General features: G+C 43.1%; 2 protein-coding genes across 2 annotated transcripts; one reads left to right on the forward strand and one right to left on the reverse strand.

Moving 5' to 3' along the window:
* The first annotated feature begins 1200 nt into the window (after window positions 1-1200).
* On the forward strand, window positions 1201-63593 carry HNF1B (HNF1 homeobox B). Its single transcript, XM_083173097.1, has 9 exons — window positions 1201-1736; window positions 18261-18460; window positions 19472-19736; window positions 23918-24162; window positions 51407-51564; window positions 54374-54515; window positions 55446-55637; window positions 56518-56636; window positions 60666-63593. Exons 1-9 carry the CDS (start codon window positions 1399-1401, stop codon window positions 60684-60686), a joined length of 1680 nt encoding a protein of 559 aa, XP_083029223.1. The 5' UTR covers window positions 1201-1398; the 3' UTR covers window positions 60687-63593.
* A 32610-nt stretch (window positions 63594-96203) lies between these two features.
* Window positions 96204-131199, reverse strand: C2H3orf52 (chromosome 2 C3orf52 homolog). Its single transcript, XM_083171106.1, has 6 exons — window positions 130922-131199; window positions 127497-127617; window positions 125110-125249; window positions 108772-108845; window positions 97972-98150; window positions 96204-96587 (listed from the first exon to the last, which is right to left on the reverse strand). Exons 1-6 carry the CDS (start codon window positions 130976-130978, stop codon window positions 96580-96582), a joined length of 579 nt encoding a protein of 192 aa, XP_083027232.1. The 5' UTR covers window positions 130979-131199; the 3' UTR covers window positions 96204-96579.
* Between the last annotated feature and the right edge of the window lie 12980 nt (window positions 131200-144179).

Here is a 144179-nt window from a genome sequence, read left to right on the forward strand (position 1 = left end):
CAAGTAGCTGCAATCAAAGTGATTATAGATTGTCTCCATAGAACAGGCAGGTGACATTGCCACTGTGTTCAAGATATCAATTGTTTACCAGAGAAGGGAATTAATGTGCATTGTTTGGATGATTCTCTCCTCTATAACATGTGTAGACACTGAAAGGTCACAGAAAGCAGCGGCCAATAGGGTCAGCTCTTTACTGTGCACTTTATAGTCACAATGTACTTAGAATAGAATTGATGTCCTAGGGGGTATTGTTTCAGCAATCCGTTTGAACATAGTGTATGCCAGGACAACAGCATTACTGATAACCTGATTAAACGGAGCTGATTGATTGAGAAAACAATGTAACAATTAATACATTGCTGCCACTTCTATACAGCTCCAATAACTATATTATAGGATCTGCATAACCCTTACACAGTAACTATGTATGCCACGTAACTATATATCTATCTATATATATACACTCTATTTACCCCCCCCCCCCCCAAAAAAAAATAATAAAAAAAAATAAACACTATTTAAATAAAGAGAACAAAACACAAACTACTAGTTACCGACCCCGGTGATCATATTTTGGGAGTATCTATGCTTGATGTGATTATAATAGACAGGAGTGGCAGGGGAGACCGGCCAGAAAAAAGGAGTGTGGGAGCTGCCTCCGGGACAGTGAGCAGCAGACCCAAGCATTCATCGATAGTAATGTTACAGTACCTTGTATATTCTGCATCATTTTTTACCGATTATTATTGGAGCTTAAACACCCCTAGAAAAGCATTTACACAATATACAGTAAAATGTATGTAAATATATTCCCATTCACCCATCAAATCAGTGCAGACCAATACAGCAGGATAAAGATATTCCCTGATTTAGACAATTCCCCAGAACGCTGCTATGTATCACACCCGCAATAGTGTAAGGGAATGGGTACAGCGTTACAGTACATCCCTGCTGTCACCTGCGCACAAACTGCATTTGCTTGTGCACCTAAGGGAGGGAAAACGTTTCCTATCTGCTGGGATAGCCGTGAATAAAGCTGTTTCTCTCATTTTGCACTTGGTGGCTTCTTGCTTAACAAGTCCAAAGTTCAAGCAAAGTTTGAGCGATAAACAGAGCCAATAAATGCTTGTGTTGTCACCAGCATAAGCAGGGAACCTGAGGCCAGCCTCCATTCTCCTCCTCTCGCTGCACCCTGCATGATCCTGTTGCCGGCCCACTCATTTGCATGTGTTATATTGCCCCATGAAGGGGAGCATGGCTAGTTAGAAGGAGCAGGCCCTTTCTAGGAGGTTTCTCTGCATTTTCTGTAGGCACCCACAGAACAGGTGTTGTGCCAAGGGGAATTTTTATTTATTTATTTCTCTTCATTTCCCCCCCTCCCTCCCCTATCCTTGTAAAATGGTTTCCAAATTATCCTCTCTGCAGCAGGAACTACTCAATGCTCTCCTAAATTCTGGAATAACCAAAGACGTCCTGATCCAAGCCCTGGAAGATATTATTCCCACACCCAGCTTTGGGGTGAAGCTGGAAAACATGCACATGTCTCCCGTGCACGATCCTGACACCAAGCCCGTCTTCCACACACTGACTAATGGGCACCACAAGGGCAAGCTGTCCGGGGACGAGGGCTCGGAGGATGGGGAGGATTTTGACACCCCACCAATTCTTAAGGAACTTCAATCTCTGAACACAGAGGAGGCGGCCGAGCAGAGAGCAGAAGTGGACAGGATGCTAAGGTGAGGAGGGATACTTGGCAATTATCACAATTATTGTTGGGGAAAAAGTTTTAGTAATAATTCACACTTGTTTTGATACTCAAGTGCCTGCTATAATGTAACTACAGCGGTGTGTGTTACTATAGTACAAACAGGGACATTGTATGGATTCATTCTAGATTCCACACGCATTTATATACATTGTATGAACTGTATATTAATGTAATACTACGATACTTACAATTACAATATTAGTAAAATAACAGTATTATGACTGCCCAGGTTACCGGCGTCTGATTTTATTGACATCAAATAAACTTTTTTTGGTTTCTATATTGTACCTTTATTAACCAAACATTTACCTCATTTGGCAGCATATTGATAATTAACAGTTGTCTACATTTTTGTGTGTAATTCCTATTTACTAGCAACACAGGGGGAGTTGTTGTAGAGATCGGTTAATATATGTTATTTATTTAAAATATATAGGCTTAATCTGCATAAAGAGATCATATCACTAATAGTATTATTATTAATACAAATAATAATAATAATAAAAAATCAAGCTTATACTGATAGCAGTAGTAGTAGTAGAAATATATGAAAATATTCTAAAAGGTATTTTCATTAGTAGTCTTCTATTAAAGTATTATATACTGCATTAGATTTCATGTATATATGTGTATATATATATATATATATATATATATACACACACACACACACACACACACACACACATACACACTTATAGCAGATGAATTCGCTTTAGGCATAAAGTAAGAGAAGTTGAAATAAAACTATAGATATATTTAATCTGTTGCTCATTACTGTATAATAGTCTGAATACAGTTCCAGGAATACCTGTTCTACTGTAAAACAAATATATATATATATATAGCTATACTATGGTATCCAATCATATATATATATATATATATATATATATATATATATATATATATATATATATATATATATATATATATATAAATATATAAATAAACACTTTCCTTTAAATATAACATGTAGTCACAATATGGTGCATACTTTAGAACGTATTCGTATTTGTGTAATTGTGTAAACAAGTAGAGAAAGTTCTATATTTAGTAGCTCCAGGTTCTGCAGGAATAGAAGTTCTCCAGCAGCAATAACTAGCTACAGTATACGTATAGGTAGCATTATTACGGTATTATTATTGTTGGTAACAAATAACACCCCAGCTGAATAAATAGTAGTAGTAGTAGTAGTAGTAGTAGTAGTAGTAGTAGAAATAGTAGTAGTAGTATCACTACTGTTATATTTATTTTGTAACGCCTCATATAATTAGTTATACACTAAATAATCTTTGTGTATATATTTGTTTTTATATATTACTAAAGTTAACACAGTACTGGTATAAAGTTGTTCGTTCATTGTGATTATATAGGATAATATTCGTTAGTAAAACAGTATCTATGCTTAGTAAAAGGAAGATTCAATAAAATAAAAAAAAGCAGCAACAGATGAATCAGGTTTTGTTGAGTTTTATAGTTGCTTTTTTAAATATGATCTCAGTGTTTACGATGTGACTGGGGACGTGAGAAGCAAGATGTGGCAAATGTACAAATTAACTGGTTTTAGCTTTTAAAAATAAACACTGCGCTTTACAATAATCTGTTTATCAGCATTAATAAACATGTGTGCAAATAATACTTCCCAACTACATAACAGCATGGACCATGCAGTTCATTTTCAGAGCACATAAATCAAAAGATTCGAGGTAGAAGATTACTCATGTAATCTAGTTTAGGATTCGGCTTCTCATTCACTCCTACTTGTGGGGTGCTGAGTGAAACTATCACATCATAGCGGTGATTAATAGCGTTGGACATAGATACGTACATGCGCAATGCGCAGTTATGTGCTGGCTTCTTCTGTGCTATTCGGTAAGTGGGCTGTACGTCAGTTAGGCAGCGCACACACATAGGCTGCCTGGGTAACAAGTGCATTGGCTATGAAGCCGCAGTTGTGATATACATACTTAATGATAGTAACAAAAAATGATATATACTTTACTTTTTGTTTTGTTTTTGAACACTGGGGGCCCTTAGGAATCGTATGTTTTGTATTTACAGATCTTGGAGATTATATGCCTTCATTTTAGCCTGATAAGAGAAACGGTCATAAAAAATATTGATTAAAAAAAAGTAGCTCAGACATTAAGAGGTTAATAACTGAGATTGCCATTACAGTGAGCACTTCAAAGAGCATTGCAGATTTTTTTTAATGTGAGCGTAACAAATATGAGTGTAGTCACACAAGAAGCACCTCCACTGCCAGGAGTCTGTTCTGACCATTATAACTAGTCATTGACCTTAAAAAATAGTCGTGCACTTGGAAGGAAATGTTTACTTTCTACATTTTGATTGGCACAATAATATGTTCTTTACTCAGTATATTGTATATGCAGATCTACCTCTTTGTTATTACATTTTAGGTTAATCAATCCAAAAATGTTACATTAAAAACTAAATATGGTAGGCTTATTGGTTCTTGTCAGACATGAACCCTAGTGTACATTTACATGTGGAAGGGATTATAGCCTGTGAACTCCCCTGGGGCAGGGACTGTTGTTAATGACACAATATGTAAAGCGCTGTGGAATATGTGTCCACTATATAAATAACTGGTAACAAATGATATTATTTTAAATGACATGCCCAGTTTTAATCATTAGTTTATTAATGTTAAGTCCTGTCACAATGTCATCTGGCATATCAACAGGAGCTATTTTAATATATATATATATATATATATATATATATATATATATATATATATATATATATATATATATATATAGATATATAATGCACTAAACATTGGCACTCACCTGTCCTAGTTTTTGGGTGCCCTATGGCTTGTGACCACATTTTTTAAACAGAAATTGTAGGGGCTCTGCACTCACTAAATTAACATATATTAATAATAATTTTATATATATATATATATATATATATGTATATTGTAAGCTTTCAGCAGGGCCCTCCTACCTCCAAGTCTGTCTGTTGTTACCCAGTTTGCTTTATCACTGTCTACAATGTAAAACACAACGGAAGCTGCTGCGCTATATAAGAAACTGTAAATAAATAAATATATAAATATACATTATATCTACTTTTTAAAGTGAGCTTGTCATATAAACTTTAAAGAGGTATGATTTTGTTATTTAAGTAAATCCCTGTTGCTTTTAGTTCATTTTGATAGGCAATCAGAATATGGTCCGCTGTAATGTACTGTGCTGTTTATTTGTTTCTTTATGCAAGCAACACATTACCATTTTCTTTTAAACCTTCAAGATGGAACAGTAAATATAGCAGAATAACACTTCCAGTTATTTTACCTTTTGGTCCAAAACAAGTTATTTATTTATTAATTAACAGTTTCTTATATAGTGCAGCATATTCCATTATGCTTTACAATATGAGAGTGATACAACAAACAGTATTTAGAGACAGTCAAAGGTATGAGGGCAATGTTCCCTCTAATTTTACAAAGGCTGTGTGCAGCTAAAGATTTTGGCTGTGCAACTTTGGAAGGAAATTTACATTTTTGTGCGTCACTTATATATAACTGGAAAATGACGTTCAGCATTTGTGTTAACTTTACTTCAAAATGATATTAAACATATAAACATTCAAAATACAGCACACAATGTAGTTAATGGGTGAAACACACATTAATTGAGTCCACAACTAGAGATATATTCTAAGAAAAGCACATGAGGAGAGGGGGCCCTACTCATTAGAGCTTATATTTTAGTAGACATTGCAGTATATATATATATATATATATATATATATATATATATATATATATATACTGGAGAAGGAGTCCGGCACTGCCCAGCTGCCAGGACAGCATTCACTTGCCTGCCCGGGTGCCCGTTCCATTGGAGAACCTCCCAAATAGACATACAGTGGAATAAGAAACGTCACTCCAGGACTTGCAAAGTAGTGAAAACTTTAGTGGTTGTCGGTCAATGCCGTTTTGAGTCTAGCTTGTCATCAGGACCCTAATGTCCTGATGACGAGCTATATATATATAGGCAAATGGGCTGCACTCTGGTGACTTGGAGAAAATAGAACACAGAATCCTGTTTAGTTCATCCTAAACAGGCTTCTGTGTTCTACTTTCTTCAAGTCACCAGAGTGCCGTCCATCTACCAACCTGACTGTTGGGAAGGGCCCCTGGTGCCACTACTGGATAACTGAACCATGTAGTGCCGGCCGCTACATGTAACAATAATAATAATAATACTTTTATTTATATGGTAATTTTCTCCCTCAGGACTCCAGCACTTTATAGACATTAGAAACAAGGTACATTGTGCAAAGGATTACAGCAAGTACAAAACCACACAGCAGTAATAAATAACAACAAAAACAGAGAGCATAATAAGCATAATGTAGGGTTTAGTGCAGACATTTTGCGTAATAACCTCCACGGGCTGTCTATTCCCCTCACAAAGGGTACCAAGTGAGGCAGCCATTTTGGGTGCACTACGCAGGATTTCCCTCAGTGAAATAGAGTATACCAAGAAGAAATGGGTGGTTTCAGCATGTTAATTATATGAGAAGGGTTCCAGCATCACAGTCAGGTCCATGTGGTTGTCATTCCATCCACGAGCAGACAAAGTGAGGCAGCCATGTTGCGCACACTACAGAATTTACACTCTGCGGGAAAAGCTATACATGGACCTATGGCACATAAAAGGAAACTGGCATATATGTTGTATGAGGACCCAAAGAGTGAACAGCAGATTCAACAGACAGTATACAAGCATAACATAAAGTAGAGAGGTAGTATATGGTATTTAAAAAAAAAACCAGCTAGGACCATTCTATATACAGAATATTTTTTTGCCATGTGTCTTATACATTTATAGGATAAATTCCTGCTACAAATTAATATGCCTAGAGTGGCCAAGTTCATTCAGTGTAGGGGAGCTTAAAAATATCTTCTCTGCTAAATATTTACTGCAAATTATATGGCAGTTGAGTCATGCTCATAAAGTTCTTTGATAGAGATGAATTTTTGAAGGCAAAAAAAAAAATAAAATAAATAAAGCCAATATACTAGTAATCTGCTTTTTTTGTGCAGTTGACGTAAGTCTACCCTTCTCCTCAGCAGATATACAACCAAGTTTGTATATTCTCCCCGTACTTGTGTGGGTTTCCTCTGGGTGCTCTGGTTTCCTCCCACAATCCAAAAATATACTGGTAGGTTATTTGGCTACTAACAAATTAACCCTAGAATGTCTGTGTGCGTGTACATGTGGTAGGGAATATAGATGGTAAACTCCACTGGGGCGGGACTGATGTGAATGTTCAAATATTCATTGTAAAGCGCTGTGGAATATGTGTGCACTATATAAGAAACTGTTAATAGATAAATAAATGTGCCACAGAATAATAGGCTCTAAAAACAACAACAAAAGAGGTTCATTTATGATTAAATATCCTAGCGCAACTCCTGGAAGATTGCACTGTAAACCGTGGTAAAGCACCAAGCCACCATAACATTCCACAGTCATTTTGTCTTTCACCATGGTAATTTGAAGCTTTTTTTGTATGGCCTTTCTGGAATCAAGTTCATACCACTGTCAAGTCCCTGCTGTCCAGCATTACTTTGTGTTTACCTTAGTATTACTGGGAGTGTTTAGTAAATAACCTCTTGAATAGGTGTTATATCTATGAATGACTCTGTGTATTTATTTAATTGGCATAAAAGAACCTATATGTGTTATAGTCTCTAAGCAGACCTTGACAAGCACATCCACCACTGGTGTTTCATCTGTTCACAACTAGTATTCAATGAAAGATTTTATTTTTAGGCAGAATAAAAATGTGACTCCCAGAATAAAAAACCTGTAAACCTTGGGGACAAATAACCAGAACTGAGAAAATTTACATTACTGTCACAATGTAAAAAACTATTATTGTACAAAATTAACTATGCATTGTTTTTTTTCTTTACACTAAGCAGGGCTGGCCAAACCGGTCCTCGAGATCTACCAATGGTCCACGTTTTCCAGGTTACCTAGCTGGTGCACAGCTGCAGTCATTACTAACTGTCACATTTTCAAACCAGCTGCATTCATTCCTACTATAGATCCACAGGTTGCGTAGAAAACATGCACTGCTGGTAGATCTTTAGGACAGGTTTGGCCACCCCTGATATAGAGCATGTTCTATATAGTTACTAGAAATATCAATCCATAGCCCCCTATGTAATTCTTGCTTTAAATGATATGTTTGTGATTCATATCATTATCATGTACAGGGGCGTAACTATAGCACCGCAGCCCCCGCCACCGCGGGGGGGCGCTGTGCATGTGGGGGCGCCGGGGGCTGCGGTGCTATAGTTAAACCCCCTCAATCCCCCGCAGCGCAGACTTACCTATCGCGCTGGTCCCGGCGGCTCCGTTCTTCTGCTGAGGACCACCAGAAAATGGCCGCCCCCATATAGCATACAGTTATCTGAAACTGTCTGCTGTATGGGGGCGGCCATTTTCTGGTGGTCCTCAGCAGAAGAACGGAGCCGCCGGGACCAGCGCGATAGGTAAGTCTGCGCTGCGGGAGATTGAGGGGGGGTTTGCATGGGCGGCGGGGTAATTGTGCTCGGCGGGGTAGGGGGGCTCGGCGGGGCGGCGAGGGGGGGGGGCGCCCCCCCACCTAACGGCGGGGGGGCGCCCAAAACGTAGCTACGCCACTGATCATGTATTATAAAGTTTATATCTATATAAAAAAAGTGAAAAATCCCATGTCGACCTTTTGAATGGCGACCTTCCCCGTGTCGACATAGTGCTTGTGTCGACATAACCCATGCCGACCTTCAGTCATGTCGACCTTCCTGCATGTTGACCTTCAATCATGTTGACCTTAATGCATGTCGATCTAATGCTTGTAGACCTAGCGATCGTATCCCTAATAAAGAGCTGTAGTTAATTAATTCTGATCTTAATTCATTGTACTGTTATTTCTTTTTTTTTTTTTTATGGGAAAAAGCAACATATTTCTTTAATAAACTGATAGCATTCATGAGGCACTCACTGTTTGGATGGTAGTGTTATTTATGACCTCCTGGCGAATATTGCCCCCATCTTTTATTTACAGTATGATAGAGGTCTGAGGAATGTCCCTCTGTAGAGCATGGATGAGCGCACACATATGCAGGACGTCATAAAGTACACATTGTTGCTAGACTGGCATTAGGTTTCCAGCAGTAACCTGTCTGCTCAGGATGCTCTTGCTATGTGCGGTACTTTTACATAAATGTTGTAATAATGATTCATTTGTCAGTGGGACAAACCGGTGGAATGGCATACAGCAGTGTTTCATAAACCTGGTGCTCATGAAACCCTAAAAGTACATGTTTTCCAGATCATCTAGCTAAAGCATAGACGTGTTATTTGACTATCAGACTAGATCTGCAGGTGGTATTAATTAATCCCTAGGATACCTTGAAAACATGCTCTATTTAGCCAGGTACACACTATGGCCCTTATTCTGAATCGGACGGTACGGCTAGGGTTACCACCTAGTCCCTTTAATTCCGGACACATATTAATTACACAGGTTCTGTGGCTGGCTGACTTCAAGACTCCACTTCACCTGATTTTAAACTGCCACAGAACCTGTGTAATTAACATGTGTCCGGAATTAAAGGGACTAGGTGGTAACCCTAGGTACGGCCCGCGTGCGGCCGTACCGCCGATGTTTTTAGTCTGCACATGCGCAGAGGTCAATCTGCGCATGTGCAGCCCCATTCGCCGCAGACGTATTTCGTCCGCCGCAAAGGGGGCGTATAGGGGCGTGAGGGGCTTCATACCCTCATTTCCCTATGTATACGCCCCGCGTTTCATGGGCGTTCCCATGCAAACGCGGGGCGTATGCATGCTAATCAGGGTATGACGCCACTGATGGGGGCGGAAAGCTGACGTCGCCGGATGTCAGCTCTCAGCCCCCATACAAGCTATCACACGGACGATTGTCCGTGTGGTCTCAGCTTGCGGGAGCTGCTGTGGCGTGCGGCCCTGCCTTCGATGGTCGACGACCATCGAATGCAGGGGGCAGCTCCCACCATGGTGGAGGCGTACGCCCCACCATTTTTATGCGGATCGCCAGCCGTCCGTGTACGGACGGCCGTGGCGATCCGTCTCGTGGGCGGGGATTGGTTTGTGCGGCCGGAGCACCGTGTGCGGCTCCGGCCGCACCAACCAGAATAAGGGCCTATGTGATATATCATACAATATATTGTTCTGAAGCAGATCGGAATGATATATGGTACAAACAGGGGTTAGATTTGGGTGGGGTGTGTTCAACTGAACTCTAAATTGCAGTCTAAGAATAAAGCAGCCAGTATTTACCCTGCACAGAAACAAAATAACACCCACAAATGTAATTCTCTCTGCACATGTTACATCAGCCCCACCTGAAGTGCACATGGTTTTGTCCATTAAAGAAGGAATTTGTTTTTGCAAACCAACCTGAAATACCCCAAAAGTGTATAGCAGTGTGTACATTCAATCCATTATTGCCAGCAATTGCAGAAAAGTGTGTTCTGGGATTTAGTGAGATTGAAATGGCTGTCACATGGTTTATTACATCGCATAATGTGTACTCAACTTAAGACCAAATTTGAGGAACACTGGAAAACTTAAATTCAGTCATGGATTCAATCATCCATTTTTCGATTAGACAATCTTTTATTATGAGTAGGGGGCAGTTCAACAATTAGGTTGTCCAAATTAGCACTTTAATCGGGCCTACAGTACACACATAGCGATTTAGTCACAATATTTAGGCATGCAATATGACCACTTAAGGTTCCCTCCTTATAATGCTGTCCTGGCTGGGTTTTGTGCAGCTTAGCTTTCAGCTGTTTGTCTTGTCAAGTGGCTGTCTCTCTTCTGGATGCATGCATGCTTGGTCTTCCTCTGTGCTGCCTTGTGTTGGTACTTGTACTGTGAAGTATCTGTCTGACACCCGACCTGAATGTAGCCTTTGTCACACCTATTACTTTAGTCTTTAATGCTTTTGATTTTCTAAAATAAACCTTTTCAAGTTAAGGTAAGCATGTAAGTCTTCTAAGGTAACAAGGTATAACACTGAAATGCAAGCAAACACTGACCTCCTTCAGTAAACCTAGACAGGGACTGGATGCATTTATAGAGAATAAGCAATACTATATTGTCCCACTGGGACATCATTTACTAACTCACATTGTTTAGGATGAGAAATGTATTACTAACTCCGAACTAGACAATTGACCGATAAGCATGTGTCTACATATGCAGTGCTAAGATGTAGGATTCAGTCATACACCCAACTGACGTGTTTTACCACATTTTTCGTGAATTTAATATTTATTTGTTTTCTATAATTTATATGTTTTTATATATATATATATATATATATATATATATATATATATATTATTTATGTAGTAAGCCAATGTATTACAAGTATACAGAGTACATATTCAATACAGGCATACAAATTAAGGTACTTATGTAGTATCTGGGCTGCCGATTTCTAAATCGGGTCGAATCGGGCACATCGCATCGCATCGCATGCGACCATCGATGCGATGCGATGCGATGCGATGACCCGATTTTTCCATAGGAATCAATGTTAAAATGGACTGAGTCCATTTTAACATGGAATTCAATGGGAAAAAGGGGTCCTTTTCATACCCCTACTATCCAAGTGGGCATGGAGTTGGATATAAACCTGTGGCGAGCGTAGCGAGCCACCGAGCCCGAAGCGTGGCGAGCGAAGCGAGCCCCGCGAGGGGACGGTATTCTGCGTCCCCTCGCGGGGCTCGCTACGCTCGCCACGCTTCGGGCTCGGTGGCTCGCTACGCTCGCCACAGGTTTATATCCAACTCCATGCCCACTTGGATAGTAGGGGTATGAAAAGGACCCATTTTTCCATAGGAATCATTTTAACATTGATTCCTATGGAAAAATCGGGTCATCGCATCCGATATCGGATGCGATGCGATGCGATGCGATATCGCATCGCATCGCATCTGATTGTATGCCTTAACTTAAGGCATACAATCAAAAAATCGGCAGCCCAGATACTACATAAGTACCCAAATTAATATCTATATATATTACGTTATTAGAAATTGGGTTAAAATCACCGTGTGTGCCCCTATAGTGTACTCTACAAATATTTTCTCATTCTGGAAGTAGTTTTGTCTGCAATTATTTTTATCTATGTGGGTTCTGTTGAAATTGTGTTGTTTACTTATTATACTGCATTATTTTGTTTGGTCTTTCCACATGAAATCCAGTCATTAAAATTCTGTTTCTGTTGTGTTTTAAATTTACACAGCTTGGAAATGTATATTGTCATCACAGAACACTGAGTTAGTATCAGCAGAAGTATGTCATTTTGTATTGGTTAGTTCCCTTGCAGTGGATCAGGTCACCACCTCTCTACTGCTTGTTGACATTGCTAGGAGTAACAGGAGTCCAGAATAAGTTTCATTTATTCATACAGCACCTAAATATTCAGCACTTTACAGGGAATATTTAATCATTCGTATCACTCTCTGCCTCATTGGAGCCTACAGTCTAAATTGTCAACCACATGAACACTCGCATATACTAAGGTTAATTTTTGACAGAAGCCAATTAACCTAGGAGTAGGTTTTTGGAATGTGGGACGAAACCGGAGCACCCGGAAGAAACTCATGCAAGTGTATTGAGAACATGCAATTGGTACACAAGTGCGCAGGTCAGAATTTAACCATGGTGTAACCATGAGGTGACATGGTTCCTTCATGGGCCTGGCCACATTCTGTATTGTCTTTGGTGTTATATTTTATATAGTATTGTATGCCCTATAAAGCTCTATGTATTACTGTACATACAATACAGTACCAGAAACAAACTACAAAGCATATTAATGCTTATCTGGTAGCACATAGGGCCAGATGCATTAAGCCTGGCGTAGAGATAAAATGGAGATAAAGTAGAGATAAAGTGGAAGGAGATAATGCACCAGCCAATCAGCTGTGTTTGAAATATAACAGTTGGGAGATGATTGGCTGGTGCTTTATTTCCTTCCACTTTCTCTCCAGTTTATCTCTTCTCCAGGCTTAATACATCTGCCCCAGTATTAGTTACTGCTTCCATAGCAGTACCTGGTCTTATTTTTGTCTGTAATCCTTTTGGCGGTGATGCCCTCCGCAGATATATAAATTGGCAGTGGCAGGATTTTCGGTTAGATTCTTATGCAGCTCGGACAGCATTTAAAAAAAAAAGGAAAAGATCTTAAATAATGTTGATTTTTATTAAAATACCTCCTTTATGACATTACATTGAATTGTGAGGATCATTAAAGGGCTCCATATTGGATACGTGCAGTCACAATGTTGACTGTGACTTTGTAGATACTAGAATGATGACATGGGAAATATACTATTTACAGTAGTTTAACTGTGCGGGTATTAAAACTTTAACCTGTTCAAGGGCGTATTTATAAATTTAGAGATATATATAATAAAAAAAATAGTACATTTCATATACCAAATAATAAAGAACACTTAAGAATTCTATATAAATAATATGAAACAATTACATGCTTTTGGTACACACTGAAATTTAACATTTTCCACAAATGTAGAAAGGGCATCTGTCAGAATTTATGTAATAGTATCCTGGAGAATTATTAGGATCCATTTTTTGGTATAATGTCCAACTTGTTCAGGTACAACCTTCTGCTTACTGGAAAATGGAGTGCAATCGAATAGTAATATTTTAGGTTTTTTTTGAGCGTAGTGAGAAATCATCCTATTGCATATATCAACTCTCCCCCATAAACTTTTTGTATTGGATGTCTGCAAGTGGCCTTGTTACTTGGACACACTCCTTTCGACAATGTTTTGTGGTTCTATTCCTGCATATGTAGAGATTATACAGATTTGTCATTTCATATCTTTGCTTGTGCTGCGGCATGGCATGTAAGCCATGGAAAAGGGGCCCATTTGGCATGGGTGTAGAAATTCACATGATGTGCGAAGTTAAGAGCAACAACGTATTATCTGCCGACTGTAGAATTGACACGTTGTAGGCTTATTCAATGTTTGATTCTGACTGTCAGAATGTTCCAGACACTCGGAATCATGGCCAGTATTCATCTATCAGTTCAACTATCAGTATTCAATGTTCAAAATACTGTCAGAAGCATTCCAGCTGTCAGAATACACGTGGATTGTCAAAATCCACGAGTATTTGGTGGGAAACTGAGGCGGATTCAACAATCCAGGGGGCGTTTTGGACCATGCAGATTCGTCCTGGAAAAAAAGAGTGCACTTAAGTTTCCTTACATGCCTAATTCATATGCAGGGATCATACTTCTTTCAGCTAGTGTTAAGCAGGTTCACCTGCAAACCCGAGATTTCACAAGAGCATGCTTCCGTTTCTGTTCATATAGTTCGTAAACTATTTTTTAATAATGAACATAAGAACATGTGTTTCAAATTATTATTGTTATTATTATTAATAATATTAATAATAAAGTTAATATTTGTATTACTATTATTACAGTTTTATTTCTTTTCGTTTCTATTTAAATAGATTTATAGCAATATTTTGTTAGACACTTAAGCCCCCCATCCACTACACAGACATATCCATAGCTGTAAATCTCTTCAGATTTCCCTTGAACTCTCCCAGGAAACTGATCTGTACGTGGCTAAATTTTCACAATATTCACTTCAGATACAGCTGATCAATTCTATGATAAACCCCTGACAGCTTCAGATCAGAACTTTGGTGCAGCATGTAGGTTTTTTTTTTTGTCAGATGGATCTCAGTTGCACATCTGATCTGAGGGAGCTCAGATTCAGATTTGGCCTATTTAGTATTTTCTTCATTTCGGTCTGTCAGATTCATCTGAATCTGAATAAAACATACCAAATCTGACTAATGGGTTACATGTAATAAAGTGCTGTTTTTAAAAATGTCTGAATTTGGCTGTCATTCTGCACCTTCAGCGAACTCGGACACTAATACATAGGCCCCTTTTTGTGACTCCAACACCAGTTTATGTAATCTTATGCCATTTTGGTCAAAATGTTATTATTATTATTTTATTTATAAGGTGCCACAAGTGTTTTGCAGCACCGTACAAAGGAACAGTACAGGGAGACAAAACTTACAGTAAATAAATAACAAAAATAGATTACAGGTAAAATGAATGCCACAGTTCAATACACATTACAGCTTAAAAGTAAGTAGTGAGGATTTGATATGTACTACTAGGGGCTGGTAGTCAAAGATGGACACTATGACTGAGATTTAATAGGATGAGAGATTCAGAAAGTGAGAGATTTGGTGAGAAATCTCCAGTTTTTTAAAAGTGGCAATCATTTGCACTGCAAAACAAGTTTGATTTTGAAGTGTAAATGATTGCCACTTTAAAAAAAACTGGAATATAGGGGGGAAACACAAGGACAGGCACCAGTAATAGCATAGCAGTTACAAGTCCAGAAGGGAATCTATATAATACATAAGTGCCTCGGAGGGTTATGCATGTAGAACTTAAATATGATAGGCTTGCCTGAAGAGGTGAGTTTTCAGGGAACGCTTGAAAGTTTAGGACTGGTGGAGAGTCTTAATGTGCGTGGAAGGGCATTCCATAGGATGGGAGCAGCCCGATGAAAGTCCTGTAATAGTGAATGGGAGCTAGTGATCCTTGCAGAAGAGAGACGTAGATCTTGTGTAGATCGTAGTGGTCGAGATGGGTAGATATTTTGTGATAAGTGCAGAGATATATGCTGGTGCAGTATGGTTATTAGCTTTATATGCAAGTAGAAGTGTTTTATATTGAATACGGTAATATACAGGCAACCAACTGGGTTGAGCGGATCAGCAGACGATGAGCGTCTTGCAAGGAAGATCAGCCTAGCAGCAGCATTTAAAATTGATTGCAGTGGTGAGAGTCTGTTCTTGGGATATAATGAGTGCATGGATAAAAGATTTGGTAGTGTCTTGTGTGAGATAGGGTCATATTTTGGATATGTTTCTTAGATGCATGTAACATGATTTGGAGACAGATTGAATGTGGGGAAGAAAGGACTGTTCAGAGTCGAGGATGACCCCTAAGCAACGAGCTTGTGGGGTAGGGTAGATAGATAGAGTTGTCAACAGCAATGGAGAGGTCAGGATGGTAACTGTTCTTAGTTGGCGGGAATATAAGTAATTCCATTTTGGAAATATTGAGTTTGAGTTGGCGAAAATACATCCAAGATGAGATGGCAGAGAGACAATCAGAGACTCGACCCAAAACCACTGGTGACAACTCTGGGGTTGACAGATAGATTTGAGTATCATCAGCATACAAGTGATACTGAAATCCGAAAGAGCTGATTAGTTTGCCAAGAGAGGAGGTATAGATGGAGAAAAGCAGAGGACCTAAGAGTGAACCTTGCGGAACTCCGATTGACAGAGGTAGTGAAGAGGAAGTAGAGTTAGAGAAGCAAACACTGAAAGAGCGATCAGACAGGTAAGATGTGAACCAGGAAAGGGTTGTATCATTAAGACCTAGGGAGTGTAGTGTTTGTAAGAGAAGAGAGTGAATGTGTTGACATTCAAAAGGTTTTTCACAGTTTTTTGGTGTCAATGTCCACACACAATGTTTATTTTTTTTTAATGGATTATTGTTTCTGTTCAATTGTGAACATTTAATAAAAAAGTTATTATCAACAGATAATGAGCAAGCACCTTATATTACATTATATTATTGTATCTGGAAAATAATCAGCCTACTAGTGTTGTAGAAAAAGGAAACTGGCTTCAGTGTAATATCTGGTGTGAGTTGAGAATGTGAATTAACAGAACGCAGTAGTTAGGTAAATGTATATTTTACGTGCAAAGTAGAAGTAAATGATAGTGTTATAAACAGAAAATATTCCAGACTTAATTGTTGCAGGGAAGATGCATCAAGAGAAATAAAGTGGAAAATTACCCAATCAATCAATAAATCAGCTTCTGACATTTATTTAACACAGACTATTAAATAAAAGTTGGATGCTGGATCGCTATATTTCTGGAAGATTTGATGCATCTCCCCCTGTACATAATATAAGCAGTAAGAAAGCAAATTAAGATGAATATAATAGCAGTAATGTTTTTAGCTTGAAAATGAGCTTTTACTTCATGAAATGTGCTCAGTACTCTAATGCACTTGTAATAATTTGCATCCTTTTATATAATAGTGATATGCAGTGGCGGCTCCTACCTCTTTAGGTAAGCAGCCCATAGAAGTAATCATGGTCCCGGCGCCTGTACAATATAAGTTACAGGCACCGGTACCAGTGTGTGCGCAGTAGTGATATAGGTACTGCGCATGCGCAATTGCCGTTTTTGCCCTGCAGCCCGCAACAAGGTGTCCCGGAGGGAGGTAACACCTCCCAATGGGACTGCCTTTGTGACTGGCAGGTTGGACTTCCAATAGGAAGTCACTGCCAGTCACAGTGAAGCCAGTGCAGTCTCACAGACTGCATCTGGCTTCACTTCAGTTTCGGATTGTACCTGGGGGGCTGCAGCCCTGCAGCCCATAGGTAAAAACCACCACTGGTGATATGTGTTGACATTCACCGTTAAAAGTCCCATGGATATCCTGAAGCTTAGCTACTGTAGTTGCTAAATGGATAAGTCTTGGCCTTCTTCCACATCACTATAGCCATTTGTTACGTACAGTAGTTGTATTGTCTTGCCTTTTCTTCTTGGTTGTTTGATTTCAAACAATATGCTGCTCTGGCTTGCTGTAACAGGGTTGTGCTACAAACACACATATTTCTTGAGCACTTTGGAAACACTAACTGCATATAAAATGTGCAGATGGGCCAGAAAACCATCTGTGAGTGATACATGGGGTATTGACTAATCCCCGCCCGTCCTGATGGTCATGTGACTGGATCTTCCCGGGGATAAGGGAGTTTGACTTTAGATATAGGTATTTGCCCCTAATAAAGATGGCGACATAGAAGTCTCTGCCGCGAATACTGGAAGTAGTGAAGTCACCATCTTTATTATGGGCAAATGCCTATATCTGGAGTCAAACTCTCTTATCCCCGGGAAGATATATTTTCACATTCTGTCCCCCAGGGTTTTTGGGAACAACCCACATATATTCTTGTTGCATACTTGCTCACTCCATCCGTGCGCACTTTGTGTGCATCCTATCACTTTCTGTGTTTGAAAAATGACGGGAGATGATGGGTTGGTACTTTAACTCTCTCCACTTTATCTCCCACAAAGCTTTAAAAAATAGCCCCTTTTATTTTGTTTATTAATTATTAAAACTGCATTTGGTGTTGGTACAAAATACTCTTTATAAAGAACTTTTAATTTTATGAATTGTTTGCAGACGTAAACTACATGTATGTGGCTTCTTCTTAAGACATCAAACGTACTTTGGTGGCTCCATCATTATATATGTGACTTGTTTTCACTTTACTTATTTCAATTGCTTGCAGTGAGGATCCATGGCGGGCAGCAAAGATGATAAAAGGATACATGCAACAACACAACATTCCCCAAAGAGAGGTGGTTGATATTACAGGACTGAATCAGTCACATCTATCCCAGCATCTCAACAAAGGAACTCCTATGAAAACCCAAAAACGTGCTGCTTTATATACCTGGTACGTGAGGAAGCAGAGAGAGATCCTAAGACGTAAGTATGCGAGTGTATGTGCCAGACATATGAAGCATGACCAGTGCACCGTGGGTTATGGTATAAGCAGAATTGCAACATATAGCATCTATTTATATCATGCTTGCTTACTTTTCTTCCCCCTCTTCTGGTCTGCAGCCTGGTCTGTGATAGGGGGCATGACTGGCAGGAAGTTGGGCTAATCAGCAGCATGGCCACACAATAGCGTTATCTTAAGGGGCATACAAACGGGGCGATTTCAGACTCATTTCTAAGCGATCTGACTGCATCTATCATTTTTCCTCCCACTATGTACCTCTGTCCCTTCCCTTACCAAACATGCCTCTATTGGTATTAAAAAAATGTGTGTAGGGTGTGCAATGGGGCCCCCCTTGATTTAGGGGCCTGTGTGCACTACAGACACTTCACACATTATAAATACACCACTGGTTGGACACACTACTGCATAACAAATATTTCAACCCTTTTCCTAAACTCACATTACAGTAGATTAAAGCGAGCCATACATCTACAGATCGATTGTCAGATTGGGCTGGTTGGAACAAAAACCTGGTAATGGATGAGAGCAAATGACAGTTGACCATTTGCTTTGAAATGCTGGAAAACTGCCAAAAACTGTCACTCATCCATTACCAGGTTTTTGTCCCAACCAGCCCAATCTGACAATCAATCTGTAGATGTATGGCCAGCTTAAGTCCATAGATTTCTATACATTAGTATCCAATATAACAGCGTAACAGGATGATCATAAATAATTCCTTAATTCAAGTAAACGACAGCAGTAACAACAATAACACTATGGGGGTTTATTTCTAAAGTACTTTAAATGACATAACAAAACTGGTGAAAAACACTGCTTAGTATATAAACACCAATGTCTTTTGTGGTTGACACTGTCTCTGATGTTGGAAGTCATAGGCAATCACACTATATTGTTTATCTGAATGAAGTCCTCTTTATGTTGCTTTATGTACATTTGCAGCAGCTATATATTTCCCCCTTTCTTTGCAGAATTCAACCAGACAGTCCATGGATCTGGAAATATGACAGACAAGAGCAGTCAGGATCAGCTGCTGTTTCTCTTTCCAGAATTTAACCAACAACCTCAAGTCACAGGGCAGTCTGACGATTCCTGCTCAGAGCCCGCCAACAAGAAAATGAGACGTAACCGCTTCAAATGGGGTCCTGCATCCCAGCACATTCTCTACCAGGCCTATGAAAGACAAAAGAATCCCAGCAAAGAAGAAAGAGAGGCTTTAGTTGAAGAGTGCAACAGGTAATGTGGGAATCTTAGGGCTTTATCTGTACTGAGCAAGATATGGGCAGAGTTTATTGGGCATAGGTTGTACAAGTGACAATATGGGGCAGATTCACAGACAAGGGCTGAATGGCCCACTAGCGATCATGCATTTCCATCTAGTGCATCTGTAGATGCGCCATTAGTTGTACCTTGGAAACATGCGCAAGCAGTTGCGTGGCTGTGTATCTCAGAACGTAGATTCTTTCAGCTATACACCTGCAGCAATGTCTATGTCAGGGTTGCCGACCCTCCCGGAATTTCCGTGAGTCTTCCGAAAATCGGGTACCCCCTCCTGGCCCCCCGGAAGGGTGGGCAACCCTCCCAAATTCAGGGGGGACCCCCGCTGACCCCCGGATCGCGGCATTAAAATGCCGCAATCCTCGGGTCTCAGAGGAGGGGGCAGAGCTAAAACGGCACAATCGCGTCATTTTAGCCCCACCCCCTCCACGGAGATACGTGAATTTGATGCTTTAACAGCATGGGGGTGGGGCTTAGTGATGTCACTCGTAAGCCCCACCCCCTGAGCGGCTGCTGAAACTCTCCTCTCCGGGCTTCTCCCGGAGAGGAGAATCTTAAAGTCGGCAACCCTGGTCTATGTGTTGTTATCCACCCCATATTACCTCCCAATCCAGGAACAGCACTTTCATTTGTGCTATTTTACATCTATATTTATTCTGTAACTATGTACAAACAAATTTATGACATATGTGAAAACATTGTTCAACTTCGTGCGACATGAACACTACATCCATATCTAATTTGGCTACAGTATATGCATTTTGTAATGTACCGACCATTCGTATAGACAAATATGTGTACCCAGCAACCAAACTATGGCCCTTATTCTGATCGGTGCGGATATTCCCGCATTCTTACGGTGCGGTCCGCACGCCACGGTGTTTTGCCGCGTGCGGCCATCGTCCGTAGAAACGCCCACGTGTCCTCCGCATTCGGACGGACTCACTCTTTAAGAACAGGGCGTGTTTACGGACGACATACAAAGCATGCGTGTGCGGGAGAAACACTCCGATTCGGCACGGTATTACAGAGTATTACAGAGTATGCTCGGGAATACCGCATCCGAACGGGAGCCAAGCGGTGCTACCGCCCGTAAGCGGAGTATTTACGCCAAACAACCCACTATGAAGTATCTTCTGCTATACATCACATGACCCACTTATTCAATTACCTATCCTCATAAAAAACTGCTTATTTGGAACATGTCGAATACACATGTGTATTGCTAGTATTAATATTCTGTCATGTCCATTGTTAGCAGTTTTAAAGTGTCTGACAAGTACAGCATATGTGGGGGACTAGTAAGGTTTCCTTGAAGCAGCAATGGTTTCAATTAAAGCACTGACAAGCGTCCTATTAGTGAGTAATGAGTAAAGGAGTAGATTCTATTGGGTTCAGGTGTTAATGGTTGTAGTCATTAGGCGTACGTTCGCCTAGCGCATGAACGAGTGGTGTCCGCAAAGCAATAGTACACTTGTGGACACCGCACATTTCTGCCCTTTTTGATCGCGTGCATTCGGAGTGGTTTCCGAATGTACGCCCCCCAACATAAGTGTACTCCCCCGTGTCCGCCCATGTTTCCGCCCCGTTTTGCCCACTTTGAAACTACGCCCATGTGTCATTCCGCATGACGCCCATAATACGCCCCTATTTCCCGAATGATAGCGGGGAACAGTTCTGGACGGGATCTGGCCGAACTGGTACCGAGTCAAAGCGTGGCACATGCGCGTTGCGTTCTCCACGCATGCGCAGACGCCGTAAACACGCGATCCGAAAGTATGCGGTAAAGTCCGCGTCAATCAGAATAAGGGCCAATGTGCATTTAGTTTGTGGGATGGGATGGAAAACAATGTTGGAAACAGGTTGCTGAATGTAATAGCCTCCGAGTTCCGCGGCCGTACAATCATTGACATAACAAAAATTTGCTTGCCCCTTTGCCCCAACCACCGATTGCCCCTTTAACAAAATCCGAATTCGGAGGCTATTACATAGGGTGTTCAAAAATAATGTAAATCTGCTAGAACATGACTATGGATGGTAGAATATCTCTATAAATGGATATATGTGCTTGCATAACATAAGAAAACAATTGTGTAAATGCTGATGTTGATAACTAACTTGGATTGAATAATTGTAAATGTATAAGTCTATGTAACTGATGCCTAGGATAATCCGGGCACATATGCTATAGGCATACCTCCCAACATTTTAGCCTGCTGTGACACATGCTCCTAAAAATATACAAGACCTTGAGAAAAGGGGGCGTGGTTTTGTGGTAATGTCTGTGATTGTGAGGCCACGCCCCGTTCCACAGTTGTGGGGGCATGGTCAGAGCTCTGTGAGCTGCTGGCCATGCCCCCCTGTGCCTAAGTCTCCCTGAATAGATGTTGTCCGCATGCTAAGCAAAGTGGAGTGTGTCAGGGGGGACTCCCAATTGCCCCCCACACACACACACACCATGGGACACTGTCCTGTGAAAATTGGGTATGCTATAGGTGCCAACTTGTACTTATATTGTTGCTTTTACATTTGACTTATTGAGCATAAATTAGAGTATGCAATCAAATCAGCATCAGGCCCTCAGCCTGTGTAATGCTTTGGCCTTGCCTACTTTTACAAGATGAACACATCCTACAATGGTGACAGAAACATTGTACCTTTTGTTTACAAAACAATGTTAATTAGGAGAATACAATTCACAGCATTTCAGTGCATGTTGTGTGGCAAGTACATATGTAATCTACGTCAGACATGATAAACTCTACACAGACAAAAAAAATTTGAGTCAGGCAAAGTGAATAAGATAAATGTATTGCTATTGTATTAGATAACTGCATTAGAGCTGTCCCCGGGTCTATTTATTGTGTGCTGGAGATAAAAACTGTGCATCACATTGTTTCATACTCCATCACTGCTGCTAATTCTGTCACTGCAGAGATAACAGAGGAGACGCCAGATTAGGTAGTAATGTGTCGTCAGAACCCAGCCAGATAATTATATCAATTGCTTGTGGTGATCATTATACGGCTTAAAGCTGGCAATACAGCATCATTTTGATTGGTCGTGCTATCGATTGTATGCACATCATGAGGTATTTCGGTGTGATGCACAGTCCCGCGGGTCCAGCGGTCGTTCCACTGATCATACATGCTGCACGTATGATCAGTTGGGATATCTGGTGATCGTAAGCAGATCATATGTGTTTTATATCACATACAATCACTTCGATTGATCATATGGCCTGCATATGATTTGCATTTCATGCAGGTTGTTCTAATATATGGCCATTTTAGGTGACTTAATTTAATCCTGCCACCATCAACTGCACAAACCCTATCTCCATCTAAATAAGGCCTCTATAAGGAATGATTAAGCATCTGTGCATGCAACCACTTTAGTGACACCCACAATTCTCCCATAACAAGCCCACAAGTTGAACCATCTCCATGGATTAGTTTAGCAGACTCCCCATCGCTGCCCAGGAACATCTAATACATATCGGATACTGTGCATCTGAATTGCAGTGTGTGTCCAGTATTAGTTTGAGATTTGCCAGCAATTATCAGGTTAATCCAATTATCCACAATGTTATTGAGGCTAAAAGTTAGTGTAGCAACAGCAGCACTTTACACCAGCCCATATAGGTAGACATGCCTGCATGTAGTACAGGTTGAGTATCCCTTACCAAATATCCGTTATCCAAATTATTCCGAAAACCATACATTCCAGAAAGTGATTTTTTTTTTTATGTGCTAAAAACACTATTGGGGACATCTGTAACTGGCACACTGGGACATGATATGTAACTGGCACTAAATAGGTGCAAGAAAATGATTGCTTGGCATTTAAATTCAGTACCTGAGATAGTACACCAACTTTGTTTCATGTTTTGAAACCTTGTTTTATGCACAAATAACATATATTTGTGTGTGTTTCATGTGGTTGATGTGTTTATATAGCATAAATGCAAGATACCTCAAAATACATCATTGAAATATAAAAGTATTCTAAAATACAGAATACGTTATACAAAATTCTTCTGGTCCCGAGCATTTTGGATAAGGGTACTCAACCTGTACTGAGATTAAAAGAATAAAGAAGAATAAAATACTTAAAAAAAACAACCTTTATGTTTACAGAGCGGAATGTATACAGCGAGGCGTATCTCCATCAAAAGCACATGGTTTAGGATCAAATTTGGTCACGGAGGTTCGTGTTTATAATTGGTTTGCTAACAGAAGAAAAGAGGAAGCATTTAGACAGAAATTAGCTATGGACGCCTACAGTACAGGTTCCTCACATCAGCACAATATGAACCCAATGATGTCACATGGCTCTCCACACCATACACAGTCAAGTTCTTCTCCCCCAAGCAAGTTACAAGGTAAGAAACAAAACATGCGCTTAAAGTGTGTAATGCTAACATGGTCTCATAATAATTGAATACATTATTTTCATAACAAATATGACAATTAATAAAAGACGGCTGTTATTTCAGTTGCCATTTTTTCCATTGAATTAATGTTTTTTGGAGATGTAAGCGAGGTAGCACACAAAGGAATGAATGATCCAATTTTAGTGTGTTTTGGGAGGAGTGGTGCTTGTCTGGAATGTGCATTTGTTTAACATTGTTTAACCTTTTATGTTCTGCTAAGGCATCCTGCCATTTCCAGGAGGCCGTCGAGAGTACATTTTAGATCACACGTTTTTTGGAATGTGCATGATGTCATTGGTAGGAACAGGAAGTGCCTAGCTAAAAGAGAGAGAAAAATAGCTAAACAAAGAGACAGTGTTGTGACATATACAGCTACAGTGTTGATTTGACAGACATTTCTTAACAAAATTTAACCAGTTGGGAATTATGTCACAGATTTTGTAATGTTGGCCTTTGACACAATAATTAGTTGTGTTTAAAAAGAAATGATGGTGCTGCAGTGGCAATATTCAATACATGCAGGTTTCCTCTGAGTGTAATCATTCCTGTAAGAAATAAGAGGAATGTGTACCCCCACATCAGTACAAGGCCAGTTTACTGCTATATTTACTAATATTTTTTTATCTGAGTTAGGTACTTACACACTAGACAATTCTTTAAACAATACGCACTATAACCACCAGTGATAATGACATTTTTGTGTGTATTGATTATTGACCTGTGTACGCACGATGGGGGTACTCAATAAGTGCTGATTTTTCCAACAGTTGGAAAAATCTGCACTTTTCGTTGATTATCGGTCAACTTTACATTTGACCTATTCAATTCAAGTGCCCGTGTTTGACTGTCAGAATCTACAAGTCGAATTCGGATCAACAGATAAGCCGGCCGAAATCAGCCAAATTGAATAGGGATGTCCACATTTTTCAGCTACCTGAAAAATGCGGACAAAATTTAATATCCCCCTATATAATTAATGATGCACACTCCTGTGGGTCATTATTGAAGTGCTCTGTCTTCTGTACATGTAGCTTAATCTGAGGATATCAATGACAGCATACTACTGACAATATTGTTTGTGAAATCGCTCAGTATGTATGCACTATATCATTTGTTCCAGGGAGTTCATGGGAAAACAAATCATGAGCGACTGTGTATCATTTGCAATGTCGTCTCTTGTGTTCCCAGCTTTAGAAGTGTCTGCCTGTCATTAGCCTGTCGTCACATTTACACTAGGAATTAGAGGCATGTATTTTTATAATAAATGATTACGTTCCAAAGTGTTATTGTATTTTGTTATTATAGCAAGTTTTCTATGTTATTGTTGTATAATGCAGACATTTTTCAGTCAGTATTATTAAATACGTTTTTACATTTTGCATGCTTTTGGCCTACTAACTTGTTGTATACATCGTTTTCTCTATTCAGGTACTTTTTTAGTAGTGCATTCATTGTGGGACATACAGTATCCATGACACTGGTTGATTTGGTATATACTGTGGGGGGTTATTCAACAAAAAAAATTAACCCTAGAATGTCTGTGTGTGCATGTATATGTGGTAGGGAATATAGATTGTAATCTGCACTGTGGCAGGGACTGATAGGAATGTTCAACTATACTCTGTAAAGCGCTGCGGAATATGTGTGCGCTATATAAGAAACTGATAATAAATAAATAAGGCTGCAAATTCGCAGCCTTGGGAGTCCACCAGACGGTGCCTGCCAAATGCCGGTACGCTCACCCTCCCTCGCACACCGCGTATGCTCGCACGGGCTGCAAATGGTTGTTTAACATAAACATCCATTCCCAGGCTTTGGGGGAACACCCACATCATTAGAAGGTCACCGTCCATCGAATGATGTGGAAGTCCCACGCACATCTAAGGTTACTCTCAGGCAACCTTAGATATGTGTGGACAATCGGCAGGAAGTGGGCGGGCAGCTGACATCTGGTAATGTCAGCTGCCCACCCCGGCACCCACGTCACGGGCCGATTACCATGGGAACGGCCAGCATTTGCTGTGGCCGTAAGCACCCGGTGTATGCACCTGCGTAGACATGCAGCTGCGCATAAGGCCAACATCTGTCCCCCATGTGAACGCACAGGGATGCAAATAGTTTAGAATAAGGGACTTACTATAGAAGCATCTATATTCTATTGTTGATATGTGTCCAGGTGATAAGATCCCAGTCTAGGAGCCCAGGAGAGCTATGATGAACAGTAGAGCGAGAGGTATTGTTTGATAGCAGCCATTGTCCCTCTACCTGTAATCTAAACACAAGCCAACTCAAAAGTCAAACAATGGAAAGCAGACTTTGACAAGCACAAAGGTTAGCACAGGGTCAAAACAGGGTTACAGCTCACATCTCTTTTCCAAGAGCTGCCCCATTTATTCAAACAGTTGTGTGCTAATGTAACTACTTTGCTGCTCCAGTGTAGGTCTGCAATGAATTGTAAATGAAGGTAACAAATGAACAAATGTTTACTGTAGCTCTAATAAGTCATAAATCTAGATATTAATAATATGCAATGCATATGTTGAAAATGATTTGATGTCTTAAGCCTATTATTCTGATGACACATTACATTATTATCACGGCTATATTTTACATGGTAGAGCACATAACAATCAGAGGATACTACCAATGCACTCCAGTAACATGGAGAGGAAATGATTTGCACAGGTTTGTGGCTGGATGATTGGGAACTACTGAGATGATGAGATGAGTACTGGAGTTAGTTTTGGTATTGGAGGTATAGTGATAAGAGGGTGTAAATCCCTACTGCTGTTGACCACTTGATACACATCATGGTCACATTTAGATAGAAGCCAATTGACTTCCCAGTATGTCATTGGTCCGTGAAAGAAACCTGACACATCAAAGGTAGCTGTCATGAAGAGAACATTTACTATTGGCAAATACAGTGCCCAAGTGGGATGAGATTATCAGTAGAGCAGGGGGTATAGCTAAATATTACAGAAAACACCCTGCATCCCAGACATCTTATTGTCCAGTTGCTGCTCAAAAGTTTACATTAGATGTGTTGTCTTGCGCCTCATTGTTCCTATTCGTTCTTTGTTATGTTAAGCATATGCGGCCAAATTTCATATTTTTTTTAAAGTGGCAAACCATGCTTTGTAAATGATTTCTGAGTTCTGCTGGCATCCAGCATGGCCGCCAAACACGGAGGCTATTACATTTTGCAATTTATGACTACACAGAAACATATGTTCACAGAGAATTATTATATTATGTTGGATTATAAATGAAATATTTATGTAAAAAATGTTGGAGTAAATCTAAATAATGCATATGACATGCAACTTCAAATGAAAGCATTGAAATAAGGATTATCATCATTCTGAAATAATGTTCAGGTAGACTTTGCTACCTGATGGAAGCACATCACTAAAGGCCCATACACACTGGGCAATGTTGAGCTGAAATCCGCTAAAAATCTGTGTTTTTAATGGCTTTCTGCTCAAAGCTCAGTGTGTACGGGCCGGCGATGAGCGGTGATGCGCGCTCCCGTATCATTACTGTGAAAGCCTCTCATCTGCTGGTATTATGGCTTTGTGGGCTGCTTTCCATAGCAGCCTTGTGAGGATGGATCTTAACAGTAACATTTAGATGGGCTTTGGTGCACTACAGTCCTCATCATGGGTTACTTGGTTATAGTTATTTTATTTATTTTATATATTAAAAATAGGTAATGGGATGGAACATGCCTGAAGGTGCAGTAAAAAGCGTTTTTGTCATTGAGTTTTAAGACTAGATTTAAAACACACTATACCCACCTTACTAATACTGTTGGATGCTAAATCCATTTCAAATATTCTTGTACTACAATGTTGTATATGATTCTCATTGTCATTCTTACATTCTAGTCATTCTCAGTTTGAATTGTAGTCAATAACATGTACGTGAATTTCCAAAGACAATTTATTGCTGGTTAGATAGGTCTATAGGTTATATGCTAATTGCACCATATAGCCACAAATGCACAAACTTTTGGATTTGCTAAATATTCAGAACACAGTATACAGAATAATTACAGATACAGGATTTTGCAATAAGAATATTGAGCATGAGAAAACACATTTTGTTCTTTGCCAGTAATAGCCAGCTGCAGCACTGGGATCTAAAAACATCACCAGTCCTACTATGGCCTTAAATGTGTGGAGTTTGTATATTTTCCATGTTCCTGCCAGGGGTTTTTCCAGTTGCTCCGCCCCCTCCCTTTGGCTCCCAACAAAATTAACCCTGGTGTGTGCATTTGCATGAACATTGTATAGGGAATACAGATTGTAAGCCAAAATGGGGCAGGGACTGATGTGAATGGCCAAAACATTTTCTATATTGTGCTGCAGAATATGTAAATAACTGGTAATAATCACCTGGAAGAGATAACCTAGAGATAAAGTAGAATTGTCCATACAGTACATGACATGTGCACGTTTGCTAATGTCTATATCCCAATACTTCCTATAACTTCTTTCTCTTTCTTAATTGTCAGTTGTCCACGTTTAACCTGTTTGTTTGTTTGTTTGTTTGTTTGGTCTGGTAATAGGCTATAGTGTTGACTTCCTTATGGCACCTTGTTTACTTTATTTTGTAGGCCACACTATGATATGCAAGTGCAATTTTTGGCAGACTTTGATGAGATGACCAAAATGTGACCCTAATTCAGGAATGTCTCACATAAAAGAGTGACAGAAGAGAAGTTCTGCTCTCTGAGACAGATGCCCAAAATGTAAGACTGTCAGCAAAGTCAGCTGTTTTCAGTGCTGTTCCTTGGCTGTGCTATAATACACCAGCATGTAGCCTACTGTTGTCATGGCATTGTTGCCTTTATGCATACTTAAGACAATTAAATTGTGGCTTTGGACAAGTCTTGTAGTCTTTGATGTGCCCTCATCCTTCCATTGCGTACTCAGTCACACCATGACACCCTTTGTATTATTTCTCTTAAAGGGACTGCAATTACTGTACCAGTGTTCATTTATCTTTATCCAGAAGGCCTCTAGGACTCGTAGTTTATTTTACTGGCACTAGACTGAGACAGCAGGAGCTGTCCTAGGATATAGAAGCTATAGTGGCACCCTATTCTGTGGCTCTGTTTCACCAAACTGGAGTGATGGTTACCAGCATAATATGGTTACAGAAGTAGAGGTCACGTAAGGTCAGTGTGAAAATTGATTGAATTTGTTGGAGACTGGTGCGTGCATTGATTAGATTCCACAGAAGGAGGAAATTTACACAAGGCATTTGTTTATATGACATTGAGGCATTTTAGCTGTATTAATGTGGCTTCTAACAAGATAGGACAGGTAATATGTTCTGACCGGTGAAATAGTGGTATTTGTTAATATTCAAAATGCACGATACTACTAAAGAGCGGTTATAAATGTGAAAGTAAAACGGTAAAATTGGTAATTATTGCACTGTGTAGCTATTCCAATCCTATCGTAAGAGTACCCATAATGAGGTTGGCACATTATAGTTGAGGAAGCACAATTAATTCCTGAGAGAAGGGTAAAGAAAGAACTTTAACCAAGTGCAGCCCAGAGAGCAGACATTACAGGAAAATTAGCATAGACTAATCCTTATCAAAGAGCTACATGTTACAAGTGTTTATGTAAAAATTCCAGAACTGCTGCTAGACTGTATTCCATGGGGAAACAAATTTGTTCTATGCACAGCAGGCATCATGTTCATATGACCAAGGAAGTCCTATATACTAAAGCTATTGAGAAGCTCTACGGGGGGGGGGGGGCTCTCACAGCTGATTGGGGAGGAGTTCAGAAGTCAATCGCTTGCACTCAGCTAGCCAGTAAAGAGAACGTCCAATGGGCTAAATTCCATATTGTCCAATATTCCAGTAATGTTAAACTATGAAACCACCGTTACATTTCAGATTATCCAGTGAATAGAATCTATTATGATATTCCGAAATGAGAATAAACAAAGTAACCGTGAACATTAACATTTGGAACATAGAGGTGTATGTATTTTATTTTTACCTTTGGATTTGGATTAGGCAGGGGGGGTTTCCAGAGAGAGGTGGAGCGAAGCATGGGAGTTGAGACTACTGGTATATACAGTACTTGGTCCGTTAAACAATGTATATAGGGCCTGATTCAGACCTGCTGGGTGAATTAGCAGTGCCGTGCGATCACCATGTGAATAGTTAGCCACCACCCAGTCAGAGTGTCATCCTGCCTTTTGTACGCCTGCAAACGGGTAGTGAATGAGTTGCAGCCCGGCGAATGGGCGTCATATCCATCCGCAGGCTGCTCACCATTGAATGATTTCCCCGGTGTGCGCATGCTCTGAGTAACCCAGGAATTACTCAGCAGCTGCGAATGAATCAGCCTGACCAAGGCCAGAGCTGACGTCACACACCCTCCTATAAAACACCTGGGCATGACTGTGGTTTCCCTGACATTCCCAGAAAAGGTCAGGTTGCTGCCCAGAAATGACGGCTTCCTGTCAATCAAATTGTGAACAGCCTTCAGAAGGGGAACCCATCTATTATAGATATAGCCACGCTCATCTAGCATCCAGCATATTGCACTTGTGACATGCTTGGGTCATTGAAGTCACACCTTTGGCTCATTGAAAAGCATTAGCAGGGTCATAGCATGGCACTAGCGCCCATGTCGCAGTGCCGATGAGCGTGTGTGAGTGTATCTATGTATATACTCACATTGTTGTGGTAACCTCCAACAAGTGGTTTGCTCTCATATATTTTTTACGCCTCCTAAAAATAATAACACACACCACCATTGATGCAGTAATACTGCTTTCACATTGCAGAAATGAGTAATGACACGGTATTCTTAAATGGGACTTTAAAACGGGTCAGAGCCTTGAGACCTTTCACATTGCAGGTGAAAACCGTTTTAAAAATCATTTAATACCATTCAAACATTCAACCCGTTTAACCCCCAAGGGACACGTTTAAAGCTATTGAAAAAGAGCTGTTCAAACTGCCAAAAAATGGCTTTAAAACGTGTAGGACTCTGCTTTTTAACCGTGTTGAAATACCAGTTAACTTTAACCGGTAAATCAACTCTGGCACTTTCACATTGCAGCCTTAAATGTTTTAAAATGGAAAAAAAATGGCAATATACCATTTTAAAAGTGCGATGTGAAAAGGGTATAATTGTCCCCACTGATATCTATAGTATTATTCACAGCTTTGTTTTGACAGTATGTAGTTTTTTGCTTTATGTTTTTACAAAAGCTGCATGCTAACATTTTCAGCCAGCTAACATATAATTTTTCTTAACTGAAAAGTGTCCTGTCTAATATATGGAAATTCCTGTGGTTTTTTTTTTAAATGGGAATTTTTATATTTATCTCCATTAATGCATCTACATTTTATTGAATATGTTATTTGTTGTTACATTTGTCACGTGGCAAATTGTTGTAATTAAAGCAGCAAAATACTGTAATTATTCTAAATTAAATGAATACATTGATTCCAATCATTATTACTTATGTAAATGAATACAAATGATCATATTTTAGTTTGGACCCACATGATTAAGAAGTTCTCTGTGTTCTAGAAAATCTTTCAAATTGATATATATACATATACACATATATACATTGCTTTAGCTTAAACTTTCAAGTTCATACATTGAGATAACAGGATAATTTCCTTATTGATGACATAGCAATCTTTAACTAAACAATATTTAACTTCCAGCATAAGGAAGCATCAACTTCTGGTTTAAATTGCTAACCCCATAATCTGCCTCCCCATTCATTTACTGGTAGCTGACTTCTAAATGATTGTGGTAATATAAACAAAGATAATGGTGTTGAGATCACAGCAGCAGTTACAAATGGAATAGAATCTACCATGCAGAGAGACAGGTTGTTATGTTAGGTTGGAGAAGAGTCTGGACTAGGAAAATGGAACAGAAATTGGGGACATTATAATAAGGTGACGACACAAAATAATAGAGGCAGATTCAATTCAATGGGAGCATTTTTGGCCATATCAGCCCATGGCTTCCATACTTAATTGAATATGGCCCATATGGACAGATTGAATTAGCCTTGGGGCTTATTGTGCAGATGCAGTTCTGACATGAGCTATTGAATTCCTACCCCATTGCGTAAAGGCTCCCATACACTAGGGCGACTTGTCCTTAGGACAAGTCGCCCCCGACATCCCCCTGAGCTTCCCCGGCTGCTCCCGGGGGAGCTTGATTAGATTGGCACTTGATGTGCCATTTTTTACGTGATAAATCGTCTCGATTTATCACATGTAAAAAACCCAGGGAGCAGGGGGGGGGGGGCTGCTGGTGGGAGCAGGGGGGCTGGGGACGCTGCGGGGGACACAGGCGGCATAGAGCCGGGCAGGGGGAGCCGGCCGGGAGCTGTCAGTAATGAATAAAAAAAAAAAAAGCCCATACAATGAATGGGCAGCCTGTGATTGGCTGCTGAGCGCTCTCTCAGCCAATTGCTGACTGGCTGAGAGAGCGCTCAGCCAATCACAGGCCGCCCATTCATTGTATGGGCTTTTTTTTTTTATTCATTACTGACAGCTCCCGGCCGGCTCCCCCTGCCCGGCTCTATGCCGCCTGTGTCCCCCGCAGCGTCCCCAGCCCCCCCTGCTCCCTCCACCGCCGCGCCGCCCCACTAGGTCCCAAGTCGGGTGGTCGGACGTGCAGCAGGTCCGACCACCCGACGCAGATCCGATGCGCACGGGACCGCGCATCGGATCTGAGGGGACATCAAAACTAGCCGATTTTGGTCCGATTTCGGCCAGATCCGACTGATCTGGCTGAAATCGGACCAAAATCGGCTAGTGTATGGGGGCCTTTAGTCCCAGAGGATGCACTTAATGTGATTTTCCCTTTCACCCCTGTGACGGTGAGGAAAAATATCTGCATTCAGCAGGACCTAATTATAGTTTCTAGGTGCCCTAGGCTAATACACATGTAGCTCCTCTTGTAATATTGCCAAACACACCTGCATGGCAGGCTTGCCTACCCTTCCGGAATGGCCGTGAGCCTCCTGAAAATCGGGTCTGCCTCCCGCCCCCCCGGGAAGGTGGGCAAGTCTCCCGCTTCCTGTTCATAGCCCCCGCTCCCCCTCGCCCGCTGGTTTAATTACCGCAAATCAGTGTCCGTGGTGAGGGGGCGGGGCTTAAATGACGCGATTGCAGCATTTTGCGTCATTTAAGCCCCACCCCCTGCAGGGACTCGCCATTCATACTGCCCATGCGCATGTAATGAAGGGTGTAAATATGACAAATAGGGTGAGATTTAATAGGATGAGAGATTCAGAAAGTGAGAGATTTAGTAAGAAATCTCCAGTTTTTGTAAAGCGCGCAATCATTTACACTGCTAAACCAGTTTGATTTTGCAGTGCAAATGATTGCCGCTTTAAAAAAACTGGAGATTTCTCGCCAAATCTCTCACTTTCTGAATCTCTCATCCCATTAAATCTCACCCATAGGATCTAATGCTTGTGGCTTGTGAAGGAGACTTAGGGCCAGATTCTCTAAGCTTCAAAAGTGATAAAATAGAGTATGATAAACAGCCAGCCAATCAGCTCATGCCTGACATTTTTCAAACACAGTCTGTGACATGGCAGGTAGGAGCTGATTGGCTGGCTGCTTATCACTCTCCATTTTATCACTTTTGAAGCTTAGAGAATCTGGCCCTTAGGCTGCCCAACTGGCGTTATAGCACAATGTAGATAATGTTCCATCAGGAAGTTACATTGGCACAGCCATCTGGTAGTCACCTTAAGAACTTTAAGCCCCACAGTACATCAGGACGGGTCATAGCTAACAAACATGGAAAAAAATAGGCCTTCATTTTATTCCTTGGCTGTCACATGCAAGTGCTCCCCCAGTCCTGGTGCCCTAAGCTGCAGCCTAGTCAGCCTATTGGTTGATCAGGCGCTGGCATTAAGTGCACCCACTGGGTCTTACCGCGTGAAGTAACTGAGTCCGCAGCTCCAGTCAATTAACCCAGGAGTAAGGCGTTACCATGTGTAACGCCTTACGCCTTACAGGCTTACCAAAGGTGTGGAAATTGGCAAATAATTGAATAGCTTTAGGCTGCAAACCCTGGAGCTGCCGCCACGCGGTAAGTCACACGGCTAATTGAATCTCGCCTATAGTGTCAAAAGAGAGGGAGGGACTTTTATGTAATAACTGTATTTTTGTATAATATTTCTTAGACAAAAAAAATGACACAATTACAAAACTACAAAGTGAAAGCTTCAGAGCGACCATTATAATTATGCGGCCTCTGCAAGCCATTGTTTTAGTTCATGCTTTGTGTTTCTTTACCTCCAACACAATAAAATGCACAAAAATACATTGTTATGAAACTTTAACAACAGCCTACACTATATTATATGCAAATCATTTTGTACATAACAAGATGCTGCCACGCTTAGGGTTACTATAGAAACACAATGTTTTTTTCTCTGAGCCCTCTCTGCCTTTGGACCCTGTAACAGTCACAGTGGCTCCAATACCTTTTGTTACACCCTGATACGCTTGCTAATGCATGAAGACCGTAAACCTGGAGAGCTGGAGGCTATTGCAGTAAATGAGAAATACAATGTGATTGGAATTACTTAGACATGGCTGGATGCTTCACAAGATTGGACAGTGAATATGCTGTGACTTTACACTTTTACACAGGATAGAGTTGGGCAACAAATAGTGGGAGTGCTACTGCTACCAGAACTTGGGTACTGGAATACATCTGTGCAGATAAACGCGCACTGCTGGTTGAGTTCTCTAGTCACATACTTTGCAGCAATCTAGTACATTACGTGATTGTTTTCCTATGATTAGGGTTTATGCAGCAGAAAAAAATATTCTGACTTCAATGAAAATAGTAACCGGGGTGAGCAATGCTAGGCAATAACACTGACCTCCAGCGCTAACACTGGGCTTACTGCCTGCCAGCAAGGTATGAAGGAACTGGCTTATCAAATCCCGCATGCACACAACACTGTAGTTCCAAAATCCTTGCAAAGTCCCTGAAGCATGTCTGTCATACTTGCCTACTTTTGAAAACTAGTTTCAGGGAGATTATAGTTGGTAGTAGAATTCTGCACAGTGCCCCATTGAGGGGGCGCCTTATGCTACATCCACCCTAGGGTGTGTCTAGTTCCATATATGGAGAGATTGTGAAAAGAGATTGTGAACGTGGCAACTAGACGCATTGGTGTGTACTGCTACATCTGAGAGGAATCTTTTAAAATGACTTATATCCAAATATAGATGAGTCCCAAAGCAGTTAGTAAGAGCTACTATATTTGGTAATATGCTGGGAAATGGTGCTGATGATTCAATGTAAATGTATCTATCTCTTAAGGTGCCCATACACATTACAATTATTGTATACAATATTGTATACAATATCGCATCTCATCGCATCTCGGTTTTGCGATGAGATGAGATCTAGTACAAAAAGTATGTGCTGCACATACTTTTTGTACTAGATATCATCTCATCGCACAACCGAGATGCGATGAGATGCGATATTATCCTTTTTTAACAGTGTAATGTATACTAGGTGAAATGAGGGAGATTGCTACACTAATGAGGGAGAGAGGGAGATTGCTGTTATTTCAGGGAGTCTCCTGCAGAATGCAGGAGGGTAGGCAACTATGATGTCTGTCAGTCTGAACACGGCAATTTCAAAAACCGCTGGGCAAATTATTGTGCTGTTTTCACTATGTGGTAGTGCAGTTCTCCCGGAAGGATTATATTCACCATCACCCTATCCCATTCGGCATGCACTATGCAAATGGAGTGACTGGAAACATCACAGCTGGGCTGCATATCCATTTACACAGCAAATAGCCAGGGAGCCTCTCTACCAAGCGCATCTCATGCTGGGTACACACCAGGAAGATATGGCCCAAAACGAGAAAATTTAGATACAATCTCGACCGATTGTATGTAAATCAGCCATGCTTTGGGCCATTTGGCTGCCCTTTTGATGCAATCCCGATCCAATGTGCGGCCGCGCGGGTCATTAGGTCTTTTCTGAGATCCTACCTGCTGTGATATATCAGTTGCGATATCGGCCGATCCAATGCGATCCCATTTTTTAGCTGTTCATAACCCCACTACCCACTACGCATGGAGTTGATTTTATATAGTGTGGCGAGCGAAGCGAGCCACCGAGCCCGAAGCATGGCGAGCGTAGCGAGCCCCATGAGGGGACACGTATTACTGTGCTCGCCACACTATATAAAATCAACTCCATGCATAGTGGGGTTCTGAACAGGTAAAAAAATTGCATCGGATGGGCCGATATATCGGCCGATATCGCATCCGATATATCGGCCACCATGAAACGAAATAAGTACCGATTTATCTACCACTCCTGCTGCATTTTCTTTTTCATTAGTAAAAAAAAAATTAACTTCAGCGTTTAGCTGTAAATATACATAAAGCAGAAGATGTATTTACTGTATATGGCCAAAAGAAAGGGATAAGGGAATGGGACTGTCAGTCGCACTGGTGAGTGTAAAAAAGAAAGGAAAAACCCTTTTTGGAATCACAGTTTGTTTGTCACCTCTTACTTTGCAGTTTTAGCACGTTATTTTCACTATTCATTTTCACTCATATTAAAACAATAAAATCTGAGCTAGGCGTATACATGGACAATACACTTCACATATCAAGTGAAAATGTCATACTCATAAGAGGCATTAGGGAGAATGAATTTTGGAAACAAAATATACCAGCCAATAACGATCTAGCGGCGATATTACTAGACTTACCAATGATAGAAGCGTCTTGAGGCGCACACCCCCGCATCCCATGAATATTCATGAGATACGTAGTATATTAAGGCTCCCCTGACGGCCATCCGGTTGGCCTTGAAAAAGCTCTGTGCGAAACGTACGTCGGCGTTTCACGTGGGCAGAGGCGAATGTTATACTTTGTAAATTGAAATGTATCTAATTTGAATGCTTAGATAGGAAACATCATTGGGTGCCACATCCCTTGATCTGCGGCGCGTCTCTCTGCCTATAGCGGACGCTGCCAGTGACTCACATTGGTGAGCTCACAGGGATTGCGTGGTAACGAACCCGCACCTCTAGACAGACTTCTGTCGGACCAGGCGATGACTACACGGAAGAGATCACTTGTCTCTGTCCGTGTCTACAGCGCTGCGCGGTCTTAAACTTTGTGCATCCTTTGATGAGAAGCGCTCACAGGCTACGGCCGGCGCTGCTTTTGTTATTTGTGATAGCGTGATTACTTTTAAAGCGGATCAGACGCTGACTGCACGGAGGAGATTACTTATCTCTGTCCGTGTCTACAGTACTGCGCTGTTTTAAACTCTGTGCATCCTTTGATGAGAAGCGCTTACAGGCTATATTAAGCCGAATTATCCGCAGACTCCTTATATGTAAAAGAACGCATTAATTGCATCCATTTATAACAAAAGCGATCAGTGCAGGACCAGAACGGCCGGGACGCCGACCTGTGTCTGCTCCTCTAAACACTCCAGCTAATAAAAAGAATAACACTTATCTGATTTTTCACACTAAATAAAGCTGAGTGGCACGGTCCCTATCTCTGCTATTATACGCGAACACAGTATAAAACATTCTTTCCTCTGCCACGTCAGGATAACTATATCCTTTTTAAATTGTCCTTAATTGTTATATGTTGTGTGTATGGTTTTAAATATTTCGCATCTTAAACAAATGAATTAAAGGTTAATTTTTATTCTTTAAATACTATTTTCCTGAAAGTGCATCACATAGAGACATGCTTTCTCTTCAAACCCAATTCTTTACTGTATATGGTCAGTGGCATAGCCCTGCAGCCCCCGCGGTGGTGGGGAGGCGCTGAGGGGGTGTGGGCGCCGGGGGGGCTGCTGGACTATTATTACTACTCACTGCCTTCTGCTGTCAGCACCTGTGCCGGGTCCCAGCTCTCCCGGCTACTGCTGCAGCGCTGCTAATACAAAAAGTGACACTCGGAAAATGGCTGCCCCCATACTGCAGACAGTTTTTCGTCTGCAGCATGGGGGCAGCCATTTTCCAAGTGTCACTTTTCAGTACCAGCAGTAGCCGGGAGAGCCGGGACCAGGCGCAGACGGATGCGGTAGGAGGTAACGCTCCCCCCCGCCGCACCGCGGCTCCCCTACACGCACCGTGGCTCCCCTCCACTGGCAGTACAATCGCGGCTGAGGTAACGGCCGCACGGGGGTGGCGGGGTTTGTTTACCCTAGGGGGGCACCCCCTGCATTTTCGCAGGGGGGGGGCGCAGAATTATTAGTTATGCCACTGTATATGGTCATAGCTTGTTTACAATGACCAGCATTATCCTGCATGATGCAAGCTTTGTAGCTTAGCAGGATGTACTATTGCTAGAAAGCCAGCAATTCTGACTCATTGTTTGTCATGTAAGGTTTCCCAGCTTTCTCAGAATTAAGTTTAATATAGTATATGTATTATATTATTATTAATATTATATATGAAAAAATAGTTTTGTAGTGATGTTAGTGTGAGGGGGGAAAGCAGGGCCTTAAGTAGGGTGTTAATGCACACAACACTGCAGGGTAGTGAGTAGGGATGGCCATCAACCATCAATGATTTAAAATCATTGATGGTTTATGGTCAATGTAGAATAGTTTTGCCATCGATGGGGGAGAACCAAATGTTGTGGGGCAAGACTGTGCATGATGTAAGTGCATGACTGTGGGGCAGTACGGATGGTGTAATGGTTAGCATTACTGCCTCACAGCACTGTGGTCACAGAGTTTGTATATTCTCCCCGTACTTGCGTGGGTTTACTCTGGGTACTCCGGTTTCCTCCCACATTCCAAAAGTTTACTGGTCAGTCATACCGCTTTCAGACCGCACTCTAGACCCGGGTTATTGCTGTGTCCTTGTGAGGTACGGTCTAAAAGAGCCACCACGGGTCGAGCAACATGGTTCATGTGTCAGGTGCAGTGTGAACGGGTAGCCTGGGTCGAGCAACCCAGGTCCCATTCACAGTATTGAGGAGGCAGTACTGTCAGCTCCAAGCGCTGCCTCCTCCCCAGCACCCCGATGACGTGCTGCTGCTCAGCCCTGCCCCGTGTAACGGCATTGACCACGTAATAAGTGGAGCCAGATGTGGAGCTTTTCAACGGAGCTCCTAGGATGGACCTGTGTCCTAATCCCGGGTGCAACCTGGCAATTGCAGTCTGAAAGCAGTGTAAATTGGCTCCCAACAAATTAACCCTAGAATGTCTGTGTGTGCGTGTACATGTGGTAGGGATTAAACATTGTAAGCTCCACTGGGGCAGGGACTGATGTGAATTTTCAAAAATTCTCTGCAAAGCGCTGCGTAATATGTGAGCGCTATGTAAGAAACTGATAATAAATAAATATATAATTTTCTTGCAGTGCTCTATACTTTATTCATATATTCATATATATATATATATATATATATATATATATATATATGTGTGTGTGTATATAAGGTTGGGAGAGGCCTTCTCTGGGTTTAGTTTTGTCATGCCCCACCCTTACGGGAGCATGAACCTTATGTCCGCAGTGGAAAAATGAGGAGGGGCGCCAATTCTTTTTCAGGCACGGGGCACCAAAAAGGCTACTTATGGCTTTGAGGGAATGCGCCCAGGGCCGTTTCTAGAGGCGGACAAGCCGTGCAGCAGCCCGGGGCGCCGCACGGCTTGTCCGCCTCTGAAACAGCCAGGGCGCCCGGCAGTCTAAGGGCTGTTTCACACAGTACGGTTCCTGCCGCACGGTGAAATCCCGTACGGTCAGGGAGCCGCGCCGCACTCAGAATTTTATAATGGCAGGGATGGCCACAGCCCGGCAGCCGTCCCTTCCAGTGGGGGGATCCGGCTGCAGCCGTGCGGCCGGGCCGTGGCCGTCCCGTGTGAATGGACACAATAGTGTCCATTCACAACTGCTGAGTGCGGCACGGCTCCCTGGCCGTACGGGATTTCACCGTGCGGCAGGAACCGTACTGTGTGAAACAGCCCTAACCCCCCCGCCCGCAGCCGCAGCCGCTGCCGCTGTCTCCCCGGCCGCCCGACTCCACGCTGGAGAGGGGAGGGGAACGCATCGTGCGTTTCTCCGTCCCCTCGCCCACGTCACTGGGCTGCCGCTGTCCGCCAATAGGAGCTCGGGCGCGGGATAGGAGAGAAGCACGATGCGCTCCCCTCCCCTCTCCAAGTAAGTTTGTTACTGGGGGCATATGTTTGTGACACTGGGGGGCATATATCTGTGGCACTGGGGGGCATATATCTGTGGCACTGGGGGCATATATCTGTGGCACTGGGGGCATATATCTGTGGCACTGGGGGCATATGTTTGTGACACTGGGGGGCATATATCTGTGGCACTGGGGGGCATATATCTGTGGCACTGGGGGGCATATATCTGTGGCACTGTGGGCATATATCTGTGGCACTGGGGGCATATATCTGTGGCACTGGGGGCATATGTTTGTGACACTGGGGGGGGGCATATATCTGTGGCACTGGGGGGCATATATCTGTGGCACTGGGGGCATATATCTGTGGCACTGGGGGCATATATCTGTGGCACTGGGGGCATATATCTGTGGCACTGGGGGCATATGTTTGTGACACTGGGGGGCATATATCTGTGGCACTGGGGGGCATATATCTGTGGCACTGGGGGCATATATCTGTGGCACTGGGGGCATATATCTGTGGCACTGGGGGCATATATCTGTGGCACTGTGGGGCATATGTGTGGCACTGTGGGGCATAATTGTGGCACTGTGGGGGCATATATTTGTGGCACTGGGGGCATATGTGTGGCACTGTGGGGGCATATATTTGTGGGACTGTGGGGGCATATATTTGTGTCACTGTGGGGGCATATATTTGTGTCACTGTGGGGGCATATGTGTGGCACTGTGGGGGCATATATGTGGCACTGTGGGGTATATATTTGTGGCGCTGTGGGGGCATATCTGGCACTGTGGGGGCATATTAGTAAACAGCATCGGTTGTGCGGCAGCGGCACATGGGGCATAATGTGTAATGGGCATTACGATGTGGGGAGTATTGTGTAATTGCCATCACAGTGTGTGGTCTAATGGGCATCTTGGTGTGCGGTGTAATGTGTAATTGTCATCACGGTGTGCGGCGTAATATGTAATCGTCATCACAGTGTACGGCGTAATGTGTAATTGGCATCACAGATAAATAGTGTATAATGATTTAAGTAGCCTGTCATTGTGAGGCGTACTAGGTCATTGTGTGGCCTTCAGCCAGCCAACTTAAGTGCGGGAGGACAATAACAATTCCTGCAGCAACCAATGTCTGGTCTTGCAGGTTGCAAAAGTGTGATATAAGGTAATTGTTTTCCTGCTAGACCACGCCTTACATTAAGCCACACCCCTTTTAATATCAAGCCACACCCCCTATTTCGGCGCGCGCCTTCGGCGCGCGAAATTACTATAATACCATGCTATGTATTGGGGGGGGGGGGGGGGCGCATTTTTATTTCTTCGCCCTGGGAGCTAAATTGTCTAGAAACGGCCCTGAATGCGCCTCATATATTTAAAGGTGGGAATTCAATTGAAAGTGAAGGGTGCAAATTGCTGTTGCCGCTGTGTTTAAACCATATCTCCCACCTCTCACCCTCCTGAATCTTTTATTCACACAAATTGTAACAACACTATGGGCTGCCATAAAGCATGGCTGTTGCTGTGCTGATTCATCTGGGCAAAGACACTCACCTGTAATTGAATTTCCCCCCATAGTCTCTGCCATAGACTTCATCCACGAAGTGTACTTTTGAATTATATCAGAATACTTTAGAAAAAAATATTACAACCAAAAGGAGAACATGATGGAAATATGAATATTTCTGCATCACAAGCCATTACAGAGGCTCGGTCTGACTATCAGGTGTAAAGTCATTAGCCCTGAAATGCTGCATATGGATGTAGTACATTTGTAGTTTATTATTGTACTCACTGCACTGACATGTCACTACATTCTAATGCCCAAATATCTTCTTCTTTTATTGGGGTAATAAGATCTTTGAAACCACTGCTGAGTGGGTTGGGTTGGTTGCCATAAACAGGTTTATGATGGACATAAAAGCTCCACTTTATAACGTTTTGTGACATAATTACTCCAAGGAGCATGCATGTCAGGAGATTGAAATGGTTATGTTACTGGGACCAAAGTAAGCCGTTACCATATCTGTGATACTCTCCCAAGGTAACATATTTCTGCGTTGCTGTACCAATATAAGTAGAAGTTTTTCTTTGAATGGGGTTGTGCTCTTGTTTTGACAGATGTCAGTGTGGGTTTGCAAATGGTTGCTCAACTCCCTTCCCCATCTCAGGCTGCTTATCTTTATTGACTCACAGATAAGGACACACTTGGTTGCCAAGCACTGTTTAAAAATGGTGGGGTCACTTAATAAATATACATTATGTAAAATAAAGGAAGAATCTAAGCAATTTCTGTTACTATTGTTACATTGTCTTGGGGAAGCTGGGCATAGGGAGTGCTTCAGAAGTGACTGACCAACCACTGTTACATTAAGGTATATAGACCAATATAGCAATTACATAATAAAAATAATGACCTAGGAAAAAGTCATTGTGCTGGTTGATTTAGTCAGGTTTAGCACAATGATCTTGGCAGATAATAGTATGCTCATTTTAAAGAAAAGGTATCATTTGATTTCTCTTCGTACCTGTGTAATACGTGTGTTATACACAAGCAGCAACCACTATGTTTTATTATGTAATCCAGCTCAAAAGATAAACAGAACGCCTCCTGCTACCTGTCCTATGTTTATTTAGATTTTAAGTTTATCATTTTTTTTTTTACTAAAGGTTACATTCTTGCTTATGATTCTAACTATAGCACTGCACAAAGGTCCTGATTTACACATGCAATGCCAATGTTCACATCATTTTCTGCACAAATTCTGGAATCTATGGCACACTCGTTATACAGAGGGATGGACAAAGATGCTATTGCGATTGGCACAGACAGTATCAGACATGGGGCAATGACTGGAACGTGACTAGAAGGTGGCTTAAAGTTCATCGAAAAATTGTCTTATGATGTGTAATGGGAATGTCATGGCCATGTATATACAAGCAACAGCAAACCATGGGAGGCCCTGGTCAGATAGAGAAACTGCATCGGCCATAAGGCAGGTGCAAGTATCAATGGTGAGAGCAGTGGTGCACAGGTGGCAGTGTTACAGAAGTAAGTAGCATTTGCATATACAGGTATAAAGGAGCCCATACACGCTCCCATCCCGGCGGTGCGATGTGTGCTTTGAGGTGCGTGCTCCCACGGCACCTCATCGCACAGTACAAAAAGTATGTGCTGCACACGCCGGGATCGGAGCGTGTATGAGCACCTTAACACAGATTTTCTCATACCTCCCAACTTCGGCAGTCAAGCAGGCGGGACGTTGCTGCTGCGCGCCGGAGGCGTGCCAAAATTTTCGGGGGTGTGTGGCCTAATTTGGGGGCGTGGCCTATACTTGCGGCTCTCCCGAGAGGCCACGCCCCCATTTTGCCGCTATGGGGGCATGACCCAGAGGCTCTGTGAGCCTCTAGCCATGCCCCCAGCCCCCTGGCTGCGGGAATAGACGCTGTGCGCATGCGCACAGTGTTTATTCCCCGCTGCTTAGCAGCTGACAGGGGGGACTCCCATCAGCCCCCCCACACCGCGGGACACTGCCGCCCGCGGGTGGGACAGCGGGACAGGCCCTGACAATCGGGACTGTCCCGATAAAATCGGGACTGTTGGGAGGTATGTTTTCTGGCATAGGTGTGATAATGGCTGCCTGTGGGACATTTTAGAGGGCCACTGTGTCACTGTGAGGCAGCAAGGAGGGGAGTAGTCATACTGCAGTGCATGAGTTAAGTGTCGCTGAATGCGGGGTGTGGGGTAGTAAGTATAATCTTAAATAATAAAGCTAATTGGTCTAAAAAAACATAGCTGTAGTTCTGCTGTTGTGTAAACACCATTGCTTTTATATATACTGTGTATATATGTGTGTGTGAATCATAGAAACAGAATTTGATGGGAGATAAGAACCACTTGGCCCATCTAGTCTGCCCCTTTTATAAAAAAAAATGTTACCTCAAACTGTATTTGATTCTCATTTCTTTGTAAAAATATAAATATGCTTAACCCAAGCATGTTTAAATTGCTCTACTGTATTTGACTCTAGCTCCTCTAATGGGGTGTGTGTTTTTGTTGACTATTACCCTTTATTTATATGGCACCCCAAGAGATCAGCAGTACCCAATTACAGAGTACATAAATGAATAGGCAAAACAGGAAACTTACAGCTGAATACAATAGAGTACAGGTAGAGGTTATACATACTGTACATAGCTGTGTCAGCAGATGTCACTATCCAGGTGGCAGAAACTGCAGGATTTGGTGCCGTCAAATAATTTTATTTATAAATGATACAGCCATTTCTTTAAAACTATGATATACTATACTTAATCAAATCTTTATACATAATGATTAGTACTACTGACTATCTTAAGTTTGACTTAAAGGTTGCCAGTCCTTCTCTAAGCATAGTACATTGCAAAATGAATATGTCATTGTTGTATTAGTTCTTTTCAGACAATAACATCCCTTAACATGTGATTTTATACACATGGGGAGATATATCAAACCATGGAGAGGAATAAAGTACCAACAAATCAGCTTCTATCCATTATTTTCCAGGCAGTGTAGGAAAAGGACAGTTAGAAGATGATTATTTGTTGTTTTTAGCTTTCTCCAAGCTACAGTACCGTACATTTCTCTCACACAGTATGAATACAAAATTGAAGATGGCATGTCTGGCCTGTTCCTCCATGAAACTCCGTTTGTGCAAAATTACAGTAAAATTTGGTGCACCTTTACGTCCCACCTTGATTATTACAGCAATAAAAATAACTCATCTTTTTATTATACTGATGGCATTTTCCAAAGTATAAATCAATAAAAAAAAAAGTTACCCTTATTTAATTTCTTTGATGGTCTCTATTTGAAGCCATTCCTTTGTTACAACCTCAATGACTGTGGAAACTATGCAATCAAATTCTATAAATTCCTTCTGTAAACTTAAGATAAGGATAAGGTTGCTGGGGTAATGGGGCCTACACACGGGGCGATTTCAGGGCATTAGATCGCTTAGAAAATGTTGCTACATCGCTCCATGTGTAGGGGCCATATTGATAAAGATGTGTGGCCTCGCACGTTGCTATTAATATCCAGTGATAGCCCAGCGACTAATAGCCAGCATGCTGGATAAATCTACTTAATCGCTGGTCATGGCCAGTGTTCACACCAGAGAACACTGGCCTTGACAGATTGCTCAGCACACAGCGCTGACACATTGATGTGCAGCGCTGTGTGCTGAGCGATCTTGCTGAGCAATCTGAGAGATCTACATTGCTCAGATTGCTCAGCAATTTTGCCCCATTTGGAAGCCCCGTAACACTCATTCTGTGGAGAGCTTCCTCAGTCAGCGTTTTGTGGAAACTATGTACTGTTATTGCAGCCTTTTCCAAAAAGCTGAAATCTGTATTCTACTTAGATGCAACTTGAGTAAACACATTAGACATAAATGTGTTATGCAGTTCTACAGCACAATAATTATTTAAGTCAAATATTTAAAAAATATATAAATATAAAATGCTTTTTTTATAACAGAGGACAGCTGAGGTTCTTCATATTCATACATTCAAAAAAGTCATATTCATAAATTCAACCAGCTCCTGGGTATGGGTCATTGGGTTGACAGAACTTAGGTTGACCACTACGGGTCAACAGTCACTAGGTGGACACATGAAATGGGTCGACATAGTCATTATGTTGACACAAACTTTAGGTCGACATGAAAAGGTCAACATGAGATTTTTAATATTTTGGGTGTCTACGTCGACTTAAGTCAACCTGGACACTGTATGAGTGTACATCGTTCGCTCTCCAAGCTTCGGGCACAGTGCCTCGCTATGCTTGGAATACATTATTATTCTAACTATATTCTTAGTCTGTGCCCATGGATAGAAATCTTTTTCATGTCGACCAAATGCTTGTGTTGACCTGGTGACCATGCTTGCAGACCCAATGCTTGTAGACCTAGTGAAAGCATCCCCAATTCTTTTTTCTTTTTACGCATCCCCATTTTTCAAACCCATCCTGTAAAATGGCAGCTAGGTACTGATTGGCTTGTATATTATCTATTATCACTTCTGAAGCTTAGTGCATCTGGCCCACCATGTCCACTCGCACTGAAAAAAAGCAAGAAGATGCAGTTTCTCTTTGTAGAGACAAAACCTATGTACCAGCATTAGAAAATATAAACTTGGAATTTTCCAGTGGGGCAGATGTTACTTGTGCAGAGAGAATTAGATTTGGGTGGGGTTATACTTCAAAGTGAGATCTATATTGCAGTGTAAAAATAAAGCAGTCCGTATTTTCCCTGCACAGAAACAAAATAACTTACCCAAATCTAATTATCTCTGCACATTTTACATCTGCCCCCCTGCAGTGCACATGGGGCCTTATTTTAGTTCACTCTTTCTGACAAAATCCTTCTTAGATGGGCAAAACCATGTGCACTGCAGGTGGGGCAGATGTAACTTGTGCAGATATAATTAGATTTGGGTGGGGTTTTACTTCAAAGTGAGATCTATATTGCAGTGTAAAAATAAAGCAGCCAGTATTTTCCCTGCACAGAAACAAAATAACTTACCCAAATCTAATTCTCTCTGCACATTTTACATATGCCCCCCTGCAGTGCACATTGTTTTGTCCATCTAAGAAGGATTTTGTCAGAAAGAGTGAACCAAAATAACCCCCAAAATCCCAAAAGAATAATGCTATATCCACATGGCTATATAGTCCAAAACCATGTTGGCCCACACCCGATCCCGATTCGATGCACGGCCCTGCAGCATCGTAATCATAAGTAGAAATAAACTATGTGCTTTGTTTTGTTTGTAAGGGAATGGGGAAATGGAAAAAACAAGTGCACAAGCGTAGGAAATCTTTAGCTAGTTAAATACAAGTATGTTAGTCCACAAATAATAACAATAAGAGTAAAAAATTGTATTGTTTAAACAAATAGCATGTGTGGAGGTTCACCCATGAGAGTGTGATCAGTTAGAGAAGGGAAGAGAGAAGCTCAGTAACAGTTAAAAAGTATTTTATCTGAGTCCTCTGATTATTTTTTTTGTAGACAAAAACATTTTTCCCCTGTGTAATGAATTTGAAATGGTTAACACTGGGGTTGTGTTTGTCTTTCTTGATCAACAGTGGGGTAAAACACGAAAGCTTGAACTTTGTGGACTTGCCTTTTTCAAGCTTAATAACTATGCAACTATGCATGAGGTTAAAAATACAGCAGAAGAATGTGTATGTAACATTGCTTGGGTTAATTAATGTTTACACTGTTAGAAACTAAGGCTCTTTGCTGGTTTGCTTCATTTTTTAGAAGACTATCGTAAGCAGATAAATAAACTTTGCATTCCCGGTTAGAGAATCACTATATAATGTGCTAAGTATCTATCTATCTATTTATCTATCTATCTTCTGTGTGTGTGTGTGTGTGTGTGTGTGTGTGTGTGTGTGTGTGTGTGTGTGTGTGTGTGTGTGTGTGTGTGTGTGTATATATATATATATATATCTATATATCTACTCTACATCCAACTGCAGCTCACAAATATACCACAGCAATTTCAAAATGAATATCACTCCCTGCCCCAGTGGAGCTTACAATCTATATTCCTTACCACATATGCACACAAACATTCTAGGGAGCCAATTAACTTATCTGAATATTTTTGGATTTTGAGGAAGACCAGAGCACATGGAGGAAACCCACGCAAGCATGGGGAGAATATACAAACTCTGCAAAGTTAAGACCATGGTGGGAATCTAACCCATGACCTCAGTGCTGTGAGGCAGTAATGCTAACCATTACACCATCCGTACTGCCCAAAGTACACAGTTGTATGAGGTTCTCCCCATCTGTTTAAACATCTGTAAACTCAATGTAACATATTTGATAGAAACATTTCAAAAAATTAAATTTGAATTGAATTTGACACCACAATTATGAAACAATTTAATAATTAATTTACAACATCTAAACCTGTAATATGTGCATCTTGAATTGTTCTATTTTACATTTGATCAGAGATTGCATGACGTTGTGTTCACTCTTCCTCTCCTATGCATTATGTGTACCCTGGAGTCTGAATCTAGAACTTGTAGTCAATCAGGCAACCTATATGTACATAGCAGCACAGATTTTACAGGAGATGAGTTCTGTTCCCATGGGATAACTGTGTGACTGTGAGGTGAATGGTAGAAAGTTGGAGATTATATACTTATATACATGGTATATAGGTATATTATAAGACCGATGCAGTGGCTACATCTTTTGACAGTTGCAAATTTATGATATTATACTACATAGTCTTTTCCTGATGTACATCTGTTCATATAAGTGTGCAAGGACTCTGATTTTCAGTGTAAACACTGTTATACCACCTGGTACATCTTTATGTGCCACCATCGGTTCCACCATTGAAACTTATGTAGGGTACACACCACGATGACCCGCTCACGATGCACATCATGATCGGGTGGTCAGTGTCTCGTCCGACCCACTCACGTTGACGCGGGGGGGCACGACCCACTCACGATGTGCACCGTGAGCGGGTCCGATCCGATGGCGACCCGCACCCGGCTGTATGGTCATTCTTCAGATCCTACCTGCAGCAGGTAGGATCTCAATAACGACCGGCCGACCCGCGGGGCCGCGCATCGGATCGGGATCGGACCAGAACAGGGAAAAAAAGGGCCCAATCTACCTACAATCTACATCCAATTGGTCGGAATTGGATCTAGATTGAGGGGATCGGGCCCTAGTCGTCCTGGTGTGTACCCAGCATTACATCAGCCTTATGGAAGATCTGAGTATGGCCTCTTAAGTAAAGAATGGAGTACCTGAGTACAAACACTTCCTGACACATCCGCAAAACTCCCATAAGATGAACCGTCTCTATGTGTCTGGAATGGGCAGAAATACCCGACACTTTTTCAAGATATCTCTCATAAAGGAGTCGGGACTTTATTCAGATCTGATCACAGTACAAATTTGTTTGGAAAATGGGCGAAATCATGTGCACTGCAGGTGGGGAAGATGTAACGTGCAGAGAGAGTTAGATTTGTGTGAGTTATTTTGTTTCTGTGCAGGGTAAATACTGGCTGCATTATTTTTACTCTGCTATTTAGATTTCAGTTTCAGCACACCCCACCCAAATGTAACTCTCTCTGCACATGTTACATCTGCCCCACCTGCCGTGCACATGGTTTTGCCAATTTTCCAAACAAATTTGTACTACTATCAGATCTGAATTATGACCACCGTTTGTCTCATTCGCAACAGGGTAATTTTTTGCTATTACTGTACCATTAAATTGACTTTTTAGCAAAAGTGTCACTTTTAATTAATCGTTTGTCGAGGAATATCCTTTTAGAGTATTCTCTGCAATTTTATATCATTTTATTTGCTATATCTGTTTAAATAAACATTATACACCTACAAACTTTACAGTATGTCTGTATGTTTTATTTTAATGTAATGTGTGAACTATGGAGTATTTCAGGCCTGTGTATTAGCAGCCTAGCAAGTAAACCCCGCCCACCTCCCCACCACACGACCGCCACACCTTCACCCTCCCCTCCCCCCCCAGCGGCCGAATCCACTCCCTAGCATGTGAGCGGATGCGCTCGCATACACATCCGCTCATATTCGCCCAAGCAGGAGTGAAATCATTCAATGGTCGCTCACTGTCAAGTGATTTCTCCACCTGGACTGACTTATCCAGTGTACGCTTCCCAACGAATTTGGGGTGGTGGTCACTGATGTCGCATGCCCCAAACAGGCATGTGCACTCCCATAATATTCATGCTTTCGTATGAATCACCTCCTATTGTCAGCTCAGCACTGCTTTTTTTCTATATGAACACATAACAGGCACCCCCTCCAACAGGACCCTTTCTACTAAGTACAAAGGGTAGATGTATAAAGCTGTGATAATGAAGAAGTGATAAAGTGCCTGGTACTTTATCACCGGCCAATCAGCTCCTGACTGGTAAGTTACTGGCTGGGTTTAAAAAGGAACAATTAGGAGCTGATTGTAGGGTGACCAACTCATCCCTTTAATCCGGGACACATATTAATTACACAGGTTCTGTGGCAGTTTAAAACCAGGTGAAATGGAGTCTTGAGGTGTGGCAGTTTAAAACCAGGTAAAAGCCAGCCACAGAACCTGTGTACTTAATATGTGTCCCGGATTAAAGGGATGAGTTGGTCACCCTAGCTGATTGGCCGGTCGGCGATAAAGTACCAGGTACTTTATCATACATCTACCAGGGGCGGATTTAGGGATGAGGGCGCCCCTAGGCACAACAATAATGTTTACTAAGTAGGACAGTTTATAGGGGCAGTATCTGCATGTCCTATCCATTTACACTCTATTTAAGATGGAATATAGTACAGTACAGTGGATATTTTGCCGTTATTGGTACATTTTGGGCTGACAGTACTATCACAGGCATCCAAGTGCCGCCCCCAAACATGTGCCGCCCCTAGGCCGGTGCCTCACGTGCCTAATGGGAAATTCGGCTCTGACATCTACCCCAAAATACTGTACTCTGTTGGTGTGGCTCCCCTATATGAATATTGGGCAGTTCTGCAGCCTCATCTCTGCAATGTTATCTGGCACGGAAGTGCAGTAACAAAGCATTTTGTACCTGGTGGAAAGGGTCATGTTGGAGGATATGTAGAGGATGCTATAATAGTAATGGCCGATAGGGTGGTACACATTGATACTACTTTGGCACACAGGAAACAAACACCTACTATTGTAACCTATAATTTTCTTTGATTTGTATTAGTATATGGTATTGGTATTTGCGAAACTGACTGTTTGCTTCTGAGGTTACAATAGCATTGACATCTGTTTATAAATAAATACTTAGACATGCTATATTCACAGCTCAGTGATAGCCTAATCTTATCATTGTACATTTGTAATGTTATAGCAAGTATATAAGCAAGTATTCACTGTGAATTATGGAATGATCTGTATATATATATTATTTTGCAGGAGTAAGATACAGTCAAGGAAACAGTGAGGTCACTTCTTCATCTACCATTAATCACCATGGTAACAATGCCATGTTGACCAGCCAGTCAGTGCTCCAGCAAGTCTCTCCAGTGAGCTTGGATTCTGGCCATAACATGCTTTCACCTGATGGTAAATTGGTGAGTACACCTGGCCTATTGTAGCTGCAGTGCTGATAAGATAAGAGAGACAAGCAAGCAAAATACACAGTATTCTTTTTTTTTAGGTTCTCACAGGGTCAGAAGTAAACAAAGAAGCATTGTACACTAAAAATCTTGAATGCACAGTTTGCACTAAAAAGCAGTACTCTGACCCACTTTAAGGCCTTTTTGAAGCTGACCAATAAATGTAACAAAGAGCTGTTCACTTTTTATTGATTAAATACCTTACAAAGTAGAAAAGTGGGTGGAACAGTGTTTGTTTTTCCTTGCAGATGACATGCACATTGATAAAACTGGCTCTCCTAAAGCCTTCTTTGTAAAGAGGCAGGCTAGGTATAGACAGGTCAGATTATTTTCGTTGATAGTAATTTACTTTCCCTTTTTCTTTTCCAGTCATTGGCTTCTTTATTCAACACATTGTTTTTGTGTCTGTAGTCAATACAGAGATGTCAGCTTTACCACCAGTGAGATAATAAATCTACTCAGGGTTTAACACCTTAGAATTTAAACCAATTAAACCAGATATGTATGATTTGATTATATCGCTGATGACATGAACATGACAGGAGCATTCCAAAGGGTACTCTTTACCTAGCACGGCGCCCATCGCGGGCATCGCAGCCATCGCATGCACTAAAAAACGGGTGCGATGCGATGCCCGCGATTACCCATAGGGAACAATGTTAAAAGTGTGATTGGACGCGATTTTACTGTTCAATGCCTCAATGCCCGCGATTTTTCCATAGGAAACAATGTTAAATGGGCCACAGAGCCCAAATAGTCCCCCTGAAGTCTGAAATGGCCCCCACAATTGTTAACGCCACCCCACGATCAACGTGAACCCGAAGCGTGGCGAGCGCAGCGAGCCCGCGAAGGGCGGCGGCAGTACGCGTCCTTTTCATATCCCCACTATCCACGTCGGCGTGGAGTTGAAAATAGAATAGTGTGGCGAGCGCAGCGAGCCACCGAGCCCGAAGCGTGGCGAGCGCAGCGAGCCCCGCGAGGGGGCGCGGATACCTTCACAGGTAAACGCGTCCCTTCGCGGGCTTCACAGGTATCCGCGTCCCCTCGCGGGGCTCGCTGCGCTCGCCACGCTTCGGGCTCGATGGCTCGCTGCGCTCGCCACACTATTCTATTCTCAACTCCACGCCGACGTGGATAGTGGGGGTATGAAAAGGTCGGAGGACGCGTACCGCCGCCCCTCGCGGGCTCGCTGCGCTCGCCACGCTTCGGGTTCACGTTGATCGTGGGGTGGCGTTAACAATTGTGGGGGCCATTTCAGACTTCAGGGGGACTATTAGGGCTCTGTGGCCCATTTAACATTGTTTCCTATGGAAAAATCGCGGGCATTGAGGCATTGAACACTAAAATCGCGTCCAATCACACTTTTAACATTGATCCCTATGGGAAATCGCGGGCATCGCGTCGCACCCGTTTTTTTAGTGCATGCGATGGCCGCGATGCCCGCGATTTTTTACCCCCGATGACCGCGATGGACATCGTGGGCGCCGTTCTAGGTAAAGAGTACCTTCCAAAGTTACTCAGAGAGGTAAAAGAGGCTTTATTTGTAGGAAGAGGGTTTCTTCCCGTCTAGTAAAGGCTACTATCAGCAGTAAAAGTAATGATGCCCATACACATATGCGATCGCATGCGATGCGACATCGCAATGAGATGTCCTATTGCTTCCGATCGCATCTTGTGGAGCCCAAGTATGTTTTTTCCCAGCACCCGATGTCACATGCCATCTGCGATGCCACATTGGGTGCTGGAAGAGGGCTGGTGGCGGGTGGCATTGGAACACGCCCATGTGAAGGAGTCGTGGTGATGGTGGGGCTCAGCGGTGGCGGCACAATTTGAAAAAATATTTAAAATACTGGGCGGCCCTCTGATTGGCTGAGAGAGCTCTCAGCCAATCAGAGGCCTCACATTCAGGTGGCTGCTAATTGGCTGAGAGAGCTTTCTCTCAGTCAATCAGAGGGCCGCACATTCTGCTGCCACCAGCTCTCCTGCACAGCGATGAGCTTGCTCCCCAAACCTGCCACCAGCGCAACGGCCCCCCCGTGCCCCGAACCTGCTGCCAACACTCCAGCCCCCACTCCCTGATCCTGTCACCAGCGCTTCTGCCACCAATTACGAGTGATCACCTGTGGTTAAAAACCGCCCTGAATTTAGCCATCTGCAGCCAGAATAAAAGCCAGTCTAGACTGACTGTTATTAGCGAACAGGAGAAAAATAATTTAATGGTGAGCGACCATTATGATCTCTCACGTTTGACCACTTGCGAGTGGGTGTGTATGGGAAAGCATTCGCTTGCATGCTAGGGAGCGGAGTTGACTGGCAGCGTTTACCTGCTCGCTAGGCCGCAAATACGCGCAGCCTAGAGAACAGATCTGAATGAGGCCCATAATTAGAGATGGGAGTGTGTTGAGTCCTGGCTAACTTGTAGTGTTAAAATAGAGTCACTCAGTACATGTGTACTAGATACAAAATCATGCAGTATGTGTGTATGTATAATACTGCAGTATTATGTGGAAAGAAAAAAAATTGCACTTATTTACCTTGCATGGCAAAGGACACGTTTGCACCTTTCAGTTGGTTTGCAAAACTCTGAAAGAGGCTCATCAAGTATATTTTAGCTATTCTATCTATTTAAAGTTTCTTAATTATCCACGGTTCCTAAAAATGTTCTATGTGGTTTTTCTCCAAAATGTTTCTCTATTCTTATCTGAAGTAATTTCTGTGATTGCCATTTTTGAATATTGCATTAATACTTTCTCATTCTTTACAGATTTCTGTTTCAGGGGGTGGACTACCACCAGTGAGCACCTTGACAAATATTCACAGTTTATCACAGTCAGTTCATCACAATTCCCAACACTCTCAGAACCTAATTATGGCACCAATTTCTGGAGTCATGGCAATAACACAAAGTAAGTACTTATTACAGAGGTTCTCAAATGCGGTCCTCAAGGCACCCCAACGGTCCAGGTATTAAGTATATCCATGCTTGGCCACAGGTGACTTAATTAGTAACTCGGTCAGTCTGATTTAACCATCTGTGCTGAGCCATGGATATATAAAATCTGGACCCTTTGGGGTGCCTTGAGGACCGTGTTTGGGAACCTCTGACTTATTATATAGAAAGCTTTGAAAGAATTTAGATAAATAAAAATATTGCCAAACCAAACTGAATGTACTGCTCTAGTTATTATGAAATAGTAAAAGAATATGGTACTTATATGTTAGTTGGGCGCCCACTAAGCTATTTGCTTAGTTTTCCACGACCCCTCGCGGGGCTCGCTACCCTCACCATGCTTCGGGCTCGGTGGCTTGCTGTGCTCGCCACACTATATACAATCAACTCCATGCGGACATGGATAGTGGAGGTATGAGCGTACTAACTATAGTGGGCGCCCAACTAACATATAAGTACCAAGAATATATACAAGACATTTTCTGAATTAATCTGAAGAAAAACTATATATTTAGCTACACCATCATTTGCCCTGCAGTATGTATGAATACAGATACTGTTATTATATTACTGTAAAACATCGCAATGAGACCGGGATGTTCAAAGACCAATGCAATTCTGGTAAAACAAGTCTGCTAAAGAATATCTGTTTATCACTGGTCAATATGTATTTTACTATATGGGAATTTTCCAGGTTTTTTTTAGCACAGTATACTGGTATATGGACCAATCGCATAATGCAGTGCACTCACCAATTTTCAAGCAGTTACAGTGAAAAATTATTTTATTCACAAAGAGACATTGTGCAGTGGACTTACAGTATCATGTTGGAAGCAGAAATACTTGCAAGAAAAATCTAATCATTTTGTGACATTCTTGCTCTTAGATTTGAACACCAGTCAGGCACAGAGTGTTCCTGTCATCAACAGTGTTGCAGGAAGCCTAGCAGCCTTACAGTCGGTGCAGTTCTCATCACAATTGCACAGTCCACATCAACAACAAATAATGCAACATTCTTCTGCTCATATGACACAACAGCCATTTATGGCCACAATGACGCAACTTCAGAATTCACACAGTAAGTACAGTGCTAAATTAATGGTATTGGACTGTTTATTTGCGATTCGCAAGGTTCTTTCATCTTGTTTTCCTAATAAGATCAACTTATCCATGTTTTATTTTATTTGTTTTGCTTATATTCGTACAAGGAGTCTATACAAATTTTAATTAGAAAGTTTACATTTCAAATTTGATTTCTGTGCACATACAGAAAGAGAAAATAGTCCCTTAAATACCCATGTCTACTTCCACGAAGGCTGAAAATGTCCTGTTACTGTAGGTGTGCACTTTTATACCAGGAGGTTGATGTATCAAGCAGTGATAAGAGTTGAGAAGTGGACCAGTAGGAAAGTTGCCTTTATCAACCAATTTATGAAGTGCATTTGATAAAATGATAGGTAGAAGCTGATTGGTTGCCAATGCAATTTCTCCACTGGTCAGCTTCACTCTTGATACATGTTTACATTTACTGTGTAACACAAGTACATCTGCCCTGCAGCTATGTATCTCTTACATGTCTACAGAGGGCAGAAGGCTTAGTGATGCAGATTATGCTACTATTGTATAAGTGCATTTTGATTATTATTATTTTTATTATCATCATCATCATTATTATTATTATTATTATTATTATTATTATAATACATTATTGCTGAAATGTATTTTATATGCATTATTATTATTATTATTATTAATAATAATAATAATAATAATAATAATTGCATAGCACTTTTCTCCAGTAGGACTTTGATACTGCTTTGTATATAGTATACATTCTGTAGGGCTTTTAGGAATACCAATACATTGTCACCTAAATGAGAGCCTTGTATAATGACTGACTCTGAAATGTTTCATTGAAACGTAATAAATATTGTTCTTGTGTTTTTTGGTGTCCATAGTGTATGCACACAAGCAGGAACCCCCCCAGTATTCACACACGTCCCGCTTTCCTTCAGCCATGATTGTCACAGATTCAGGGAGCATCAGCACATTATCAAACATGTCTTCCAGTAAACAGGTAAGCAACCGAAGATGCTAGAGTGTTTATAACGTATTTCTCTGCATACATTACATATGGTATTGTATCATTTTTTTACCTCTAAAATGGAACCATTTTGTTAGTGGGTATACATATTTCCCGTGCTCCGCCTTCTAAGGCCCAAACATGCTGCCTTAAAGGGGGCATGGTCAGCACTACTGATGACCTGGAATACCCCAGTCCCATTCTAGTTCTTTCCAATGCCATGCACACCATGGCAGGTGTGCCCAGTAACTATTCCGGAAAACCATATCATAAATCTTATACAAAACTATGTATAGTATGTGTATATAATGTGTGTAGTAATACTTAGATTCCCATACACAGATAACATGTGCCATAACATCAGGGGCTATCACAGTCCTGCACTAATAAATAATAAAAAGTCATGTAGTTAAACTGCTTCAGATACTCTGCTGGAAATTTTCCTATTAGACCAGTTATGCTGGCTTCACGGGTGGGGATTGTTTTATCGACCACACTCAGGTCCACAGTCATTAGGTCGACACCGTTGGGTTGACATGCAACTAGGTCGACAGGGTTCTATTTCGACATGGTTGAAGGTTGACAGGTATCTAGGTCGACATGGGACAAGGTCGACATAACGTTATGTCGACATGGGTTGGATCGACAGGTCTCAAGGTTGACGTAGGTTTTTTCGCTGTTTTTTGACCCGAATGTCGAAATGGACATAGTTGGAAGTCAACCGCAGCCCCTCGCTTCGGGCACACTATTTTTTTCTCCCACAACGCCCTAGTGGATGGTAGGGCATGAAATACCACCTGTCGGCACATGTCGGCTCAAAAAACAGCGGAAAAAAACATGTCGACCTAACCCATGTCGACCTAACGCTATGTCGACCTAGACACATGTCGATCTTCAACCCTGTCGACCTAGAACCCTGTCGACCTAGAACCATGTCGACCCAAGGGTGTCGACCTAATGACTGTCGACCTAAGTGTGGTTGATAATACGACCATATACCGGCTTCAGAATGATTTGGGCTCAATTTCCACAATTTTGATGCAATTGTGACCAATTGTATGTAAAAATAAAAAAAGCAGAATTGGGTATGTTTTCAATGCGATTACGATCCAATGCCTGTCCCCGCTGGTTGCTTGGTTGCTTTGAAGATTTTGCCTGCTGCAGTAAGGATTAGTCAAGCTCCCTTCGACTGGGTGCAGATCCTGAGCAGATCCTGAGCAGATCATGTGCTCCAACAGATCGTGTGAACTTTGTACGATTCCAAGGAAATGGTCGCACGATCATGGTCGTTCTGCTCACTATTTGTACATAAGATTCAAAGTGATCTACCATCATTATTAGTGAAAGCTTAGGGCCTAAATCATAAGTACTGCATGTCTAATTTCATGACAGGTACGTTTCATTACTCAGTTGTGGCTGCAAAACTACAGACGCTACAGTAATACTAAACATATCAGGATTCATAACCTAATTGTTTAAAAATGCTAAACTGTGTCACGCAGATATTGTGTAGCACTGCAATTTGTATGTAAAGTTTGTAAACTTTACATACAAATAGTGTTGGAAATGAAAGACAATCTATTTCAACCTTAATCACGACATATTCAGTGGAGCAGTAATTATGGGTAGTTGTGACATCCTAACGGGCAGAACTGTAATGCACTTGGATTAGATAATTATGTCCTGCATCTGTAGGACTTGTTTCAACAAGCATCAAAGTCGGCTTGGGCAAGATGAATAATTAATCAGGTTTGGTTAGGGCTGAGTGCCCACTAGATGGATTGATAAGACCTTCCAAGGAAATAGTATTCCACGGAGCCTTGTTGTGCTTGATTGCCTGACTGATTATGATTTGTGGGGTTAGATAAATGTTTTTCTCCTGACTACAAAGAGTGGGAAATCTAAAAAAGAGCTCACCGGGAATACATGGAATTACATTTTCATTATTGGCTCTGTCAGACAGGGCAACATTAAACAAGTCATCCGTTCACTTTTCAGCTTTTTTTATTCAGACTGTCTCTGAATATTTTCAGGCATATGGACAGTAGAATATTTGTTGTAGTTTTAGGCCATAAAATACATGCAGCCATAAAAAGCTATCCAGAGTTTCATTTCAATAAATATAAAAATATTTACATTAGAGTGACTGATTCGGTGAGAAACATGAATACCAGACAGTTTCTGTGTTCAAAGGGGCTGTCAGATGCTTACATTTATACTATGGCACAAGATTGACTAACATAACAGAGTTGGTTTGTCTGTCCTTATATGTGACACAATCAGGTGATGATGCTCAGATCCAATCAATACTGTATTTGTCAGCCACTACAGTCAGATTAAATGGCAAGTCCCTTTAATCAAGTACAAAAAAATGAAACCAGTAAAACATCACTGGTGCTGCTACTAGCATGTGCCTGGCTCCAATTAGTGTTCTTTTCGCATTACAGCTTTCATAATGCATTCTTGTTCAATCCATACCCTAAGTGTGGAGAGACGCCTTTTGGACGCCTAAAGAGAGTTCCAAACAATATTTAATTGATGGTTATTTTAACAAACAATTTCACAAGCATTTGTACTCATGTAAGAACACACTAACATAGAATCAATGGATATAAAACATGCTTATTTGTGTTACCTCTCTACTTTATTCATTGTACCCCTCAGCATGGGCAGGATGGGATGTATCATCTGTAAGTAGAACAAAGACAGGGACTAATACACCACTGGCCGTACATGCAACAGTAGATTGAGTCATTGCAATAGCACATGGAGGCTGTCGCCACGGCCATCACTAGGGGTGTGCAAGAGGTACCGCCAAACAAAGCAGCACTAACACTGCCTCTCGGACCGTGCTTGTGGCTTGCAGGGTACCTTGAATGGTACATTGCAGCCACTATCTTCTATGGCAGTGCCCCTCCCCCTCAGTGCTGCAAAGTTGCCCCACCCACTCTCTGTGACTTCATGACATCATGCACTTAGAGGGTCAGAGTGTGTACAGGGCAATATGGTGCACCGTTATGGTACTGGCTGGCCTAACACATAAGTAGGCAAAGCACTGCACTGGTATGTGGTGCAAACTCAAGTGGACAGTCAGCACAAAATTGGTGGAGTGTGCACAGTAGTTGTATGATTGGTGCAGTTTAATCCAACAACAGGGGGCATTCCATTGCAGTATAAAAGATGAAAATAAATGACACTGCCTCTAGCTATCTGTATCAGCATCTATTGAGTATCCCCGTCATGCTGGCATGCCCTTGCTCTCTCTGTAGAATTTTAGTATTTCATACCCACTGTATCTCTACTTGAAGGCATGACTGGAAGTCAAAGTTAAAATAAAAACATTTACATTTAATAAAACAGTATCTTAGTAACAGAGCTGCAAATTGCCCATCTTATCCTTCAGGTGTATAGGAGTATATATTGTATATTTTATGGTGTAACAGAAATCTGGTGTCATTTTATCTTGCTAATAATGTTTGCTCTTAACAGAAGAAAAAAATCAGCATGACTGCAGAATTTTCTCCATGGCCTTTGTCTTTGTCACTCCCAGTCTATATTCACAAACCTAGTGTGGTATGTGTCTCCGACCGTCATAATCCTGACTGTCAGTAGTCTGACAGGAGGGTGAGCTCTTTGGACCCCCACGAGGGAAAATAGCCCCCTTTAGTCAGAATCGCGATCGTCAGGCATTTAGCCGTTGGGATTCCGATGTCGAAGAAATGACCGTTGGAATCCCGACTGTCGGAGCGCCATCCGGCACCCATACAAACCCATGGCAGTAAACTTCTGCAGCTATATCTGATTCCTTTTTGTGCAAATCTGCTGGTTGTCATGTTGTATTACTCTTGTACCTTAGTACTGTCACTATACATACATTAAAGGGCAAGTCCATATTTCATGGCCAAGTAGCACTGTCATAAAATTCATTTGCTGTGCCATAAAATCATATGGCTAAATTAGGGTAATTTATCATAATCAAATCCAGTTTCTGAAAGCAAATATGTTCTTCTTTATCCCTTGCAGTGTCCTTTGCAAGCCTGGTGATATCCGCCTGAACTTTTGCATAGCAACAAGAACGGTTTTTCACAACATCTCAGGGTAACATCTAGGACTTTCAGATGTTGCCAGGAAGAATTGACTGGAAATCACTTTCAGCTCCTGGCTGCTATGGACCTAAGGGCCAGAGTCTCTGATCAAGGTGGAAACGCATTAGCTCGCCAGCATATTACTTGATTTTTAGTCTCCATCCCGGGTGATTTCAAGATCTGAGTGTTTTCCTTCAATCTCATGCCCTAGACATGACATGCAGATGGAGTGTGATAAAAAGCAATTTGTGAGAGGAACCCATGAGGTACAAAGACTGTTGCTGGAACAGTGCCATGAAAACTGGAAAATCAGGAGCCGAAACTGTACACAATGCTGAACTGAGCCATTGTAAATGTTGGGATAAAATTGCCGTAAAAGTTAATCTGTTGAATAGCTGTAAATTGTAAACAAAGTGCAATTATTTTGTATATAATACTTAAATATGTTTGAGGTTGTTTAAACGGGAAAGGTCAAATATCTGTAGAAAAAAAAACCTTTGATCAATATACATACAGCCATGGGATAAATTTGCAGTGTTGCACAAAACTTGAATGCAGTCCATAACTTGGAGTTATCATTGGAATCTATATGTGACCTAAGGCTTGCTAGCAGACTTTTGCTGTGCCTGTCGCCATAGGAGTCAGCTCTGTTGTTGCTTGAGCACTCCCATTATTTGTGTTGCCTCTGCCACTAAACAGGCATAACCATATTCATAGCATACTGTATGTCAGTCTCCCAGGGGTCACGCACAATCATTCTTAAAAAGTTGACTTATACGGCTGATTCCTTTGTGCAATGAAATGTTTGTGTGGTTGTACAATCTGAATAGAAGGGGATGTCAGTTTATAGCATATTAAAGAACAACAGCTTGTAACTAATCAGTGACTATCTCAATACATCATGTTGGTCAACAATGCATATACTGATGCTCCTATTTTCATTCCTTAATTTAATTCACTTTTATCACTGCCTTAACTGTATTCATTATATAAATTCTAGTCATTAAAAAGAAAAAAAAAAATGAAAATGCACATTCAGTAGATGGTACCCATAGTCCAGAGTTGCTGGGAGCATGTCAGTATATCAAAGTCTTCTCCCATATGCTGGTAGTAATTAAAGGTAACTGTAACTAATGTACATACATATATGACTTATGTGCCCCAACACAATCTTCTGATGCTTAAATAGTTTCGTCATTTTTCAAGGCAATAATAGGACAAATCTTGCTCTATTTAAGAGGCAACGTATAAGTAGCAAGGTGAATAGCGGAGTCCATAGGTCAAACGGAATGGCTGTCCATTACTTACATTTTACAAAGCAGAGCAATGCCTTATTGCAAATCAAAAGACACAAACTATGCTAATTAACTTTATAAAATATTACAAGTGAATATTTAAAAATTAACTAAATGTATTATTTTTTTGTATATTTTTGTGCTGAAATTCCCCCATTGGCACCACTAGTGATCTTGCTGCCGTCTATAAATTCCAGCTGAGTTGTATTATACCCAAATGTCCAAGTGAGTCCATTTATTCATTTGTTACAAGTTTTCACTTGAAGCAGGAACGGAAATTAAATATGATACCTATTACATTTAGCACCTGTGGTACTGCATTAGCAGTGCACCTTATGAGGGAACATTTTTGTATTGAAAAAGCATTTCTACTTACAAAGCTACATGACTCCCATATTTGTATGTACATACCTGGCCTAAATTATGAGAACACTTTAATCTTGCTGTGTAACTAACCGTTCAAACTGTCATACAGTGTTATCCCAATAATTGTCTACTTCTGTTAACTGTTTCTGTTCTAATCTATGTTTAGAGAAGAACATACATAGTTAATTTCATGTTGCCCAACTAATAATATTACATTCTTTATTTTATGCACACTACAGTGGAGGACAGACGTGAGTTTGTCATGTGACCCCCAGCTCTCTTGCCTCATTGAACAAACTAGTATCTATATACTGTTGTCTTTAGAAGATTGGAAGTCTATACTGACCATCAAATTAGTAAATAGGAGCAAAGGTCAACGAGAAAGGGAAGGGAAAAAAACAAACATCTCTACATCACTGGGCAAAAAAGGAACTAGATGTAGGATGTTTACAGTTTCCTTTTTCTACTAGTAATCAAACCACAGCAGAGATAGAAAATAATATAGCTATCTCATTTTATTATAAACAGTATTAAGCTCTCCTTATGATTTAACAGTACATGTATGTACAACAGTACATGTATGTACAACATACATACACACAGCGTATTTTTATGTTTATTTTAGAAAAGGATCATTTGACAATGTTTTATATGCAACAGTATTAATTTACATTTGGTCTTTTGTTTCATTGTAATGTTTGAAAGAATATGTGTATCCAATGAGGCATTAAACATAATGTTCACACTGGGCAAATTCTACCCACTACAGATTTGTTGGCGAAAATGTTTTCTCACCTATGCTATAAATGTAACGAACAAGTTGAGAAAGTATCAGCTCACCATAATTACTGCCAAAGATCCTGTCCTCTATAGGGGAGGAAGATTTCACTTGATGATGATTTAATGTAATATATTATTTGTTTGTAAGAAATTGAAGCCAATCTTTTTTTTAATCATATTTATATTTGTTGTAAAGTCAATTTTTCAAGTAAACCAGAAAGATGTATAAAAATACTATGTGTTGCCTTGTTTTTAAACATATGCTGTTTGGTTTATAATCGCCAATATCGCTAAATATACAAATTTAAGTTAGATATAGACAGATTTAAGTTATTTTCACATTATTGCAGATTTAGAATAGAAAATAAACAAAATCAGTTTATATAATAAAATGTAATCGTCACCAAGGGCCTAAAAATAGGGAGTTCAGGGGATGCCATAATGTGGGGGATGTCATAATGTGAACTGGGGCCACTGTGCGGTATAATGTGAACTGGGGCCGTACAATGATTTATATGATCTGGCAGAACTACAATGTGGCATAATGTGTACTGAGGGCAATTTTTTGCATTATGTGAAATGGGTGTACTACATTGTGGCATACTATGAACAATGGCACTGTTAACTAGGGCACTATTATGAAGCAATACATGAACTAGGTTACTGCTAAGGGGGATAAAATAAACAACCTCTGCGTAGAGATGATAAATTACATCCTTTTAACATATGTCTAACAAATAAGTATTTAAAGGTACTGCATATTTTTAAAGGTCAATTTTCATTGATTGAAATTGCTATAATTTGATGACAAATTACCTTTAGTAAATATACTTCTTACGGTCCATACACACTGGGCGACTATGCCCAGTGTGTATGGACAGTGATGATCGCTATCATTGCTGGAGGGAAAGCCGATCAGTGCATACACACTGAGCGGCTTTCCCCCAGCCCAGCGATGTCAGCAGGGAGAGGACGGCTTTGCATAGCACAGCGCAATGCAAAGCCATCCTCAAAGTCGCTCATTTGCTCATACCAGCAGATGAACGGCTTTCCCAGCGATGATGCGGGAGCGCGCAGCAGCGCTCACCCCTCATCCCGGGGCATACACAATGGGCGGCTTTGAGCTGAAAGACGCTCAAACCTGCTGTTTTGAGCAGCTTTCAGCTCAAAGTCACCCAGTGTGTATGGGCCTTTAGAGATCTATTTACTAAAGCTTCTTGCCCATAGCAACCAATCAGATCCTATCTATAATTTTTATTGCATCCGAGAAAATGATAGAAAGAATCTGCTATGGGCAAAATCACCTACCGGTAATTTTTAGAAGGTTTATTAAATATACCCCTTAGAGCAGGGGTGTCAAACTCAAATTCATCAGGGGCCGCATCAGCAGTTTGGTCACCCTCAAAGGGCCGGTTGTATCTGTAGGACTATGTGTCCACTCTTTATTATCATAATAGTGTCCTTCATACAAGTATGTTCCAAACAATACCACTGTAACTCAGCAGTAGCATTTCCCTCCTGCTATTGCTGTGAACTGCAGTGCATTAGGGCACACGCTGCCTGCACAGGGGGGCAGCACTCAGTCTTAGGGCATATGTCCTGCTTATTATTATGGGACACAGCAATTAATGATGGGCTGCAATGTGCCAGTGCACACACACACACACATAGGCAGAGAGTTTGACACTTACCCGCTCTGATGCATCCACTCCAGTCTGAGCTGCTCCACCACCAAGGACACAGCTGCGCTCTCACACAGGCGCATTTCCCCCTCCCTCCTGTAAGTAGCGCTCCTCGCACTATCTATCCAGGAGTGGGGGGCAGCGCACACTCAGCAGTAAGTGACCAGGAGCGCACAGCAGCAGCAGCACCATTCACCACGACGGACCTGCTCTTTCCTCTCTCTGGCTCCTATACAGCAGGTGGGAGCGGAGGAAGGGTTGACGACCGGCGGCACTGCGCTAGAGGGCAGACGTTCTCTGGCTTGTAGGCTGCCGCGCATGCGCTGAAGAGGCGGATTTCTTGTTTAGAATAAAAGGTGAAGGCTGGCGGCGGCTGCGCGGGCCACATGAAGAGGTCTGGCGGGAAGGATTTGGCCCGCGGGCCTTGTGTTTGACACCCCTGCCTTAGAGGTTTATTTACTAAGATGGGAGTTCTATTGAAGATGGGATGTTGCTATGAGCTGAAGCAGTTGTAGCTCTGACAACATTCAAATTAGCATAGAACGACTTTTCATAATTATTATTTGATATTTTATTTGCTGTTTTCATGTACTACCAAAAGATATTGATTTCTGACACAATTTTAATGAACCGCCGCAGTCAACCATATTAAAAGACACAAGAAAAGTATGCATAAGTACTGACCCAATGCTAGGATGCATTCACAGTACTTCTTTAAGGATTCAATTAATAGTTATTAATAATGTAACTATTATTTCATTTTCTTCCAGTGCAATTGATCTACTTACATATAGTAGCCAAGTATATAGATAAATAATATTAAAAGTCTCTGGTATGGATTTGGTGCTTTTAATAGATGCCAGTACCAGTGTGCAGAGATATATCAGCCTTGATTTGAAGAATAGTAATTAGTGAAACATTCTAAACTTATCTCAAAAGAAAGTATTATTGAAAATATATCAGACTGCAGTCTTATTTGTTATATTTGGATGGGGTGTGTTCAAACTGAAATCTAAATTACAGTGTAAAAATAAAGCATCCAGAATCTACCCTGCAAAGAAACAAAATTATTTATGTGAATCTTTCATATCACACTTCATTACTGGGTTCATGGTGGTTTCTTGACGGGTCGACCCGGTAATTGGTGCGATGTGAAAGGGGTTACCAGTTCCAGCAAACCGGTAGCAACACTTGCTTTGCGGTGTGAATGGGTTAATCGGGTAGAGCGACCCATTTACCGTTCACACTATGCAGGAGGCAGTGCTTGGAGCAGCGCCAGCTCTAAGAGCTGCCTCCTCCCCCACCCTTTGTTGACACTGCAACTATGCCCCACCCCCGTATGACATCAGCAAACCAGCAATATTTCTGGTTCGCTGAAGCTATCTGAACAGCGCAGAATACAGGGTCGCACCGGGACTGAACCGTTTCAAAGTCCCAGTGTGACCCAGCATCAAAGCCCCTAATAACCTCCCTGTTTTTTTCTCTGTATTTTGGTGCTATGCTATGAATTTTCTATTTTGCATTAGTTGGTTATTACAGCCATGTAGACAGGAAGTCCCTACTAGACAGCGGTCATAAGAGGTCATTGTGGGGCACAGCAAGATTGTGCCCTACCTCTGCGGGTGGACAATGGACGTTCACCAGCGGAAGAATCCATGGTTTGCCAGAGGAAAGGGTGGTGAGTCCTACACAACACAGGTCATGCAGTGGAGAGGGGTTTCAGTTCCCTCCTTTTGGTATAAGAAGATCTGTTTGACTGGTGCTGGTGTTTGTCCATCCTACACAATTAATATAAACATCGAACAGGTCATACAATTCAATAAATTCTGTGACCATTGAAATCTAAGTAGTTCTGTGTCCTTGTCTTTATTTGTAGTGTTAAGCTAATTCAAAATATAGTATGAGGGTGTTATCTAAATTACCCAATTATGGACGCCTGTTTATTTGCTAAAAAATGTGTTTTGCCATAAAGTCTGAATTAGGCCCTGTGTTTGCGAATACACATGCAGTTGCATACTATATCACACATACACACAGGGGAGGGCTGGGCCGGGGGGCAGGGTGCCATGTGCCCCCGCGGGCCGCTTACCCAGTCAATGGCTGCGGGCCGCGCTGGATCACCATCCTGGTGAGCCTGCACATTGTCCACCTCCTCCATCCCTCCTGCGCTGGCCGCGGCTTCCAGAACACGGCCGCAGCTACAGGAAAATGTCCACCACCCCCCTGCCCTGAGGACATGTCCTCAGTGCAGGAGGCCGGCGGCCATTTTCCTGTAGCCGTGGCCATGTTCTGGAAGCCGCAGCCAGCGCAGGAGGGCTGTCGTAGTAGCCTTACCAGACTGGGGTGTGGGCAGGAGAGGCATGTACTGCGCTCTCCCCTGCCCCCCCCCTCCCCCCAGCAGCAGCAGCAGCAGATGGAGAGACAGCAACAATGGTGAGTTGCTGGTGGGAAATTCAGGCACTGTGGGGGCATATCTGGCACTGTGGGGGCATATGTGTATTTGGCACTGTGGGGGCATATGTGTCGCTGGCACTGTGGGGGCATATGTGTATTTGGCACTGTGGGGGAATATCTGGCATATCTTAGATGGAAAATACTATGTGCACTGCAGGTGGGGCAGATGTTACTTGTGCAGAGAGAATTAGAGAATCGCATGCAATATATTTTGCATGCAAAATGACCGCATGCAATATTTTGCTGCCTGGAACCTTCAGCATCAAGGGAGATGGGCTGTAGTGGATGGAGACTCGGAGAAGTCGCAGTAGTGGATGGAGGCTTTTAGATGGATTAACCTCGGCCTGGCATCTAAATATACACCTTTTAGTGTTACAGAATCCCATTAGTCATGTATAGATGTGCATGTAAATTGCTCTCGCTTGACCAAGGCTGTCATTAAAGCTATATAGATATGGGCATAAAAAACTAGTTACATGTGGGCACAAAATCAATAGGTCTAGGTCTATTATGAGGACAGCCTATACATTATCTCCAGCATATTATACAGTATAGTCCTCCCATACCCACTGTGCTCTGCTTTTCTGTGAGCAACTCACAGTAATAAAAGTGTAGCCTAGTTGAGCAATCTCCATAGTCAGTTTTATGCTATTTTATGCCTAGATCTGCAACCACATTAACTTACTGTTTTATTGACTATCATTTTTCAGACTGTACTTCAGATATTGCCTTCCCTGCTTGCTAATTTTTCAATGTTTCATGATGAGTAACACAGTTCAGGGTGTGAAAGTAATTCAGTTGAGCAGACTACCTCTTGCTGAAAAATGCGAGGTAAAAAAACATGGAAGGCCAACATCTTCCAGCGTTCTATGAGTCGCAAGAAACAATATGCAAGAAATTTCAATCCTGAATCATGGTTGGATTGGTGGCTCTGAAGCACACAAAGCCCTATTTTGGTTTCCATGTCTCTTATTTGGAGGAGATACAGCATGGACTGATAAAGGGATATCAGACTTGAAAAGACTAAAAAAAAAACAAAAAAACACAGCATCAGAAAAGCATGGTTCATAGTTAATTGAACCTGGCAATACTTACGCTTGCACGGCATGCGATTGGATGTTTCACATAAACATCCATTCGCATTTCGGTTGGATCCTCCCACATCTTTCGATGGTCGCCGACCATTGAAAGATGTGGAAGGTACATGCTCTAAAGGTAGGTTGCTCTGAGCAAACTTACATAAGCGTGCACATTTAGGAGGAAATGGGTGGGCAGCTGACATCTGCCCGCCCCCCTGTATGTACGTCATGGCCACATTAGCATGAAAACGCCCAGTGTTCTCATGGGAACGCCCATGAAACGCTGGGTGTTCTCAAATGTTAATGGGCCAGCCCACTGCCCCACACCCCCCGCAAGGATTAGTGCGTGTACCCTGCAAACTTTGTTCGCCGTGGCCGCACGCACCAAGCAAATGCACATGCGCAGAAATGTGCTGGCGCAAAGCGCAAACATCAGACCTGTGCGAACGCACGCAGACCTACAAATGGACCAGAATAAGGTCTTTGGTTCACTCAATATACCGGCATGTATTAGTAATATGCACAACGAAACGATAGAGCACCACAATAATTGTACACAGTATAAAGGAACAGAGAAGCACTTTCCAAATTGAGTTAAGTTTTGCGGATTTAATGAGTTGGCATTAAGGGGGCATGATGAAAGGAAGGAATCTGAAAATACCGGAACATTTCTGGCACTGGCGAACTACACAAGTCATACTGATTCATTATTCAGAGACCATTTAGAAAGCTCTACCACCTTCAAATGGACATCAAAGTCTATCCAGAATGATTTGTTACAATGCATGCTAGATGTATACAGGGAATATGTTTTGGAGGAAATCATGGAGGCAGAATTTATTAGTGATGAGACAACAGATATCACAGATATTTTCCAACTTGTGCTTTTCTTCGTTACTTTGACAAAAATGGAAGCCTCTTGAAAGGTTTTGGGGTTTCTTCGTTCCATCGGGACAAAATGCAAATGCTGAGTGTATTTTAAGTCAGCTCTATCTCATTTTGAAAATGGAAGACACAAGTTAATTGGACAGAACTACGATGGAGCAGCAGTGATGAGTGCACCACTCATCACTGCTGCTCCATCGTAGTTCTGTCCAATGAATGAATGGAGTGCAGACAAATGTGAGAGAAATATAAAACAATGCACACTTTGTACATTGTGTTGCATATCAACTAAATTTAACAAATTTGTCTGCTATTCCGGCTTTATTTCTGGATCAGCTCATAAAGCATCAGTTCTTGAACTGGTCCAACACCATTGTGGAATCAGAGACTTCCAGCAACAATACAATCAATGAAGCATCTGAACTAATTCACAACCTAATGGACCCTACATGGAGAGATTTGTGCCAGAGATTCATAATGGGAGATTCAGCATGAGAGATTTAAAATCTCTCACAGAAAGTGTTTAGGCCACGTCAGGGGAATAAAAAAGTATTTAAATGTAAAAAAATGGCGTGGACTGTGGAGTCCCCCCATGAGCATGACCATCGCTGGGCTTTTGGAGCAGTCCTGGTTCTCAAAATATGGGGGGACAAAGTGAATGTGGGTCCCCCGTATTTTAGGGACCAGCACCAGGCTCTGGAGCTGGCCCTGGTTCCCAAAATATGGGGGTCCCCCATATTTTGGGCATCAACACCAGGCTCTGCTAGCAGCTATCAACCCTGCACCCACCTGGGCGGTGGGTGCAGGGTTTAGAGCTTGTTTAAACAGTAATATTGTCCTTTACAGTAGTCTCAGAAAGCCTGCTCCACATGCTGGTACTTAAGAGAACCACAGGTACCAGCATGCGGGGCACACCGGTACCTATAGCCCCCCAGAAAAGGAAATATTAAATAAAAACACAAGCACGGGTTTTTAAATATTTTATTAAACTTGTTTCTTCTCTGTTCACCCAGGAGCCCCCCCCCCCCCCCCCCCCCCCCCAGGGCTTCTGAGGCATCTTAACCTGGGGGCAGCAGCCTTTTAAGCTCTTTTGCATGGCCACTGCCTCCCAGGACTTGGTCTTCAGGAGCTCTTCTCTGCTCCTCCTCCGCCATCAGAATGCCTGCCCCTGTCTAATATAGCAAGCTCTAGGAGGCGGGGCGATGATACCGCTGATGGATGAGGGGGGCTCAGACTGCCACCCCTGAGGACCAGAACCGCTGCTGCCATCACAGCTAATAGCTGCTCCACAGTGAGTGCAGCTCTGCGGATCCACATATTGCAGATGGGTGAAGGAGGGTTGGGGGCAGCACGGTTGGGGAGGGGGGTGCCGTGGGTAGGGGAGGGGCGATCAGGGGTGCCGGTGGTGCTGCGGTTGTGGGGGTTCTGTGGTGCTGCGGGTGGGGGACGGGTTTCAGGAGGACTACACTCACTCAGAAGACTCTGTGCATCAGCTGCTACAAGAACATGCAGAGGATGTGCAGAGCCTTCTGAGTGAGTGCTCTGAATTTACCAGCACAGCTGTTCTGCATTGCTGCCAGATTCGGGGCTGCGCTTTTGCATCGCATGAGTCCATGCTTTTCATGCTTTTGCCATAACCAGCACAGGCTATATATGCTAATACTTGGATAACTCTTTTGGGTAAGGGCATACCATTTATAAAAAGAAAAAAAAAATTTTTATTAAACTTTTTTTTTTCTGAATAGCTGATTAGCGGCAGATGTATTCCAGGTGTTCCCTGCTTTAGAGTTTAAATACCACACACCATGGACTGCAGATTATGCATTTGAGAATGGAGTGTTACTCCGAAAGGCATTATGCACCTCGGGACATTGTCTTATCCTCTCGTTGACTGCTGACTGGTCTGGACACCCACTACCCCTGCACCTGCCTCCTGCACCGGATGGGACGCTCGAAAAAGGACACCATCTTTGGCCGCCCACCTTGTCTGCTGTTTGTCATGGATATCTCATGTCATGCATATTGTAAGTGCAATTTTATATTAAAATACCCTTCATAAAGGCATTATTTGCACTATTTTTTTGCCTTCCTTATCTCCCTGGTATTACTCTACTGTGGGAGCAGTGGCGTAACTACCGTGGGTGCAGGGGGTGCAGCTGCTATGGGGCCCAAGCTGTATTGGGCCCCGCTGCTCCCCCTGCACCCTGTCACACCACCAGGCCCAGCCCGACTATTATGCAGCTGCCGCTTAGAGAGAGTGCCACGGTGACGGCACAATGTGAAGCCGGCTGCCGTCGGGATTAAGTTTCAGTTACCTCAGAGGTAGCTAGGCTAGCCAGAGAAGCAGGCACAGTGGCATCATGGGGATTTTTGTTTATCTTTAACTAGTCACACTTTGTGCAATTAACGATAAACTACAAATCCCATGAGTCCATTGTGCCCTGCTTTGATCCAGAGAGAACGCTGCTGCTGACATCCTGCTACATAATATGAAAACGAAGATCCGCGCCGGCAGTCTATGCAGGGAGGCACCGGCCCGCTGCTTCCGACTGTCACACCTGAGCAGTGGACAGCGCGGCAGTTACATGCAGGAGCGTGGAGGGGAGGAAACGGCAGCCGGCAGGGAAGGAGGACCCGGGCCACCAAGAGGAGCTGAACGGGTGAGTGGAGCGGGGGAGGAGATGAAGGCTGGGGCAGGAGAGGTCGGAGTATTGTGGAGTACTAGAGTATCAGGGATCAGAAATACCATGGCCGCAGCAGCATGGTAGTCACCTGCAGTCAGTAGACAGGTCCCACTGAGCACTGGAGTCCCGTCCATGCTGCTGCTGTCCTGGTATTATGGCAAAACTCCAAATCCTGTTTCACCCCCACCTCCCTGCCTTCACACCTGATATTTCATCCCCACAGTGGCAGGAGGGGATTATTGAGACAATAAGTGCTTGTAGCATTTTTTGATCATTTTATAATTATTACAGTATTCCATTTATGTTTTTTTTATGTCTCTATCCCCCTCGCTGTCCCTCGCTGTCCCTCGCTGTCCCTCGCTGTCCCTCGCTGGGGGGGGGGGGCTTTCAGTATTTTGCTATGGGGCCCATGAAGTTCTAGTTACGCCTCTGTGTGGGAGATTATCTGTACAGGTTCATACTAGACATATGAAGTCCTTTTCCCTTTTTTTTAAAAAAGTCAATAAACAGAAGTTTCATCAAACAGTCAATAAAATATCCAAAAAAAGTAAATGAACAAACTCACTTGTTTTAAGCAAGCCTTGTATAGAAATTTATGGAGATGACCAGACGCTTGGGGCACTCTATATTACCAGAGCCCATGCATAGGGTAGATGTTTATTCCCGGGACTCTTTGCAGTGTTCTCTGGTAATTATATATTGAGAACCAATTGGGGTCCGGATCATAGGTAAGAAGAAAAGGAGATATTCTCACCCATTCTCAGGAGGTCTCTCGTCCGCAGGACCGATGTTATTTTCTGGGGATGTTGTCTACTTCCTGGGGGCGGCACTGCCACTACAGCTACCTGGATTCTCCTCAATAGCCCTCCTCTGTCCTGCTATGCCACCTGGATTATAGTGGTCAATGCCATGCTGGGTTAGAGTTTTTAAAACAGCCTGTGCTCCACTGCATGCGGCCCGTGCAATGCTGAAGGCACAATATAAAGTGCTCAGGCACTATCAGGGACCGGAGAAGCTGCCGCTGCTTCTCCCAGTTCGCTCACCTGCACATGCAGTTCAGCGGGGTGCGCAATCCCAAACAGCTAACCGTTTTGCGCTACTCCCACTGTCACTCTTACCACTAACCGCTCCATGCTGTTTCTCCTCTAGCGGTGCTCCCAGGCCAAAAGCAAACGAGTGGCTGTATGCTTACAGATGTTAGCACACCCTGTCCCCAAAAAACAGCGCTGTTGTAAAAAATTCAGCGCATTATTGGGGATAGTTGTTAATGTCTCTCCTCTTCTCCTTGATATATCTCTTTCTTTGGTTGTTTATTAAGGGTGAGCAATTGACTCCAGCTGCTAGCTACGCTTTTCCACCCTCATGGGTAATGTCAATTATTAGCAATTGATATCAATATCAATTAACTTTAACAGTTTCAAAGGCAAGGATTAGATTGCTATTTTCTCATGTCTTGCAAAAGGGTTCCACTGGCCCTTAGTCTCTGTTTCCTCCGATAACTTTGTGGCTACAGTACAAGCTCTCCTAGACATAAGGCTTTTGTATTCTTTGAACTCTGGGTTCTGAGACTGAAGCTGAACTGCACGTGCAGGTGATCGGGACCCAAAATGGTTCTCGATATATAATTGCCAGAGAACGCTGCAAAGAGTCCTGGGAATAAACATCTACCCTTTGCAGGGGCTCTGGTAATATAGACAGAGTGCCCCAAAGGTCCGGTGGGCTCCATATATTTCTTTACAAGGCTTGCTTAAAACAATTGATTTTGTTCATTGAATTTTTTGGATATTTTATTGACTGTTTATATGTTTTTTATGTCTTTTGTTTTTTTATCTCTTTTGATGAAATAAAAGATTGGGGGAGGAGGAGCAAGTACAGTGTACCTGGGCCCAGGCCTGTCAAGGGGGCCTGAGTCTGGACACACAGTTTTTTATTTGGTGGCGAGTGCGCTGGGTCTGAGTGCGCCGTAGTCAACTTTTCAGCGGTGGCATTGGGAGTGTGGATGTGGGCGGATGTGGGCCGGCATGGGGCAGCAACATCACAGAGGTCCTTCCACTCTCCAAATCCAAGGCCTGCTGAGAGCCTGCCATGTGATTTGGGAGCTTACTCCTGGCAGAGCATGTTAACCCCTGGCAGAGCATGTAACCCCATGCAGAGCATGTAACCCCTGGCAGAACATGTAACCCCTGGCAGAGCATGTAACCCCATGCAGAGCATGTAACCCCTGGCTGAACATATAACCCCTGGTAGAGCAGGTTAATCCCATGGCAAAGAGCATGTTTACCTCTGGTAGAGCATGTAATTCAGGGCAGAACATATAACCCCTGGCAGAGCATGTATCTCCGGGCAGAGCATGTAACCCCTGGCACAGCATGTTAACCCCTGGCAGAGCATGTAACTCTGGGCAGAGCATGTAACCCCTGGCAGAGCAGGTTAATCCGATGGCAAAGAGTATACTAACCCCTGGCAGAGAATGTTAAACTGTGGCAGAGCATGTTAACACCTGGCAGAGCATGTAACTCCGGGCAGAGCATGTTAACCCCTGGCAGAGCATGTAACTCCGGGCAGAGCATGTAACTCCGGGCAGAGCATGTAACCCATGGCAGAGAATGTAACCCCTGGAAGAGCAGGTTTATCCCATGGCAAAGAGCATGTTAACCCCTGGTAGAGCATGTTAACCCCTGGCATCAAGTATGAAGCCCATAGCAATGAGCATTTAGGTAAGTGGGTAAGCTCCGTCCGTGGGGGCCCCAGGAAGTTGTTGTACCGGGGCCCAGGATTTCTCTTGGCCGATAACCACCTTAGAAAAGCCACAGCAAGCCGGGATCACCAAAGTACACAAAAGCAACAGAGGGAGCTGGATCACTCAAAAACCGCCTCAACAAGCCAGGCCCTGATGCATTTTGCAGTACATCATAAGCCTTGTGATGAATTCTAACAAAGTAATGCATCAGGGCACTGGCAGTGACATTTTTTTTCACTATCCTAAGTGAATAATATAAATACAGTTATGCACTGTATGGTTTGGCAATGGTGCTCCCCTGCCTTATATTTGTTTGAGATACTGTAGATAGATAGGGATAGATCAAAGGGTCTGACATGGAGCTGGAAGCACATTGGTTGTATTTAGAAAAATTGCATCTTTCAACTCATATGCAGAGCTGTAAACACAAACCACTCAGCATCAGCAGCACATTGCCTGGTTTGTTACCATAGTAGGTGCAAAGAATACACCTCCCAATATGCCTTTATGTGTGCGCTTAGCCTTATTGATCTTTGCCTATACAAGAATGCCCTACATTCACCCACTCCTGGCACTGGACTCTTACAATTCTTGTATTTTCTAGCACTCATTTTCTAAGCATGTGCAGTGTCAGACCAAAGTAGCCAACCAATATCAGCCCCTATACACGTTGACCTAAATTTTACTTCCAGACCCCATTTTATATGAAAATTTATTAAATTATTGAAAAACAAATACATATTTGTGTTAGCAAATAAGTGCATGCATACGTTAGGCACTGCTGAACCCTTGTGGCACCATATAAATAAACAATGATAATAATAATAATATGCGGCACTCATGGAAGCCTCAGGCACTCTGATTTTTGATTGCAGATCTATATGACTTTGTACAAAAATCTGTGAGTCCAGAGTGACATAGGCATGAAATGAGGTGCTGTTGCTGGCATTCTCACTGCGTTGCAACAAAACTGCACCCTACTTTCCCCTAACTGAATTGATCTCTGTGAATATAAACTAGTGTTTAATGTGTCAATTGAAAAAGTCATGACTAAACGTAATGGTGTGCAAAGCAGGTAGGTCAAACTACAGCTCGGTTGGAAGTTGTTTCACTGCCCTAAGCCTAAAACAAGAAAAGCAAAAGTTTTTTCTTTTAGTGTATAGGGAGTTGTAAGACCTGAGGGGGGTGGGTGGGGGCACAGGGTCAAGAAGTTGTGACCAGGTTACAACACAGGGAACAGAAGGACAAGACAAAGCAACAGAAAGTGGAAATGGGCAAATGAATTGAGGAGCATGTTTCTTTCCTCAAAGAGAATAGACACTACATCAAGTCATACTGAGATCTAAAGGACCTGAAGCCTGCTAATGGGTTGGGGGACACGGCAGGGGTCCTAGGTCAGGAGTCACAGCTATAATCATTGGTAGTTATGTGCATATTAGCAAAGACAATACAGCATAAACAAAGTGATTTAACTTTTTTCGTGGGCTGAATACACCAAACAATGGCTTCTCTATGAATGATGATCCCCCAGGGAATTACTTGTGGACGTTTCTTTAATCAGACATACTGCAGCACTTTTTCAAAATACTGTAAGCCAATATACAGTAATTATAATGTATACAGTATGGTAAATACTTACTAATAACAGGCAATGTGTACATTGTAAACACTCACACACTTCAATATGGCTGACCTTTCCATACATTAGTTTTGGAAATGTGTAACAATCATGAAATGTTTTTGGGCACCATTGTATTAACAAGCTTACAGTAACAGTAGTATACAGTATTTTCAGGTTTCTGGTCCAGTCCGATATTTTTCATGTACATGTTTTTAAACGTAATAGAGTGGAAAACGTGAACTCATGTAAGTAGGTCCCTCTAACCTCTTGGTCTAGCCATTAATACCTAGATATGTGAAATGAATGTGTTCACAATTGTAAAGTGCGACGTAATATGCTGGTGCGATACCAATAGTTGTTAATAAAAAATGTTTTTTAATCTTTGGCTTGTTTTTTGTTTTACTTTTGGTATTACATTGTTCAGATAATTTCAGCAGCAAACCTAAGTGTACATGCTGTTAAGTTTCCTATGAGCCGGACAACAATGGCTTTCCTATAGATAAAATTGTGTGCTGGTCCCGCAGTTACAAGACCGTCAGCGCTGTTGGATTACAAATACCCATCTGGGTGGTTCAGCTGAGTATTACTTCCAACCCAACATTTCCGGAGTGCATTTCAGGTAGAAGTTTGGAGAGACTGGGGCAGATGTATGAACCAGCGTTAAGTGCAAAAATGCACTTAACGCTGGTTAACTGGGGGGGATTACGATTTTGCTAATGTATTACTAGCGCACCTAACGTGCGCTAGTGACAGCCCGCCGAGTTACGCTCGGCGGGGCTGTCCCCTGCAATCCCCCCCAGGGATTAGCGGCCGGGGCGATGTATTAACAGCCTTCAAGGCGTTAATTCGCCCCGGCCGCTTCGCCAGCTCAGGGCTAGCGTTGTCCTATCCCCCACTATGGGGACAACGCTAGCCCTGCGTCTGGCTTGGGCTGCGCTGGAGATCTCGCGGTTTTAGCGAGATCTCGCGCATGCCCAGAAAGCCGGCCAGGGGGGGGGGGGACGGCGAGTGCGCATGTGCGGGGCGGCGAGGGAGACGATAAGGAGAGCCGTTCACGCTGGGGATAACGGCTCTCCTTATCGGCTTTGGGGGGGTTAATACATCTGCCTATAACGTTTGCCCGCTTCTCCACGTTATGCTGGCAAAGCGGGAATCGTTATTCACCAAACGTTATAGGCAGATTAATACATCTGCCCCACTGACCCTTAATCTCAGTCCATGCAAAAGCGCATCACCCCACAGGGTTTGAAATCCTTATGAGGGACTGGTAAATATATCATAGCCATTGCCTCTAACAGAACTTTTGGATAAAGTATATAGCCTCATCTATATCTGATCAATTACTAAAAGCCGCAATTAAGCCATCTATATATATATTTTTAGAATTGTGTTATATGTTGTATGTCTTGTTTGTCTATTCATTGTGCACAATTCATACATTTTATATGAATTATTCTTTATGATTTTTTTTAATAAATGCAATTTTTGTTACGTAATCAGTATGGACATTTAATTTACTGAGCAGGACTGCGCTTCTTAAAGTGACAGGTACCTAGTCAGTTTCTGTTACAATTCACAAACTCCATTTTTGTACAAATGAGAAGACTCATGCTACAACTACACTCTGCTAGCAGTCGGCACATTCAAAGTTCCAGACATGTGGCATAAAGATACACAATGCATAGTGTATAAAATGTAAAGTGACACTATAGAAAAGTGTTCTTTGTCACAGGTGTACAGTAACTGAATTGTAGACTCGGGATCAGGGCCTGTATTCCCAAGGTTTATCAGAATTCTTCATCCTATTAATGAATCATCTCAGCTTCCAGAATGAACAGATAGTAGTCCTCATCAACTTTCATGAAGGCTGACCAAGCTGGAAACAACAGAATTTCTGAAGATGAATGAGGTCCTACAAGTTTTACAATTATAATAAGAGAGGAATGAATTTAGGTAAAACTATCCAAACTGTGGCACGAGTCAAATCACACTTCCAAGGACTTCCAAGGACTTTTTCTGGACCCTAACTCCTTTCATTTCCCCCCCTTAATTTTGTCCTCAAAATATGTAATAATGATATCAATGCAATACTTAATATAGATTATTAATAAGTCCACATGTAGGTGCAAAATGTGTAGTTAAAACAAAGGCTACCATTTTAATGGTTGCTGTAGTTTAATGCCACTTTTGCACTTAAATACAATCTTAATTAAAAGAGCCCTGGTACCATTGAATAAAAAGGATATTGTAGAAGGGCTACCTAGTATAATAATAAGATATAGGGGCCCATTTATTAAGGATTGCATTTACAATGTGATATGGGCGGAATATTACCACCCAGGATTGCATTGTGAAATGCGATTCTATCACGTGAATGTACTATCTCCCAGGCGCAGGGACAGGGCTCCGAAAGCAGCCCAACCCTGCGATGAGCTGAGCCGGAAGCCGGGGGGTCTGCACATGCACGGTTAGCACTGACCCCCCGCCGACCCCAGTGACCGCACTGCCCCGCCGGCAGTGTGATCCGTAGCCCATAGGCTACAATGAGCTACCGCCATCTCCGAATGTAGACCAGGTAGCCCAGGGATGCGAAGCTTTGCATCCAGCATAGAAACCTATGGGGGATGTGGCCGGCGGCGGTGCAGGAGGGATCGGAGATTCCTGCTGTGTTCCCTCCTGAAACATTTGGGTGATACTTAATATTTGCGGCTAACCCCCGAAAACTGGTGTTTTGGGGGATTCAGCCGCAAATATTGAATGATAAATGCAGCCCATAGAGAACAGACCCAAACTAAGTAACATAAAATGGTAGCATCCCAGAATCCAACTGTACACGCTTTCCACTGTAGTGTAACCTTGCTGAAATACTATTCCAGCTCAATGAGACTGTTCTTTGGCATTGTTCAATATAAAAAGTGAGTAACCCTAAAACCATTATAACAGTTAGCAACTGGCATTTTAAAGCTCACATAAAGAGCTAGATGTATCAAGCTTCACAAAATGATAAAATGGAGAGTGAGAAACCGCCAGCCAATCAGCTCCTACCTGTCATGTTACAGGCTGGGTTTGAAAAATGAAAGGTAGGAAGTATCACTCTCCACGTTATCACTTTTTGAATCTTGATACATCAGGTCCTATATGAGCTTTAAAATTGAGACTATACACTATGCCATGGTGACGTGCTCTCAAAAAGAAAGCACCTGTGCTTCACAGACATTGCTTCTCCTTGTTTTGTATGCACTAGAAAAAAATCAGCTAAATTATGGATGGTTGCTGTGTGCAACTATTCCTGTTTCCCAGTTCCCCACCTTTTAACACAATACATCTGTCACATGAAACAGTAATGGGCAGATTTATCAGAGCAAAGAGAGAGATAAAGTTCAAACTAATCCGAGCTGTGTTTGAATAATGTTCAGATCTGATTGGTTGGTACCAAAGGACTTTCTGCTATCAGCAGCTGCTAGGTATTGATAGGAAATCTTCATGATCAGTCAGTAGAAAATAATTCCACATATTTCTCTTTTCCTAATTAGAAGGTAATGTTATGATTTATGCTCATTGTCAATAGTCAATTTTATAATCCCACAGTATTTTATCTGATAATGTTTTTCTGCCTAATTTCACCAACTATCTTGTGGGTCCGGATGGCCGAACCACTATTTATTTTATTTTGTCATTTGTTGCTGTTGCTGTGCATGGGTAGTTTGTGGAGCTTTTAAACAACTTTGATTAATTATAAATGTATTGACACAATGTATCCCATTAAAACAGTGCATGTGTTATCTTGGGTGATAATAACTAACATTTATTATAAAAGTAATCCGTTCCCAGATAAATAAAATTTGTAGACATTTATAAAAAGTAATGATTTTGAATTTTGCCTCTTAATGAATTTGGACTTTTACAATGCCTCTTAATGAATTTGGACTTTTACAATGCCTCTTAATGACTTGGAAATAGATAAATGTGTCTGGAGGATTATTGTTATGTTGCCCTTGTTATGGGCAAAAAGGTAAGCATTGTAAGACTGCCAATTAAGATTCCCCAACTCCCTACCTGGGGCACAGACATTATTATGGCAGAACATACAAGGTCTAGGTTTGTTTAGCACAAACATTTAAATCTTGCAACTGGAATACACACGGACATGAACTGTTGAATGACGCAAACTTGCAGCCCTTTCAGGTCAGATTAATTCATTTTTATAGGGATCATTTTGGTCACATGGAAGGAACTAATGAAATAGTTGAATGATTGAATCTCAGACCTTTTACCTGGAACATAAGAAAACATTGCTATCTCCTTTACCTCTATATTCACTTTTCTAATTCGTAAGGACCAATTTAAGGACACTTAGGTTTCAGCTGTATACCCTACAGTTTTTGTCTTGGCTCAGTCTGTGAGAAAATATAGAAAGCTTGATAGATGACTTCAATACAATTTTCATCCCAACAGAAATTCCCATGTGAAGCCTTGCAAAGTGATTGATAGGAAAGGGGGCTGGCGTGCAACAGTGTATTGAAGGACTAATTATACTGTAAATCATGCAAACGTAGACATGTGTGAACAAAAGTTGTTTGTGAGGTTTTGTCTTCTTATTTAAATGAGATAGTGAGTTTTTTTTAAATGAAATTAGGCAGCTCTTGTAATTACTTTCTCATTAAGATTATTGTAACGATTTAAATGCAGAAATGACCCTATAAAGATGTACCACAGATTTACGGATACAATAAATCTAGACGTTTCCTTAAGGTTTAAATGATTTGTGTGGAGTGTGCTAACATTTAAAAAATAACGGTTCCTTATGGTTCCTTATCCACTGTAGTCATCCAATTGATATCTATTTATGAGCCAATAAGAAACCACCCTCCCTTCTCCAATTTCAATACATCTAAGATAATGTTAACTGAAAATAAGTAGTTTGGCTAAATTCATATGGAATATATTTCACTATCAAATTTATGAAATGTTTTTAATTTTCAAATATACAAAATGACACCCAAATAAATAAAGTTTGTCTTAAACTGCCTACTGTTAACCTACAACATGTGTGGTACATTGTCAACATCTTCCTTTAAATCTTTAATTGGAATATATACATTTTTATTGAAGTTATGATACTAAACCGCAACTACAGTAGATAACTTCTTCAGAAACAATTAATGTAAAAACAAAGTGCGATTGTATAAACCAAAAGTACAATTATCATCTACATAATTCTCTGTAAAGTGCTGTGGAATATGTATGTGCGTTATAAGAAACTGTTAATATTTTCCTTCAGATTATTATTGCTTTTTGGCAGCAAACTGCTGTGCAAACTGACATAAGTAAGTAAGTTTCATTTATTTATATAGCGCACTTTCTCCAACAGGACTCAAATAAAAGCTCATCCACAGACTATTATTTACAAAGGTGTACTTAGCACTGTCCCTATTAGGAAATAAATGATTACACATCTTACTATTTGAAGCAGAGAGAAAAATTAACACTCAATGTAATGGCGTCTGAGCCATTAGAAAAAGTAATAACCGAGATACATTGATATTGAATGCACCCTAAATGAATAACAAGATAGGAATTGGGTATGCCCCGTGGCGGATTAGCCACGGGGCGATAGGGGCGGTCGCTCTGGGGCCCCCACACCCGCACTGCTGCGGTGGGAGGTCACGGGTGGCAGGCAGCGGGGTCTGGCAGTGCAGGGTGGGTAGCGCTGGCAGGTAGGGGTCCCTGCAGCATATGTGAAGTCAGGGGCGGGGTCCCTGCAGCAGATGGTAACTGTTCCCATCTGCTGCAGGGACCCCGCAGCTGACTTCACATACGCCGCAGGGACCCCCTGCCCGCCAGCGCTACCCGACCCTGGCTGTGATGACTGCTTTTGACACAGTGTAGAACCCCTCCTCTTCCTAGCTGCCAGATCCCGCTGCCTGACTGCCTGTCACCCACCCTCGCGCTGCCCAGGTATGGGGAAGGGGGGGGGAGATGACACCTCTGCCCGGTGGAGGAGGGGGGGGGATGATGTCTCCGTCCGGCGGAGATGATGCCTTCGTCCGGCCGATGGGGGGGAGATGATGCCTCCGTCCGGCACGGGAGGGGGGGGGGGTCATAGTAAGTAAGTTTACTGACATGAGTTACTGAGTTGCTTTTTTGTCCAGGGCCCCCACACACATTAATCCGGCCCTGGATATGCCCCTAAGGTTATATAATGTGTATCATTTCGGATATTTAAATCTGTATAATTTTATAAAATAATCTCTTCAAATCCAGCTGCTGTGAGCATAGTAGAGCTTGCCACAGCTCTAAGTGCAGAGTTTACAAAACAAGGGAAATATACGCTGCATTGCTGGATTGACTCATGGGTATTTAATAAATGTCTCAAGCTATTCATAAAGACACAAAACACACTGATTTGATAAAAAATAATAAATCACTTTATATAAAAAGACAAATAATAAAAAACAACACTAATTTAGTTATTACATAAAAATATGTCTAGAAATACTGTATATTTCTATGATCACAATAGATATATATACTATATCAATCCGAATAATAGTTCTGCCTATCTCACATCCAGAATCCCGTCCTCCAACTCAGTGCAGATTTCCGCTAGCCTGCCACTTTACCAAATCAGTGTGTCTTGTGTCTTTATGAACAGTGTGAGACATTTATTAAATTCTCATCAATCCAACAGCGCAGTGTATATTTCACATGTTTTGCACCCTAAATGAATACCTAAGAGCAGTACTATTTTTATGAAAAAATAGGTTAAGGAACTACAGGTATGGGGGTGGATCAATTAAATAAAAAATACAAATGGAGAGAGGGAGAGAAAGAGAGAGAGAGATATTGTATTTAGAAACAAATGCACTCACAGGTGACTTTAAAATAAAACGTATCTTATGGAAAATACATTTTGGCCCAGAAAAGGTTCACTAACCCAGTTCCTGATGATGTCATATTTAATTAGAGGTTCAGGAACTGAGTTCCTGCTGGTTCCTGCTGAAAAATAGCACTGCCTAAGAGTAGGCAGCGGCTCTACTTTTTTGTTCATTGGCTGCAGTGTTGTTTTAGATCAGGGGTGGGGTACCTTTTTTGTGCCAAGGGCCGTTTGTATGGGGAAAAAATCCTTCGGGGGCCATAAGTAAAAATGTCTCTTACAAACTGTCCTGCTGCAGCCGTTCCACATTACGGCGGCTACCGCTGAATAGGACTGACAGTCTCTGGCTGCTGTTGATCAAGAGGAATCTCGTGAGAACTACCGACCGCTTGCGAGAATTCCCCTCTACTTGACTCCCGGCAAAGCCGCCGGGCGGGTGGGAGGGCCTGAGGTTCCCCACCCCTGTTTTAGATGATCTGTATCGACGATCGGAGCAATGGTAAATTGCACAGATCCCTCAGCACACAGCGCTGCTCAGCACACACACATAGGGCCTTATTCTAGTTCACTCTTTCTGACAAAATCCTTCTTAGATGGACAAAACCATGTGCACTGCAGGGGGGCAGATGTAAAATGTGCAGAGATAATTAGATTTGGGTGAGTTATTTTGTTTCTTTGCAGGGTAAATACTGACTGCTTTATTTTTACACTTCAATATAGATCTCACTTTGAAGTAAAACCCCACCCAAATCTAATTCTCTCTTCGCAAGTTACATCTGCCTCACCTGCAGTGCACATGGGGCCTTATTCTACTTCACTCATTCTGACAAAATCCTTCTTAGATGGACAAAACCATATGCACTGCAGGGGGGCAGATGTAAAATGTGCAGAGAGAATTGGATTTGGGTGAGTTATTTTGTTTCTGTGCAGGGTAAATAATGGCTGCATTATGTTTACACTGCAATATAGATCTCACTTTGAAGTAAAACCCCACCCAAATCTAATTCTCTCTGCACATGTTACATCTGCCCCACCTGCAGTGCACATGGTTTTGTCCATCTAAGAAGGATTTTGTCAGAAAGAGTGAACTAGAATAAGGCCCATAGTGTCAAATTTTCAGAGCGTGTTCTCCGGTGAATACTGGCAATGGGTAGATTTATGCTCATTCTTTATTCTACTGGTAATAACGCCACGTGGGGCCACACACTGCTATCACTGGCCCCTACACACACAGCGATGTATGGTCATTTTGTAAGCAATCTAGTCAGATCGCTTAGAAAATGGCAAAAAAATCGCTATGTGTGTAGGCAACATAAAGTTTTATGCTTAATGATGTTTTCTTCACAGGGATAACATACTGTAGCTGGATCAGTGGATCTCCATCGAGCACAGTTTGCAGGAACTGTTCTTATGTTTTACAGGGCGAAAAAAAACTCTTAAGAGAGGGCATTCTAACATAGAATAAATACACTTTAATAAATAGCCGAGATAGTACTGTAGCTATTCAATTACCCTGCATGAATTCTCCTCCCCTGTGTGAAAATATATAGGTCCATATATAAGCCACAGACCTATGTATTCTTGGGACGCTTATTGCAGATTTGGATTTGCCTGCCTTAGCTGGTTATCGATGATAATTTAATACCCCCCTCCCCCCCTAATAATGACAAACATCATATAGTACATTGGAATATTGCCAGAAGTAAAATATTCTGTACCATGTTTCAATAATCACAAAGGGGGTATTCAATCTCCGGCGAGCATCTTCCATCAGGGAGATGCCCGCCGGGCCCTTTTCAATGCTGTCTTCTCCAACAGCATTGAGCAGGGTATCTCAGCAGAACGAGCCCGACATCACAAGCTGTCGGGCTCGTTCTGCCGAGAACGGCCAGGAAGTGACAGCTCGCCTCTTCCCGGCCGCAACTTGTGGCCACGCCCCCTTCTCGCTCCCAGGCAGGCGGGACATTGAATCCCACCTGCATGTTCTTGGTCGAGCTGACCGAGAACGGGACTGGGTCACGGCGGTCAAGCAAGCTCGACTGCAATGACCCTCACATTGAATACCCCCGAAGTATCAATTACAACTAACATGAAATACAGAACCTTACAAAATTTCCTAAAGAGGAATTCATATCAGATCTGCTGGGCATTACAGTCTGCTGTGTGAGAGCACCTTCATGTGCAAGTCAATGAGCATAATGGAAAGGTCTATGAGTACTGACAGCCAGAGTCAGTAGCATCCCATATCAAAGAAAAAAACCCTACTGTATCCATCTGATTATAGTATTTAAAAAAATCTGTTTGGAAGGTAACTGGGCATGTGAAGATCTGGACATGTGAAGATCTGTTGGTGCCAAGAATGGTAAGAAATTGTAGAAACAAATGGACATCTGGAGTAAATAATACCAACAGTGTAGAAAAACCTGTATCATTAACAACGTTAAATAGTCACAATGTAACAACAGGAACAAGCTAGAAAAAGTAATAGTAAACATACAGTAGGAAGATGGACAAGTTAGTTTATTAAGGAAAAATATGAGAGACTACTTATAGTACCTTTATAGATTAAAGACAGTACACACAAGCACAAAGAGATGTTCAGAACAGCAGGCATGAAAGTCCACAGGGCACATGTGGGATTTTGAAAGTGGTATCACAGGCCCGAAATCTGTATGAATCCAAAGGATCTATTATTAAGATATGTAATAATCTTCTCCATACTCCCTAGATACCAAATTTTATCACTAACTATGCCAGTGGTTACCAAGCTGTTTGCCTAGGCACACTGGGGTAGCGAAAGGTTCTTGTGGGGGGTCCTCGGGTTGGTGGTCCAGGACCAAATCTACAGATTTATGGTCAAAGTAATAGGAAAAATCAGTGCATGTGGCTGCCAAACATAAAACATGTGTACAATCAGAAGCACAACTTTACATCAGGCACAATTTACTTAGTTTATTAATTTTTTTTACCAAATATAGAAAACAAAAAACTAAAAATGCTGATACTCTAGGCTGCTGTTATTCAATAATTTTTGGGAATCACTGAACTAGGCAAAGGAGAGGAGCCTACAAGCGTTTTCTGTCTAGTGTAACTAGGCATCTAGCTGCATTTAGTATGTGAACTACCAATTTACTGCTGGTTGTGTTTAGTGTTGTAATTGGAAGACCCAAGAGAATAGACCTCTAATTATAGGGATGTGGGATACTTATCAAATATTCATTTAAATCCCAGTAATTTGATGGCAGATAATAACCACTTGGCCCATCTAGTCTGCCCCTTTTTTAAACATGTTACCTCAAACCATATTTGATCCTTATTTTTTTGTAAGGATATCAATATGCTTATCCCAAGCATGTTTAAATTGTACTACTGTATTTGCGTCTACCACCTCTGATGGAAGGCTATTCCACTTATCTACTACTCTTTCTGTGAAGTAATTCTTCCTCACATTTCCCCTGAATCTTCCTCCCTCTAGTTTCAGTGCATGTCCTCTTGTTCTGCTGCTCCTCTTCCTGTGAACAATGTCTCCCACCGGCACCTGGTTAAAACCCTTGATATATTTGAAAGTTTCTATCATGTCCCCCCTTTCCCTTCTCTGCTCTAAACTATACATATTAAGATCTTTTAGTCTTTCCGGGCCGGGATGTAGGCCATGTATCACTCTTAGTATTTTTCTTCTACATGGCAGGTATGGGGAAACAATGTATTATTTTATTAAAATGAATCACCAACTTTCCCAAATAAAGCACACACCGTAAGTGTGTATAAATAGGAGTGATAATGGCCTGGTAAGCTATTTTTAGTTCTGATGCAGCTGCACACGATGGAAGCTTTGCAATAGTTGGGACTTGACATTATTTTAAAATGAAGTTTCTGCATCTAATGCAATTTAATTTCTGCAACAATATGTTGGTCTCAAGCAAAATGAAATACATCTATATAAAAGTCTTCATATTTTATATATACATGGAAGTGGGAAAGTCATGGGAAAGTCATGGGATAGTAGTATGTAAAGGTAATGGTAGTAGGCGCTACCATACTGTGATGTCTAGACATCTATATCAGGTACTATGATGGCCAGATTTGTATCAGTTGATATCTTATGAGAGCATCTGAACACCAGCTAGGTTGCTCATGGCAAGAACTGTGCAGGATGGTGGTGGTTGCATAATTTGTTAGGTGTATCATGGGTTGGGTCCACTGGTCCAGTCGAACATGTCATCGACCGGATAACCACTACATTGCAGAGTTTAGTGACCATTTGCAGCCCTTTATGAACTTCACGTACCCCTACAATGATGATGCTTCACTATTGGTATTAATTGTATTTAATAAGATGGAGGTGCCCTGCTGGACAACAAAAGAGTCCAGATATATATAACAAGAGAAAAGGGGTTGTATCTTTTGTGAACCCACCAGATACACCTCTAGAAGTTTTATGGGACTAGCCAGAGGTTTTATGGGACTTTCTAGAGGTTCATTTTGCGTGTTGTGTTATTCCACCACTTCATCTAATTCCAAATGGCAAAATGTAAGATCATCACCATGACAAGGCCATCATTCCATTTACACTCCATCATCAGAGAATAAGTACCTGCACTTCTTACACTTTTTACAGCCGATGTTGTCTTCTGGATCAATGAAACAAGGACTTGCCCTATAGTGTGCTATCCTATAACTGCATTATTGTATCTCTCTCTCTGGCAAATTCCAGCCACCGCAGTGTGTCCGCTGCCTTGACCTTTCACACTAGCGAAATCATCGAGGCTAATATGATCGACCCCTATGTTTGTCTGGTTTTCATGCAGTAGCGCACGCAGGGGGGTTTTCTGAGTACCCAGTAGGTACTCTGGTGAGTAGGTGGTCTAGTTTTTAATTCCATTAAAATCTAAGAGATCTATTTCCGGAAACTGGAGATATCTGCAGTCAAGCAAGCTGTCCTCCCACCAGAAAATTAGGAATAATAAGCCCACTACACTATACACCCCTCCTCTGCATATAAAACATCCTCTACCACCCTGGAAGTTATGTATCAGGGCCCCTTCATTCAGCCTAATGCCCCCTTCTCCCACCCCATCTCCCACCATCTGTGCAGTAAAGGAGTAATTAGTGGAAATTACTGATCCAGGACACCCGTGGGACATCAAAGCTTCCCCCACCCCTACAACTGGAGGATTGGTAGGGGCCCCAATTTTGTATTATTATTATTATTTATATACATTTGGTCTAGCTATAATACTTTAGCTGACGCGGCATATAGTGGGTCACCTAAGTGTCCATCTCCGTGCTTTGCTCCGCCACTCTGGAAACCCCCTTCTGAAAATCCTGCGTTTGCCCCTGTCATGATATGTTTTAAATTAAACACACACATATACAGTATATAACATTGATCAGACATAACATTAAAATCACTGAACAGATTAAGGGCCTGCGTCAGACCTGTTCGCTAGGCTGTGTGTAATGTCAGCATTTTGACTATGTTGGTGAATTGAACATGTCGCCTTAATGGGTGTCGGTATATTGACCGTGTCTGGGTTTTGACTGTCTGTCAATGGGTGTCTGTATAATGACATCTGTAAAATGTCCATTGGTAAATTGACTGCTACCCGTCTGGATCATGGAACCCCTCAAAACCAAGCCTAGCCAAACCACCCCAGGCCATCACACTAGTAATGAAAAGAAAATAACGGCCATCAGTCTACACAATAGCTGCAAGAAGGCAAAGATACTTAAAGTTGCCTATTTATGTAAATGATTGTTGGATGGAGCATGCAACTGTCAGAACCTGTATTTGTGGAGAGGGGACTGGGTGGTGCTTACTGTACTGTGAGGCTAATTCAGAGTTTCCTGCAAAAGTGTGGAAGTCGCTGAATAGCGCCGGAGTTGTGGCCGCAGTTTAAGTTGCGTTGGGGCGGTGATGCAACAACACTGCGGTTGGGGGTGATAAGCTTTGTTGTCTGGGAGTGGCCCGGAAACTGCAGGCAAGTCCCAGCCACTCCGGGGGAAGGCCACGGTGTCTGTGTGACGTCACATGCAGCTGAGACCCAAAGCATGACCAGACTCCATCTGGCTTTGCAGCTGGGATGCGTAGACAGGCAGTAACAGGTCATGTGCAAGCACTTGCACTTTAAAGATGTACCTCGTGGGGAGGGACCCGGCAAGTGGGATGGTTTTGCCCTGTGCAGGGCGCCCCCCACAGACTTTTGTAGAGCCCCCTGCAATCCTGGAAGAGCAGGCTTATCTACTGCATCCAGCACGCACCCTAGTAAAGCAGGTAGGATTGAGAGATAATCACAGGCATTTTTGTGCCAGAAGAGATGGGGCGGAGCTATTATGTGATTTGTCTAGCCAAATTTTGTACAAACGGTATAAACATGTTAACAAAAGTCATGTATGGTAAACAAAGGTTCTCAGAGTAAAATACACATATCTATTAATGCTAACCCCCACAAAATGCAATATATTTTAATGATAAACCCCACAAAAACACAATATTTCAGGCAGAATACTGGACCTCATTCTGGTGCATAATTTGTCTAGACATACAACACTATCATTTTGCACCTTGTAAATCACGAAGTATTTTCAGAGATTTACATTGTTAGAAAGTTATAATTAATATTTCAACTATAATACTTTTTAAACATACACAAGCAGGGGTCATTGCCAGACTATACACCCATTAGGGGTTAACACACACAAGCAGGCTTCGGGTTGAATGATACTCAATTTAGGACCAAGCCCTCCTTCTCAACCAGGACAACGTTTCAGTACGTTTTTGTATGTGATTCCTTGTCACAATAGATATAGATAACTATAGATATAATTCTTTCATCATCCCAAAATAAGCATATGGTAATATAAATAATAAGTCAAGTAATACTTGTTGTTGTAGAATATGAAAGTAATACGTATAGTGATATGCCTGGTACACACCAGGACGACTAGGGCCCGATCCCCTCAATCTAGATCCAATTCCGACCAATTGGATGTAGATTGTGTGGTGATTGGGCCCTTTTCTGTCCTGGTGTGGACCGATACTGATCCGATGCGCGGTCCCACGGGGCGGTCGGTCGTTATTCAGATCCTACCTGCTGCAGGTAGGATCTGAATAACGACCATACTGCCGGGTGCGGGTCGCCATCGGATCGGACCCGCATCATTGTGAGCGGGTCTGAAGAAACACTGACGACCCGCTCACAATGTGCATCGTGAACGGGTCGTCGTGGTGTGTACCCCACAATAGTAATAGTTTTTTTAGCAGTTTAAAGGGAATGTGTTCTGGCAATGTGTTCTCCAGTATACTATTTATTATTTATTTATTACCAGTTATTTCTAAAGCGCAAACACATTCCACAGCACTATACAGAGAAAATTTGAACATTCAGTCCCTGCCGTAGTGGAACTTACAATCTATGTCCCTCATGTCACATGTGCAGTGCTGCTGTGCGGACGCCTTTGGCGACTTGCATAGTCGCTGTGGTATTCACACAGGGGGGGGGGGGGGTGGTGGTGGTGGAGTTGGGCAGGGGCGTTCGCATGCTTACCCATAAAAATGCACATGCAGACGGGCAAACAGAAGATGTGCTAGCGCTAGTTGTTTCCAATAATTGAGACAAGACGGTTCTCAACAATTAGTATTTAATTAATAACATAAATGATGTACAGTACATCTATCACATAATAAATAAAAAATACACATAAAATATGATAAAAAGAGCAATCAATAAGATATATCAGGGATGTTGTGGTATTGAGATCTCCAATTCTTGGAGTATTCAGATTAGGGACCAGATGTATAAAGCTTCAAAAAGTGATAAAATGGAGAGTGATAAACAGCCAGCCAATCATCTCCTACCTGCCATGTCACAGGCTGGGTTTGAAAAATGTCAGGTAGCAGCTGATTGGTTGGTTGTTTATCACTCTCCATTTTATCACTTTTGAAGTTTAGTACATCTGGACTTAGAAGAGAAAGGCATAAATTATGAATATTACCATCCTATGGCCCTTATTCTGGTTGGTGCGGATATTCCCGCATTCTTACGGAGCGGTCCGCACGCCACGGTGTTTTGCCGCATGCGGCCATCGTCCGTAGAAACGCCCACGGGTCCTCCGCATTCGGACGGACTCACTCTTTAAGAACAGGGCGTGTTTACGGACGACATACAAACCATGCGTGTGCGGGAGAAACACTCCGATTCTGCACGGTATTACAGAGTATTACAGAGTATGCTCGGGAATACCGCATCCGAACGGGAGCCAAGCGGTGCTACCGCCCGTAAGCGGAGTATTTACGCCAAACAACCCACTATGAAGTATCTTCTGCAATACATCACATGACCCACTTATTATACATGTCTAATACACATGTGTATTGATAGTATTAATATTCAGTCATGTCCATTGTTAGCAGTTTTTAAGTGTGGGACAAGTACAGCATATGTGGGGGATTACTAAGGTTTCCTTGAAGCAGCAATGGTTTCAATTAAAGCACTGACAAGCGGCCTATTAGTGAGTAATGAGTAAAGGAGTAGATTCTATTGGGTTCAGGTGTTAATGGTTGTAGTCATTAGGCGTACGTTTGCCTACCGCATGAACGAGTGGTGTCCGCAAAGCAATAGTACACTTGTGGACACCGCACATTTCTGCCCTTTTTGATCGCGTGCATTCGGAGTGGTTTCCGAATGTACGCCCCCCAACATAAGTGTACTCCCCCGTGTCCGCCCATGTTTCCGCCCCGTTTTGCCCACTTTGAAACTACGCCCATGTGTCATTCCGCATGACGCCCATAATACGCCCCTATTTCCCGACTGATAGCGGTGAACAGTTTTGGACGGGATTTGCCCGAACTGGTACCGAGTCAAGGCGTGGCACATGCGCGTAGCGTTCTCCACGCATGCGCAGACGCCGTAAAGACGCGATCCGTAAGTACGCGGTAAAGTCCGCGTCAATCAGAATAAGGGCCTTTGTTATCTTCTGGATAATGAGAGTCCAGGGATGGTGACAACAAATGTCCTTGATTGCCCTATGTTTCCAAGGGCTCAGGCCTCCCGATTTGACGTGCTTGTTATTGTCCTTGCAGCTGGAATTAGGGATAGTGCAGGTATCCCAAATATGCAAATGTCCAGTTCAAATAGGAGTTACGACGTCGATGAGAGAAAGGACAGGTCACAATAGAGGATAAATGAATCCAAGACAATTGGGTCAGCTCAACGCGTTTCCCCGGATATTTGCGTCTAGCTATTTTTGGATTGCTGGAGGAAACCGGAGTACCCGGAGGAATCACACGCAAGCACGGGGAGAATTTACATTGTAATGTGGCACAATCTGTTTATTGTAATGTGGAGAGTACTATAATGTTACATAGTAAGAACTGAGACACTGTAATGTGGCACAGTAGGCAGGGCCGTCTTAACATTAGGAAGGGCCCCTGGGCAACCTAGTTCACTGGACCCCCCCCCCCCCCCAAATTAGTTTGCCCAGGAGCCCACAGTCACCTCCCCAACCCTCACCTCTCTGGCTCCGTGCGGCAGCCAGTCAGCTTCCGGCGGCCGGGGATCCGATCATCTTCGCTGGGGGATCCGGGCAGCGGGATCAGGGCAGCGGCGGTAGCTAGGAGCCTGCCCTGAAGTGGCAAAGCGCTATTAACTGGCGGGGCGGGAAGCGCTGTTGCATTTGAAAAGACTGGCCAGACACTGATTGGCTGAATTCAGCCAATCAGCGTTCGGCCAGTCTTTTCAAATGCAACAGCGCTTCCCGCCCCACCGGCAAATAGCGCTAATGGGAAAGATGGTGGCCGGGTGGCGGGGATCCGACCATCCTCGCTGGGGAAGGGGATCAGGGCGGCGGTGGCGGTAGCTAGGAGCCCGAAGCGGCGAAGCACTATTTGTCGGCGGGGGCGGGAAGCGCTGTTGAATTTGAAAAGACTGGCCGGATGCTGATTGGCTGAATTCAGCCAATCAGCATTCAGCCAGTCATTTTAAATGCAGCAGCGCTTCTCGGCCCCCCCCTGCCGGCAAATAGCGCTTCGCCGCTTCGGGCTCCTAGCTACCGCCACCGATGCCCTGATCCCCCTGCCGGATCACCCAGTGAGGGTGATCAGAACCCCGGCACACGGACCCCCGAAATTAAATTCACTGCTAGCTAGGAGGTGAAGCGCTATTTGCCGGCGGGGTGGGAAGCGCTGTTGCCTTTTCAAAGACTGGCCGGATGCTGATTTTCTGAATTCAGCCAATCAGCGTCCGGCCAGTCTATGCAAATGCAACAGCGCTTCCCGCCCCGCCGGCAAATAGAGCTTCGCCGAATCAGGCTTCTAGCTACCGCCACCGCCCTGATCCCCCTGCCCGGATCCCCCAGCGAGGGTGAGCGGATTCCCGGGCCCCGGCCACCATCTTTCCCATTGGGCTGGGCCGGGGGCCCCTAGGTCCTAGGGCCCCCGGGCAACTGCCCATCGTGCCCAATGGGAAAGACGGCCCTGACAGTAGGAAATGGTGGAACACTATAGCGGTACAACCATGCCTTGTAAATACTCTATTTCTTTTACGTTTGGCCAAAGGAGTTAAAAAAAAAAAAGTAAAGCAGAACATATCTATTGTCCAATGCTACACACAAATAATGTGAATATTACATGACTAATAGTGCAAAAACGATATAATAATAATGCTAACTTCGTATTACATAATTGTATAATTACAGTATTCAGTCACAATTCTATTCTTTAATGTTGGCTTTTTTTCAGCTTTGTTTGCTTTAATGATTAAATGTATATTCACACATGTGTAATAATGTTTTACAAATGCTATGATTTTTTGTGCCAGTTTTTTCCCCCAGAAAATGTTGAATTCCTCCAGTGTACACTATAAAATACTTGGCTTACGGCATTTAGCTGAAACTCTTTTGCTCCTTGACATCTGTAAATTTAACAGGGAACCTAGGGCGACTATTATGGAATATCAATACTTTTTTAGAAAAAGTGCAAGTTATGTTGTCAGTAGAGAATGACCTATTATGTTGTGATGACATCTGGTGGTGATATGTGGTTACTACACTTTGGTGTCCTACAACTATTGGGCCTGATTCAGATGTTATAAAAGGCTATGTTATATTAGATCTACAATGCCTAGGTATACAGTCATATGGTTGACCACTAATGGTCGACAGTCAAAAGGTCGACAGGGTCAAAAGGTTGACAGGATCCAAAGGTCGACAGTGAAAAGGTCGACATGATCCAAAGGTCAACATTTAAAAGGTTGACAGTCACAAGGTCAACAGAGTCCAAATATTGACAGCCAAATGGTTGACATGATCAAAAGGTCAACATGGAAAAGGTCGACATGAGTTTTTTTAATGTTTTTGGTGTCTATGTCGACCTTTTGGCTGTCAACCTTTTGACGCTGTTGACCTTTTGACTGTCATCCAATAGTGGTTGACCTTCTGACTGTCGACCTAGAGTCAATGTATAATGAGTCCAGATACCGGTATAAGATGTGCTGCACTCTCCCCATATGGAATAGAACTGGATATTCTGAACCAATAATTAGTAACTTATTTGTACAAATCAATAACTGTGAAGATGTTGTGTAGTATTCATTGTTTTTACGTCAAAAACTGGTGCATAAACAATTTTACATATGATTTATTTGGGTGCCGGACGGGTTCCCGACAGTCAGGATCCCGACAGTCATTTACCCGACGTCAGCATCCCGACTGTCAAAATGCCGGCAGCCGGGTGACCGACGGCCACCCGCTATTTTCCCTCGTGGGGGTCCACGTCCCCCATAGAGGGAGAATAGAATAGGTGGCTCGCTACGCGAGCCACCGTGCCCGCAAGGGGCTTTTTTGCACTCGCCATGCTGTCTGACTCCAGGCAGTCGGGATCCCAACGTCGGGATAATGACTGTCGGGATCCTGACTGTCGGAGTCCCATACCACACCCATTTATTTTAATTAATTATTTTCTCACTCACGGAGCAGTTCACAGAGGGGACGGGAGGGTCAGGGGCCGGAGGTGGTGCTGGGCCATAAGAACGCCCATCGTGGGGGGGCAGCTGACATCACATGAAAATCATTTGATGGTAGCCGACATGGTTGCGAGGGGATACGGCGGCAGGGGTGGGTATTCAATGGCATGGCGGCACAGGGTCTGGGAATGCTGCAATCTTAGATTGACCCCCTTGGTCAGCGGTCATAGTGCAACAGCTAACTCCAACCAATTAGTGTGCAGGTACACATTCTACCTGTTTTACCGATACAGATGTTGACGCTGTGTCTTTGGATGCAGCAGCTGTGTGAAAATATGCTAATGGCACAGGAGACTTCTGCTGGTAATGCAGATCCAAGTGCTGCATCTGAAGGCACTGCATCAGATCACCATCACGACCATTGGTCATGATTGTTGCAGTCATCACCCATCTGAGTGAGTATAAGCTTACTCGGACTGGGCAACACAACTCTTATGACAGGGCCAGGATATAGCCTTGACACACACCCCATTTATAAAAACAGTCATAGTCGCCGCCCTGTAAACCAGCTGCGGGTTAGCGTGCACTGCGTGTGACAAATCAAGGCCCATTCTGCACATTTGCCATCTACTCACATTTATAACCATCGCTTAAGCTGGGTACACATTAGACAAAACTGCAAACGATACAATGTCATTCACAATTTCCTTTGAACTTCCTGGAACACCAGACATTTTGCACCCCCCACCAAAAAAAGTCCCCTCCCCTATAACTAATTATTTTTTAATCCTACATGCTCATTGCTAGCAAATAGACCACAATGAAATTATAGTACAAAGTATATTACATTATACCTAGCGCCGGCGCCACCACTAGGCAGCTCTAGGCATTTGCCTAGGGTGCTGGCCACTGGAGGGCGGTAGTTTGGAGCAGGTGTCCCCCTTCCTGGATGGAGGTGAGTGGCAGCGGCGGCGTCCCCTGATCCCCCATTCCCCCTCCCCTGTGGTAGAGCAGACAGCCTCCTGCCGCCACAATGCCCAGCACCCCCCTCCCCTGTAGAGAGAGCACGGCTTGGAGCGGACGGCCTCCTGCCCCCGCAATATCCGGCAACCCCCCCTTGGGGTGCTCTGGTGCCTAGCACCGGCGCTGATTATACCTCAAACATTTTACCTTATTTAAGAGTATATGAAATAGGCAGGCAGTATTGCAAATGTCAGGTTATTTTATCAATTTGATTAAAAACTCTAGTAGTTCTACAGTAGTTAAACTCCATGTGGATTGGTTGGTTTGACTTTATACAAGTTTATGATATTAGACAACTTGGAATCCTCAATATATAAAGAGATAATCAATTATACTCCTAGGACCACTGGCATATTAGTTGAAATGTCTCAGAGAGTCGAGTGTAGGTCAAACTGAACCACTGAAGTCAGTCACCTGTAACAGGTAGAAAGAGGAATGTTAGAACTAGAAAAATCACATGTCAGCAGTGATACAAGCACGAATGTATGTATTTTATGTACATGTTGTATACAGTTGTGCTTCAAAGTTTGTGAACCCATCAGAAATGTCTATTTTCTGCTGAAATTTGATTCTAATTCAGGGTTGCCTGGAAATCGGGCCCCCCTCCCGGCCCCATGAAAAGGGGGGCAACCCTCCCACATTGCCCTCTGTCTCCAGCGAACTGCCCCTCAGCAGGGGTCTGTGGGTCAAATGATGCGATTGCGTCATTTAAGCTCCGTCCCCCACAGTGCAATGCATAAATTGCTGGCATTTCACGGCGGGGGCATGTCTAAAATGACACGATCACTCTAGCCTTGCCCCCAAACAGATCAGCCCGTCCGTGGCTCCGCCCCTGCACCACCCCTTTTTGCTCCCGGCAAAGGCCCCACGCCTCAGGCTTACTGAGCTCTCTATCCCAGAGAGGGCAGCAAGAAAGTGTGCAACCTTGCTCTAATTTCAACTTTAAAATATTTGCTAAGCCTAAAGGGTCATATACTGTTGTCACTCACATATATGTGATATTGGAGCACTTTCCCCAAAAGTAATTTGTGTGACTTGTTTCTCTTTATCTACTTTCAGAACTTGTGTGAAAATCTAAGTCAGTTCAAGGCCAAATTTCAGTAAAAATTTTAAAAAGTCTAAAGGGTTCACAAACTTTCAAGCACCACTGTATGGTAAAATGCAATCCTAACTGGAATGGAGTAATAAATAGGGGACAAATAGTGGAGCCATTTGTCGGCATAACCTTCAAACTCAGAGCAGTGCCCGTGCAAGAGAATAGTTTGATTTTAATACCATGTTGCTATGTCAACAGAATAGGCTGGTAATGTTTTCTCAGACCTTCAGTAAATAATACTAACTGTAATACACATTATTTAGCTATGTAAAAGTCCAACTTTATGTTGGTGTTACCTGTGCTTAGTGCAGTGGTTGCCAAGCTGTGTGCCTAGGCACCCTAGGTTGCCCCGGACACACCCATGGTGTCTTTGGATTGGTGGTTCAGGACCAATTCAATGTAAAAGGCAAAGCTAATGCCGGGGTCTTACAATCATAAAACGTGGACAAACAGAAGCAAACCTTATCCCTCACCACATAACTGACCCTAAGGATGACACTATTTACTTAATTACAGTTTTTTTCCAGAATTTCTCAAAATGAAAAACTTTTGACCTAAAACATTTGTGCCCGAAATTCTGCTACTCTAGGGAGCCATGATTCAAGAAAGTTGGGGAACCGCTGGCTTAGTGGACATGAATAAACAAAATTATATTTTATGCAATTTGATTGAACTAAAGTGTTCTATACTTCATAGACTTACTTAATAAATTAACTTGAAATGGATCCATTAATACGCTTGAGGCTTGGCATGCAGACATATCTACATCATACATATCTTGCTTCAAAATTCCTGTCACAAGCTCTGCACTTATAGGATACTTCCTGGGCTCCGATGGATGTGAAAAATCCAGCTGAATAATTGCGGATCTGTTATCATCACTTAGGAAACAAAATAAGCAATTTACACACTGTATCACCAATTAAAACTCATGAAAGGCTAGGTACACACTAGTGCAGTTATCAGCATGATTTGCTGTATCAGAAGGACAATCACCATTAATGGAATTAAGAACTAGAGCATGGGTCCTCAAACTGCGGCCCTCCAGATGTTGTGAAACTACAATTCCCAGCATGCCTTGCCACAGTTTTAACACTCCCTTATAGGAAAACTGTGGTAAGGCATGCTGGGATTTGTAGTTTCACCACATCTGGAGGGCCGCAGTTTGAGGACCTATGAACTAGAGAATCCCACCTACCAAATGGTATTGGGGACTGTCTGGCGGTTGTGCTGCACAGATGACATTATATTCATATTCCCCATCATATTCCCCACTGTACAGTGTACTGAAATAAGGTGTCAGTCTGTCATTCACAGGGGTTAAAGTGAGGGGGAACGGGGTGGAACTGAGTTCCACCACCTCTAATGGGGAGGTGGAACATTTTAACCTCCACAATGGCCCTGCACAGTAATTCTCACAGAAAAGCATTCTAGTTTGCTGGGGGATGCCAAATACCCTACCACTGGCCCTGTCTCTGCCTAATTGGGGAGGGGAGGGATTTAGGTGGCATGAGTACCCCCACCTCTGCATGACCACTTTAACCCCTTCCTGACAGAGCCAGTTTTTGCGTTCCTGACAGAGCCCTTTTTTTCAAATCTGACATGTCTCACTTAAGTGGGGATAACTTTTTTTTGCTTTTACTTATCCCAGTGATTTTTAAATTGTTTTTTCGTGACACATTGTACTTCAAATTAGTGGTAAATTTGGGTCGATACAGTCTGTGTTTTTTTGTGAAAAATACCAAAATGTCGTAAAAAAATGGAAAATTTAGCAATTTGCAAAATGTTAAATTTTCTGCTTGTGAGACAAATAATCATACCACTCAAAATAGTTAATAACTAACATAGACCATATGTCTACTTTATGTTGACATCATTATTTCAACTTCCTTTTCATTTTTTTGGACACTAGGAGGCTTACAATATGAATAGCAAATTCTCAAATTTTCAAGAAAATTTCAAACACTGATTTTTTTAGGGACCAGTTCAGTTCTGATGTGACTTTGAGGGACTTGTATGTGAGACACCCCCATAAATGATACCATTTCAAAAACTGCACCCCTCACAGTATTCAAAACAGCATTTTGGAAGTTTGTTAACCCTTTAGGTGTTTCACAGGAATTAAAACAAAGTGTAGGTGAAATTTCAAAATTTCATTTTTTTTGCAGATTTGCAATTTTAATACATTTTTCTAAGGAACACAGTACATTTTACTAGAGAAATGTGACTAAAAATTGATTCCCCCAATTCTTTTGTTTTCATAAATATCCTATATGTGGCCCTAGTGTGCACGTTGACCAAACCACAGCCTTCATAATAGAAGGAGCACCTACTTGATTTTGGAGCCTCCTTTTTATGAGATTATTTTTTAGGCACCATGTAGGTTTCTAGGCACCATAAGATTCTAAAATTTAGGAACCCCCCCACAAGTGACCCCATTTTGCAAACTACACCCCTCAGGGAATTCATCTAGGGGTATAGTGTACATTTCAAACCCCCAGGGGTTTCACCAATTTTGATACAACTGGGCAGTGAAAATGAAAAATTACATTTTTTACACAAAAATGCTGTTCTGGCTCAAAATTTTTCATTTTCAGAAGGTATGAAGGAGAAAAAGCACCCCAAAATCTGTGCCCCAATTTCTCCCGAGTACGGCAATGCCTCACATGTGACCAAAAAATACCATTTGGGTGCATGGCAGGACTCAGAAGGGAAGGAGTGATTTTTGGATTTTGCAGCTCAGATTCTGGTGGAATTTTGGTGGGTGCTATGTCGCATTAGCAAGACCCCCCAAGCACCAATACAGTGGAACCCCCCCACAAGTGACCCCATTTTGCAAACTACACCCCTCAGGGAATTCATCTAGGGGTATAGTGTACATTTCAAACCCCCAGGGGTTTCACCAATTTTGATACAAGTGGGCAGTGAAAATGAAAAATTACATTTTTTTACACAAAAATGCAGTTCTGGCTCAAAATTTTTCATTTTCAAAAGGTATGAAGGAGAAAAAGCACCCCAAAATCTGTGCCCCAATTTCTCCCGAGTACGGCAATGCCTCACATGTGACCAAAAAATACCAGTTGGGTGCATGGCAGGACTCAGAAGGGAAGGAGTGATTTTTGGATTTTGCAGCACAGATTTTGGTGGAATGAATGGTGGGTGCTATGTTGCACCAATACAGTGGAACCCCCCCACAAGTCACCCCATTTTGCAAAGTACACCCCTCAGGGAATTCATCTAGGGGTATAGTGTACATTTCAAACCCCCAGGGGTTTCACCAATTTTGATACAAGTGGGCAGTGAAAATGAAAAATTACATTTTTTTACACAAAAATGCAGTTCTGGCTCAAAATTTTTCATTTTCAGAAGGTATGAAGGAGAAAAAGCACCCCAAAATCTGTGCCCCAATTTCTCCCGAGTACGGCAATGCCTCACATGTGACCAAAAAATACCAGTTGGGTGCATGGCAGGACTCAGAAGGGAAGGAGTGATTTTTGGATTTTGCAGCTCAAATTCTGGTGGAATTTTGGTGGGTGCTATGTCGCATTAGCAAGACCCCCCAAGCACCAATACAGTGGAACCCCCCCACAAGTGACCCCATTTTGCAAACTACACCCCTCAGGGAATTCATCTAGGGGTATAGTGTACATTTCAAACCCCCAGGGGTTTCACCAATTTTGATACAAGTGGGCAGTGAAAATGAAAAATTACATTTTTTACACAAAAATGCAGTTCTGGCTCAAAATTTTTCATTTTCAGAAGGTATGAAGGAGAAAAAGCACCCCAAAATATGTGCCCCAATTTCTCCCGAGTACGGCAATGCCTCACATGTGACCAAAAAATACCAGTTGGGTGCATGGCAGGACTCAGAAGGGAAGGAGTGATTTTTGGATTTTGCAGCTCAGATTCTGGTGGAATTTTGGTGGGTGCTATGTCGCATTAGCAAGACCCCCCAAGCACCAATACAGTGGAACCCCCCCACAAGTGACCCCATTTTGCAAACTACACCCCTCAGGGAATTCATCTAGGGGTATAGTGTACATTTCAAACCCCCAGGGGTTTCACCAATTTTGATACAAGTGGGCAGTGAAAATGAAAAATTACATTTTTTTACACAAAATGCAGTTCTGGCTCAAAATTTTTCATTTTCAAAAGGTATGAAGGAGAAAAAGCACCCCAAAATCTGTGCCCCAATTTCTCCCGAGTACGGCAATGCCTCACATGTGACCAAAAAATACCATTTGGGTGCATGGCAGGACTCAGAAGGGAAGGAGTGATTTTTGGATTTTGCAGCTCAGATTCTGGTGGAATTTTGGTGGGTGCTATGTCGCATTAGCAAGACCCCCCAAGCACCAATACAGTGGAACCCCCCCACAAGTGACCCCATTTTGCAAACTACACCCCTCAGGGAATTCATCTAGGGGTATAGTGTACATTTCAAACCCCCAGGGGTTTCACCAATTTTGATACAAGTGGGCAGTGAAAATGAAAAATTACATTTTTTTACACAAAAATGCAGTTCTGGCTCAAAATTTTTCATTTTCAAAAGGTATGAAGGAGAAAAAGCACCCCAAAATCTGTGCCCCAATTTCTCCCGAGTACGGCAATGCCTCACATGTGACCAAAAAATACCAGTTGGGTGCATGGCAGGACTCAGAAGGGAAGGAGTGATTTTTGGATTTTGCAGCTCAGATTCTGGTGGAATTTTGGTGGGTGCTATGTCGCATTAGCAAGACCCCCCAAGCACCAATACAGTGGAACCCCCCCACAAGTGACCCCATTTTGCAAACTACATCCCTCAGGGAATTCATCTAGGGGTATAGTGTACATTTCAAACCCCCAGGGGTTTCACCAATTTTGATACAAGTGGGCAGTGAAAATGAAAAATTACATTTTTTTACACAAAAATGCAGTTCTGGCTCAAAATTTTTCATTTTCAGAAGGTATGAAGGAGAAAAAGCACCCCAAAATCTGTGCCCCAATTTCTCCCGAGTACGGCAATGCCTCATGTGTGACCAAAAAGTGGCAGGACTCAGAAGGGAAGGAGTGATATTTGGATTTTGCAGCACAAATTCTGGTGGAATGATGGTGGGTGCTATGTCGCATTAGCAAGACCCCCAAAGCACCAATACAGTGGAACCCCCCCACAAGTGACCCCATTTTGCAAACTACACCCCTCAGGGAATTCATCTAGGGGTATAGTGTACATTTCAAACCCCCAGGGGTTTCACCAATTTTGATACAAGTGGGCAGTGAAAATGAAAAATTACATTTTTTTACACAAAAATGCAGTTCTGGCTCAAAATTTTTCATTTTCAGAAGGTATGAAGGAGAAAAAGCACCCCAAAATCTGTGCCCCAATTTCTCTCGAGTACGGCAATGCCTCATGTGTGACCAAAAAGTGGCAGGACTCAGAAGGGAAGGAGTGATATTTGGATTTTGCAGCACAAATTCTGGTGGAATGATGGTGGGTGCTATGTCGCATTAGCAAGACCCCCAAAGCACCAATACAGTGGAACCCCCCCACAAGTGACCCCATTTTGCAAACTACACCCCTCAGGGAATTCATCTAGGGGTATAGTGTACATTTCAAACCCCCAGGGGTTTCACCAATTTTGATACAAGTGGGCAGTGAAAATGAAAAATTACATTTTTTTACACAAAAATGCAGTTCTGGCTCAAAATTTTTCATTTTCAGAAGGTATGAAGGAGAAAAAGCACCCCAAAATCTGTGCCCCAATTTCTCCCGAGTACGGCAATGCCTCACATGTGACCAAAAAATACCAGTTGGGTGCATGGCAGGACTCAGAAGGGAAGGAGTGATTTTTGGATTTTGCGGCTCAGATTCTGGTGGAATGAATGGTGGGTGCTATGTGTCATTAGCAAGACCCCCGAAGCACGGTGAAATTATGAACCTAATAATCCATAGATGTGTGGTATATTTTAAAACACTCCTTTATACATAGGCCGGGTTTGTCGGGGCAAGTGTCACACTGGAAAATAGTTTGCTTTCTTATTCCCTTTTTATAGCAAACTTTGCACCTTTTTTGTGTCCTGCCCTTTTTTCCAGTGGAGGGGATTTCATCAGGAAAATGCTGCCCTGGTACAATACGGGGGCCAGTACTAGAAGTACTGGGGCCCTCTGCCTGCTGGTTTCCAAATATTAGGCCCTTTATGACTTCCTCTTGAAAGTGCATAAATGTCCCCCTCTGGCCGGTAGAACGGAATAGCACGTAAGCGTTATACAGTGCCATCTGGATGATATACACGGCCAGCTTCTTGTACCAGATTTTTGTTTTCCGCAGGGCACTGTACGGCTTCAGTACCTGATCTGAAAGATCCACTCCGCCCATGTACCTATTGTAATCCAGAATACAATTAGGTTTTGAGGTGTGGGTACTGGTACCTCGTACAGGGACGGAGGTGGTACTGTCTCCGTGAATTGTTGTCAGTATAAGGACATCCCTCTTGTCCTTATATTTGACCAACAACATATTTTCGGTGCATATTCCCCTGCTTTCACCCCTTCTCATTACTTGGGCAATGTGCGTTTTTGGGAGGCCTCTTTGGTTCTTGCGCACAGTACCGCAAGCTGCTGTACCTCTTGAACCAAGGGCCTTAAACAGGGGGATGCTGGTGTAAAAGTTATCCACATAGAGGTGATAACCTTTATCCAGGAAGGGGTGCACTAAATCCCAGACAATTTTTCCACTAACACCTACGAGGGAGGGGGGGCATTCTGGCGGTTCAATTCTTGAATCCTTCCCTTCATATACCCTAAACCTGTGAGTGTACCCTGAGGTGCTTTCACACAGCTTATACATTTTTATGCCATACCTTGCCCTCTTACTGGGAAGGTACTGGCGGAATTTAACCCTTCCTTTAAAATGTATAAGGGACTCGTCTATGCAAATGAATTTATCTGGGATGTACATGTCTTCAAATTTGGCACTGAAATGATCAATGACCGGCCTGACTTTGAATAGCCGGTCAAAGGTGGGATCATCTCTGGGTGGGCACTGTGCATTATCGTTGTAATGCAAAAATTTAAGGATCGTCTCAAATCGAGCCCGGGGCATGGCCATACGGTAAAATGGGGTGCTGTACAGAACATCTGTACTCCAATATTGCCTAATTTCTGGCTTTTTTACTATGCCCATATGAAACACCAGACCCCAAAACATCATCATCTCTACTGCATCTACAGGGGTCCACCTAGCAAATGATGACGTGGGGTTTTGAGCAATAAACTGCTGGGCATATAAATTAGTTTGGTCCACCATTAAATTTATAAAATCATCAGAGAAAAATAATTTGAAAAAGTCAATTTCTTTGAGACCTGTGGAATCAAATTGGATTCCTGGCATGGCCAAAAACTCAGGAACCTGGGGCTCAAAATTGTCTGGTGGTGGGGTCCATACGAGATCAATTATTGGGGGGGGGGTCTCAGCTGCTCTACGGGGACGTCTTTGAGGGGGTCCCTCATCACCAGAGGAGGAAGAGGAGCTTAAGGCGAATCCTTCAAATTCCCCGCTTGCATCACTGGCTGTGTCAGAGTCAGAAGCAAGCATGGCATATGCCTCCTCTGCTGAATACATTCTTCTGGATGACTGGGATGACATTTGGGATGACATTTGGGATGCCATTTTTATTTTTGTGTTACTGGTAGTGAAATGTTTCAACACGTGTATAGTGTAGGGGGGGGTACAAACTTTATTTCAACCCGGGGGGTATGTAGTGTGTAGTGTGTATGTAGTGCAGAAAAAAAAATACTTTATACAAAAAAAAAAAATTGAAGGGGTTAAAAAAAAAAAAATTGAAGGGGTTAAAAAAAAAAAATTGAAGGGGTTAAAAAAAAAAAAGGTCCTGCGCCAAAAATTGAGCACAGATGTTGGTCAGTAACGTCTGTCACTGAACAGCGCTCAAAGGCAACAGGAATTTGATCAAAAAAAAAAAAAAATAGATCAACCCTGTGCCGAAAAAGCTGATCAGTGATGTACGTCACTGATCAGCGCACAGTGGCCACAGGACACCCACAAAATCACAGTGTGTGTAAAAAATTTTTTTAAAAAAGACCCCACAAAAAAAAAAAGGTGATCAGTGATGCGACACTGATTACCAGTGAGGGGCAGCAGGTGCACAACCTTTGGTGCAACTGACAGTGCAACTGGCAGCAACTGACAGGTATATATAAAATAAAAAAAAACCTCTGCACCCCCAAAAAGTTGCTGATCACCTCAGATATAGTGATCAGCACAAAAGGCGGGGGCAGCAGACACAAAATTTAGCACTCTCTATCACTCTCTGTCACTATCTCTCACTATCTCTCACTATCTCTCACTATCTATCACTATCTATCACTATCTATCACTCTAGGACACTAAAAAACCTGCACCCCCAAAAAGGGGGGGTAGCAGACACAAAATATACACTCTCTATCACTCTCTGTCACTATCTCTCTCTATCTCTCTCTATCTCTCACTATCTATCACTATCTATCACTATCTATCACTATCTATCACTATCTATCACTCTACGACACTGCTGCAGCAGCACTGACAGTTATATATATATATATATATATATATATATATATATATAAAAAACCCTGCAGCCCCAAAAAGGGGGGGTAGCAGACACAAATCTCTCTATCTCTCTATCTCTCACTATCTATCACTATCTATCACTCTATGACACTGCAGCAGCAGCACTATATATATATAAAAAACCCCTGCACCCCCAAAAAGGGGGGGTAGCAGACACAAAATATAGCTCTCTCTGTCACTATCTCTCTATCTCTCTCTATCTCTCTCTCTATCTCTCTATCACACTGCAGCAGCAGCAGGAAGTCCCAAGAAGTCAGATCCAGGAAGCGTCCAGCACGCTACAAGCAGTGATCAGGTAATCAGGTAAGGTATTTGCAAGGATCAGGTAAGTATTAGCAAGGATCAGGTCAGTATCACGGCAGATAGGCACGGTGACCGCTCTGCACGCTACTCCAGACCGGAATGGCGTCTGCAGCGCAGTCACCGTTAGTTTAAATGTCGCGCCTTGGCTGTGATTGGCTGTCGGTCCGACGGACCAATCACAGCCTTGGGGGCAGGTGGGGTGAGGGTGGGGTGAGGCGTCATCGTCACCGATGACCCCCTCATGCCCCCTGACGCCCGGCGGTGATTGACACCTGTGTTACCGAGCGTCTGATTCGCTGGTAACACAGGAAAACGCTGTGAATGGCTGTTCACACTGAACAGCCAATCACAGCGATCGCCGACGGGGGGGCGGCATCGCAGCCCCCCCTGGGCATGCAGGGACATGTCTGCTGTCAGGGACAGCAGACATCGTCCCTCTGTCACTGCGTCTCTAGACGCAGTGACAGTTTAAAGTCATGACGTACATTTATGCCATGTGTCGGGAAGTACATCCCAGCCATGACGTAAATGTACGTCAAATGTCGGGAAGGGGTTAAGTCCTGGTCATGCATTACATTGTGTAATGTGTACGAAGAGAAATCCTCCTGACCATCAGCAAGATTGACAGTTGTTCTAATGTGTACTCCGCCACATACTGTTAAGCCTTTCGATTAGCTTATGAATGTTTTTTTCAAAATAGTGCAATAATTTGCTATGTAATTTGCTGCTAAATTAGGCCACAGGTAGCACTTTTTGGGGATTTTTATTACGTGTATGAACAGACCCCCCCCCCCCCCCATAACTAGGGGTTTAACAGGTTTCTGGGTGCATCTGTGTGTTACCCCTTAGAGTGCCAAGTGAATTAGTCAAAATCGGTCTGAAAATTGCAAAGCAAACATTTTTATTCATAATAATGACCTGTAATGTTTACCTTATACTGTATAAGAAATAGGATCTTTTTTTACCCATATTTTATTTGAATTTATATAACAAATATGAGCAACACCGGCATTTTCAGATGATATTTTGCATCTCTGACATCTTTTCAGATGTTGGCACTCAAAGGGTTAGGGCCGTTACCACATTAAGTTAATGAGTATTGATAAGGAACTTGGGTTAAAAATAGGCTAGAATTGAACCGCCCCAGGGGGTAAAGCCGAGTCTACCATCCTATTTCATTTGGTGGTAACTTATAGTGCATAATTGATTTCCCCCCTTAATTATTTATTATTTATTTATTAACATTCTCTTATACAGAGCACACATATTCCACAGCACTTTACAGAGAATATTTGAATATATGATTCACATCAGTCCCTGCCACAGTGGAACTTACAATTTATATTCCCTACTACATGTACACACAGACATTGTAGTGTTAATTTTTGTTAGGAGCCAAATAACCTACCAGTATATTTTTGTAATATGATATGATATATTGATCAATGCATAGGTGCCGATTCTGTGGGTGCTCAAGGCCCGAGCACCCATGGAAATTGATGAGCATCCACGGGCCCGAGTCACGATGCTTGGCCACGATATTAACTTGCTAATTTGCAGCTGCAGCACCCGCATCGCCAGCCCTGCCGTCTGGCAAAAAGTATGCCGGGAATAATGTATTCCGTCCGCTCTTTAGTGACTCGGCGGCTGCCGCATAAGAGATGCTGCCCAGTGCCATTAACAGAGCTGACAGAAGCATCTTCCCGGCATTCCTGTGCATGGAGGTAATCATAGAGAAACAGCTGCAGGTCCACAAGTTATGTGTAAAATGGGGAACACTGTTGCCGTAATTTGAATATTGGAGACAACTGTGCTGCGTACTGGTATTATTTTGTGGCCACGCCCCTTCCCATTGAAGCCACTCCCCTTTATTTTTTTCTTGAGCACCCACCAGCAAAAACATAAATCGGCACCTATGGATCAATGCATTTAAGCCTGCAGGACCCCAATTTTCTGCAGGTCCTAACACTATTGCTCCAAATGGTTACAATAAACATACTGTAGCTATCACATTAATGTTTTATTTTAGGCATTCTATCTAGTCTACTGCTCACAGCAGACTATGCTTTGCAACAGGTGTGTGGTAATTGCTCACCTTTAAAAGCATAGTCTGCTGTGAGCATTAACCATCAGTGATAATAACGCTATTTTAATATACCATTATGGCAGGGTCTCCTCCAGTTCCCAACTCCTGTTCTGCCCATTATCTGACATACACAACAGAAGCACATAGGTTGTGTCTGTGATAAGCATATCTGTCTAAATAGACAACAGGCTGATCACATAGATGTATAATACAATAAAAAAAAAATCAATATTCTTTAATGCACCGGAGGGGGCATATTGGTAGCCTCCTTACAGTGTGACCGGTGGATCAGCTGAGGTATGCGGCCAGTAGTACTGTAAATGTGGGGAGGGCCAGGGGAGGGCCAGGGGAGGCTAGGGCAGCAGTGCGGGGTAGGGTAGAGTCATCGAGGAGTTGTTTAGTCAATGGGGACAATTCCTGAACCTCCATTTCTTCCAGTGCAGCACAACATACAGTTTTGATTTTCACAGTGGTGCAGATATATGTAATAATAATGAAATGACTTACACTGAATTATACTCTACCGTGGCAGCAATAAAGTAGTAATGCAATGATGGCGACATCTGATATACATTGGTGAGCTGTAAAAAAAAATACTTATTAAAGATTATCAGAAAATGATTATGGACTCCTGTCTGGCTAATAACCTCAGTGTTGGACTAAAATCTTGCTCATATCCAGAACTACCAGCAGTGTTCATTTTGGCAAAGATTTTCAATGAAGTTTTAGTCTTAGTCACTTTCCTAAAATTTGACTCAATTAACCCCTTCCTGACAGAGCCAGTTTTTGCGTTCCTGACAGAGCCCTTTTTTTCAAATCTGACATGTCTCACTTAAGTGGGGATAACTTTTTTTTGCTTTTACTTATCCCAGTGATTTTGAGATTGTTTTTTCGTGACACATTGTACTTCAAATTAGTGGTAAATTTGGGTCGATACAGTCTGTGTTTTTTTGTGAAAAATACCAAAATGTCGTGAAAAAATGGAAAATTTTGCAATTTGCAAAATGTTAAATTTTCTGCTTGTGAGACAAATAATCATACCACTCAAAATAGTTAATAACTAACATAGACCATATGTCTACTTTATGTTTCCATCATTATTTCAACTTCCTTTTAATTTTTTTGGACACTAGGAGGCTTACAATATGAATAGCAAATTCTCAAATTTTCAAGAAAATTTCAAACACTGATTTTTTTAGGGACCAGTTCAGTTCTGATGTGTCTTTGAGGGACTTGTATGTGAGACACCCCCATAAATGATACCATTTCAAAAACTGCACCCCTCACAGTATTCAAAACAGCATTTTGGAAGTTTGTTAACCCTTTAGGTGTTTCACAGGAATTAAAACAAAGTGTAGGTGAAATTTCAAAATTTCATTTTTTTTGCAGATTTGCAAATTTAATACATTTTTCTAAGGAACACAGTACATTTTACTAGAGAAATGTGACTAAAAATTGATTCCCCTAATTCTTTTGTTTTCATAAATATCCTATATGTGGCCCTAGTGTGCACGTTGACCAAACCACAGGCTTCATAATAGAAGGAGCACCTACTTGATTTTGGAGCCTCCTTTTTATGAGATTATTTTTTAGGCACCATGTAGGTTTCTAGGCACCATAAGATTCTAAAATTTAGGAACCCCCCCACAAGTGACCCCATTTTGCAAACTACACCCCTCAGGGAATTCATCTAGGGGTATAGTGTACATTTCAAACCCCCAGGGGTTTCACCAATTTTGATACAACTGGGCAGTGAAAATGAAAAATTACATTTTTTACACAAAAATGCAGTTTTGGCTCAAAATTTTTCATTTTCAGAAGGTATGAAGGAGAAAAAGCACCCCAAAATCTGTGCCCCAATTTCTCCCGAGTACGGCAATGCCTCACATGTGACCAAAAAATACCATTTGGGTGCATGGCAGGACTCAGAAGGGAAGGAGTGATTTTTGGATTTTGCAGCTCAGATTCTGGTGGAATTTTGGTGGGTGCTATGTCGCATTAGCAAGACCCCCCAAGCACCAATACAGTGGAACCCCCCCACAAGTGACCCCATTTTGCAAACTACACCCCTCAGGGAATTCATCTAGGGGTATAGTGTACATTTCAAACCCCCAGGGGTTTCACCAATTTTGATACAAGTGGGCAGTGAAAATGAAAAATTACATTTTTTTACACAAAAATGCAGTTCTGGCTCAAAATTTTTCATTTTCAAAAGGTATGAAGGAGAAAAAGCACCCCAAAATCTGTGCCCCAATTTCTCCCGAGTACGGCAATGCCTCACATGTGACCAAAAAATACCAGTTGGGTGCATGGCAGGACTCAGAAGGGAAGGAGTGATTTTTGGATTTTGCAGCACAGATTTTGGTGGAATGAATGGTGGGTGCTATGTTGCACCAATACAGTGGAACCCCCCCACAAGTCACCCCATTTTGCAAAGTACACCCCTCAGGGAATTCATCTAGGGGTATAGTGTACATTTCAAACCCCCAGGGGTTTCACCAATTTTGATACAAATGGGCAGTGAAAATGAAAAATTACATTTTTTTACACAAAAATGCAGTTCTGGCTCAAAATTTTTCATTTTCAGAAGGTATGAAGGAGAAAAAGCACCCCAAAATCTGTGCCCCAATTTCTCCCGAGTACGGCAATGCCTCACATGTGACCAAAAAATACCAGTTGGGTGCATGGCAGGACTCAGAAGGGAAGGAGTGATTTTGGGATTTTGCAGCTCAGATTCTGGTGGAATTTTGGTGGGTGCTATGTCGCATTAGCAAGACCCCCCAAGCACCAATACAGTGGAACCCCCCCACAAGTGACCCCATTTTGCAAACTACACCCCTCAGGGAATTCATCTAGGGGTATAGTGTACATTTCAAACCCCCAGGGGTTTCACCAATTTTGATACAAGTGGGCAGTGAAAATGAAAAATTACATTTTTTTACACAAAAATGCAGTTCTGGCTCAAAATTTTTCATTTTCAAAAGGTATGAAGGAGAAAAAGCACCCCAAAATCTGTGCCCCAATTTCTCCCGAGTACGGCAATGCCTCACATGTGACCAAAAAATACCAGTTGGGTGCATGGCAGGACTCAGAAGGGAAGGAGTGATTTTTGGATTTTGCAGCACAGATTTTGGTGGAATGAATGGTGGGTGCTATGTTGCACCAATACAGTGGAACCCCCCCACAAGTCACCCCATTTTGCAAAGTACACCCCTCAGGGAATTCATCTAGGGGTATAGTGTACATTTCAAACCCCCAGGGGTTTCACCAATTTTGATACAAGTGGGCAGTGAAAATGAAAAATTACATTTTTTTACACAAAAATGCAGTTCTGGCTCAAAATTTTTCATTTTCAGAAGGTATGAAGGAGAAAAAGCACCCCAAAATCTGTGCCCCAATTTCTCCCGAGTACGGCAATGCCTCACATGTGACCAAAAAATACCAGTTGGGTGCATGGCAGGACTCAGAAGGGAAGGAGTGATTTTTGGATTTTGCAGCTCAGATTCTGGTGGAATTTTGGTGGGTGCTATGTCGCATTAGCAAGACCCCCCAAGCACCAATACAGTGGAACCCCCCCACAAGTGACCCCATTTTGCAAACTACACCCCTCAGGGAATTCATCTAGGGGTATAGTGTACATTTCAAACCCCCAGGGGTTTCACCAATTTTGATACAAGTGGGCAGTGAAAATGAAAAATTACATTTTTTTACACAAAAATGCAGTTCTGGCTCAAAATTTTTCATTTTCAAAAGGTATGAAGGAGAAAAAGCACCCCAAAATCTGTGCCCCACTTTCTCCCGAGTACGGCAATGCCTCACATGTGACCAAAAAATACCAGTTGGGTGCATGGCAGGACTCAGAAGGGAAGGAGTGATTTTTGGATTTTGCAGCACAGATTTTGGTGGAATGAATGGTGGGTGCTATGTTGCACCAATACAGTGGAACCCCCCCACAAGTCACCCCATTTTGCAAAGTACACCCCTCAGGGAATTCATCTAGGGGTATAGTGTACATTTCAAACCCCCAGGGGTTTCACCAATTTTGATACAAATGGGCAGTGAAAATGAAAAATTACATTTTTTTACACAAAAATGCAGTTCTGGCTCAAAATTTTTCATTTTCAGAAGGTATGAAGGAGAAAAAGCACCCCAAAATCTGTGCCCCAATTTCTCCCGAGTACGGCAATGCCTCACATGTGACCAAAAAATACCAGTTGGGTGCATGGCAGGACTCAGAAGGGAAGGAGTGATTTTGGGATTTTGCAGCTCAGATTCTGGTGGAATTTTGGTGGGTGCTATGTCGCATTAGCAAGACCCCCCAAGCACCAATACAGTGGAACCCCCCACAAGTGACCCCATTTTGCAAACTACACCCCTCAGGGAATTCATCTAGGGGTATAGTGTACATTTCAAACCCCCAGGGGTTTCACCAATTTTGATACAAGTGGGCAGTGAAAATGAAAAATTACATTTTTTTACACAAAAATGCAGTTCTGGCTCAAAATTTTTCATTTTCAAAAGGTATGAAGGAGAAAAAGCACCCCAAAATCTGTGCCCCAATTTCTCCCGAGTACGGCAATGCCTCACATGTGACCAAAAAATACCAGTTGGGTGCATGGCAGGACTCAGAAGGGAAGGAGTGATTTTTGGATTTTGCAGCACAGATTTTGGTGGAATGAATGGTGGGTGCTATGTTGCACCAATACAGTGGAACCCCCCCACAAGTCACCCCATTTTGCAAAGTACACCCCTCAGGGAATTCATCTAGGGGTATAGTGTACATTTCAAACCCCCAGGGGTTTCACCAATTTTGATACAAGTGGGCAGTGAAAATGAAAAATTACATTTTTTTACACAAAAATGCAGTTCTGGCTCAAAATTTTTCATTTTCAGAAGGTATGAAGGAGAAAAAGCACCCCAAAATCTGTGCCCCAATTTCTCCCGAGTACGGCAATGCCTCACATGTGACCAAAAAATACCATTTGGGTGCATGGCAGGACTCAGAAGGGAAGGAGTGATTTTTGGATTTTGCAGCTCAGATTCTGGTGGAATTTTGGTGGGTGCTATGTCGCATTAGCAAGACCCCCCAAGCACCAATACAGTGGAACCCCCCCACAAGTGACCCCATTTTGCAAACTACACCCCTCAGGGAATTCATCTAGGGGTATAGTGTACATTTCAAACCCCCAGGGGTTTCACCAATTTTGATACAAGTGGGCAGTGAAAATGAAAAATTACATTTTTTACACAAAAATGCAGTTTTGGCTCAAAATTTTTCATTTTCAGAAGGTATGAAGGAGAAAAAGCACCCCAAAATCTGTGCCCCAATTTCTCCCGAGTACGGCAATGCCTCACATGTGACCAAAAAATACCATTTGGGTGCATGGCAGGACTCAGAAGGGAAGGAGTGATTTTTGGATTTTGCAGCTCAGATTCTGGTGGAATTTTGGTGGGTGCTATGTCGCATTAGCAAGACCCCCCAAGCACCAATACAGTGGAACCCCCCCACAAGTGACCCCATTTTGCAAACTACAACCCTCAGGGAATTCATCTAGGGGTATAGTGTACATTTCAAACCCCCAGGGGTTTCACCAATTTTGATACAAGTGGGCAGTGAAAATGAAAAATTACATTTTTTACACAAAAATGCAGTTCTGGCTCAAAATTTTTCATTTTCAGAAGGTATGAAGGAGAAAAAGCACCCCAAAATCTGTGCCCCAATTTCTCCCGAGTACGGCAATGCCTCACATGTGACCAAAAAATACCAGTTGGGTTCATGGCAGGACTCAGAAGGGAAGGAGTGATTTTTGGATTTTGCAGCACAGATTTTGGTGGAATGAATGGTGGGTGCTATGTTGCACCAATACAGTGGAACCCCCCCACAAGTCACCCCATTTTGCAAAGTACACCCCTCAGGGAATTCATCTAGGGGTATAGTGTACATTTCAAACCCCCAGGGGTTTCACCAATTTTGATACAAGTGGGCAGTGAAAATGAAAAATTACATTTTTTTACACAAAAATGCAGTTCTGGCTCAAAAATTTTCATTTTCAGAAGGTATGAAGGAGAAAAAGCACCCCAAAATCTGTGCCCCAATTTCTCCCGAGTACGGCAATGCCTCACATGTGACCAAAAAATACCATTTGGGTGCATGGCAGGACTCAGAAAGGAAGGAGTGATTTTTGGATTTTGCAGCTCAGATTCTGGTGGAATGTTGGTGGGTGCTATGTCGCATTAGCAAGACCCCCCAAGCACCAATACAGTGGAACCCCCCCACAAGTGACCCCATTTTGAAAACTACACCCCTCAGGGAATTCATCTAGGGGTATAGTGTACATTTCAAACCCCCAGGGGTTTCACCAATTTTGATACAACTGGGCAGTGAAAATGAAAAATTACATTTTTTTACACAAAAATGCAGTTCTGGCTCAAAATTTTTCATTTTCACAAGGAATGAAGGAGACAAAGCACCCAAAAATCTGTGCCCCAATTTCTCCCGAGTATGGCAATGCCTCATATGTGACCAAAAAATACCAGTTGGGTGCATGGCAGGACTCAGAAGGGAAGGAGTGATTTTTGGTGGTGGAATGTTGGTGGGTGCTATGTGGCATTAGCAAGACCCCCCAAGCACCAATACAGTGGAACCCCCCCACAAGTGACCCCATTTTGCAAACTACACCCCTCAGGGAATTTATCTAGGGGTATAGTGTACATTTCAAACCCCCAGGGGTTTCACCAATTTTGATACAACTGGGCAGTGAAAATGAAAAATTAAATTTTTTTACACAAAAATGCAGTTCTGGCTCAAAATTTTTCATTTTCAGAAGGTATGAAGGAGAAAAAGCACCCCAAAATCTGTGCCCCAATTTCTCCCGAGTACGGCAATGCCTCACATGTGACCAAAAAATACCATTTGGGCGCATGGCAGGACTCAGAAGGGAAGGAGTGATTTTTGGATTTTGCAGCTCAGATTCTGGTGGAATTTTGGTGGGTGCTATGTCGCATTAGCAAGACCCCCCAAGCACCAATACAGTGGAACCCCCCCACAAGTGACCCCATTTTGCAAACTACACCCCTCAGGGAATTCATCTAGGGGTATAGTGTACATTTCAAACCCCCAGGGGTTTCACCAATTTTGATACAACTGGTGAGTGAAAATGAAAAATTACATTTTTTTACACAAAAATGCAGTTCTGGCTCAAAATTTTTCATTTTCAGAAGGTATGAAGGAGAAAAAGCACCCCAAAATCTGTGCCCCAATTTCTCCCGAGTACGGCAATGCCTCACATGTGACCAAAAAATACCATTTGGGTGCATGGCAGGACTCAGAAGGGAAGGAGTGATTTTTGGTGGTGGAATGTTGGTGGGTGCTATGTCGCATTAGCAAGACCCCCAAAGCACCAATACAGTGGAACCCCCCCACAAGTGACCCCATTTTGCAAACTACACCCCTCAGGGAATTCATCTATGGGTATAGTGTACATTTCAAACCCCCAGGGGTTTCACCAATTTTGATACAACTGGGCAGTGAAAATGAAAAATTACATTTTTTTACACAAAAATGCAGTTCTGGCTCAAAATTTTTCATTTTCAGAAGGTATGAAGGAGAAAAAGCACCCCAAAATCTGTGCCCCAATATCTCCCGAGTACGGCAATGCCTCACATGTGACCAAAAAATACCAGTTGGGTGCATGGCAGGACTCAGAAGGGAAGGAGTGATTTTTGGATTTTGCAGCTCAGATTCTGGTGGAATTTTGGTGGGTGCTATGTCGCATTAGCAAGACCCCCCAAGCACCAATACAGTGGAACCCCCCCACAAGTGACCCCATTTTGCAAACTACACCCCTCGGGGAATTTATTTAGGGGTATAGTGTACATTTCAAACCCCCAGGGGTTTCACCAATTTTGATACAACTGGTGAGTGAAAATGAAAAATTACATTTTTTACACAAAAATGCAGTTCTGGCTCAAAATTTTTCATTTTCACAAGGAATGAAGGAGACAAAGCACCCCAAAATCTGTGCCCCAATTTCTCCCGAGTACGGCAATGCCTCACATGTGACCAAAAAATACCATTTGGGTGCATGGCAGGACTCAGAAAGGAAGGAGTGATTTTTGGATTTTGCAGCTCAGATTCTGGTGGAATGTTGGTGGGTGCTATGTTGCATTAGCAAGACCCCCCAAGCACGAATACAGTGGAACCCCCCCACAAGTGACCCCATTTTGCAAACTACACCCCTCAGGGAATTCATCTAGGGGTATAGTGTACATTTCAAACCCCCAGGGGTTTCACCAATTTTGATACAACTGGGCAGTGAAAATGAAAAATTACATTTTTTTACACAAAAATGCAGTTCTGGCTCAAAATTTTTCATTTTCACAAGGAATGAAGGAGACAAAGCACCCCAAAATCTGTGCCCCAATTTCTCCCGAGTATGGCAATGCCTCATATGTGACCAAAAAATACCAGTTGGGTGCATGGCAGGACTCAGAAGGGAAGGAGTGATTTTTGGTGGTGGAATGTTGGTGGGTGCTATGTCGCATTAGCAAGACCCCCAAAGCACCAATACAGTGGAACCCCCCCACAAGTGACCCCATTTTGCAAACTACACCCCTCAGGGAATTCATCTAGGGGTATAGTGTACATTTCAAACCCCCAGGGGTTTCACCAATTTTGATACAACTGGTGAGTGAAAATGAAAAATTACATTTTTTTACACAAAAATGCAGTTCTGGCTCAAAATTTTTCATTTTCAGAAGGTATGAAGGAGAAAAAGCACCCCTAAATCTGTGCCCCAATTTCTCCCGAGTACGGCAATGCCTCATGTGTGACCAAAAAGTGTCAGGACTCAGAAGGGAAGGAGTGATATTTGGATTTTGCAGCACAAATTCTGGTGGAATGTTGGTGGGTGCTATGTCGCATTAGCAAGACCCCCCAAGCACCAATACAGTGGAACCCCCCCACAAGTGACCCCATTTTGCAAACTACACCCCTCAGGGAATTCATCTAGGGGTATAGTGTACATTTCAAACCCCCAGGGGTTTCACCAATTTTGATACAACTGGGCAGTGAAAATGAAAAATTAAATTTTTTTACACAAAAATGCAATTCTGGCTCAAAATTTTTCATTTTCAGAAGGTATGAAGGAGAAAAAGCACCCCAAAATCTGTGCCCCAATTTCTCCCGAGTACGGCAATGCCTCATGTGTGACCAAAAAGTGGCAGGACTCAGAAGGGAAGGAGTGATATTTGGATTTTGCAGCACAAATTCTGGTGGAATGTTGGTGGGTGCTATGTCGCATTAGCAAGACCCCCCAAGCACCAATACAGTGGAACCCCCCCACAAGTGACCCCATTTTGCAAACTACACCCCTCAGGGAATTCATCTAGGGGTATAGTGTACATTTCAAACCCCCAGGGGTTTCACCAATTTTGATACAACTGGGCAGTGAAAATGAAAAATTACATTTTTTTACACAAAAATGCAGTTCTGGCTCAAAATTTTTCATTTTCAGAAGGTATGAAGGAGAAAAAGCACCCCAAAATCTGTGCCCCAATTTCTCCCGAGTACGGCAATGCCTCACATGTGACCAAAAAATACCAGTTGGGTGCATGGCAGGACTCAGAAGGGAAGGAGTGATTTTTGGATTTTGCGGCTCAGATTCTGGTGGAATGAATGGTGGGTGCTATGTGGCATTAGCAAGACCCCCGAAGCACGGTGAAATGATGAACCTAAAAATCCATAGATGTGTGGTATATTTTAAAACACTCCTTTATACATAGGCCGGGTTTGTCGGGGCAAGTGTCACACTGGAAAATAGTTTGCTTTCTTATTCCCTTTTTATAGCAAACTTTGCACCTTTTTTGTGTCCTGCCCTTTTTTCCAGTGGAGGGGATTTCATCAGGAAAATGCTGCTCTGGTACAATACGGGGGCCAGTACTAGAAGTACTGGGGCCCTCTGCCAGCTGGTTCCCAAATACTAGGCCCTTTATGACTTCCTCTTGAAAGTGCATAAATGTCCCCCTCTGGCCGGTAGAACGGAATAGCACGTAAGCGTTATACAGTGCCATCTGGATGATATACACGGCCAGCTTCTTGTACCAGATTTTTGTTTTCCGCAGGGCACTGTACGGCTTCAGTACCTGATCTGAAAGATCCACTCCGCCCATGTACCTATTGTAATCCAGGATACAATTAGGTTTGGAGGTGTGGGTACTGGTACCTCGTACAGGGACGGAGGTGGTACTGTCTCCGTGAATTGTTGTCAGTATAAGGACATCCCTCTTGTCCTTATATTTGACCAACAACATATTTTCGGTGCATATTCCCCTGCTTTCACCCCTTCTCATTACTTGGGCAATGTGCGTTTTTGGGAGGCCTCTTTGGTTCTTGCGCACAGTACCGCAAGCTGCTGTACCTCTTGAACCAAGGGCCTTAAACAGGGGGATGCTGGTGTAAAAGTTATCCACATAGAGGTGATAACCTTTATCCAGGAAGGGGTGCACTAAATCCCAGACAATTTTTCCACTAACACCTACGAGGGAGGGGGGGCATTCTGGCGGTTCAATTCTTGAATCCTTCCCTTCATATACCCTAAACCTGTGGGTGTACCCTGAGGTGCTTTCACACAGCTTATACATTTTTATGCCATACCTTGCCCTCTTACTGGGAAGGTACTGGCGGAATTTAACCCTTCCTTTAAAATGTATAAGGGACTCGTCTATGCAAATGAATTTATCTGGGATGTACATCTCTTCAAATTTGGCACTGAAATGATCAATGACCGGCCTGACTTTGAATAGCCGGTCAAAGGTGGGATCATCTCTGGGTGGGCACTGTGCATTATCGTTGTAATGCAAAAATTTAAGGATCGTCTCAAATCGAGCCCGGGGCATGGCCATACGGTAAAATGGGGTGCTGTACAGAACATCTGTACTCCAATATTGCCTAATTTCTGGCTTTTTTACTATGCCCATATGAAACACCAGACCCCAAAACGTCATCATCTCTACTGCATCTACAGGGGTCCACCTAGCAAATGATGACGTGGGGTTTTGAGCAATAAACTGCTGGGCATATAAATTAGTTTGGTCCACAATTAAATTTATAAAATCATCAGAGAAAAATAATTTGAAAAAGTCAATTTCTCTGAGACCTGTGGAATCAAATTGGATTCCTGGCATGGCCAAAAACTCAGGAACCTGGGGCTCAAAATTGTCTGGTGGTGGGGTCCATACGAGATCAATTATTGGGGGGGGGGTCTCAGCTGCTCTACGGGGGCGTCTTTGAGGGGGTCCCTCATCACTAGAGGAGGAAGATGAGGTTAAGATGAATCCTTCAAATTCCCCGCTTGCCTCACTGGCTGTGTCAGAATCAGAGGCAAGCATGGCATATGCCTCCTCCGCTGAATACATTCTTCTGGATGACTGGGATGACATTTGGGATGACATTTGGGATGCCATTTTTATTTTTGTGTTACTGGTAGTGAAATGTTTCAACACGTGTATAGTGTAGGGGGGGGGTACAAACTTTATTTCAACCTGGGGGGTATGTAGTGTGTAGTGTGTATGTAGTGTAGAAAAAAAAAATACTTTATACAGGAATTTGAACCCAATTAAAAAAAAAAAAATTGAAGGGGTTAAAAAAAAAAAAAAAAAAGGCCCTGCGCCAAAAATTGAGCACAGATGTTGGTCAGTAACGTCCGTCACTGAACAGCGCTCAAAGGCAACAGGAATTTGATCAAAAAAAAAAAAAATAGATCAACCCTGTGCCGAAAAAGATGATCAGTGATGTACGTCACTGATCAGCGCACAGTGGCCACAGGACACCCACAAAATCACAGTGTGTGTAAAAAAAAAATTAAAAAAAGACCCACAGCAGCCTCAAAAAAAAAAAAAAGGTGATCAGTGATGCAACACTGATTACCAGTGAGGGGCAGCAGGTGCACAACCTTTGGTGCAACTGACAGTGCAACTGGCAGCAACTGACAGGTATATATATAAAAAAAAAAACCTCTGCGCCCCCAAAAAGTTGCTGATCACCTCAGATATAGTGATCAGCACAAAAGGCGGGGGTAGCAGACACAAAATATACACTCTCTATCACTCTCTGTCACTATCTCTCTCTATCTCTCTCTATCTCTCACTATCTATCACTATCTATCACTATCTATCACTATCTATCACTATCTATCACACTGCAGCAGCAGCACTGACAGTTATATGTATAAAAAAAACCCTGCACCCCCAAAAAAGGGGGGTAGCAGACACAAAATATACACTCTCTATCACTCTCTGTCACTATCTCTCTCTATCTCTCTATCTCTCACTATCTATCACTATCTATCACTATGACACTGCAGCAGCAGCACTGACAGTTATATATATAAAAAAAAAACCTGCACCCCCAAAAAGGGGGGGTAGCAGACACAAATCTCTCTATCTCTCACTATCTATCACTATCTATCACTATCTCTCACTATCTATCACTATCTATCACTATGACACTGCAGCAGCAGCAGTGACAGTTATTTATATATAAAAAACCCCTGCACCCCCAAAAAGGGGGGGTAGCAGACACAAAATATAGCTCTCTCTGTCACTATCTCTCTATCTCTCTCTATCTCTCTCTATCTCTCTATCTCTCTATCACACTGCAGCAGCAGCAGGAAGTCCCAAGAAGTCAGATCCAGGAAGCGTCCAGCACGCTACAAGCAGTGATCAAGTGATCAGGTAAGGTATTTGCAAGGATCAGGTAAGTATTAGCAAGGATCAGGTCAGTATCACGGCAGATAGGCACGGTGACCGCTCTGCACGCTATTCCAGACCGGAATGGCGTCTGCAGCGCAGTCACCGGTAGTTTAAATGTCGCGCCTTGGCTGTGATTGGTCCGTGGGTCCCACGGACCAATCACAGCCTTGTGGCAGGTGGGGTGAGGGTGGGGTGAGGTGTCATCGTCACCGATGACCCCCTCATGCCCCCTGACGCCCGGCGGTGATTGACACCTGTGTTACCGAGCGTCTGATTCGCTGGTAACACAGGAAAACGCTGTGAATGGCTGTTCACACTGAACAGCCAATCACAGCGATCGCCGACGGGGGGGCGACATCGCAGCCCCCCCTGGGCATGCAGGGACATGTCTGCTGTCAGGGACAGCAGACATCGTCCCTCTGTCACTGCGTCTCGAGACGCAGTGACAGTTTAAAGTCATGACGTTATGCCATGTGTCGGGAAGTACATCCCGGCCATGACGTAAATGTACGTCAAATGTCGGGAAGGGGTTAATTTTTCCAGCATTTCGAAGTAAATGGTCAACTATCATTTGCTCTCATACATTACCAGGTTTTTGTTCCAACCAGCCAGATCGGACAATAAATCTGTAGATGTATGGCCAGTTTTAGTCAAGATTTAGTCAGAGGATCTCAGATAAATTTTAGTCAATGATTTAGTCATAGTTTTGCAATTTAATGATACTGTCATTGATTTTTCTAAAGAACACTCCTCTATCAGTCCCTTGTATACCTTTCACTATGTGCCGTATTCAATGCTGCTCACTGCAGCCGGCGAGGGGGTTAAACAGCGAGGATCGCAGAAAATCAGTCATCCTCGCTGTTTATCCCCCTTGCCGGCCGCTCGCCCTATTCAACATGTCACAGGACGGCGAGGATTCCCCCAAACAGCGAGACCTACAGCTAATGCAGCGAACCCGCTACAATTAGCCGCGGGTTTCGCTGCTTCTGCAGCCACATACGCCGATTCCACCTTACTCAAAAAACAGAGCGAGGGGAAATCAGCGTATGAGGGGGTCAGTTGAATACTGACAATGTGAGAGGTGACAGGGAGCAGGAACCCCTGCTCCCTGTCACCGCTCACCCATGGCATTGAATATACCCCTATGTGTTTAGTAATCAAACAAGTGCAACACAAATGCTGGTACTTGTGGACAATCACGGCTCCCACGATGTGCATCGTATAGCAAAAAATCGCATCGCATGCGTTTTTTAACAGAAAAGCATCCAAATGCATTGAAATGAGTATCAAATATGTTCAATGGCCCCCAAATGTCATTTTTGAGGCTGTACCATCCCCACTATCAACGCGAACCCGAAGCGTGGCTAGTGCAGCGAGCCCGCGAGGGGCGGCGGTACGCGTCCTACGACCTTTTCATACCCCCACTATCCACGTCGGCGTGGAGTTGAGAATAGAAAGTGTGGCGACACGGATACCTTCACACCTTCTCGCGGGGCTCGCTGCACTCACCACGCTTCGGGCTCGCCACACTTTCTATTCTCAACTCCACGCCGACGTGGATAGTGGGGGTATGAAAAGGTTCGTAGGACGCGTACCGCCGCCCCTCGCGGGCTCGCTGCACTCGCCACGCTTCGGATTCGCCTTGATAGTGGGGGTGGTAAAGCCTCAAAAATGACATTTGGGGGCCATTGAACATGTTTGATACTAATTTCAATGCATTTGGATGCTTTTCTGTTAAAAACCGCATGCGATCGCATGCGATTTTGTAAAAAAATAGTTAAAACTGCAAAAATCGTATCCAATCGCATGCCATCGCATGCCACTATATATGGCATGTGATGGCATGCGATTGGAGCCGTGATAATCCACAAGTACCCAAATGCTATTTCCTTCATGGCAGGTCATTTATTTTCTGATAATATGAATTCAAGAATATCATTGTTTTTTAATTTAAAATGGTAATCTAAGTAATTGAAGAATGCGATAAATCACTATAAAAATACAACTTGTCAGATACAAGTAACTAGTAGTAGTACAATACTAGTCTACTGCAAAAAAAAAAGCTGTAAGGATGCACATTATAATATATAAGTTAACAAAATAGGGTACTTGTGTAGTATCACGGCTCCCACGATGGGCATCGTATAGGAAAAAATCGCATCGCATCGCATGCCATCGCATGCGATCCGATGCAATGCCATTTTTCACAGAAATCATTGACATGTGTTAAAATCATGTTAAATGCACCCAGTGGCGTAGCTACATTTTGGGCGCCCCTCGCCGTTAGGGGGGGGCGCCCATACCCACCCGCCGCCCAGTCGAGCACCCCCCCGCCCCGCCACCTATGCTAACCCCCTCCCCCGCAGTCTTACCTATCGCGCTCGCGCTGGTCCCGGCGGCTCTGTCCGTTCATCTGCTGAGGACCACCACAAAATGGCCGCCCCCATACAGCAGACAGTTTCAGAGAACTGTTTGCTATATGGGGGCGGCCATTTTGTTGTGGTCCTCATCAGAAGAACGGAGCCGCCGGGACCAGCAAGATACATAAGTCTGCGGGGGATTGGGGGGTAGGTAACTATAGCACCGCAGCCCCCGGCGCCCCCACAAGCGGTGCTATAGTTACGCCCCTGAATGCACCCCAAAGGGCATTTGTTACTGTACCACTCCCACTATGAACGCCAACCCGAAGCGTGGCGAGCCCGCGAGGGGCAGCAGTACGTGTCCTACGACCTTTTCATACCCCCACTATCCACGTCAGCATGGAGTTGAGAATAGAAAGTGTGGCGAGCGCAGCGAGCCACCGAGCCCGAAGCGTGGCGAGCGCAGTGAGTCCCGCGAGGGGACACGGATACCTGTAAAGCCTGCGAGGGGACGCGGATACCTGTGAAGGTATCCGCGTCCCCTCACGGGGCTCGCTGCGCTCGCCACGCTTTGGGCTCGGTGGCTCGCTCGCCACGCTTCGGGCTCGGTGGCTCGCTGCACTCACCACAATTTCTATTCTCAACTCCACGCCGACGTGGATAGTGGGGGTATGAAAAGGTCGTAGGACGTGTACCTCCTTCCCTCGCGGGCTCGCTACGCTCGACAAACTTCGGGTTGGCGTTCATAGTGGGGGGGGGGGGGGTACAGTGTGAAAAAAGACATTTGGGGTGCATTTAACATGTTTGCTAATAATTTAAATGCATTTGGATGCATTTGTGATCAAAATCGCAAGCCATCGCATAGCATCGCATAGCATCGCATAGCATCGCATAGCATCGCATCGCATGGCATGCAATGCGATGGCATGCGATTTTTACAACAAATGCATAAAAACCCCGGGAAAATCGCATCGCATCGCATGCCATCGCATGCCACTACATATGGCATGCGATGGCATGCGATGGGAGCCGTGATAGTATGCATGTACCCAAAATAGCTAGTTACATAGACTGAGCGATCCTCATGACAAAGAGTTGCTGCATAGCCGCAGTGCAACTAAGTAAATGTAGGGCCAGAGAGGATGGATAAAACTGTATTAAATATTATTAGTTAAACAATACAATAAATAAGTCACTCGAAAAATACAACCTGGAGGTGTACAGGCAAAAGTGATCCAGCATTTCGTCTACTCATTTTTATATTTAGTCAACATTTTCGTTATTAATAAATTCCTATTTTCATTATTGTTACTTTTTTAGTAACAGAAAAAACCTTCGTTGACTAATAGTTTTAGTCTAAATTTTCAGCAAGGAAATTAACACTGACTACCAGCACTTGAAAAAAATACATCAAAATGAATGAGGATATCCTGGCTTCAAGTGCACACAACCTCCTAGTAGGGAAAACTTTAGCAAAGCATTTATCAAAATTGACTACACAGCTTTCAGGTGATGCAAACGGACCAGAATCTTCTATGTTATTAGCACGTTGCTAGTAATTTCATGTCTGCTTGTTTGTGTAGTGCCAAATGCGATGTATATAAGCCTGACAGTAATAGCCCTGCTTAACTTCAGGTGTTACTGAGCCTTTTACAGAGGCCCTCACTACACTACGCGTTACATTTTCCTGCCATTGGAATATATTAATCTATATGTAGATATGCGTTTGCCATACCCTGCTTTGAAATGAAGTTTCATTTTTTATCCACGTCTCCCAGAGACAGGAGTCTGTTACATTAAGAAATCCGGTGAATCTGCAAGTGTTGTTTGATTGTAAATCCGCAGACCGTGTTTCATCCTCATCAATATGGACATCTATAATGAAACAGACAATATCACTGTAAATATATATCTTACTAGGATAATACACAGGTATTTTTAAGTCGGAAATACATTTTCTCAATTTAGTCATCTCGTGAGACTTGGAACATACCTTATGCCTGATATACCTAGAAAGAACTACACAATATTAATTCATATATACTAATAAATACGTTTTTCTGCCTCGTACAGTACAGTATATCTTATACGTAATTGTAAATGTCTGTTGAAACAAATTCTACCTATGAATAAAGTATATCTCCCTTATAGATTATAGATATAGTTATAGATCCCTCTAATATATAGACAATATTTAAATAATTTTGCATGGAATGGGTCTGTCTACATGTTAGCTGTCAGTGCACTGGCCTTGGTCTTAAATATGGACCCTCCACTTTGCAGGTATTTGGGGGATTCAAACCAATTTAGAGGCAGGAGATATCCAACTGGTGGACTTGTAATGTATATGCTACTCTATGTTTCCCATAGGTGTATTGAATATCTCAAGATACAGCCTGGTACTCTCAAGATAAACATACTTGACAAGCAAAATACACTTACTGCACATATGTTTAGAAACCCAAGTTACACAGTAAATGTAATTACTTAGAACATATAATTTCTTAGAACAACATAGAAATTATTCTAGCAATTTATTTATTAAATTATAAACATAATTTTGCCAGAAAGGAGTTTAAGTTGGTTATAGCTTCTGCTATTACTTTGGGTGGCTGTTCCATTGGATGTCTGTGCCATTGAATGGCTGTTCCATTGGATGGCTGTTCCATTGGATTTCTGTTCCATTGAGTAGCTGTTCCATTGGATTTCTGTTCCATTGAGTAGCTGTTCCATTGGATGGCTGTTCCATTGGATGGCTGTTCCATTGGATGGCTGTTCCATTGGATGGCTGTTCCATTGAATGGCTGTTCCATTGCATGGCTGTTCCATTGGATGTCTGTTTCATTGAATGGCTGTTCCATTGCATGGCTGTTCCGTTGAATGGCTGTTCCATTGGATGGCTGTTCCATTGAATGGCTGTTCCATTGAGTGGCTGTTCCATTGAATGGCTGTTCCATTGAATGGCTCTTCCATTGAGTGGCTGTTCCATTGAGTGGCTGTTCCATTGAGTGGCTGTTCCATTGGATGGCTGATCCTTTGGTTGGATGGTTCACTTTATGATAAATCAAAGCAATATCTAAAAAGTGAATGAGGCTGTAAACATAGGAAGTTATTCAGACCTAATCACTTTGCTGTGAATTTTGCAGGCCGGGCGATAATCAAATGACTGTGCATGCGTATACCTCACAGTACGCATGTGCATGGCCATTCAGCTATAGAATCCAGCATTTTTAATAATTACTGGCCGAATGCAAGTTGATTGACTGGAAGCCATTGATTGTGGGTGGTAACTGGCCATTTTCTGGGAGTGTCAGGAAAAATACAGACGCTCCCAAGCATTTTCAGGGAGTGTTTGTGATCAGTCCTGATCAGTCTGTTTCTATGGCACCATACAAGTTCTGAATTACACACAGACTGTTCATAGTGGGGAAACCATTCGATGGTGAGTGAGTTGTGAATGGATTTGCAGCTAATCGCCGACTGGCGACATTCACTCTGGCGGGGTGGTGGCTATCTGATCACAGGGCTCTGTAAGTTAGCAGAGAACCAGGTCTGAATAACCCCCATAGCCCACACTTCAGTTACCATATTTGTATCATATGTGAGTAGGACTGTTCATTTCTGTTCATGCTTATCCTTTCTTACTTCAGTAGTCTTTGACTGCACCAAAGCATGCTGCTTGCTGCCACCTGGATACTTATGTTGCAGTAATCGGCTGATGTTCCTATAATCATTAACCCTGTATTTGTCCTGTATTATCCTCATCTGTAAGTTACTGTTTTCCGGTTTTGCTTATGTGTACTCTGTAATTGGGCGCTGTGGAACCCTTGTGGTGCCATATAAATAAAGGATAATAATAATAATCATTTATATTTAGCAGCACTCTAAAATGCCCAACACATCCCTCTGTTTCCTCACTGGCAATATAGAAGTGGAAAAAATAAAATAAAAGTGTATATAAAGCTGTCAAGTGAAACATTTCCTGTTGGTGTCTGTACTGCTGGCCTGAGAGAATTTTGTTTCTTCATCAGAAACCACACGGAGATGGGCTTTACAGTATATTGTACAATGTTAGATTTTAGTATAAAGGGGCATTTAGGTATTAAGTTTAGGTTTACTTACTTGAATAGGCGACAAGACTGAAAACTGTAACTATAAACATCGATAGAAATACAACGGCTATCCAGAGGGCAGGTTTCTTGAAAATTTTCTTACTGCATTTTCCTCGTCTTCGAATGGTTTCCTGCATAATAAATATTTATTTATTAACAGTTTCTTATATAGCGCATACATATTCCGCAGCGCTTTACAGAGAATATTTGAACATTCACATCATTCCCTACCCCAGTGGCACTTACAATCTATATTCCCTACCACATGTACACGCACACACAGACATTCTAGGGTTAATTTTTGTTGGATTGATGATAACATAACTTATAGAATGTATAATTACCATTATATGGCTCAAACTGTGCAGAGGCTGATTCATTTTTATAGTATCCTTTTAAGGACAATGGAATGTGACATATTTGTATCAAAGATACATAGTGGGGTATTCAATTGTTCCAGATACATTTTCACACAATAAAAACAGGTATTATAAAAATTTCTGACAGATGTTTCACTTTTCAACTATACTATCCAATTTTCATGTAAAAACCAATAGGATCCGGGATAAGTTCTTAGACCTATGTGTTTTTCCACAAAAAAAAGGGTAATTTGCTTCACTTGTAATCCTCTCTTCCGTCTCCCCCTATTCCTCCTCTCTTCCGTCTCCCCTATTCCTCCTCCTCTCCAGTCTCCCACTATTCCTCCTCCTCTCCCGTCTCCCACTATTCCACCTCCTCTTCAGTCTACCACTATTCCTCCTCCTCTTCAGTCTCCCAGTCTCCCACTATTCCTCCACTCTCCCATCTCCCACTATTCCTCCTCTCTCTCTCCCCCACTTTGGCAGGTATTCAATACTTTAATTCCCCTTGTGCAGCGAATCCTGTTTTGGATTCGCTGCACAATCGCCGGGTTCCGGAGGGCTGCAGCATTCGCTGCCAGCCCTCCCTCACCCCTATTCAACGCCTCAGGGGCTTGCTGCACCTGGCGGCGAATTTTAACCCCCCCGGTGAATGCCGCAGGGAGCCGGAGGACGGCTGCAGGCAGGGAGATGGAAGCCTGCCTGCGCCGGACACTGTGGAGGTGAAGGAGGGCTGTCGGGGACACAGGGAGAGCCCCCCAGAGCTGGCAGGGGGCTGTGTTAGGGAGCCGCTACACACTGGTCCCGATCGTGCATATGTAATGATCGAGATCAGTGTGCAGTAAATATATGAATATTAATGAGCGGCTCCCGGCTCGGCCCCCTGCTGGTGAATGTGTAAAAAAAAAATATATATATTGTTAAAATTTTTTTTTTTTTTTAAATATATTCATGTGCTGCAAGGACATGAAGAAAAATAGCATGCCCCTTCACAGAAAAAAAATCAGATTTTTTTACACCAAAATAAAAATAAAAAACGCTTTATTTTCAAAGATCACATTCCAGTTCACCTAAAAAAGATGACGAATGTAAAATGGAGAATCCGAAAATCACTGGAGAAAGCAGTTCTCCACTTCAGCATTGAATACACTCTCGGCGAATTCCACTGAAAACCCCATTGAAAACCACCGGCGAATCGCGGTGAATCACAAACGGCGAATCGCCAGCCATTCACTCTTCATTTGCAGCGAATTGTGTCCATTGAATAGGGCGAATTGTTTTTTCTGTGAGAAAATTCGCCAGAAAACAGGCGAAATGCCAGATTCGCTGAAAAAAATGGCGAATCAGAGGCATTGAATACTGGCCTATTCCTCCTCTCTCCCATCTACCACGATCTCTCGCCGGTGTTCCCCGGCAGCATTGCCACCAGCACAGTAAACCCCCTCATCTCTGGACAGTGTCCCCACACCCCCCCCCCCCCCTCCCCCAAAAAAAATCTTCCACCAGTGTCCCCAGCCTCAGTCTCCCAGCAGCATCACCAGCCGCACCGCCCCCAATCACCCCCCACTCCCCATCTCCAGGCCAGTGTTTCCAAGCCCCCGACAGCGTCACCAGCCACAACCCCCATGATTTCATGCCAGTATATCCTGCCCTCAGTCCCCTGGCAACATCGCCAACAGCACCGCAACCCCCCCCCCCCCCATCTCCGGACAGTGTCCCCAGCCCTCAGTCTCCTGGCAGCATCACCAGCAGCACCACACTCAATCACACTCAATCAAATCTAATTCTCTCTGCACAAGTAACATCTGCCCCACCTGCAGTGCACATGGTTTTGTCCATCTCAAGCCCCGTACACACGGGGGAGATATATTGCTCAGTTTCTCCTTTTCATCAGCGACCAGAGATGGCGGTGCCGCAGAGGTATCAGCTGGTCGCAGGAGCATGTTTCTTCGACCAGCAATTACAATGGGGCTGAAAACGGGAGCGCGTACCCGGCGATTTATCGCCGGGGCACACTACCATCAATGGCAATATGGTCGCCTGTGATTTCAGCCCCAATCGCCCCCGTGTGTACACAGCTTAAGAAGGATTTTGTCAGAAAGAGTGAACAAGAATAAGGCCCATAGTCACCACTGACCTATAGGTAGATGAATTGCCAGAGGTCCAATACGGACTCAGCAATTCAGCATTTTGGGGCTGTTTATTTATTTAATTATAGTTTTATGTATGCTTATGTTGTGTTTTTTATTATGAGTATCTATGCCTGTGTTAAATGCACTCTGTTCACTAGAAATGTCCAGTGTTTTCAGTTTTCATCGGTTACATTTACTTTCCCATGAATAACCCCCAAGTTCATTCACCTTGGCTCCGATTTGTATTTGTTTTAGTAAGGGATCAACAGCCTTTATTTCTTTTAATTGGAAATGTCTAATATTTCAACACGGGTTGGGATCATTGGGTCGACCACAGGAAGGTCGACATTCATTAGTTCGACCACTGGAGATCGACAGGCCTTAGGTCGACACACTGAAAATGTTGACATGGCTTTAGGGTGACAGGGTCATTATGTCGACATAAGCATTAGGTCGACATTGGGAAGGTCGACAGTCAAAAGTTCAATATGGGTTTTCCCGTTTTTTGTCCCGAATGTCGACACAGTCAACATGGACACCGTATCAGTGCACCGCATCCCCTTGCATGGCTGCCATGCTTCGGGCATGATGCTTCGCTACACTTGGCACACTATTCTATTTTCTCTCCACGCCCTAGGGGATGGTAGGGCATGAAATACCGCCTGTCAACACATTTCGGCTCAAAACATAGTTAAAAACCCACGTCGACCTTTTAACTGTCGACATTCCCTATGTCAACCTAATGCTTGTGTCGACCTAATGACCCTGTTGACCTAAAGCCACATTGACCTTTTGAGTGTTTAACTAAGGTCTGTCGACATTCAGTGGTCGACCTAATGAATGTGGACCTTCCTGTAGTGGAGCTTCAATAGTTCATGATACACATCACTGTAGAGAGATATGGTAAATATATAACAAAGACAGTGATATAAACAATATCTTACCGGATTATTGCCTAGTAAAGACATCTGGACCATGTGGTTATTTTGATCTGAAGCCATGGAGGTGGCAATAATATAGCCCAGGTCCCAGGAGAGCCAGGGAATTGTTGATATATCCGGAAGGAATCGGTTTCTATTTTGCTGTGTGATTTTTACTCATACAAAGTGGTTCCTGGTAAGGAGTGGCCGGGCTGAGCAGCTACACAGTCACAGGGCAGTGAGCAGCAGTGCACTACGTACGCAGCCTTATCTGGTTTTTCCAGTTTGTCTTCATATTACAGCAGCAGCAGCAGCAGCAGCACAGTTATTGCCAGTGCAGCCAGCCAGCTGCCAGGTGGAATATGTGACTGAGCTGGAGAACATGACTTATGCCCCTTTCAGACCGCACTTTAAAAACGGTATATTGCCGTTTTTTTACCGTTTTAAAACGGTAATGTGTGCGGTCTGAAAGGTGCAGGACCACTTAACCGGTTAGAAAAAAACGTTTTTTCTAACCGGTTAAAATGCAGGGTCCTACCCGTTTCAGAACCGGTATTTTAGGCTCAAAATCGGTTCTGAAACGGTATTTAGGACCCAGCCAATGAGCTGGGTCCTAAATTCAGCACAGTGAATACTTAATGAGCGCTCATTAAGTATTCACAGCACTGGAGCCCCCCCCCGCGCACGCGTCGACACCCCCGCGCGCGCGTGTCGACGCCCCCCGCGTGTCGGCGCCCCCCCGTGTCGACTTACCCCGTGCCGGTATCTCCGTTGTGGTTCCCGGCACTGCAGCTCAGTATGCTCGGAAAGCACTTATGAAAAAAGTGTCTTTCAGAAAATGGCTGCCCCCATACGAAAGACAGTTTTTTTAAACAGGGTTTCCTATGGGGCAGCCATTTTCTGGAAGACACTTTTTTCATAAGTGCTTTCCGAGCATACTGAGCTGCAGTGCCGGGATCCACAACGGAGGTACCGGCACGGGGTAAGTCGACACGGGGGGGGGGGGGGCGTGTCGACACGCGCGGGGGCGTCGACACGCGCGGGGGGCGTCGACACGCTCTCGGTCGACACGCGCGAGGAGGGGGGAGCTGCACGGAGGGGAGGGCTGAAGGCTGCACTGGCTTTGACCCTGTATTTGGAAAGTTTCCAAAAACGGGTCTGCCAGTGTAAAAAAATCGGCACTTAAACGGTAATATACCGTTTAAGTGCTGCGGTGTGAAAGGGGTTTTATCTGGCAGACCCGTTTTTGGAAACGTTTCCAAATACAGGGTCAAAGCCAGAGATGCGGTCTGAAAGCAGCATAAGAGACAGAAATAAATAGAGATACAGCCATAGGACAGCTACTGGTGCCCTGCCTGGCAGCATTCTGTTAGCCACTTGGTAATATGATGTGTTGGTTGTGTATTACACCAATCAATAGTTAGGGTCCAGGAATTTAAACTGAATTGAGTGTACTGTACCCAGGCTGTATTACATGCCCCAAATGCCTGCAGGTTGTCAATCACCCTGCGAACAGCTAGCGTACCGTGCACATGTGCGGTCGCTCTGGCTGCGAATGTGTAGCCCAGCAAAGGGTTCTGGAACAGGCCCTACTGTATGTGTGTGCCAGCAAAGTTACTACAAATATTAAATTTTTTTGGAAAAAAAAGTATTAAATAAAATTGCTGTAATATGAATAAATCATAGATTTTTTGGTACTGCTTTCCTAGCACGGCGCCCACGATCTAGATTGTATGTGTGGGGCTTATATCTCAAGCATCTCATGCATCTTATGTGTTTGTGCGGCATAAGATGCATGAGATGATGCAATCGACGCGATCGACGAGATTTTTACATTGGAATCAATGTAAAAAGCCCCCAAAACCCCAATTTTATTTGCTAACCCCCCCTCATGGGTGAAATGGCCCCCCCATTGGTAACGCCACCCCACTATTGACGCCAACCCGAAGCGTGGCAAGCGCAGCGAGCCCGCGAGGGGCGGCAGTACGCATCCTCCGACCTTTTCATACCCCCACTATCCACGTCGGCGTGGAGCTGTTTTTACATAGTGTGGCGAGCACAGCGAGCCACCGAGCCCGAAGCGTGGCGAGCGCAGCAAGCCCCGCGAGGGGACACAGAATGCATGTAAAGTAGTCCGCGTCGCTGCGCTCGCCACGCTTCGGGCTCGGTGGCTCGCTGCGCTCGCCACACTATATAAAATCAACTCCATGCCGACGTGGATAGTGGGGGTATGAAAAGGTCGGAGGACGCGTACCGCCGCCCCTCGCTGGCTCGCTGCGCTCGCCACGCTTTGGGTTGGCGTTGATAGTGCTGGTGGCGTTAACAATGGTTATTGGGGGCTCACGATTTTTTTATCTCATGCATCTCATGGATCTCATGCATCTTATGCATCTTATGTATGCATAGGATCCATGAGATTAAAAAATCGGGTCCATCGTGTTGATTGTATGCCTCAAGTACCTTAAACTTAAGGAATACAATCAATGAGACGGGCGCCGTGCTAGGAAAGCAGTACCGATTTTTTCTCTAAAAAACGTCTCTCACACCACTAATTCTAGTGTACAGTGCATTGATTTGTTACTTCAATAATATAAGGTATTATACAGACTGCACAGATCACTGTGCAATATTACCTAAAGGATACATTTGAAACTGCTGCCACCTGCTGATGTATAAAGGGAACTTCTACTTATGCCGTGAACATTTCAAGCGCAAGAGAAAAGAAGGTCAAAAGTTGGGACAGGGGCTGGCTGGCAACTTTTAGCCTGGGTCAAGTTCAGGGCACTGGCAGCTGTCCCATAAGTAACAGCGCATACTTAACTGGAGGTTTTTAGTATTATAAATATAAAAAGATATTATTCCTATTAATAATGACAAGCACTATAAAATATATAACAATGGTGTAAACATCTACCATAAGAAATGTATGGCCTCGCAAATTTTTTCCCCAGGCCCAGGTCTGAGGGAGGGGCCGGGTCCCACTCTCCCCTAACATATTGCAGAGCCAAGCAGTAGGAGAAAGAGGACAGGCTGCTCCCCCAGCTAGGGGCACCGACAGGTCATTTGGGCCCAGTCAAATTAAGTGGGAGTGGCCACCTGGCAGGGCCAGAAACTCTTTTGGCATGCGGGTGGGGGGGGGGGGGGATTTTTATTTACGCCCACAGACTTCACTGCTGCTAATAGGTAAGCCTGGGGCTATCATTTTAGCCCTGATGCCTACGTTCCTTATCTAGTATTTTGCTTTTTGTGCACGATCCCCAATATATAGAGGACATGGGGTGCTTGATGATACAATGAGAAACAATTTAAAATAAACCAATTTATTGAAAAATACATATACACACACAAATAAAACATATTTAAATTAAATAATACTGGAAAGTAAATGGTATATAATGGTAAATATCAGATAAATGAACCTCCCTGGGGTCATAAATTAAAATTTGGTATTCATCTATTTAGATGATGGCAAGCTTGCTGGTACTGATAGATTGAATGCTCTGTGTGCAAAACGGCCTTAGGTTCTCAAACTGACATTCAGCAGCAAATGTTTTTGGAATAGAATGAAGCTGAAGAAATGTCCAGCACGCAGTCAAAAGCAGTCAAAAGTCACACGAGGATATCCAATTAATTAAAATACAAAGTGGTTGGTAAAATTAACTCTGTATCTCAAATTAAGCCTTTCGGGGAAAGAAGGCACTCCTTACTGTGCTGTGGTTGGGGCGGTTTGCCTCACTGCCTCTCCTCCATCCCTGCGTGATTGTACCAGCTGCCGTGAGTGTCCTCACTGCTCACATTTAAAGGAGCTCTGTTGCCTCCTGCTGTCACCGCTTGCGGAGTGTGGATGTATGCAGCTATTCAGTGCTGCTGGGTCTCAGGCACAGGGTTGGGCTGATGGGGATGGAAGCGCAGAGTATCCTGGTGTGATAATTCCGCTGAAAACGCATTATGCTGCACACAGGGTTCCTGATTTGAAAAACCCACCCTGTGCGCGGCGAAACGTGTTTGATATGAAAGCAGTCATCCTACGGCAATGAAGATAACTCAGGACTTGACAGGTATGTTGATGTTAGATGTGCGTCTGGTGTCCGCCATTAGTCGAGTGGGACTTAGACAATTGATGGAGGTGTTGTGTCCCTGGTACCAAATCCTGTCTAGATTCCACTTCCCTAGGCAGGCGATACCCAGGATGTACAGAGACGTCTGAAAAAGTGTCCTCAGTGTCCTGAAAAATGCGGGTGTACCCGATGTCCACTTAACCACGGACATGTGGACAACTATATGACTGTGACAGCCCACTGGGTAGATGCATCGCCTTCCGCAGCAACAGCAGGAGCAGCAGATTCTCTGAAACACACAGCGTAGTCTGCTTTGGAATGAGCTAGTATCGCCAGTTTCAGAAAGAGGCAGAAAGCCAACAACCTCTTAGAGAAACTGAGGGAAATCATCTCGCAGTGGCTTACCCCACTTAGACTCTCCTGGGGATTTGTGGTATCGGTCGACGCCAGTAACATTGTGCGGGCATTACATATGGGCAATTTCCAACATTTGCCATGTTTTGCCCACACAAGAAATTTGATGGTGCAGCATTTCCCCAAAAGTGACAGAAGCATGCAGGAGATCCTTGCGGTGGCCTGTAAAATCACTTTTGCCATTCTGCCACTTCCTGCCAAAGACTGGAGAGGCATCAAAAACTTTTAAAACTGCCTTGTCATCACCTCAAACAAGAGGTTGTGATGTGTTGGAACTCCACCCTCTATATGCTGCAGAAGATGGAGGAGCAGCAAAATGCCATTCAAGCATACACAGCCACCTACGACATAGGCAAAGGAGCAGGGATGCACCTGACTGAAGCACAGTGGAGGCTGATTTCCGTGTTGTGCATGGTTCTCCAGCTGTTTGAACTTGCCAAACATGAAGTCAGTTCCGACACTGCCAGCTTGACTCAGGTGATTCCCCTGATCAGGCTGCTGCAGAAGCAGCTGGAGAAAGTGAAGAAGGAGTTAAACATTGTGATTCTGCAAAGCATGTAGCTCTTGTGGATAAAGCCCTTCATATGCTTTGCCAGGATACGAGGGTGATCAGTCTATTAAAGTCAGAGGAATACATTCTGGCCACTGTGCTCGATCCTCGGTTTAAAGCATATGTCTCTGTGCAAAGACCTGCTGGTCAGGAGATTGTCACCTGAAGGGGACCGTGACACGGCAACAGCTCCTCCTTCATTTTCTCCCACACCTGTGGCTGTGAGGAAACAGCTCAAATTTACTACCTGACGCACTAGAAGTGATGCAGGGCAGGCAGGAGCGAGGTTGGACATCTGGTCCGGACTGAAGGACCTGCCAACGATTGCTGCCATGTGTACTGTCACTGCATACGATGCTGTCACCATTGAAAAAATGGTGGATTATGGGGACAGCATCCAAGTAGATATGTCAGACAGTCCATACCTGTACTGGCAGGAAAAAAAGGCAGTTTGGATGCCCCTATACAAACTGGCTCTATTTTACCAGAGTTGTCCCGGCTCCAGGGAGTTTTTAATAGGAGGTTGCTTCCCCAAAATGTGGAGAAGATGATGTTCATAAAAATGAATGATCACTACTTCAATCAAGACCAGCAATTGCCTCCAGAGACTACAGAGGGACCTGTGATTGTGGATTCCAGTGGGGATGAATTGATAATGTATGAGGATGAGGATGTAGAAACTGAAGGGGGTGAGGAACCGAAGGATGAGGATGAAGACGACATTTTGCCTCTATAGAGCCTGTTTGTTTAGGGAGAGATGATTTGCTTCTTTTTTTGTGAGGGCCCAAAAAAAACAATAATTTCAGCCACAGTAGTGTGGAAGACCCTGTCGCTGAAATGATCGGTTTATAAGTGTGCGTGTCCTATTTATGCAACATAACGGTGGGTGTGAGGTCCCAAGGACCTTCAATCTTGCACCTTTTTTTTTTGCCAGTATATGCTCTTTGGGGCCTAGTTTTTCAAACTGCCATCCTGTCTGCCGCTGCAGTGTCACTCCTAGATGGGCCATGTGTTTGTGCGGTACTGCTTTCCTAGCACGGCGCCCACGATCTAGATTGTATGTGTGGGGCTGATATCTCAAGCATCTCATGCATCTTATGTGTTTGTGCGGCATAAGATGCATGAGATTATGCAATCGACGCGATCGACGAGTTTGACGAGATTTTTACATTGCAAGCATCTCATGCATCTTATGTGTTTTTGCGGCATAAGATGCATGAGATGATGCAATCGACGCAATCAACGAGAATTTTACATTGGAATCAATGTAAAAAGGCCCCAAAACCCCAATTTTAATTGCTAACCCTCCCTCATGGGTGAAATGGCCCGCCCATTGTTAAACGCCACCCCACTATTGACGCCAACCCGAAGCGTGGCGAGCGCAACGAGCCTGCTAGGGGCGGCGGTACGCGTCATCCGACCTTTTCATACCCCCACTATTCACGTCGGCGTGGAGCTGATTCTATATAGTGTGGCGAGCGCAGCGAGCCACCGAGCCCGATGCGTGGCGAGCGCAGTGAGTGGGGACGCAGAATACATGTAAAGTAGTCCGCGTCCCCTCGCGGGGCTCGCTGCGCTCGCCATGCTTCGGGCTCGGTGGCTCGCTGCGCTTGCCACACTATATAAAATCAACTCCATGCCGACGTGGATAGTGGGGGTATGAAAAGGTCGAAGGACCTTACCTCCGCTGCGCTCGCCACGCTTCGGGTTGGCGTTGATAGTGCTGGTGGCGTTAACAATGGTTATTGGGGGCTCACGATTTTTTATCTCATGGATCTCATGGATCTCATGTATCTTATGGATGCATGAGATCCTTGAGATTAAAAAATCGGGTCCATCGCGTTGATTGTATGCCTCAAGTACCTTAAACTTAAGGCATACAATCAATAAGACGGGCGCCGTGCTAGGAAAGTCCCCCCCCCCCCTCCCCAAATACAGATCCAAAACATGAAACACAAAACAGGAAAATGGTGGCGTTTTGGAGCAGATCCAGATCCAAAACACTGCTGGAGATACAGATTCAAAACATGTTTCACGAAACACTAAAAGTGGCCGGTGCACATCCCTAATATCGGCATCAGCAGATGAAACTGAAATAAGTATTAGAAAGGAAGAAAACCACAGGATTTGTTGCCTCTGAAGGGAGTGTGGAGTTTAACCCCTTCACGACATTTGACGTATATATACGTCATGGCCGGGAAGTACTTCCCGACACATGACGTATATATACGTCATGACTTTAAACTGTCACTGCGTCTCGAGACGCAGTGACAGAGGGACGATGTCTGCTGTCCCTGACAGCAGACATGTCCCTGCGTGCCCAGGGGGGGCTGCGATGCCGCCCCCCCGTCGGCGATCGCTGTGATTGGCTGTTCAGTGTGAACAGCCATTCACAGCGTTTTCCTGTGTTACCAGCGAATCAGACGCTCGGTAACACAGGTGTCAATCACCGCCGGGCGTCAGGGGGCATGAGGGGGTCATCGGTGACAATGACACCTCACCCCACCCTCACCCCACCTGCCCCCAAGGCTGTGATTGGTCCGTGGGACCCACGGACCAATCACAGCCAAGGCGCGACATTTAAACTAACGGTGACTGCGCTGCAGACGCCATTCCGGTCTGGAATAGCGTGCAGAGCGGTCACTGTGCCTATCTGCCGTGATACTGACCTGATCCTTGCTAATACTTACCTGATCCTTGCAAATACCTTACCTGATCACTTGATCACTGCTTGTAGCGTGCTGGACGCTTCCTGGATCTGACTTCCTGAGACTTCCTGCTGCTGCTGCAGTGTGATAGAGAGATAGAGAGATAGAGAGAGAGATAGAGAGAGATAGAGAGATAGTGACAGAGAGAGCTATATTTTGTGTCTGCTACCCCCCCTTTTTGGGGGTGCAGGGGTTTTTTATATATATAAATAACTGTCAGTGCTGCTGCTGCAGTGTCATAGAGTGATAGATAGTGATAGATAGTGATAGATAGTGAGAGATAGAGAGATTTGTGTCTGCTACCCCCCCTTTTTGGGGGTGCAGGTTTTTTTTTTATATATATAACTGTCAGTGCTGCTGCTGCAGTGTCATAGAGTGATAGATAGTGATAGATAGTGAGAGATAGAGAGATAGAGAGAGATAGTGACAGAGAGTGATAGAGAGTGTATATTTTGTGTCTGCTACCCCCCTTTTTGGGGGTGCAGGTTTTTTTTTATACATATAACTGTCAGTGCTGCTGCTGCAGTGTCCTAGAGTGATAGATAGTGATAGATAGTGATAGATAGTGATAGATAGTGAGAGATAGAGAGAGATAGAGAGAGATAGAGAGAGATAGTGACAGAGAGTGATAGAGAGTGTATATTTTGTGTCTGCTACCCCCGCCTTTTGTGCTGATCACTATATCTGAGGTGATCAGCAACTTTTTGGGGGCGCAGAGGTTTTTTTTTTTTATATATACCTGTCAGTTGCTGCCAGTTGCACCAAAGGTTGTGCACCTGCTGCCCCTCACTGGTAATCAGTGTCGCATCACTGATCACCCTTTTTTTTTTTTTGTGGGTGCTGTGTGGTCTTTTTTTAATTTTTTTTTTACACACATTGTGATTTTGTGGGTGTCCTGTGGCCACTGTGCGCTGATCAGTGACGTACATCACTGATCAGCTTTTTCGGCACAGGGTTGATCTATTTTTTTTTTTTTTTGATCAAATTCCTGTTGCCTTTGAGCGCTGTTCAGTGACGGACGTTACTGACCAACATCTGTGCTCAATTTTTGGCGCAGGACCTTTTTTTTTTGTTTTTTTAACCCCTTCAATTTTTTTTTTAACCCCTTCAATTTTTTTTTTTTTAACCCCTTGAATTTTTTTTTTTTTGTATAAAGTATTTTTTTTTTCTGCACTACATACACACTACACACTACATACCCCCCGGGTTGAAATAAAGTTTGTACCCCCCCCTACACTATACACGTGTTGAAACATTTCACTACCAGTAACACAAAAATAAAAATGTCATCCCAAATGTCATCCCAAATGTCATCCCAGTCATCCAGAAGAATGTATTCAGTGGAGGAGGCATATGCCATGCTTGCTTCTGATTCTGACACAGCCAGTGAGGCAAGCGGGGAATTTGAAGGATTCGTCTTAAGCTCCTCTTCCTCCTCTGGTGATGAGGGACCCCCTCAAAGACGCCCCCGTAGAGCAGCTGAGACCCCCCCCCCAATAATTGATCTCGTATGGACCCCACCACCAGACAATTTTGAGCCCCAGGTTCCTGAGTTTTTGGCCATGCCAGGAATCCAATTTGATTCCACAGGTCTCAGAGAAATTGACTTTTTCAAATTATTTTTCTCTGATGATTTTATAAATTTAATGGTGGACCAAACTAATTTATATGCCCAGCAGTTTATTGCTCAAAACCCCACGTCATCATTTGCTAGGTGGACCCCTGTAGATGCAGTAGAGATGATGACGTTTTGGGGTCTGGTGTTTCATATGGGCATAGTAAAAAAGCCACAAATTAGGCAATATTGGAGTACAGATGTTCTGTACAGCACCCCATTTTACCGTATGGCCATGCCCCGGGCTCGTTTTGAGGCAATCCATAAATTTATACATTACACCGATAATGCACAGTGCCCACCCAGAGATGATCCCACCTTTGACAGGCTATTCAAAGTCAGGCCGGTCATTGATCATTTCAGTGCCAAATTTGCAGAGCTATACATCCCTGATAAATGTATTAGCATCGACGAGTCCCTTATACATTTTAAAGGAAGGGTTAAATTCCGCCAGTACCTTCCCAGTAAGAGGGCAAGGTATGGCATAAAAATGTATAAGCTGTGTGAAAGCACCACAGGGTACACCCACAAGTTTAGGGTATATGAAGGGAAGGATTCAAGAATTGAACCGCCAGAATGCCCCCCCTCCCTCGTAGGTGTTAGTGGAAAAATTGTCTGGGATTTAATGCACCCCTTCCTGGATAAGGGTTATCACCTCTATGTGGATAACTTTTACACCAGCATCCCCCTGTTTAAGGCCCTTGGTTCAAGAGGTACAGCAGCTTGCGGTACTGTGCGTAAGAACCAAAGAGGCCTCCCAAAAACGCACATTGCCCAAGTAATGAGAAGGGGTGAAAGCAGGGGAATATGCACCGAAAATATGTTGTTGGTCAAATATAAGGACAAGAGGGATGTCCTTATACTGACAACAATTCATGGAGACAGTACCACCTCCATCCCTGTACGAGGTACCAGTACCCACACCTCAAAACCAAATTGTATCCTAGATTACAATAAGTACATGGGCGGAGTGGATCTTTCAGATCAGGTACTGAAGCCGTACAGTGCCCTGCGGAAAACAAATATCTGGTACAAGAAGCTGGCCGTGTATATCATCCAGATGGCACTGTATAACGCTTACGTGCTATTCCGTTCTACCGGCCAGAGGGGGACATTTATGCACTTTCAAGAGGAAGTCATAAAGGGCCTAATATTTGGGAACCAGCAGGCAGAGGGCCCCAGTACTTCTAGTACTGGCCCCCGTATTGTACCAGGGCAGCATTTTCCCAACGAAATCCCCTCCACTGCAAGAAAGGGCAGGACACAAAAAAGGTGCAAAGTTTGCTATAAAAAGGGAATAAGAAAGGAAACTATTTTCCACTGTGAAACTTGCCCCGACAAACCCGGCCTATGTATAAAGGAGTGTTTCAAAATATACCACACATCTATGGATTATTAGGTTCATCATTTCACTGTGCTTCGGGGGTCTTGCTAATGCCACATAGCACCCACCATTCGTTCCACCAGAATCTGAGCTGCAAAATCCAAAAATCACTCCTTCCCTTCTGAGTCCTGCCATGCACCCAACTGGTATTTTTTGGTCACATGTGAGGCATTGCCGTACTCTGTAGAAATGGGGGCACAGATTTTGGGGTGCTTTGTCTCCTTCATTCCTTGTGAAAATGAAAAATTTTGAGCCAGAAGTACATTTTTGTGTAAAAAAAATGTAATTTTTCATTTTCACAGCCCAGTTGTACCAAAATTGGTGAAACCCCTGGGGGTTTGAAATGTACACTATACCCCTAGATGAATTCCCTGAGGAGTGTAGTTTGCAAAATGGGGTCACTTGTGGGGGGGTTCCACTGTATTGGTAATGCAACATAGCACCCACCATTCATTCCACCAAAATCTGTGCTCCAAAATTCAAAAATCACTCCTTCCCTTCTGAGTCCTGCCATGCACCCAACTGGTATTTTTTGGTCACATGTGAGGCATTGCCGTACTCTGGAGAAATGGGGGCACAGATTTTGGGGTGCTTTGTCTCCTTCATTCCTTGTGAAAATGAAAAATTTTGAGCCAGAAGTACATTTTTGTGTAAAAAAAATGTAATTTTTCATTTTCACAGCCCAGTTGTACCAAAATTGGTGAAACCCCTGGGGGTTTGAAATGTACACTATACCCCTAGATGAATTCCCTGAGGAGTGTAGTTTGCAAAATGGGGTCACTTGTGGGGGGGTTCCACTGTATTGGTAATGCAACATGGCACCCACCATTCATTCCACCAAAATCTGTGCTCCAAAATCCAAAAATCACTCCTTCCCTTCTGAGTCCTGCCATGCGCCCAACTGGTATTTTTTGGTCACATGTGAGGCATTGCCGTACTCTGGAGAAATGGGGGCACAGATTTTGGGGTGCTTTGTCTCCTTCATTCCTTGTGAAAATGAAAAATTTTGAGCCAGAAGTACATTTTTGTGTAAAAAAATGTAATTTTTCATTTTCACAGCCCAGTTGTACCAAAATTGGTGAAACCCCTGGGGGTTTGAAATGTACACTATACCCCTAGATGAATTCCCTTAGGGGTGTACTTTGCAAAATGGGGTGACTTGTGGGGGGGTTCCACTGTATTGGTGCAACATAGCACCCACCATTCATTCCACCAAAATCTGTGCTGCAAAATCCAAAAATCACTCCTTCCCTTCTGAGTCCTGCCATGCGCCCAACTGGTATTTTTTGGTCACATGTGAGGCATTGCCGTACTCGGGAGAAATTGGGGCACAGACTTTGTGGTGCTTTGTCTCCTTCATTCCTTGTGAAAATGAAAAATTTTGAGCCAGAACTGCATGTTTGTGTAAAAAAATGTAATTTTCCATTTTCACATCCCAGTTGTACCAAAATTGGTGAAACCCCTGGGGGTTTGAAATGTACACTATACCCCTAGATGAATTCCCTGAGGGGTGTACTTTGCAAAATGGGGTGACTTGTGGGGGGGTTCCACTGTATTGGTGCTTTGGGAGTCTTGCTAATGCAACATGGCACCCACCATTCATTCCACCAAAATCTGTGCTGCCAAATCCAAAAATCACTCCTTCCCTTCTGAGTCCTGCCATGCGCCCAACTGGTATTTTTTGGTCACATGTGAGGCATTGCCGTACTCGGGAGAAATTGGGGCACAGATTTTGGGGTGCTTTGTCTCCTTCATTCCTTGTGAAAATGAAAAATTTTGAGCCAGAACTGCATTTTTGTGTAAAAAAATGTAATTTTTCCTTTTCACTGCCCAGTTGTACCAAAATTGGTGAAACCCCTGGGGGTTTGAAATGTACACTATACCCCTAGATGAATTCCCTGAGGGGTGTACTTTGCAAAATGGGGTGACTTGTGGGGGGGTTCCACTGTATTGGTGCTTTGGGAGTCTTGCTAATGCAACATGGCACCCACCATTCATTCCACCAAAATCTGTGCTGCAAAATCCAAAAATCACTCCTTCCCTTCTGAGTCCTGCCATGCGCCCAACTGGTATTTTTTGGTCACATGTGAGGCATTGCCGTACTCGGGAGAAATTGGGGCACAGAATTTGGGGTGCTTTGTCTCCTTCATTCCTTGTGAAAATGAAAAATTTTGAGCCAGAACTGCATTTTTGTGTAAAAAAATGTAATTTTTCATTTTCACTGCCCAGTTGTATCAAAATTGGTGAAACCCCTGGGGGTTTGAAATGTACACTTTACCCCTAGATGAATTCCCTGAGGGGTGTACTTTGCAAAATGGGGTGACTTGTGGGGGGGTTCCACTGTATTGGTGCTTTGGGAGTCTTGCTAATGCAACATGGCACCCACCATTCATTCCACCAAAATCTGTGCTGCAAAATCCAAAAATCACTCCTTCCCTTCTGAGTCCTGCCATGCGCCCAACTGGTATTTTTTGGTCACATGTGAGGCATTGCCGTACTCGGGAGAAATTGGGGCACAGACTTTGGGGTGCTTTGTCTCCTTCATTCCTTGTG

Source organism: Crinia signifera, chromosome 2 (genome assembly GCF_055691185.1).
Source record: "Crinia signifera chromosome 2, ASM5569118v1, whole genome shotgun sequence".
NCBI lineage: Eukaryota > Metazoa > Chordata > Amphibia > Anura > Myobatrachidae > Crinia > Crinia signifera.

What these genes read in the sequence shown, in the direction of transcription:
- C2H3orf52 (XM_083171106.1), bottom strand. Translation starts at nt 130,978, where the DNA reads ATGGCTTCAGATCAAAATAACCACATGGTCCAGATGTCTTTACTAGGC. An exon ending in AAACTTCATTTCAAAGCAGG is followed by an intron (nt 108,846 to 125,109) that starts GTATGGCAAACG and finishes TTTTTTTTACAG; the next exon opens with CTCACCAATGTATATCAGAT. An exon ending in ACGGTAGAGTATAATTCAGT is followed by an intron (nt 98,151 to 108,771) that starts GTAAGTCATTTC and finishes TTGTTTCCTAAG; the next exon opens with TGATGATAACAGATCCGCAA.
- HNF1B (XM_083173097.1), top strand. Translation starts at nt 1,399, where the DNA reads ATGGTTTCCAAATTATCCTCTCTGCAGCAGGAACTACTCAATGCTCTC. An exon ending in TTAGTTGAAGAGTGCAACAG is followed by an intron (nt 19,737 to 23,917) that starts GTAATGTGGGAA and finishes TTATGTTTACAG; the next exon opens with AGCGGAATGTATACAGCGAG. An exon ending in TCCCCCAAGCAAGTTACAAG is followed by an intron (nt 24,163 to 51,406) that starts GTAAGAAACAAA and finishes ATTATTTTGCAG; the next exon opens with GAGTAAGATACAGTCAAGGA.